The sequence below is a fragment of the Oncorhynchus tshawytscha genome, linkage group LG28 (genome assembly GCF_018296145.1).
Source record: "Oncorhynchus tshawytscha isolate Ot180627B linkage group LG28, Otsh_v2.0, whole genome shotgun sequence".
Lineage (NCBI taxonomy): Eukaryota > Metazoa > Chordata > Actinopteri > Salmoniformes > Salmonidae > Oncorhynchus > Oncorhynchus tshawytscha.
Window position 1 is genome coordinate 30,421,662 of NC_056456.1, and position 142,928 is coordinate 30,564,589.

Consider the following 142,928-nt stretch of genomic DNA (forward strand, 5'->3'; position numbering starts at 1 on the left):
GACAGTAGATCTAGCTGGTCTGTCATAATATAATAGAGACAGTAGATCTAGCTGGTCTGTCATAATATAATAGAGACAGTAGATCTAGCTGGTCTGTCATAATATAATAGACAGTAGATCTAGTAGTCATCTAGCTGGTCTGTCATAATATAATAGAGACAGTAGATCTAGCTGGTCTGGTCTGTCATAATATAATAGAGACAGTAGATCTAGCTGGTCTGTCATAATATAATAGAGACAGTAGATCTAGCTGGTCTGTCATAATATAATAGAGACAGTAGATCTAGCTGGTCTGTCATAATTAATAGAGACAGTAGATCTAGCTGGTCTGTCATAATATAATAGAGACAGTAGATCTAGCTGGTCTGTCATAATATAATAGAGACAGTAGATCTAGCTGGTCTGTCATAATATAATAGAGACAGTAGATCTAGCTGGTCTGTCATAATATAATAGAGACAGTAGATCTAGCTGGTCTGTCATAATATAATAGAGACAGTAGATCTAGCTGGTCTGTCATATTATAATAGAGACAGTAGATCTAGCTGGTCTGTCATAATATAATAGAGACAGTAGATCTAGCTGGTCTGTCATAATATAATAGAGACAGTAGATCTAGCTGGTCTGTCATATATAATAGAGACAGTAGATCTAGCTGGTCTGTCATAATATAATAGAGACAGTAGATCTAGCTGGTCTGTCATAATATAATAGAGACAGTAGATCTAGCTGGTCTGTCATATTATAGAGACAGTAGAGATAGCTGGTCTGTCATAATATAATAGAGACAGTAGATCTAGCTGTCTGTCATATTATATAGAGACAGTAGATCTAGCTAGCTGGTCTGTCATAATATAATAGAGACAGTAGATCTAGCTGGTCTGTCATAATATAATAGAGACAGTAGATCTAGCTGGTCTGTCATAATATAATAGAGACAGTAGATCTAGCTGGTCTGTCATAATATAATAGAGACAGTAGATCTAGCTGGTCTGTCATAATATAATAGAGACAGTAGATCTAGCTGGTCTGTCATAATATAATAGAGACAGTAGAGCTGGTCTGTCATATATAATAGAGACAGTAGATCTAGCTGGTCTGTCAGCTGGTCTGTCATAATAATAGAGACAGTAGATCTAGCTGGTCTGTCATATTATAATAGAGACAGTAGATCTAGCTGGTCTGTCATAATATAATAGAGACAGTAGATCTAGCTGGTCTGTCATAATATAATAGAGACAGTAGATCTAGCTGGTCTGTCATATTATAATAGAGACAGTAGATCTAGCTGGTCTGTCATAATATAATAGAGACAGTAGATCTAGCTGGTCTGTCATAATATAATAGAGACAGTAGATCTAGCTGGTCTGTCATATTATAATAGAGACAGTAGATCTAGCTGGTCTGTCATAATATAATAGAGACAGTAGATCTAGCTGGTCTGTCATAATATAATAGAGACAGTAGATCTAGCTGGTCTGTCATAATATAATAGAGACAGTAGATCTAGCTGGTCTGTCATATTATAATAGAGACAGTAGATCTAGCTGGTCTGTCATGTTATAATAGAGACAGTAGATCTGGCTGGTCTGTCATAATATAATAGAGACAGTCGATCTAGCTGGTCTGTCATATTATAATAGAGACAGTAGATCTGGCTGGTCTGTCATAATATAATAGAGACAGTAGATCTAGCTGGTCTGTCATATTATAAAAGAGACAGTAGATCTAGCTGGTCTGTAATAATATAATAGAGACAGTAGATCTAGCTGGTCTATCATATTATAATAGAGACAGTAGATCTAGCTGGGTCTGTCATAATATAATAGAGACAGTAGATCTAGCTGGTCTGTCATTTTATAAAATAGACAGCAGATCTAGCTGGTCTGTAATAACATAGAGACAGTAGATCTAGCTGGTCTGTCATATTGTAAAAGAAACGGTAGATCTAGCTGGTCTGTAATAATATATTATAATAGAGACAGTAGATCTAGCTGGTCTCTCATATTATAATAGAGACAGTAGATCTAGCTGGTCTGTCATGTTATAATAGAGACAGTAGATCTGGCTGGTCTGTCATGTTATAATAGAGACAGTAGATCTAGCTGGGTCTGTCATATTATAATAGAGACAGTAGATCTAGCTGGTCTGTCATAATATAATAGAGACAGTAGATCTAGCTGGTCTGTCATAATATAATAGAGACAGTAGATCTAGCTGGTCTGTCATAATATAATAGAGACAGTAGATCTAGCTGGTCTGTCATAATATAATAGAGACAGTAGATCTAGCTGGTCTGTCATAATATAATAGAGCAGTAGATCTAGCTGGTCTGTCATAATATAATAGAGACAGTAGATCTAGCTGGTCTGTCATATATAATAGACAGTAGATCTAGCTGGTCTGTCATAATATAATAGAGACAGTAGATCTAGCTGGTCTGTCATAATATAATAGAGACAGTAGATCTAGCTGGTCTGTCATATAATATAATAGAGACAGTAGATCTAGCTGGTCTGTCATATATAATAGAGACAGTAGATCTAGCTGGTCTGTCATAATATAATAGAGACAGTAGATCTAGCTGGTCTGTCATAATATAATAGAGACAGTAGATCTAGCTGGTCTGTCATATTATAATAGAGACAGTAGATCTAGCTGGTCTGTCATAATATAATAGAGACAGTAGATCTAGCTGGTCTGTCATATTATAATAGAGACAGTAGATCTAGCTGGTCTGTCATAATATAATAGAGACAGTAGATCTAGCTGGTCTGTCATAATATAATAGAGACAGTAGATCTAGCTGGTCTGTCATATTATAATAGAGACAGTAGATCTAGCTGGTCTGTCATAATATAATAGAGACAGTAGATCTAGCTGGTCTGTCATAATATAATAGAGACAGTAGATCTAGCTGGTCTGTCATATTATAATAGAGACAGTAGATCTAGCTGGTCTGTCATAATATAATAGAGACAGTAGATCATAATAGAGACTGATCTAGCTGGTCTGTCATAATATAATAGAGACAGTAGATCTAGCTGGTCTGTCATATTATAATAGAGACAGTAGATCTAGCTGGTCTGTCATAATATAATAGAGACAGTAGATCTAGCTGGTCTGTCATATTATAATAGAGACAGTAGATCTAGCTGGTCTGTCATAATATAATAGAGACAGTAGATCTAGCTGGTCTGTCATAATATAATAGAGACAGTAGATCTAGCTGGTCTGTCATATGTATAATAGAGACAGTAGATCTAGCTGGTCTGTCATAATATAATAGAGACAGTAGATCTAGCTGGTCTGTCATATTATAATAGACAGTAGATCTAGCTGGTCTGTCATAATATAATAGAGACAGTAGATCTAGCTGGTCTGTCATAATATAATAGAGACAGTAGATCTAGCTGGTCTGTCATATTATAATAGAGACAGTAGATCTAGCTGGTCTGTCATAATATAATAGAGACAGTAGATCTAGCTGGTCTGTCATAATATAATAGAGACAGTAGATCTAGCTGGTCTGTCATATATATAATAGAGACAGTAGATCTAGCTGGTCTGTCATAATATAATAGAGACAGTAGATCTAGCTGGTCTGTCATAATAATAGAGACAGTAGATCTAGCTGGTCTGTCATAATATAATAGAGACAGTAGATCTAGCTGGTCTGTCATAATATAATAGAGACAGTAGATCTAGCTGGTCTGTCATAATATAATAGAGACAGTAGATCTAGCTGGTCTGTCATAATATAATAGAGACAGTAGATCTAGCTGGTCTGTCATAATATAATAGAGACAGTAGATCTAGCTGGTCTGTCATAATATAATAGAGACAGTAGATCTAGCTGGTCTGTCATATTATAATAGAGAGAGTAGATCTAGCTGGTCTGTCATAATATAATAGAGACAGTAGATCTAGCTGGTCTGTCATAATATAATAGAGACAGTAGATCTAGCTGGTCTGTCATATATAACAGAGACAGTAGATCTAGCTGGTCTGTCATATTATAATAGAGACAGTAGTAGATCTAGCTGGTCTGTCATAATATAATAGAGACAGTAGATCTAGCTGGTCTGTCATAATATAATAGAGACAGTAGATCTAGCTGGTCTGTCATATTATAATAGAGACAGTAGATCTAGCTGGTCTGTCATAATATAATAGAGACAGTAGATCTAGCTGGTCTGTCATATTATAATAGAGTAGACAGTAGATCTAGCAGTAGATCTAGCTGGTCTGTCATAATATAATAGAGACAGTAGATCTAGCTGGTCTGTCATAATATAATAGAGACAGTAGATCTAGCTGGTCTGTCATAATATAATAGAGACAGTAGATCTAGCTGGTCTGTCATAATATAATAGAGACAGTAGATCTAGCTGGTCTGTCATATTATAATAGAGACAGTAGATCTAGCTGGTCTGTCATAATATAATAGAGACAGTAGATCTAGCTGGTCTGTCATATTGGTAATAGAGACAGTAGATCTAGCTGGTCTGTCATAATATAATAGAGACAGTAGATCTAGCTGGTCTGTCATAGATCTATCTGTCATATATAATAGAGACAGTAGATCTAGCTGGTCTGTCATATTATAATAGAGACAGTAGATCTAGCTGGTCTGTCATAATATAATAGAGACAGTAGATCTAGCTGGTCTGTCATAATATAATAGAGACAGTAGATCTAGCTGGTCTGTCATATTATAATAGAGACAGTAGATCTAGCTGGTCTGTCATAATATAATAGAGACAGTAGATCTAGCTGGTCTGTCATAATATAATAGAGACAGTAGATCTAGCTGGTCTGTCATAATATAATAGAGACAGTAGATCTAGCTGGTCTGTCATAATATAATAGAGACAGTAGATCTAGCTGGTCTGTCATAATATAATAGAGACAGTAGATCTAGCTGGTCTGTCATAATATAATAGAGACAGTAGATCTAGCTGGTCTGTCATATTATAATAGAGACAGTAGATCTAGCTGGTCTGTCATAATATAATAGAGACAGTAGATCTAGCTGGTCTGTCATAATATAATAGAGACAGTAGATCTAGCTGGTCTGTCATAATATAATAGAGACAGTAGATCTAGCTGGTCTGTCATATTATAATAGAGACAGTAGATCTAGCTGGTCTGTCATAATATAATAGAGACAGTAGATCTAGCTGGTCTGTCATAGATCTATATATATAATAGAGAGTAGATCTAGCTGGTCTGTCATAATATAATAGAGACAGTAGATCTAGCTGGTCTGTCATATTAATAGAGACAGTAGATCTAGCTGGTCTGTCATAATATAATAGAGACAGTAGATCTAGCTGGTCTGTCATAATATAATAGAGACAGTAGATCTAGCTGGTCTGTCATAATATAATAGAGACAGTAGATCTAGCTGGTCTGTCATATATAATAGAGACAGTAGATCTAGCTGGTCTGTCATATTATAATAGAGACAGTAGATCTAGCTGGTCTGTCATAATATAATAGAGACAGTAGATCTAGCTGGTCTGTCATAATATAATAATAGAGACAGTAGATCTAGCTGGTCTGTCATAATATAATAGAGACAGTAGATCTAGCTGGTCTGTCATAATATAATAGAGACAGTAGATCTAGCTGGTCTGTCATAATATAATATAGTAGATCTAGCTGGTCTGTCATATATATAATAGAGACAGTAGATCTAGCTGGTCTGTCATAATATAATAGAGACAGTAGATCTAGCTGGTCTGTCATAATATAATAGAGACAGTAGATCTAGCTGGTCTGTCATAATATAATAGAGACAGTAGATCTAGCTGGTCTGTCATAATAATAATAGACAGTAGATCTAGCTGGTCTGTCATAATATAATAGAGACAGTAGATCTAGCTGGTCTGTCATAATATAATAGAGACAGTAGATCTAGCTGGTCTGTCATATTATAATAGAGACAGTAGATCTAGCTGGTCTGTCATAATATAATAGAGACAGTAGATCTAGCTGGTCTGTCATAATATAATAGAGACAGTAGATCTAGCTGGTCTGTCATATTATAATAGAGACAGTAGATCTAGCTGGTCTGTCATAATATAATAGAGACAGTAGATCTAGCTGGTCTGTCATATTAATAGAGACAGTAGATCTAGCTGGTCTGTCATAATATAATAGAGACAGTAGATCTAGCTGGTCTGTCATAATATAATAGTAGACAGTAGATCTAGCTGGTCTGTCATATTATAATAGAGACAGTAGATCTAGCTGGTCTGTCATAATATAATAGAGACAGTAGATCTAGCTGGTCTGTCATATAATAGAGACAGTATAATAGAGACAGTAGATCTAGCTGGTCTGTCATAATATAATAGAGACAGTAGATCTAGCTGGTCTGTCATAATATAATAGAGACAGTAGATCTAGCTGGTCTGTCATATTATAATAGAGACAGTAGATCTAGCTGGTCTGTCATAATATAATAGAGACAGTAGATCTAGCTGGTCTGTCATAATATAATAGAGACAGTAGATCTAGCTGGTCTGTCATAATATAATAGAGACAGTAGATCTAGCTGGTCTGTCATAATATAATAGAGACAGTAGATCTAGCTGGTCTGTCATAATATAATAGAGACAGTAGATCTAGCTGGTCTGTCATAATATAATAGAGACAGTAGATCTAGCTGGTCTGTCATAATATAATAGAGACAGTAGATCTAGCTGGTCTGTCATATTATAATAGAGACAGTAGATCTAGCTGGTCTGTCATAATATAATAGAGACAGTAGATCTAGCTGGTCTGTCATAATATAATAGAGACAGTAGATCTAGCTGGTCTGTCATAATATAATAGAGACAGTAGATCTAGCTGGTCTGTCATATATAATAGAGACAGTAGATCTAGCTGGTCTGTCAATAGAGACAGTAGATCTAGCTGGTCTGTCATAATATAATAGAGACAGTAGATCTAGCTGGTCTGTCATAATATAATAGAGACAGTAGATCTAGCTGGTCTGTCATAATATAATAGAGACAGTAGATCTAGCTGGTCTGTCATATTATAATAGAGACAGTAGATCTAGCTGGTCTGTCATAATATAATAGAGACAGTAGATCTAGCTGGTCTGTCATATCATATAATAGAGACAGTAGATCTAGCTGGTCTGTCATATTATAATAGAGACAGTAGATCTAGCTGGTCTGTCCTAATATAATAGAGACAGTAGATCTAGCTGGTCTGTCGTATTATAATAGAGACAGTAGATCTAGCTGGTCTGTCATATTATAATAGAGACAGTAGATCTTGCTGGTCTGTCATAATACAATAGAGACAGTAGATCTAGCTGGTCTGTCATATTATAACAGAGAGAGCAGATCTAGCTGGTTTCTCATAATATAATAGGGGCAGTAGATCTAGCTGGTCTGTCAAAATATAGAGACAGTAGATCTAGCTGTTCTGTCATAATATAATAGAGACAGTAGATCTAGCTGGTCTGGTCTGTCATATATAATAGAGACAGTAGATCTAGCTGGTCTGTCATAATATAATAGAGACAGTAGATCTAGCTGGTCTGTCATAATATAATAGAGACAGTAGATCTAGCTGGTCTGTCATATATAATAGAGACAGTAGATCTAGCTGGTCTGTCATATTATAATAGAGACAGTAGATCTAGCTGGTCTGTCATAATATAATAGAGACAGTAGATCTAGCTGGTCTGTCATAATATAATAGAGACAGTAGATCTAGCTGGTCTGTCATATTATAATAGAGACAGTAGATCTAGCTGGTCTGTCATAATATAATAGAGACAGTAGATCTAGCTGGTCTGTCATAATATAATAGAGACAGTAGATCTAGCTGGTCTGTCATAGATCTAGCTGGTCTGTATATATAATAGAGACAGTAGATCTAGCTGGTCTGTCATAATATAATAGAGACAGTAGATCTAGCTGGTCTGTCATATTGTAATGCAGACAGTAGATCTAGCTGGTCTGTCATAATATAATAGAGACAGTAGATCTAATTGGTCTGTCATAATATAATAGAGACAGTAGATCTAGCTGGTCTGTCATATTATAATAGAGACAGTAGATCTAGCTGGTCTGTCATAATATAATAGAGACTGTAGATCGAGCTGCTCTGTCATATTATAATAGAGACTGTAGATCTAGCTGGTCTGTCATAATATAGTAGAGACAGTAGATCTAGCTGGTCTGTCATAATATAATGGAGACAGTAGATCTACCTGGTCTGTCATAATACAATCGAGACTGTAGATCTAGCTGGTCTGTCATAATATAATAGAGACAGTAGATCTAGCTGGTCTGTCATATTATAATAGAGACAGTAGATCTAGCTGGTCTGTCATAATATAATAGAGACAGTAGATCTAGCTGGTCTGTCATAATATAATAGAGACAGTAGATCTAGCTGGTCTGTCATAATATAATAGAGACAGTAGATCTAGCTGGTCTGTCATAATATAATGGAGACAGTAGATCGAGCTGGTCTGTCATAATATAATAGAGACAGTAGATCTAGCTGGTCTGTCATATATAATAGAGACAGTAGATCTAGCTGGTCTGTCATAATATAATAGAGACAGTAGATCTAGCTGGTCTGTCATAATATAATAGAGACAGTAGATCTAGCTGGTCTGTCATAATATAATAGAGACAGTAGATCTAGCTGGTCTGTCATATAATATAATAGAGACAGTAGATCTAGCTGGTCTGTCATAATATAATAGAGACAGTAGATCTAGCTGGTCTGTCATAATATAATAGAGACAGTAGATCTAGCTGGTCTGTCATATTATAATAGAGACAGTAGATCTAGCTGGTCTGTCATATTATAATAGAGACAGTAGATCTAGCTGGTCTGTCATAATATAATAGAGACAGTAGATCTAGCTGGTCTGTCATATTATAATAGAGACAGTAGATCTAGCTGGTCTGTCATAATATAATAGAGACAGTAGATCTAGCTGGTCTGTCATAATATAATAGAGACAGTAGATCTAGCTGGTCTGTCATATTATAATAGAGACAGTAGATCTAGCTGGTCTGTCATAATATAATAGAGACAGTAGATCTAGCTGGTCTGTCATATTATAATAGAGACAGTAGATCTAGCTGGTCTGTCATAATATAATAGAGACAGTAGATCTAGCTGGTCTGTCATAATATAATAGAGACAGTAGATCTAGCTGGTCTGTCATAATATAATAGAGACAGTAGATCTAGCTGGTCTGTCATAATATAATAGAGACAGTAGATCTAGCTGGTCTGTCATACTATAATAGAGACAGTAGATCTAGCTGGTCTGTCATAGTATAATATGGACAGTAGATCTAGCTGGTCTGTCATAATATAATAGAGACAGTAGATCTAGCTGGTCTGTCATAATATAATAGAGACAGTAGATCTAGCTGGTCTGTCATATTATAATAGAGACAGTAGATCTAGCTGGTCTGAAATTATATAATAGAGACAGTAGATCTAGCTGGTCTGTCATAATATAATAGACAGTAGATCTAGCTGGTCTGTCATAATATAATAGAGACAGTAGATCTAGCTGGTCTGTCATAATATAATAGAGACAGTAGATCTAGCTGGTCTGTCATATTATAATAGAGACAGTAGATCTAGCTGGTCTGTCATAATATAATAGAGACAGTAGATCTAGCTGGTCTGTCATATTGTAATAGAGACAGTAGATCTAGCTGGTCTGTCATATTATAATAGAGACAGTAGATCTAGCTGGTCTGTCATAATATAATAGAGACAGTAGATCTAGCTGGTCTGTCATATTGTAATAGAGACAGTAGATCTAGCTGGTCTGTCATATTATAATAGAGAGAGTAGATCTAGCTGGTCTGTCATAATATAATAGAGACAGTAGATCTAGCTGGTCTGTGATATTATAATAGAGAGAGTAGATCTAACTGGTCTGTCATAATATAATAGAGACAGTAGATCTAGCTGGTCTGTCATAATATAATAGAGACAGTAGATCTAGCTGGTCTGTCATATTATAATAGAGACAGTAGATCTAGCTGGTCTGTCATAATATAATAGAGACAGTAGATCTAGCTGGTCTGTCATACTATAATTGTGACAGTAGGTCTAGCTGGTCTGTCATAATATAATAGAGACAGTAGATCTAGCTGGTCTGTCATAATATAATAGAGACAGTAGATCTAGCTGGTCTCTGTCATAATATAATAGAGACAGTAGATCTAGCTGGTCTGTCATAATATAATAGAGACAGTAGATCTAGCTGGTCTGTCATATTATAATAGAGACAGTAGATCTAGCTGGTCTGTCATATTATAATAGAGACAGTAGATCTAGCTGGTCTGTCATATTGTAATAGAGACTCTGAATGTCTACTAGCCATATACTACAGGGTGGGGTAGGCCCAAACATATTAAACAAAATAATGTCATTTTGACTTTCTGGAACTATGTTCTTCAAGCAACAGAGAGGAAGAGAATAAGAGAGTCCAAAGGAAGGAATTTAACATTGAGGGACCTTTATCAAAAAATGTAGGCCCACATTTGATATGTAGTGCCTCTTGCCTAAAGATGTTATTCTTGCAAGTAAGAATGTCTGATGAATATGCATGTGTGACCACTGTGCGGTGTAAAATTGCCCTCTAGGAATTGAGTTTGACACCCCAATATGTCAATGACAGTTTCCTAATAATGTGGTCCCATATAACATTACGTGATGGTGCTAAAAAGTGTGTTTTCACATTAGTCTCTCTAGACAGACGGGGTTGCCTCCCAAAACAATGTACAAATGTACCTGTTGCTCCTAGGTCTATGTTTCAGAGACTACTTCACATGGTACATAGGCCAGTATTACAATGTGCATGTTCACAGTCACATTGTTGCATAATACGTTAGCCTGTGAAAATTTGTTTGCAGTTTGTGGAAGTACAGAATCATTTGTTTATGTTTATTAGAATAGTTCAATTAGCTGTGGTAAGACCTCCCTTTACTGGAGAATGATTGGTTAGGTTACAGTTATGTCCACTGTGAGCTTATTTGCACATCTTTGAAATTGTGCAAACCACAAACTGGTATATATGTTATAGGAATTATGTAACAATATGCAATGTATATGTCTATGTAATTGCGATGTAAATACATAGGTTTTAAAGTGGGACCAGTTCTATTTCATCCCAATTGTGGGACGGCAGGTAGCCTAGTGGTTAGACTGTTGGGCGAGGTTGCTATTTATTTATTTATCCGTTATTTTACCAGGTAAGTTGACTGAGAACACATTCTCAAATGCAGCAACAATCTGGGGAATAGTTACAGAGGAGAGGAGGGGGATGAATGAGCCAATTGTAAACGGGGGATTATTAGGTGACCGTGATGGTTTGATGGCAAGATTGGGAATTTAGCCAGGACACCGGTGTTAACACCCCTACGATAAGTGCCATGGGATCTTTAATGACTGAGAGTCAGGACACCCATTTAACATCCCATCCGAAAGACGGCACTCTACACAGGGCATTGTCGCTGCCCTGGGGCATTGGGATATGTTTTAGACCAGAGGAAAGAGTGCCTCCTACTGGCCCTCCAACACCACTTCCAGCAGCATCTGGTCTCCCATCCAGGGACTGACCAGGACCAACACTGCTTAGCTTCAGAAGCAAGTCAGCAGTGGTATGCAGGGTGGTATGCTGCTGGCAGTAAGATGCTAGATCGAATCCCCGAGCTGACAAGGTATAAATCTGTCATTCTGTCCCTGAACAAGGCAGTTAATCCACTGTTCCTAGGCCGTCATTGTAAATAAGAATGTGTTCTTAACTGACTTGCCTAGTTAAATAAATAAAAAATAGGACTGGAGTCAGCCGCCAGAGAGCTACAACATTCCTCGTGTTGTGCTTTGGGTGCAGTTTATAGGCTAGTGGCTATTCAATGGTCACCAACCGTTTCCCGGGCAGCCTTTGGTGGGCGTGCAGGCTTTTGTTCCCTCCTAATACTAACAACTGATACCAGTGTAATATGCTTATTAGGCCTAATCATTTTAAAATACATTTGATAATAAAATGTGCAAAGAGGAACGCTATAGACAGACCTGCATTACAAATCCTGAATATTAAGACTATTATAAACACCCTCGCATGCTGCAGCTGTTGTGATCATGATCCATCATAGGACATTGTGCAGCAGCTGCGCACACTGTCATCACTGACTATAGAGTTGAAGACTGGGGGGTGCGCAAGGGGGTTGTTGTTGACGCGGGTGAGTAGAGGCTGAATGGGAGCGTTTCCCACACAAGAAACGGAGTCACCGCAAAAACAGGCCACCGAAACTGAAACCCCTACTCCGCCCCTGGTGACAACTCCTCCTCACATTCCGGTGGGTCGTCTCCCGTTATTCGCGAAGCCTACAATGGGCTACAGACTACAGCGACTTCATTACGAGTTTTTTCGGCGAATCCTCGTGCTTCAGCTGTTATTTCGCGAGCCAGGACAGTCTCACTTGTCTTTCAAGCCAATGACTCTGCCCGCTTTCGTCATTCGCTCTTGCTCTTCAGTGTTACATTCCGTTGAGCGTTAAGGCTGGAAATAGCCTGCATTGACAATTTAAAGCCAGTTTGATATATTTATAGCAGTTCTGACATCAAACATTCATGGTGGACGTTTAAATTTTTTCCCTTGAACGGATATAATGGAGTGAATTGACCTGCACGAGAGAGGCAACCGTCAACAGTTTTCTTGCGTGTGATGATAGGAGACACAATGACGCTGTTGTCTCTTTTGGGTCGGATCATGCGTTATTTCCTCCTCAGGCCAGAGACATTGTTTCTGCTATGCATTAGCTTGGCCTTATGGAGTTACTTCTTCCACACGGACGAGGTGAAGACCATCGTCAAGTCCAGCCGGGATGCCGTGAACATGGTGAAGGGGAAAGTGGCGGAGATGATGCAAAACGACAGGTTGGGGGGCCTGAATGTCCTAGATGCGGAGTTCTCCAAAACTTGGGACTTCAAAAACAACAATGTAGCAGTGTACTCCATTCAGGGGCGGCGCGACCACATGGAGGACCGATTCGAGGTGCTCACCGACATCACCAACAAGAGTCACCCGTCTATATTCGGGATATTTGACGGTCACGGTGGTGAGGTAGGTGCAGTGGCTATTTTAGCATGTAAATCCTCATGGGGCAAACTCCCCAAATGTTTTTAGATGCAGCCACTTCACTTCACAACACAACACTAAACAATACATTCATTGCACTACAACCGTTAGGGCCTACATAAAGCTGTCCCAACAGCAGAGCTTTCTTTTCAGCACCATGGAGTGAATGAATCCTCTCCACCGCTACACCTGGCTATCAGCGGAGCCTTGTCTGGCAGCGAAACAGTTCATTCAGCCTCCTTTACTGCCTTTAAAAAAACATAACTGATAAGACTTGCTTAAACAAATGTGGTTTCTACTGACAATTGAGATGTACAAACTATGGCATAAGGGAACAACGAGTGAATAAGAGGCAATCCGAGCTAGGACTGTCATTGTCAAGAACTATTTGTTCAGTACTTTTGAAATGTACAGCAAAATAATTCAGAACATGGGCCGTTCTTACAGTATTCTCCCAGAACACCAAGTCAGAACCGTAGGATAAATAAAGGGGGCATATAAGCAGACAATGAAAGCTCTTACAATGTTTGATGACATTTCTCTAAAACAGGCTATAGGCTACATGTGCACCACCAAGTCAGAACAGTAGCCTAAGTTATGAGGGGGAAAGGGACCAAATTATTAGGGTGAGGCACATGGTCTACTAACAGCTTACTACACAACATGCACTTAGTATTACTTTCTTAGCTACAGAATATTACACCATTTATGCAGCAGCATAAAATACATTTTTGGACTCACCTGCTGTGCTAGCTTGAACAGGAAGTTGGCACGGCGGTCCTTCTTGTGGCCAAATTTTGTAATCAATGACTGCCGTTCTCTGGATTTATGGTGCTTTCAAGACAACTGGGAACTGAAAAAAAACAATCATGATGTTGGTGAACTTCAGGTCGGAGCTGTAGAAAGAGGCCCGAGTTCCTGATTTGGAATTCCGAGTTGGATGACCTTTCAAAACTTATTTTCCCAGTCAGAGCTCACTTTTTTCCAGAGTTCCACAGTTGTCTTGAACTCACTGAAGAATGAGATTTCCCAGTTTCCAGTTGTTATGAGCGCGGCAGAAGTAATGCTGGATTGACAGCATGGCCAATCTATTCAACCTTTTCTGTCCCATGGCATATTAATGTTTATCCTTTTAAGGTTGGAAAAGAGACCCTTAATAACTTGTTATGGCTGCAATCCCTCAAACTGGATCGATATGACAACTACCAGTGAAAATAGAGGGCGCCAAATTCAAACCACAGAATTCTCATAATTACAATTCCAAAAACATACAGTGCCTTGCGAAAGTATTCGGCCCCCTTTGCGACCTTTTGCCACATTTCAGGCTTCAAACATAAAGATATAAAACTGTATTTTTTTGTGAAGAATCAACAACAAGTGGGACACAATCATGAAGTGGAACGACATTTATTGGATATTTCAAACTTTTTTAACAAATCAAAAACTGAAAAATTGGGCGTGCAAAATTATTCAGCCCCTTTACTTTCAGTGCAGCAAACTCTCTCCAGAAGTTCAGTGAGGATCTCTGAATGATCCAATGTTGACCTAAATGACTAATGATGATAAATACAATCCACCTCTGTGTAATCAAGTCTCCGTATCAATGCACCTGCACTGTGATAGTCTCAGAGGTCCGTTAAAAGCGCAGAGAGCATCATGAAGAACAAGGAACACACCAGGCAGGTCCGAGATACTGTTGTGAAGCAGTTTAAAGCCGGATTTGGATACAAAAAGATTTCCCAAGCTTTAAACATCCCAAGGAGCACTGTGCAAGCGATAATATTAAAATGGAAGGAGTATCAGACCACTGCAAATCTACCAAGACCTGGCCGTCCCTTCAAATATGCTTTTCAGCAAAAGCACTACAAACGATTATGTTAGGTCTCCACCAAACCACAATAAGCACACTCATTTTCCAGCGAAATATAGCATTCACAAAAAAGCAGAAATAGAGATAAAAATGTATCACTAACCTTGAATTATCTTCATCAGATGACATTCATGGGACTTCATGTTACACAATACATGTTTTGTTTGATAAAGTTCATATTTATATCAAAAAATCTGAGTTTACGTATTAGATTCACTAGTTCCAAAAACATCAAGTGATTTTGCATAGCCACATCGTTTCAACAGAAATACTCATCATAAATGTAGATGATAATACAAGTTATACACATGGAATTATAGATATAGCTCTCCTTAATGCAACCACTTTGTCAGATTTCAAAAGAAGTTTACGGAAAAAGCAACCCATGCAATAATCTGAGACGGAGCTCAGAATATTAGCCAAATTAGCCGCCATGTTGGAGTCAACAGAAACCAGAAAATACATGATAAATGTTCCCTTACCTTTGATGAACTTCATCAGAATGCAGTCCTAGGAATCCCAGGTACACAATAAATGCTTGATTTGTTTGAAAATGTCCGTCATTTATGTCCAATTAGCTACTTTGGTTAGCGCGTTTGGTAAACAATTCCAAAGTCACAAAGCGCGTCCACTATAATGTGACGAAATGTCTAAAAGTTCCGTAACAGTCAGTAGAAACATGTCAAACGATGTACTGAATCAATCTTTAGAATGTTGTTTACATATATCTTGAATAACATTCCAACCGGAGAATTAGAATGACTTCAGATGACCGGTGGAACGCAGGTCCTTCCCATGTGAACGCGCATAGTGAAAGCATGGTCAACTCGTGGCAGTGGTGACTATTTCCTGTCTCATTCAACCCCCCTTCACATTAGAGTCATCAGACAAAGTTCTATTGACTGTTGACATCTAGTGGAAGGCATAGGAAGTGAAAACTCATCGATATCTCGCTGTAATTTCAATGAGAGCTTGGTTGAAAATCTGCCACCCCCAGAAAAAAATCCAAACAGGAAGTGGAATTTCTCAGGTTTTTGCCTGCAATATGAGTTCTGTTATACTCACAGACATAATTCAAACAGTTTTAGAAACTGCAGAGTGTTTTCTATCCAATATTAATATGCATATATTAGCAACTGATACTGAGGAGCTGGCTGTTTACAATGGGCACCTTTTCATCCAAGCTACTCAATACTGCCCCTGCAGCCATATTAAACTCAGACTTGGAACACACACCCACTCCACTGAATAGCAGGCTAGTGATTGCAACACTCACAGTTAGCTGATTCCTTCCAAACCACTCATTGTTGAATTTGCGATTTACAACTTGTTGTGTAATGTTTATGTCCAATGGCCGATGAGCACCAATACGTTTGATCTATAATTTCTCTTCCTATGACAAGGATTAAAAAGGATTTTCCAATAGATTGTCAACTTGATTCATGAAGATGACTGCTTGTCTAGCTTGCTAGCTAAGATTTTGAAAGTATGATGTTGACATGATCAGTCCAACCAAAGCTACGGTAGATATAATGGGATTTGACGTAATTTATCTGTGGCCAATGACCTTGAGCCTTCTTGGATGGGCAATTCTAATGTAAATCTGCGGCAGCACCCAAGGGGCTTGAATTTATGAGCTCTCCCCGTAGATTTTGCGGTGAAGTAGTGTCCCCATGAGTGACAGACACTGAGCCAATCACATCGCAACTAGAGAACGTTACCAACCCCTACACTCCGTATTTTCCGCTGGCTGACCCACCACCACAGAAATCACTGAGCTAGGCTAAAACACCTGCATTTTGGAGCTGCCTTACTCAAGAAAGCAAAAAAAAGAGACCATGTTTGTATGCAGCTTAATTAACTAAATTATTTTGTTTTTACATCGTTTGTGACACATATTAATGCCAAAATAACATGCAAAACAGGCAATCCATTCTTTTTTTAGCTAAACAGGTGGGTCTCAAAACAGGCGGGGCCCTGCCCCACTTGCCCTGAATGATGGGTCCCACTGGGTAGGTGTTTCTCAAATCCATAGCCTAGTAAAAGAGGCCTATATGTTTATCACCATTAACTAGAAATATTAGCTTAAAACACAAAGGATGCTGTTGAACATCATTAGCGCCTGTGGTCAGCACAGCATCCTCATTGGATTTGGAATGAGAGAGTTAAGTCCAAACAAAACATCTTCCCACTCCAGCTTTCAGGGTACATTAAACTATCAAACAGAGCATTTTAAAAGTCACACGGTCTTGAGCCATCCTAACCATGACCAGAATCTAAGTTGAGTAGGCAGCATCTAAATCCTCTGCAGTACGATTTACAGGGTCTCTCCGCTGGCCTATTCACTATTTAGTAGAAGGCCCTGTTTATGTCGCCTACCACTACTACCCTATGATGAAACTAGAATCACCCTCTGTGTTTTTGTGTGTTGTCCTCAGCTCAAAGACATAGGAATTGAATCGCAAACCCACACAAAGAACCAGTCTTGAAGCTTTGTGTGTCACACATGGTGTGAACCATTTTTTCTTCCTTTGACTGTCAAGGGTCAGGGAATGTCCAAGGTAGCCTTCAGACCACATGTCTAGGGAGCCATCTGCCAATTCAGTGTCCACAGTGAGCTTGTAGCCAGGTTTCTCTCTCTCACAGACACTATTACACCCTATTACACACTATTACAAAGCTATTACACACTATAACAAAGCTATTACACAAACTCGATTACAAAGCTATTACACACTATAACAAAGCTATTACACAAACACTATTACACATTATTACAATACTATTACTCTATTACACACTGTTACACATCTGTGTTTAAGAAGTCACAAATGCCACTTTAGTATTGTGACTGTGTCTATCTCCACCGAATCAAAATACTAAAAGATTTACACTGAGTGGACAAAACCTAAAGAACACCTGCTCTTTCCATGGCATAGACCGACCAGGTGAAAGCTATGATCCCTTATTAATGTCACTTATTAAATCCATTTCAATCAGAGTAGATGAAGGGGGAGACAGGTTAAAGGTTTTTTAAGCCTTAAATGGATTGTCTATGTGTGCCAATCAGAGGGTGAATGGGTAAGACAAAAGATTTAAGTGCCTTTGAACGGGGTATGGTAGTAGGTGCCAGGCGTGCAGGTTTGTGTCAAGAACTGCAACGTTGCTGGGTTTTTCACGCTCAACAGTTTCCTGTGTGTATCAAAAATGGACTTGACACAACTGTGGGAATCATTGGAGTCAAGATCACATTCTGAGTCAAAATGCAAGCCAAGATCTACCACTCAGATTTTTTTTTTGCATGACTTTAAAAAAGTAAGCCTATTCAACATTATCCAATTAAAAACAGTTACTGTATATAGCCATGAGGTTTGTGCAGTAGGCTATAGGCCCAATACATGATCATTGGCTATGTATGCTTGAATTGCCCTGGCAATGTGGTTCCTCTGACCATTTTGAAATTATATTACCACAATTTAGGTGTATGAAGACATTGGTAATAGATCATTTGTTGTATTTCTTGTGAGGCACAGCTGAGTAAGCATAATAATTCACTTTTTTTCTACATTTGATGGTCAGTCTGAGGTGAGGGAGGGAGCAGCGATGAGGCTGCCTCTCACCAGACTCACCGTCCCTCCTCTCTCCCTTCCTCCACTGAGAAAAGGAGATGGTCAGTCTGAGGTGAGGGAGGGAGCAGCTGTGAGGCTGCCTCTCACCAGACTCACCGTCCCTCCTCTCTCCCTTCCTCCACTGATAAAAGGAGACAGTCTTCCAGCTGATGGTGAAACTTAAGTCGCATTGCATTATTTCTGCCTCATGCACCAATTCATGTTGTTACTTCTATGACCAGAGAAAATGAAATATTCCTTTATAAACTTGTTATGGCTGCAATTCCGATATCGGGATAAGTGTCATCAACAACCGCTGAATAGCATAGCATAACATACAATAAATATTACTATAAATATTTATATTCATGAAATCACAAGTGCAATATAGGAAAACACAGCTTAGCCTTTTGTTAATCCACCTGTTGTGTCAGATTTTGAAATGATGCTTCACAGCGAAAGCAATCCAAGCGTTTGTGAAAGTTTATTGATCGCACGATAAAACATTTAAGTACACTTAGCATCAGGTAGCTCGGTCACGAAAATCAGGAAAGCAGTCAAATTAATCATTTACCTTTGATGATCTTTGGATGTTTTCACTCACGAGACTCCCAGTTACACAACAAATGTTCCTTTTGTTCCATAAAGATTATTTTTAGACCCAAAATATCTCCGTTTGTTTGTCGCGTTATGTTCAGAAATCCACAGGAAAGATCGGTCACGACAACGCAGACGAAAATTCCAAATAGTTTCCATAATGTCCACAGAAACATGTCAAACGTTTTTTATAATCAATCCTCTCAATTGACTGTGGCGCTATGCTATTCAGCGGTTTCTGATGACAATTATCCTGCTTAAGGGATGGGTAGCGTCAAGAAGTTAAAACAAGTCAAAATACGTTTCTATGTAATCCTCAGGTACCCTAAAATGTAATTAAACTATAATATTTCATACGGAAAGAAGTATGTTCAATAAAAAAGTGATATTAGCAGGTGCGCATCCTCTTCATCGTGCGCACACAGACTGTTTTCCAGCTCTGTGTTCCTGTATCAAAACACAGAATTCTCCCTAGTTTTGGATTAAACAAGCCTGAAACCTTGAACAAAGACTGTTGACATCTAGTGGAAGCCATAAGAATTGCAATCTGGGAGCTGGATTTAACTTAATTTAACTTCAAAAATAAAAATTCTGGTTGTTTTTTCTTTGCAGCTTCTCCTACCATATCTATTGTGTTAAAGTCTCCTACATTATTTTTACATTTCTACAAACTTCAGAGTGTCTTCTCGCCAATGGTACCAATTATATGCATATCCTGTCTTTAGGGCCTGAGTAACAAGGCAGTTTACTTTGGGCACATCAGTCAGGCGGAAATTCCGAAAAAATGCCCTAACAAGTTTTAACAACACAAGCTTATCGAAACACTTTACTACACTCATTCATTGCAGCTGCAGTGCTGGTTGTAGCGTGAGTGGAATTACGGAGAACATGCATTTTATGTCTTATAAAACTGTTGACAAATTGTTGACAGTGCTGAATAACAACTTAAACATGAACTTACTAATGAAAACAGCAGCTTTTTGTTGTATTCGTTTAGTCTCTCTCTAGTCATGGTTTTTAATGAGAACTCTTTGCCTTCCCCGCGGCAGGGCTTCTGAATCAAGTGCACCTACCGCCAACAGAGAGAAAAAAAGAAAATAGGAAGGCAAGGCTTTATCGTTGTTTTTTTTACAGAAATGTTTGGTGATCGACTAGGAGTGGCTTGGAGATCGACCAGTTGGTGACCACTGTAACAGGTATTCAACTCTTCCATTTTTAAAATTGATCAAATTTGAGATTCATGTAGATTCATCCTCTCTACCTTTTTATCTTTTGTGGGAGAAGTTTAATTTAGTTGTAATTGTTGGCTATTCAACAAGATGTGCATCATGTTTTGGCTGAATTAGCAGTTAGCAGTTCTCTCTAGGCTGTCACATGCGCCGAATGCAACAGGTCTAGACCTTACAGTGAAATGCTTACTTACAAGCCCTTAAGCAATAATGGTTTAAGAAGTTTTAAGGAAAAAAAAGATTAAAGAAAAGTGTTAAGTAAAAAAATGTAAAATAAAGGTAACAAATAATTAAACAACAGCAGTAAAATAGCAATAGCGAAGCTATATACAGGGGTTATCGGTACAGAGTCAATGTGCGGGGGCACTGGTTAGTCGAGGTAATTGAGATAATATGTACATGTAGGTAGAGTTAAAGTGACTATGCATAGATAATAAATAGAGAGTAGCAACAGTGTAAAAGAGGGGTCTGGGTAGCACATGATTAGCTGTTCAGGAGTCTTATGGCTTGGGGGTAGAAGCTGTTAAGAAGGTTTTTGAACGTAGACTTTGCACTCCGGTACTGCTTGTCGTGTGATAGCAGAGAGAACAGTCCATGACTAGGGTGGCTGGAGTCTTTGACAATTTTTAGGGCCTTCCTCTCACACCATCTGGTATAGATGGCAGGAAGCTTAGCCCCAGTGATGTATTGGACCGTACGCACTACCCTCTGTAGTGCCTTGCGGTCGGAGGCCAAGCAGTTGCCATACCAGGCAGTGATTCAACAAGTCTCTCGATGGTGCAGCTGTAGAACCTTTTGAGGATCTGAGGACCCATGCCAAATATGTTCAGTCTCCTGAGGGGGAATAGGCTTTGTCGTGTCCTCTTAACGACTGTCTTAGTTTGTTTGGACCATGATAGTTTGTTGGTGATGTGGACACCAAGAAACTTGAAGCTCTCAACCTGCTCCACTGCAGCCCCTTCGATTAGAATGGGGGCGTGCTCGGCCCTCCTTTTCCTGTAGTCCACAACCATCTCCTTTGTCCTGATCAAGTTGAGGGAGAGGTTGTTGTCCTAGCACCACATGGCCAGGTCTCTGACCTCCTCCCTAAAGGCTGTCTCATCGTCGTTGGTGATCAGGCCTACCACTGTTGTGTCATCGACAAACTTGATGATGGTGTTGGAGTCATGCCTGGCCATGCAGTCATGAGTGAACAGGGAGTAGAGGAGGGGACTGAGCACGCACCCCTGAGGGGCTCCCATGTTGAGGATCAGCGTGGCGGATGTGTTTTTACCTACCCTTACTACTTGGGGGCAGCCCGTCAGGAAGTCCATGATCCAGTTGCAGAGGGAGGTGTTTAGTCCCAGGGTCCTTAGCTTGGTGATGAGTTTTGAGGGCACTATGGTGTTGAACGCTGAGCTGTAGTCACTGAATAACATTCTCACATAGGTGTTCCTTTTGTCCAGGTGGGAAAGGGCAGTGTTGAGTGCAATAGAGATTGCATCATCTGTGGATCTGTTTGGGCGGCATGCAAATGGGAGTGGGTCTAGGGTTTCTGGGATAATGGTGTTGATGTGAGCTATGACCAGCTTTTCAAAGCACTTCATGGCTGTAGACGTTGTTAGTCATTTAGGCAGCTTACCTTAATGTTCTTGGACACAGGGACTATGGTGGTCTGTTTGAAACATGTTGGTATTACAGACTCAGTCAGGGACAGGTTGAAAATGTCAGTGAAGACTCTTGCAAGTTGGTCCGCGAATGCTCGGAATACACGTCCTAGTAATCCGTCTGGCCCAGCGGCCTTGTGAATGTTGACCTGTTTAAAGGTCTTACTCACATCGGCTACGGAGAGGGTGATCACACAGTTGTCCTGAACAGCTGATGCTCTCATGCATGCTTCATGCATTCTTGTTGTTACATTGCATTTTCTAACAATTTAAAAAGCACTCTGAAAACCAAAGCCAGTTAAACAAACCAACTTTGACTTTCAACCAGGGGTTGGAACCAAAATTATTTTCCAATCTTTTTGTTGTTAACAGAACCACCGTTTTTTTCCCGTTCCATTCCACTGTTTTGACCAGCAATATAATGTTCTGAACCGGTTTGAGACAACAACAAAAATAAACTGGTTTATAGTGTTCCTTTCTGGTCCTTTTTTAACCTGTGAAATCAACAGTAGTTAGCTAATTAAATTACTTCAGCAGTCAGTGTGAAAGTTGGAATAGTAGAATGCACAAGCTGCAATTTCGACATCAGTTCCTCTTGTCATGTTAGTCATTGCATACCTTAGAGAGCTATTTATAACTTGTCATAAATGTCCAGATCAACTAGACCATGTCAGCTAACGTTTTTTTATTTAGGTTTCCCATAAATATTGTTGTCATTTTTTTGTTGCCTTAAATATCACATCAATACACATTAGACATGTATAGAATTGCAATACATTTTTCTTCAAAACTGCAACATTTTCTTTGCACTCCATGACAAAATGTGTAGAATTGCAGGAAATAAGCTTTAAACCTGCACAATTCTCTCCACCAACAAGAGGGGTGTGAACAGTTTGTCATGAACAGTGCTTGTGCACATAAAAATTGACGGGGCTCATGCACGCACGGGGAGGCGCTACATGTTCCCCAATGCTGGAAGGGGGACCCAGAGTGAAAAAGTTTGGGAACCCCTAAAGTAGCCTATTGTAACGTCAGTACAGTAGCCTATGGTAACATCAGTACAGTAGACTATGGTAACGTCAGTACAGTAGACTATGGTAACATCAGTACAGTAGACTATGGTGACGTCAGTACAGTAGACAATGGTAACATCAGTACAGTAGACTATACTTCTTTGGGGGGGGGAACAGGTAGCCCAAACATGCGCACACACACAGGCAGATAACACAGATAACTTTCTGAGTGACAGATTGAGGGCTTTGGATAGGCGTTTTTTGTGGGAATAGAAGAAAATGCCTTGATAGAATGTTATTAACCATTTCTGTTCCTTGAAAAAATGTATTTTCCGGTTTTCGGTTGTGTACCCTGAACCGGTTCCAGGCCCTGCTTTCAACCATTGAAAGTTCCACTCTATGACATTCTAATACGGGGTGGCGGGTAGCCTAGTGGTTAGAGGCGGGTAGCCTAGTGGTTAGAGTGCTGGGTCAGTAACCCAATCGAATCCCCAAGCTGACAAGGTAAAAATCTGCCCTTCTGCCCCTGAACAAGGCAATTAACCCACTGTTCCTAAGCTGTCATTGTAAATAAGAATTTGATCCTAACTGATTTGCCTTGTTAAATAAAGATTTTAAAAAAATACAAATAGATCCTGTTAAAGGGAAAGAAGCATGAATTTCTAGCAACAACACAGTGTGGTCAAAGACTCAGTAACTGAGTTGTAGTCACAATCTGGTTACCTATAACTACAAACAGTTATGTTTTAGTGTTTTTACATATTTCTGACCAAGTGTTAGCGCTGGTGAGCTACTATGTACATCTACAAAGAAAAAACAACATGCAATAATGTGGAAAAACTGCAACTCTTTTTCTCCTGTGCGTTTGGTATCGGTAGTCGAGTGAGTATTGTAGTCGTTTTCCGTTGTTTGTAGCTAATGCAGTAATACCCACATAGTGCAGTAATACCCACAATAACGGGGTTATGACTAATTTGTGGCTCAAAACTGAGAAGCAAGCTTTGAAGTCTGAACGATTTGTCAGGTTGAAGCGAGTAGTTTCGAGCATGGGAACCCTGCACACGTCTACTGTATGCAGTAATCATTTCACCCAGGAGGACTTTGATGGCTTAGTATAACCAGTTGAAGGCAGGATTTGGAATGGGAGTTCCTGTCTGTGCTAGACTAGTTGTTCTCTGGTTTACTACTTACATAGACCGTGGTGGTTGGCTAGTTAGCTGGTTAGCTAGCAGGCTAAAATTACTTAACTTTAGCTGGATGGCTTGCTGGCTAAGATAACTGCATATACCAGTAACATTATTTGATAACTGGTTAGATGCCGTTATATATTTAGAAAACTTTGGTTTACTTTAATGTAGCTGTACGCTAGGTGTTGATAGCAATGTAACGTTAGCAGGCTAGTTGGCTAGCAACCTTGCAAGAAACAATACACACAAAGTATTTGCTTGTAAGTTTGCTTAGTGTAATCGATTTGGTTTAATTTGAAGTTATTTCTGTTACAGTTTACTTTATAGGGAGTAGGCTGGCATGCCTGTTTTTTTCCAGCATTCAGAATTCTGATTTTTTTTTATGTATAATAACTAAAACAAATAGAAAAGTGAGGTGTAAGTTTGCATTGGGACTTTTAATGCATATTCTAATGCAAACCCATATGTTACATGTGGTTACGTTTATGCTACCTACCCTTTAAGATAAGGGACGTCCTTGGCATTGTGTAGTGGAGTCTGAAAGGGCAGGCTTTTTACATATCTATCTGGAACTTTCAGACTATTCCTATCCTTAAATATTTAACCTTCCTGTCGGGTCCCCTTACCACCCCTGCTGTGTGTGCGTGTGTGTGTGTGTGCACACATGCGTGATCCTGTTACCCTTCCTGTGGTCATGGTGACTGAGTGACATGCATGAGCTATGAAGGTGGACCTTGTTCTCAGTGGGAGTTTTGCCAGGAACACACAAATCAAAGCCCCCCCCCAAACACACACACGTTCAAGTCAGAACTTCTTATCTGAAATCCAGGGGTTTCTGGGTAACTTGATCATCTTTATTAATACTTTTCCATCTGTACACCAGTGAATCGACTCCAACCCTGTTGCCTGGGTTGGGTTTGGTTTGCTAGAGACAGTTGTGTGGGAACATGGAAGATGCCACGCTGAGCTATAAGGTTGGTCAGGTTCACCTGGATGGCTGTGAAATAACCCTTCATACCTGTGATCTGGTCATAGTTTGAGAATGTGTGATTGATGTAGGCCTCTTTGATCTGTTTGCAATAGCATCTTGGTAGATACCATGAATCTTTGTTTAGGAGTGGAACGCTTCGTGTCTCGCCAGTCTCTTTGTCACAAACTGAACATGATGGCCAACAATCCCTGGAACACATCTGCCTCCTCCTTCGCTCCCGCTTGTGACAAGAACCATACCAATCTTTCACCATTTCCAGGCCGGAGCTTCTGTACCTCCTGTACTCGGCCAGCAGGGGGTGTAGTTCCTGCAGGTAGGAGCCCAGAGCTGCATGGGCAGCTGTTTTTATTTTTTTTATTCTTTTTATTTCACCTTTATTTAACCAGGTAGGCTAGTTGAGAACAAGTTCTCATTTACAACTGCGACCTGGCCAAGGTAAAGCATAGCAGTGTGAGCAGACAACACAGAGTTACACATGGAATAAACAATTAACAAGTCAATAACACAGTAGAAAACAAAGGGGGAGTCTATATACAATGTGTGCAAAAGGCATGAGGAGGTAGACGAATAGTTACAATTTTGCAGATTAACACTGGAGTGATAAATGATCAGACGGTCATGTACAGGTAGAGATATTGGTGTGCAAAAGAGCAGAAAAGTAAGTAAATAAAAACAGTATGGGGATGAGGTAGGTGAAAATGGGTGGGCTATTTACCAATAGACTATGTACAGCTGCAGCGATCGGTTAGCTGCTCAGATAGCTGATGTTTGAAGTTGGTGAGGGAGATAAAAGTCTCCAACTTCAGCGATTTTTGCAATTCGTTCCAGTCACAGGCAGCAGAGTACTGGAACGAAAGGTGGCCAAATGAGGTGTTGGCTTTAGGGATGATCAGTGAGATACACCTGCTGGAGCGCGTGCTACGGATGGGTGTTGCCATCGTGACCAGTGAACTGAGATAAGGCGGAGCTTTACCTAGCATGGACTTGTAGATGACCTGGAGCCAGTGGGTCTGGCGACGAATATGTAGCGAGGGCCAGCCGACTAAAGCATACAAGTCGCAGTGGTGGGTGGTATAAGGTGCTTTAGTGACAAAACGGATGGCACTGTGATATACTGCATCCAGTTTGCTGAGTAGAGTGTTGGAAGCCATTTTGTAGATGACATCGCCGAAGTCGAGGATTGGTAGGATAGTCAGTTTTACTAGGGTAAGCTTGGCGGCGTGAGTGAAGGAGGCTTTGTTGCGGAATAGAAAGCCGACTCTTGATTTGATTTTTGATTGGAGATGTTTGATATGAGTCTGGAAGGAGAGTTTGCAGTCTAGCCAGACACCTAGGTACTTATAGATGTCCACATATTCAAGGTCGGAACCATCCAGGGTGGTGATGCTAGTCGGGCATGCGGGTGCAGGCAGCGATCGGTTGAAAAGCATGCATTTGGTTTTACTAGCGTTTAAGAGCAGTTGGAGGCCACGGAAGGAGTGTTGTATGGCATTGAAGCTTGTTTGGAGGTTAGATAGCACAGTGTCCAATGACGGGCCGAAAGTATATAGAATGGTGTCGTCTGCGTAGAGGTGGATCAGGGAATCGCCCGCAGCAAGAGCAACATCATTGATATACACAGAGAAAAGAGTCGGCCCGAGAATTGAACCCTGTGGCACCCCCATAGAGACTGCCAGAGGACCGGACAGCATGCCCTCCGATTTGACACACTGAACTCTGTCTGCAAAGTAATTGGTGAACCAGGCATGGCAGTCATCCGAAAAACCGAGGCTACTGAGTCTGCCGATGAGAATATGGTGATTGACAGAGTCGAAAGCCTTGGCAAGGTCGATGAAGACGGCTGCACAGTACTGTCTTTTATCGATGGCGGTTATGATATCGTTTAGTACCTTGAGTGTGGCTGAGGTGCACCCGTGACCGGCTCGGAAGCCAGATTGCACAGCGGAGAAGGTACGGTGGGATTCGAGATGGTCAGTGACCTGTTTGTTGACTTGGCTTTCGAAGACCTTAGATAGGCAGGGCAGGATGGATATAGGTCTGTAACAGTTTGGGTCCAGGGTGTCTCCCCCTTTGAAGAGGGGATGACTGCGGCAGCTTTCAATCCTTGGGGATCTCAGACGATATGAAAGAGAGGTTGAACAGGCTGGTAATAGGGGTTGCGACAATGGCGGCGGATAGTTTCAGAAATAGGGGTCCAGATTGTCAAGCCCAGCTGATTTGTACGGGTCCAGGTTTTGCAGCTCTTTCAGAACATCTGCTATCTGGATTTGGGTAAAGGAGAACTTGGAGAGGCTTGGGCGAGGAGCTGCCGGGGGGGAGGAGCTGTTGGCCGAGGTTGGAGTAGCCAGGCGGAAGGCATGGCCAGCCATTGAGAAATGCTTATTGAAGTTTTCGATAATCATGGATTTATCGGTGGTGACCGTGTTACCTAGCCTCAGTGCAGTGGGCAGCTGGGAGGAGGTGCTCTTGTTCTCCATGGACTTCACAGTGTCCCAGAACTTTTTGGAGTTGGAGCTACAGGATGCAAACTTCTGCCTGAAGAAGCTGGCCTTAGCTTTCCTGACTGACTGAGTGTATTGGTTCCGGACTTCCCTGAACAGTTGCATATCACGGGGACTATTCGATGCTATTGCAGTCCGCCACAGGATGTTTTTGTGCTGGTCGAGGGCAGTCAGGTCTGGGGTGAACCAAGGACTGTACCTGTTCTTAGTTCTGCATTTTTTGAACGGAGCATGCTTATCTAAAATGGTGAGGAAGTTACTTTTAAAGAATGACCAGGCATCCTCAACTGACGGGATGAGGTCAATGTCCTTCCAGGATACCCGGGCCAGGTCGATTAGAAAGGCCTGCTCACAGAAGTGTTTTAGGGAGCGTTTGACCGTGATGAGGGGTGGTCGTTTGACTGTGGCTCCGTAGCGGATACAGGCAATGAGGCAGTGATCGCTGAGATCCTGGTTGAAGACAGCGGAGGTGTATTTGGAGGGCCAGTTGGTCAGGATGACGTCTATGAGGGTGCCCTTGTTTACAGAGTTAGGGTTGTACCTGGTGGGTTCCTTGATGATTTGTGTGAGATTGAGGGCATCTAGCTTAGATTGTAGGACTGGCGGGGTGTTAAGCATATCCCAGTTTAGGTCACCTAACAGAACAAACTCTGAGGCTAGATGGGGGGGCGATCAATTCACAAATGGTGTCCAGGGCACAGCTGGGAGCTGAGGGGGGTCGGTAGCAGGCGGCAACAGTGAGAGACTTATTTCTGGAGAGAGTAATTTTCAAAATTAGTAGTTCGAACTGTTTGGGTATGGACCTGGAAAGTATGACATTACTTTGCAGGCTATCTCTGCAGTAGACTGCAACTCCTCCCCCTTTGGCAGATCTATCTTGACGAAAGATGTTATAGTTGGGTATGGAAATCTCTGAATTTTTGGTGGCCTTCCTGAGCCAGGATTCAGACACAGCAAGGACATCAGGGTTAGCAGAGTGTGCTAGAGCAGTGAGTAAAACAAACTTAAACTACAACCCATTGTCCTGCTCCAGACGGGCTTGGTGCACCAGCATCTGGGAGTGGAAGGCGGCTCCGTTGACCCAGTGCTTGAGTGCCCGCGTGCTAATGTGGCCGTCGTGCAGCATGGAGTTCTTCAGACGAGTCAGCTGCACGCTGAGCTCAGCCTCCAGACGGCGCGTGTCCTTCAGCAGGTGCTCACTAGCCCCCACATGCATCCGGTAGCGCTTCAGGTACTCCTCCATCAGGTCACGCACTTCTGAAGCTTTCTCTTCAGCAAAGACACGGCGGAGCAGGTGGGACACGTCTCGCTGGGGCTCCCCGTGACCTGCTGCGCTGATCTCTAAGATCATGGAGACCACCAGAGCACCAATGCCCACTGCGTTGGGCACACTGCTCAGACCGGCAAGAACCGCACCCAGGCTGGCCACGTAGGATGGGGCCTGGCTGCCCACAAAGGCCAGCAGCTGGGCAGAGTGGTCCTGCAGCACGACCGACGAGTTGAGCCCAGAATACCGCAGGAGGGAGTCGTCGATGCCTACATCGGGCAGGCCCCCTTGATTGAAGAGTTGGTACACAAGGAAGGCCTGGTCCTCCTGAGAAATCACGAGGGGAAGGTTCCACAACATTGTCAGTACTGCCAGAGGCACGTCAAGAGAAACATGCACAGTAGACTAGGTTCCTGAGTGAATGAGTTATAAGCTCATGCATATGGGTTTGTGTTGTGGAACTTTTTATCAGAAGGGGCTGGGGGGAGTGTTGAATTAACCTATCCTGAGCTGAGCTCTTTTGGCATACATGTGGTGGGAGTAACAGAGATGTGTTAGTTGGAGAGAGCACCAAACCCAACACACTCAGAGGACTAAATGTTCACCTTTTCAGTATGAACCTTTCAGTTACCCAAGTCTGTAGAAGTCCGCCTTCAAGTCGCAGGAGGGGTTTGTGGTCAATGTGAGGACACATGCTCAATTGCTTTTTTACAAATTATTTTCTGCGAGTTAAAATAAATGTTTGCTTTCCCCTGGTATCAAAAGGAGCAAAATGTCTCCTTAACAAATATCGTGTACAGAACAGCTTGTCTCTGTCTGAGCAGTGTGTCCTTAAACTACAAATATGTAGCAAATTCTCAACTCTATCCTTTTTCAATCTTTTCGCAGTTTAATGGTCTTCATCACCAAAGTCAGATAATTTCAAGATGCAAAATATACATTGAATTGAATGAAAAAAGGTTGAATGGTAAATTTACTTATACATGGCTTAGTCATTTGGGCTTTTGGATGGGTAACTTTACATTCACTATTCAAGGCTCCCTGTGTTCCTCCCAAACAAATTGAACTAATTAATGATTGCACTCAGAGAGAGTGAGAGATTACTCACACTGGTGACTAATGAAGACTGTTTTAATCATTTATTTTATTCAATTTCACTTCCTAATTACATGCTCCTCTCCTCTCTCTCAAATCAATCTGCTCCTACAATTATCATCATGAGTGAAATGAGTTTGTTCGTTAATATCTCATCTGCCTCGGTTAATTGGATGGCTTGATTACAGAACTGATTAAAACACAAGAACTATTGATCGCAAAGTATAAGAATATGCAAACGATGACATGAGTGTGTCGAGTCTCAAGTCTTAAGAGTTTTGAACGCTTCTATAATGAAATATATAAACTTCCAGCAGCTGAATTAATATTCAATATGATGAACATGATCTGAGGAGAAAGGAGGCAGTGAACATAAAGAAAAGGGCTAAAAAAGAGAGCAGGAAGGAGGGAGGAATGGAGAGGAAGAGAGGATGTTGAATAATTCAGCACAGAACACCTGGCAAACCTTCCTTCTCCGTTTTCTTTTCCACGTTTCAGAATAGAAATAATCAGTCAAATACTGAAAATACACCTCTTTAAATCCAACTGAAATCACATTTCTATGTGTAGTAAAACCAAGGATATTTACTGTTCTAATTTGAATATATAAAGAGAAACAGACCGTCTCTTTAACAGCACTGGAAACCAGTGTTAACCTTCATGCCCCCCGGGTTTGGCCCATGGTAATTGATTAGTCATTATTCATTAATGAATTCATATTGGAAATGAGCAAAGCCACCAAGTGTGCATTTGAGCATGCATTTTAAAATATTTTACATATTGCCTCCATTCACCCAGTGCTGTATGTAGACACATGAATTATCTGTAGACAGCCTGCCACATTGAAACCCTTTCTACATACGGTATAAAATGTGCTCGTCAAATATAATTTCTCTGGTCTTGCACTATGTATAGCTTTTGTTTGGATATCTCTGGTAGGTCCTAGAAAACATTGGTGCCTTTTGGTGTGTATTTCAATAATACGTTTTTGTGTTTTAAACTTGTAGTTTGGCCTCAATGTATTATAAGATGAGGAACTTGTTTGGACTTTGAATTCAGATTGCTCAATTTCCATGATATAAACAGACGGCTATCTCCTGGCTGTATTCTTGCAAAATATGGGCACTAAGACAACCTGTGTCCTTGAGAAATAGGCTATCAGTCATTTACAGCATCGGAGGCTCACCACACTGCTGAACACAGAAAAAATAAATGTGTCTCGTTCAAACATTTAATCTGGATTCATTTACAGGCAAAAAAAACAAGCATTCTGTACCGCTGTACAAGTTTAAAAAAGCACAGAATTGTATCAACCAATCATCAGAAAGTTGACCGGTCAAATAACTGAAATTCAACCACAACCGTGATGAAAAACTTTCTAAATACTTATATTGCCCTCTCTCTCCACCCTTTTCCCCTCTCTCTCTCCATCTCTCACAGGCTGCAGCGGACTATGTAAAGGCCCACCTTCCGGAGGCTCTGAGGCAGCAGTTGCTGTCCTATGAGAGGGAGAAGAGGGAGAGCGTTCCCTCCTACCCCAGCATCCTGGAGCAGCGTATCCTGGCTGTAGACCGAGACATGGTGGACAAGCTCTCCACCAATCACGACGAAGCAGGTGAGGGACTGTAGGAGTGCTGATCTAAGATCAGTTTAGCCTTTTAGGTCCTGGATCAGCACTCCTTCTCTGAGATGTTTATGAGTACGAGGTCGGACGGGTTAAAAATGTGGCAATACTGCAGATTGGTTAAGACATTAAGTCCGATACACTCGGACAGAGATGGGTCAGAGGGGGAGAGGCGAATTTTAAACCCCAAATCTATTTTGCATGAAGAAACAACCTGTCATTCATCACAAACTTTGAATATCTGTGTTTTTCCTCTTTACAATGCAGAAAGAAGGAATTTAATCAGTGGACACCACACCTGTCATCATTTTTTTCTGTCATCATTTTTTTCTTTACTAAAGTAGAGGTTTATTATTTCTAAGGGTACTACATAGGTGTAAACATACATTTCTTAGCAAGAGATAGCACTTGTATAGCCTAAGAAAGTAGCAGAAATATGCAGAAAGTAGTTTTGAATGCATTTTATAGAAGGGAAACAATAAGTCTTGAACTTTTTTGGCAACATAGTGATATATTCTTATATACTGTACAATGAGGAATTCAACTAAATGATACTAGTCTTCTCCCATTTGTTTAAATATTGCCCCCACCCACAAGGTGTATAAAGAACAACAATAAATACGAATAAAATAAGATAATAGATACAAAAATATGAAGAACATAAATCAATCAACTCTAATTAGCACATGTAGGACAGTATGCAAGTGTGTGTGCATAGACTTTGCAGATGTATTTCTCACATGTGCAGCACATAGTATTTGTTTTACAGTCCTTCTTTGGGGTGCAGAATTGGCATCTCCCCCTCTTGACTGCCCCAGCTGCAGCCTCCGGTGGATCAGGACTAGTTTCAGCCCACTGAACAGCTTTCACAAACACTGCAGAGGCTGCTGTGAGGGGGAGGCGCTCCCTTCTTTGAATGTGTGGGGTTATAAGTGCCTTTCCCAGCTGCTCCAGGAACAACACCCTCTTGTTCCGCTTATCAGGCCTCCAGGTAGGGTTGATCTGGTCCCATATCACAAAGGCATTGTATGAGGACACATCAATGATGTTATGGAAGATGACCAGGGGCCAGCAGGCAGTCATCCTCCTGCAGCTGTAAATTCCAATCAACTTGTTCAGATTGTCAACGCCTCCTTTGTTGTGGTTGTAGTCCAGGATGATGGCTGGCTTCCTATCCTCACGATCACTGATCTCAGCCGTTTTGTGCAGTGTGCTCAGGAGGACCACACTCTTGTTCCTCTATGGGAGGTAAGAAACTAGAGTGGTAGTGGGGGTGAAGGCAAACTTTGATGAGAAGGCCTGTCTTCCCCTTGTTGCGAGGAGTGCAGGGGGAGCTCAGGCTTGTTCTTTCTAACTGTGCCAACCATGGTGATCTTCCTCTTTAGGAGCTGCTGGCTGAGTTCATAAGAGGTGAAGAAATTGTCACACATGACATTGTGCCCCCTCAGTCCATCTGTCACATCAAGCACAACCCGCATCCTCTGGTTCTTCTCCGGTCCTCCACTGGTAGGCTTCCCTGTGTAGACTTGCATCTTCCAAGCGTATCTGGATTGTGCGTCACAGGCCACCCATATCTTGATGCCATGAATTTGTCATCTCCAGGATGATTTTTTTTATGGCTGGTGTAATGTAGATGTCCTGGGCATGGGCAACTGCATGTCTTGTGGGCCCTGGGGTCATCCTTATAAACATTTGTGCTTCCATCCTGCCCTGGCTGTCATATTGTGACAAGGACCATGTTATTTTGCTGTTCTTTGACAAAAATGTCTCTCTTTCAGCTTGGGGGATTTCTTTTTCATCTGAAGATGATGCATCGTGCTCTGGGTTGTATTCTTCCCCCATCTTCTTCTTCAGATACCTCCTCCTCTTCTAAATCATTGTTCTTTTGTTCCTCCTGGACATCTGAAAAAATCTGGTATATGACCTGTTGGGCACTGAAACATGAAACACTTTTTCTAATGTTGGGGTCACTCTAGGAAAAGTCATCAAATTCAAGTTTTCTCTGCTGTTACACATAGTGGCGGGTCATTTTTTACCCTTAAGACAACACGAGGGTTAAAACAGGTCAGAGTTGACCCTCTTTAAAATATCCCAATCACTTCATGCCTAAAGGGAGAAAAAAAAAAAATTGGAAATGTAAAGTACTTTTGATTTTTTTACAGATTTGGTCTGTAAAAGTAAAGCTGTATACATCAAATGTAATATTATTTATTATGGCGGGGGTGAAATGTCTCCATGGAGACAAGCTTTGGAAGGTCAAGACACAAAGTCAGTGTCACGGAGTACACGAAGCTGCTTTGTTGCCCTGAGAGATTTATTGTCAGCCCTGAGAAATGGATTAGATGAATGTACTGGAAACACTACCTTATAAATCACTGGATTTTTCAATGGAGGAGGAGGACATGAAAAGGTAGACCTTTGTCAGATACGTTATTTGGGCCTTCTCCTGTTACCTGGACTTTCATAGCTGTGATGGAAATACAGTATGGCTCTCAGTATTGTGGTTGGTTAGCGGACTTTGATACACTTGTGGTATTCTGAGAATGAGAATCACAGGTGAAAAACATGTACTTAAAGGTTAATTACGCTCAGATGTTTTCAGATAATAACAGTAGTCTAATGTCAAGATGAGTCCCCGTCCCAGGCCATCGCTTGTTTAGATCATCTATGGTTTTGGAATGTAATGTCCCTTTAAATTGAAATATCACCTCTGTCTCCCTCTCTCAGGTACTACATGTCTGGTGGCCCTGCTATCGGACAGGGAGCTGACGGTGGCCAACGTTGGGGACTCACGAGGCGTGTTGTGTGACAAGGACGGAAACGCTGTGGCATTGTCACATGACCACAAGCCATACCAGCTGAAGGAGCGCAAGAGGATCAAGAGGGCAGGTGAGCGGACCACCAGCATGGGTGAACAGCACCACAACGCTATGGGGGCGTTAAAAAGATGTGTTTGTGTCAAACCTAGCTAAACTCAACACAGTGAAATCACATATTGGGGTGGGTTTCCTGAATCAGATTAGCCCTACTCATGAAGTAAAGACCACTTTAATTGGAGAACTGTTTCTTAGTCCAGAACCAGGTTTAATCTGTGTCCAGCAAACCGGCCCTTAGTGTTCAGCACAGAAACAAAAAACACATACCATTTTCTTGGCTGTGGAAGGTAGTGCATAACGTCATGACGACATAAAATGTTTCCCATACTTGAGCAGATCACAATGGCACACTAGGATGAATCACGAGAACGAATTAGTGTCAAAAGGAGAGACTGCAGAATTGCAGCCTTGACTCACCACCTATTGGCCCTCTTTTGAAGTGCAAGAGAAGTTGAATACATTACTTGCTCTGACAAATGATAGGAAGCACTGATATGCTAAGGTGGATTTGGTAAATAGAATATCTATAAAAATATAGATATGTAATTTGACTGTGATACAGAAATTCCCTTGCTCCATCTGCACTTTTTTTCTGTGTACACAATCAATGACCAATGTCCCAGTGTGAGATAATAAAGTTACTGAGAGTTTAATCATAGGGCATTGCACTTCCATTCCTTCACCACCAGGGGGCTTCATCAGCTTCAACGGCTCATGGCGCGTCCAGGGCATCCTGGCCATGTCTCGCTCGCTGGGCGACTACCCCCTAAAGAACCTCAATGTGGTCATCCCCGACCCCGACGTGTTGACCTTTGACTTGGACAAGCTGCAGCCCGAGTTCATGATCCTGGCGTCGGACGGGCTGTGGGACGCCTTCAGCAACGAGGAGGCAGTGCGTTTCGTGCGCGAGCGCCTGGACGAGCCGCACTACGGTGCCAAGAGCATCGTGCTGCAGTCTTTCTACCGCGGCTGCCCCGACAACATCACCGTCATGGTGGTCAAGTTCAAGAGCGGCCCCGTGGGGAGCAAGGCTGAGGAGTAGAGGCGGTGATGTCACAAGTTTGTGATGGGGTTATTATGTTATAGATAGACTCTCCTCCCGTATGGATAGTGCAGCAAGCAATCAATGGGGAGGATTGGGAACTGTTGCAACATGCATACCTGGCATTCTCTTTGAAACGCATGTATAACCACACCAACACCAACATCCTAAACTATGTAGTTTGTTTTTCATTTCTGACTATGACTTTTGGATAGAGAAGTATTTTTGCTTGAATTATGGCCTTAACTCGTAAGCTGGAGTGCTTGATCATCTTGACACACTCACACATACACACGTCCATCTGCCGTCTCACACATTGGCATTCAGCACGAACACACAACTGGAGATCACCTCTTCTTCATCACTGAGAAGATGACTCTCTGACTCCAACAGTAAAGCAAAATGATCTAGTGTTCTCTGCATGCCCTGCTGCAGTGTGTTGTACTGTCACAGGACTGATACTGTCCTAAAGAAAATTGTAAAAGAATAAGCACCTGTTGAGACTTTACATTTTGGTGGAATGATAAGCCCTTACGTATCGGCCCATAAAAATGTTCTTGGTCATATACAGGATCAGTTATACCCTGATTTAGTTCCAGCCATTGCCTTTTTCGTCAACATAGTCTTAACAGGGCTGATGTTAAGTTACTGTATTATGGTACTGAACCTGTATAGGACATTTGTTTAGCCTATCCGTGTTTAGGAAAGATCTGTGGATTTTAGCACTCAGGTGTTGATGCCTTCGATCATGGGAATCGTACAGACTGGGAGGTGCATCTCAGACTGCTTATTAAAGCACCGTTACCCATGGCGACTGAGTTAAAGGCTACACAGCTGAAACAGGAAGGCTAATTGACAGTAATATGGCCACCCGTGTGTTAATTTTACAAGTGTACTACTGTATTGAATACTACTATTACGACTGTATTTCCAACAATTTCTCACAGGCTCACCTCAGAATTTGACGTTCATTCATGTTTCTCAAACGTCAAATTTCGAAGTTGCTCATAACATAAAATTTCAAAGTGTTTAAGGTTTTGTTAACTCCACATTTTTTAGGTTAGGGTAATGTTTAGGCATTAACTCAGAATTATTACGGTTATACATTAACCTTTCAGAATGAAGGTTTGGGATAGGCTTAAAACCAAAATATAAAAACAGCTTTCTATCGCTGGATTCGAATTATGCAACTTTTGGAACCAAATGCAGATGTTTACACCCAACCGCCATCCCCATTCACAACATCCTAGCAAAACCCAAACCTACTGGAAGGGAACAGCACTGACTGTTGTCCTTAGTGGCTGGTTTCCTCTTTTATCTCCCGGAGTCCTCAGACATGGATGGACATTGAATACTGACTTGTATAAGGGGTGACCTGCCTGGTATTTATTTCATAGGTACATCATTTGAATTTTAAAAAACATATATGTTATATTATCATAAACACCGAATAGGTGTTGTTTCTAGGGTTAACCATAGTACGGTGCCCTTGTAGAAAATTAAGGTTAAGTGCCTTGCGCAAGGGTATATCGACAGATGTTTTATTTTGTCTGGTCGGGTATTCAAACCAGCAACCTTTCACTTACTAGCACAACGCTCTAACAGGTAGGTTACCTGCTGCCCAATGATGTGGCAAACCGTTTATCATTTAACAATGTACCTTAATTGCATCACTTGTAGACAGTTCACCAACAAGTCACTCATATAATCTGCCAAACACAAAATGTATGAATTTGCTGAATGCAGTCTGTCAGTATTAAAATCCAATGCTACCATGTCAAATGTTGCTGTTTTTGTTTGTTATTCCTGCCAATTTGACAGACTGTGCAGACAGTCTATTTAGCTGCCACTGCACTCTGTGATTTAACACAGTAAATTACTTTTTAACATTATAGGTCCAATAATTTATTGAAAATATAATACAGCAAAGGGATTGATAAACGGGTTTGTCTGACCTCTGTTGCTTATTCATGTATGGCAATGTGTATGTGACCTTTCTGTAGCCTACAAACCAAGTATGGCCGCCAAGAAACAGTATTGTGCACTATTCTCTGGGGCCCGTGAGAAACCACAATGACGCACGAACAATCATATCTCTGTATTCATGTTTCTTGCTTCACCAGTGTGCTGGATTGTCACACATTGAATACGTTTACCATCAGTCACGTCATGACACTAAACATTTGATTGGGTTTTATTTGAAAATCCTCAATGATGACAACAAGCATAAGAATGTTCGGGCTGGTGAGATCACAGCCAGAAAGAAAACATATGACGTTGTTGATACACTTCTGGGACTGCTAGACACAGGCACAAATAGTTCTGTCTGCGCTATAACTCTAGTAACCAAACACCCTACCACTAGCTACAGAGGCTTGGCAGTTGCTGGCGTGCCTCGCCTAGACAGCGCGCAAGCTAGGGGCCAAGTCAAAACTGACGGCCGGTGCCAGGTGGAACCGGCCTTAGAATAGCATGTAGGTCTACATTTGTAAAATAGTCTTATCGAATGTGCAAAATGCCAGAGACGTGTGGTAACATTCAACAGGTTTTCCGTAAACCAAAGTCACTGTACTTAACGCCGCCTTACAGGAAAGCTAAGCTCATTATTTGGGATACTGAGCCTCTATAAGAAGTATTCGGTCATTGGGCCAAGCGAGACAAGTGTGTAGCAAACAACAGCACAAGTGAGGAAAGACAGGACCTTTGAGGGTGTTTGCAATTAGGGTCTCTATCTGAGCTTTGGTTCTTTCGGAGCTGACTCGTATCTGCTTTTGAGGTGAATTTGGTCTTAGTTTTGAAGAATGGGTCAGCGCGGTTCCAAGCCCACTGTAGTAGAGGTGTGGGAGCTGTTCCAATGCTTTGGTGCTCAGGCGCCCGTGAAACGCAATTCAGTGTATCAAAAAATGAACGAAAGCTCCACGCGTGCCCTTACTATCCGGTTCCAAGAGACGGTGAAGAGGCCGGACCTCTTGTATGACGCCGGGATTCACGAGAGGAGTACGCGACCCCACTCATGGCACTACAGCCGCCGGGACACGGGACTCGTATATGTAATGGATGACCCGACGGGTGGAGTTTGGATGAAGCCGAGAGAGAAATGGACAAGATCCTGAAACATAGTGACATCTATGGTTTTAAATTGGTCTCTATTCATGAGAAAGTTTAGCATTCTCTAGTAGGGTGCTTCTCAGGCTTCTGCGCAATCGTGGGTAATCGCCGCGGCGTACTTGTGCGGTGTTTTTCTCAAGGGGACAGAAGATCAGTGATTGAGAGAAGTTTCAGGGGGATGTGCTTGACCCCACCACATTGCACTGACCAGTGAGAAAAAGGATTACATTGGATTGATTACTCTCTGGGTGCATGTTATCCAGCAGATTGTTATCATCCACTGTCCTAAGGTTAATACAACAAACGTTGTATTATCATTAATTAATCTAATATTTGTGGATGAAAATGCATGCTTGGAAGCACAGCCTAATCAGGTGCCTCCACTCTGGAGTCGCCTTAGTCCATTCATTGTGCCATTGTTCTTTGCGCACATTTATCCTACATTTTCTTTGACGTGTTATCCAGCATGAGCAAGTTTCATTTTAACCAGTATGTTCATAGGCCTGCCTATTCAGTGAAAACATATTTAAGCACAATTCAGGTGTCAACTATTTAAAACCCTGTGGAACGGAATTCATAATAGGCTCGATAAAGTGGATTATCTTGGTACATGTGCAGTCCTAGGCCACCTGCTGGCAGAAAAAGGAACAATGCCGCCGTCATGTGGATGAGAACATTTATGTCCACAATGACTACAGCAAAGATACTTATTATTTATTTATTTATTTATTTATTTATGTTACTAGTCTTCTCATCGCAACCCTTACACAAAAAGATTGCAGTTTTGAAACTGTAAAAGTGCAGTAACTGCGGTCGACTGTGGTATTATTTGGATGCAGTATTTTCAGCATACTGCAGTTAAACTGCACTCTGACTGCAATCTTTTTTTGTAAGGGAAACAATGGTATCAGTAAAACTGAGGAGATATGCCAAGGGCAGGAGCCACACCCATGAACTTCGACTTTACCTTTTTAGGCTACCAGCCTACTACTGCATCGAAATCAATCAACACAACCAGGGTTTGATTGTGATATGTATTTTTCTCTTTCCAGCCTGAGTTTGGAAATACACTCATCTATTTCTGTTTTGTGGTGGGCTGTATTTGTAGTCAGCAACTTGATGGGACCGTTTTGCATTTACAGTAATATGAAGATAGAAATTCCACCGTGCAAAAACTGGTTGAATTAACGTTGTTTCCATGACATTTCAACCAAATAATGAAATGTGATGACATTGAATCAGCGTGGGAAACGGATTGGATTTAAGGGAATTTCGTATTTTTTCACACAGCTTTTAATCTAAATCCAATGACATGGGAACATTTTTTGTTGATTTCACGTTGACATTTCACATTAGTTGACAACTGCGCCCAGTGAGTATGGAAAGATCACGTGTATATTTAAACCAAGCATAAGTAATCTGGCAACACAATCTCACACTCAATTCTTGCAAATATGTACAAAAACTATTTCAGCAGATTCTGTGGGTTTTTGTGTATTAATTCGTGTGAAAATACACTTTTTTGTGCAAATTAATTATTAGGAAAATACAACATTTTGTGCGACTTCATTCATAGGAAAATACATTTTGGAGGGCAAACTTCGGAAATATATTTTGAAAGTTGTTAGAGAGATGATGGTCAATGGTGTTCTACACTGCCTTTTTTTGTGTCCCACATGTATTTATATTTTAAAAGTAACGCGTTAACAACACAATATAACGCAATAGTAACGCGTTAACAACACAATCAACCAGGTTGTCACCAAAATAATTGTAATATAACAGTAGCCTTATGTTCTTATTTTTTCTTTTATATACCAATACTGTTTTCTATGTTACAAGGCTCCACCTTTTAATTGTTTTTTTTGTGTGTGTATCGATGAAGATACTTGATTGGGGATACATTTTTATGATGGGAAATGATAAAACACACGAACATTTACACACATACACACACACTCACATTGTTTGTACTCATGTTATAGCCAACTCCTAGAATTTTGTATGAATAATTTATCAAATATCTGTATCCAGTTGTCATGTATTCATTATCTATAACTGGTTACATGTTTGTAGTTTGCATTTTTCAGTAATGATTAACATGGTTAAATAGTCGTAAATCTCTGCTTGATTTAGCTTTTGGTATATTTGGCATTTGTATACACATTCTGTATTTCCACTGAAGAAAGCAATAATTAACCAACACACTACTGTAAATAAATGGACACAGCCTGTTATAAAACGTAAATTGCTCTCCATAAAAAAAAGCTCAGTCTGAAGCAATTCAGCTATGGGGTTCACAGCCCTACAGTATAATAATGATACAAGTTATATCACTTTAAAAAGGGGGTTATTTACAACCTATGGGGTATAACATGTTGGGAAGAGGGGCATAGGAGAATATGAAATGAATGAAATACCCTAACCCTAGGCTATGTTCAATGTCAGCAGCAATTTCCAGTGAGAAATTCTCAGTCTGAAAGCCGTTATTGGGATATGGGTTTCACAGGCCTATAATACTGATACAAGTTATATCACCTTAAAAAAAATGTTTATTTATAACCTCAGGGGTATAAGATGTTGGGCAAAGTGGTATAGGGGAGTTTGACATATAACCCCTAACTTGAGTTCAGTCTTCACCAATTAGAAACCAAGAGGGACCTAGCTTCGTCCTTCCTGACTGGGAAAGGCCTACATTCTAGGCCGTAGAAAATCCTACATCCATCTCATTAGATCAGAACAAGATGGATCAACAGTGATTCATATTTTTCTTCTTTTCTTCTGAATAACTGTTCAGGGCATAGCACTTTCCATTCAGCTTCGGGCAACTTTGATGTAAGGCTGGATCACACCTGTAATTACTACTTTTAAATCAAATCAAATCAAATTTTATTTGTCACATACACATGGTTAGCAGATGTTAATGCGAGTGTAGCGAAATGCTTGTGCTTCTAGTTCCGACAATGCAGTAATAACCAACAAGTAATCTAACTAACAATTCCAAAACTACGGTCTTATACACAGTGTAAGGGGATAAAGAATATGTACATAAGGATATATGAATGAGTGATGGTACAGAGCAGCATAGGCAAGATACAGTAGATGGTATCGAGTACAGTATATACATATGAGATGAGTATGTAAACAAAGTGGCATAGTTAGTGGCTAGTGATACATGTATTACATAAGGATACAGTCGATGATATAGAGTACATTATATACGTATATCCATCACACCCATTGTTGCTTATCCATTATTCACTAAGTATATCAATGTAATTACACCCAACACAATGTTGAAAAACAGAATGCTTCCCAACACTAGATCACATAAATAGGCATGAGCTGGACGTGATCCCACCGCTGCCACCAATGTAGCAGAAGAAAGTGAAAGCTTCAACAGGGACTCTAGACAGGGCTCATACGTGGCAAAGTGAACTCTAATGGCCATTACCATGAAAGCCTAGTATTCCTCTGGGCAGAGGCAGTAGGCCTATAATGCCTTGTTACAATAGCCTAAGTACATAACATGATTGACACGGTGGTAATAATCATCATGAAACGGCCTTGGAAGTGCCATAAGTGTAAACCAACATAATTCATTATTTTACATGAACCTGTTCAACTGCAATGATATGGCTTAATTGATCATAGTCCAGACTTGTTATAGTTGCAAATACCATGCAGCTGCACCAGGGGAATATAAACCAAACATATTTTTCTTTGCAGGTATTCTGTTTCCCCACATTTATTGATGAATTAATTTCCCATCATGAAAATGTATCCCCATCTTCAATCAAATACCTTTATCGATACCACAAAAAAACAGGCAAATACAGCTTTTTACTCCAATCTGGCAACCCTCATAAAATCTGACATAGCACCAGTATCCCAAAGCATAGAAAACATCATTGGCATAAATACAAAAAACAAAAAAACATAATGCTACTATTTTATTATAAGTATTTCAGTGATAACCTGGTCGATTAACAATATTAGGTTGTTAACGTGTTTTATATATATATATAAATACATGTGGGACAAAAATAAGCAGTGTGGAACACCACTGCCCCAAATGCACTGCTCCAATAACTTTCAAAAGATTTTTCCTAAGTTTGCCCCCAAAAAATGAATTTTCCTATGAATGAAGTCGAAAAATGTGTCTTTTGCTACGAATTAAGTCACACCATTTTTTTTGTATTTTCACACTAATTATTAAGCCACACAAAAACACACAAAATCTGCTGAAATACTTTTTGTACATATTTACACTAATTGAGTGTAAGATTGTGTTGCAACTGAATATGACCAGTTAGTTTAAATGTAATACTAGGCCTGAAGGCTACAGGCAGCAACTGAGAACCAAGCAAAAATGTGTTATTTCTTTATTTCTCTCTCTTTCATCTAAACACCTGTGGAATTGTTCTCCATTGTTTGATATGTAACTATAATGTAAGTTATATTGCCTGCCTGATGGTTTTAATGTGATTTAAGGTATCTGTATCTGTCAGATTGAAGTGGAAAATGCAATATATTCTATATGGTGTCCTAATGGCCCATATATTATTTTAGCTATAGGCTAGGCTACACATGACATAACCAATGGTTGCCTTGGCCTTAAGTACATCTGAATGACATAATGATATACTGTTATCTGATGATATAGAGGGTGCGTGCGTTCGTCTCCATGCGTACACTTTGTTCAACTTTACGTAAAGGTCAGACCATTCGAGGTGACGCTTCAATGTGTCTTTAGAGCAGGTTAAATACCATGCACATGGGGGATTTTACCATGTGAAGTGTGATAAAAACATTAGGCTATCAAATCTGCGCATGTGTCACATTGTTGTATTGTTTGTGTCAACAGCGCACTGATTTGAGTCACGCTAGACTGGCTCATTTGGTGGATAAGTTCCTAACCAAACAACAGTCATATCTTGCTTCTTATAGGACCTACTTTGACCCTTGCTTATCGGTGAACAAAAGGTTTATAGGTAGCATGTAATCGCTTACCTGGTAACAGAAAGGCAACGCACTGGGTAAACACCGCAGCTCAAGGCAGAGAACAGTGATATCACTGCCTCTCCCTGACTTGCGTCTTTGCCAAGTAGTCGGGTTACGCTTTACCACACATGGGACAGCGGGGATCGAGACCCCAACCAGAGGCCCGAGTTCTCCTATTGGGTCTCGACTCAGCGGGGAAATCAACCCTTCTTTACAAACTGAAATATAACGAATCGGTCAATACCGTTCCCACCATCGGTTTCAATGTGGAGATGATAGAAGCCAAGAAGAAGAGGGAGACAGTTGCTCTGACCGTGTGGGACGTGGGCGGCCAGAATACAATGAGGCACTACTGGAAGAGCTTCTATCAGGACACTGCTGGACTGGTGTTCGTGGTGGACAGCTCAGACAGGCGCCGGTTGGACGAGGCCCGGCGGGAACTAGATCACGCCCTGAGGAGTGACTTCTTACGGGGTCTGCCTGTGGTCATCCTCGCCAACAAGCAGGACCTTCCCGAGGCCGTATCCGTCACGGAGATAACGGAGCGCTTTCACCTGAGGACGATGAGCGTTGAGCGGGACTGGTTCGTTCAGCCCTGCTCTGCCGTGACCGGTGCTGGGCTTATAGAGGGCTTCCAAAAGGTGGCACACCTGCTCAAACTACCATCAGAGGACATTCAAGACAATATTAAAGAGACAGTGCAGTATCTACGATCAAAATCAGTCACGTCAAGGGGTTTGTAATGTTTGCAATGATAGGATATGTCAAAAGTTATTGACAAATGATGATAATTTGTTTTTATTGTTTACGGATGAAGATCACATTTCACTATGATCAATGTGTTTCTTGAAAAGGTTGTCACAGTGCAATAGACTACATGGAAACGAAATAAATCCACGAAGCTATTCAATTGACTTTAAATCAGCCTATGACATTTTTTCCAACTAAGTTGAATACGTTTGTATCAGATTATTTCCTCTGAGAAATATGGTCATAAATAATGTTAAGTCGCCTATAGACCTAATAATTAACATGTCATTGTGGACTTTGGGGAGCAATGCGTAAAAACGCACCCCAAATGATTCCAATTCACTTTTCATCTTTTATGTAGACCTATAACCTAATATATGTCTTGTATCTAATAAAATGTCTTCCCTACATGCTATATCCTTTCCCCACCTAAACATGTAAGGCCTCTTTCACACGTATTACATTTTTGCGTAAGGCTATATGGCACTTCTTGCGTACTAAAACTCATGAGTGACCGATTTGATTAATCTGTGTTAGTTTAACATAATAGGCTCTAAACAACACTTGTGAGAGTTATCAAACGTCATTATGGTGACAGTGAAGGTCAGTTAGCCTGGTTCTCTCAGCGATGACATACTGTTGGAGAGGCGCAGGTGGACGTGTCCGGTTCCTGTTCTTGTCCCGTTTGCTCCGTGGTCTCCAACCGACCTCTGTCCCCTTCCCGCACGGTCTCCTCATATGTTGGCAAGTACTTCACCTCATCGTAGGCGGGTAGAGAGACAGGGGGAGCTAGGTCAGTAGCAAGGCTATGCGATGTGTAGCTCTCCAGGAGCGGGTCCTGAGATACGGTTATCCGTCCGTTCAGGAGCGGGTGCGGATCATGGCTGTCAAGCTGTCGCCTGGGTCTCGAGCAGGCAATCCGCTGGATGAAGTAGCCCAGGGCAAACAGAAGGAGCAAAAGGAGGACCCCGGAGAGTTTCCGCGTAACCATTGCGATGTTGTAGAAGGTGCTGTGAACCGTGTGTCTGCAACAGCCGACGACGACACTGTCGTTACCGTGTGCGCAGCATATTTGGTCGTCTCTGCAAAGGATCTCTCCACAGTTTCGGAGCGCATGTCCAATGTTTATAACAAATAAGGAGAAAAATGTAAAGCTCGGCGTGTGACCTTTGAGATAAAGACACATTATTCTTAAAGAAAATGCTAGAAGTCTTCTGTTTTGATTGTAAACATGTCAAGTTGGTTGGAACGACGTACGCTATAGTTTACTAGAGGCAATGTGCAATGAGCCAAAACCATAGATCGATGGCACTGGGTGAGCCGTAGCATCTGAACATGCGGTGTTGAAAAATTAATCTGGAATTGTCATCCATATTGTCTCTCAGAACGTGTTTACATAGCAAGCTCACTGAGCCAAATGCTTGTAATCTCATTTCTGTGTCTGATTATAAACGGATGACCTCCATCACTAGGGTACAAAATTGGTTGTGGTTTATCAAATTAGGCCTTTTATGCATATAAGAGCGTTTATTTTGGTCAATTTTCTCTTTTGGTTCAAAACAACCATCGCCAGACCATTGTAGATAGTATTGACTGGAATACATATCTAGGCTACGGGCCTTTTAAACATGTGCTTTGTTGAAATAGTCAACTCATTGCATCATCCGAAGACTAAGTGCCTTTAGAGTGCACTTCAGTGTCCACTTTCAGGACATTAAATCCAAATGAGCAATTATCTGCCTGCTATTAAATCATTAGCGAGCACCCAATGGCCAATTGTTGGAGGGTTGTCATTAGATACAGTAACTGTTACAGGCAAACAGTTGGCGCCGGCGGACGGAGAGATCAATTTGTTGTCTGAGTTGTACTCAAGATCAGTAATGATAAACCCAGAAATCGATAGGCTACAGTTTATGTTCGGTCTTGTTGTAGATGAGTGATAACTCTGGTGCAACTACAACAAGCCTATCCGCTATAGGCCTACGACGGCGATCGTGAGTGACTGGCTCTCCACGGTCCTGACACCCGTTTTGGGCGTACACTGACCTATCTATGGTCCTTAACAGTAACGCAGTAGTCTAATCTTGGTTACCCAGAAGTATATTTTCACAGAAATGTGTGTTGTTTTTACGTTCTCATTCTTGACAATTGTCTACCTGTTTAGAACAAGCACTCTAGCATCCAATATTAATTGGGGAGTGGAAACAGCGCAGGCCAATGTTCCATGGGGATTAGAAACAGTGCAGGCCAATATTAAATGGGGAGTGGAAACAGTGTAGGCCAATGTTCCATAGGGATTAGAAACAGCTCAGGCCAATGTTCTATAGGGATTAGAAACAGTGTAGGCCAATGTTCCATAGGGATTAGAAACAGCTCAGGCCAATGTTCTATAGGGATTAGAAACAGTGTAGGCCGATGTTTCATAGGGATTAGAAACAGCTCAGGCCAATGTTCTATAGGGATTAGAAACAGTGCAGGCCAATGTTCTATAGGGATTAGAAACAGCGCAGGCCAATGTTCTATAGGGATTAGAAACAGCGCAGGCCAATGTTCTATAGAGATTAGAAACAGCGCAGGCCAATGTTCTATAGAGATTAGAAACAGCGCAGGCCAATGTTCCATAGGGAGTAGAAACAGCGCAGGCCAATGTTCTATAGGGATTAGAAACAGCGCAGGCCAATGTTCTATAGAGATTAGAAACAGCGTAGGCCAGTCTTCCATCCAATGTAGAAACGATGGGAAGAAGTAATGCTGCATCTCCATTCGTAGGCTATCAACAACCTGCATGACAAGGACTTAAAGGTGCATTCTGCAGATCAAACAAAACAGATTCTGCGCCACCTTTTGAGTAAATAGTTTAGGGATGAAGCTGGAGAAATCCAATGTAACCCCCCAAATTCATAGATAAAGCTATGGATGCAAGGACTGACCATCCATGAGATCAAAATGATAGTTTAAACAATGTTTGAAGCTATACAGGAATGGTTCAAGACAAAACGCTGGACTGTTCTGAAGTGGTCATCAATGAGTCCAGATCTAAATCCCATTGAAAATGTATGGAGGGATCTGAAAACAGCAGTTGGGAGAAGGCACCCTTCAAATCTGGGAGAACTAGAGCAGTTTGCTCAATTTGGAGTGGACCAAACTGCCAGTACAGAGGTGCAGGAAGCTCATCGATGGCTATAGGAAGCGCTTGATTGCAGTTATTTTGATTGCAGTTACTTGAAAAAAATGCAAGGGTTCCCATATTTTGGCTACGACCGTAGCAATCGCAGATTAATAACCTTTAATAACATCTATCCAGGCGTTGTAAGATCTGGCAGGCGTCAGCAACGCCTGGCAGAGAAACACGCCCCGTAACTTCCAAGTATGGGTAGAGGCGGCCCAATATGGCGACCAGAATATGGGCGAGTGGGTGTGTCAAACTGTGTTCGTGTGTGTGTGTGCGCGCATGTATGGAAAATCAATCAGCTAATTGGGCAGAATTGTTGCCACTCAAGACCGTTTTGCGTGACTGATTGGGCTGCACGACAAGTCAATAAGACTGCAACCAGTGCACCAGTGATGTATCAACGTGCCTGCCGACGGGAAGTGTTTCCTACTGGGATTAGGCTGCGGTCGTGTCGCCGGCGGGAGCTAATGTAGCCATTTTTTTCCCCTCCCATGATTTATTTTCAAGTAGAATAGCAGCCTACACAAGAAATAACAAATATTGATAACCATCTAGATGTCACATTGATACATACATAGCCTACAAACTACTACTCAATGGGAAGGGCATGAACGCAACAAAACCGGGACACAGTGCCCGTTGCTCTTGCTTGACAAGCACTAGCCTACTGATGGGTTTAGTGTTGCTTCACGCATACCACGCATGAAGCAACACTACACCTGTCATCGGTACCTTTTATAAAAATTAACAATGTCTTCAAAACAGAAGTCCAAACTCTTGCGGTAAGGTAGCTCAATGTACAGCAGTTCATACAAAACAGCTCAATCAAAACCATCTCATCAATGGAGTTAAGGTCAGGGCTCTGTGCAGGCCAGTCAAGTTCTTCCACACCGATCTCGACAAACCATTTCTGTACAGATCTCGCTTTGTGTACCGAGGCATTGTACTGCTGAAACAGGAAAGGGCCTTCTCCAAACTATTGCCACAAAGTTGGAAGCACAGAATCGCCTGGAATGTCATTGTATGCTGTAGCGTTAAGATTTCCCTTCACTGGAATTAAGGGGCCTAGCTCAAACCATGAAAAACAGCCCCATACCATTATTCCTCCCCCACCAAACTTTACAGTTGGCACTTTGTATTGGGGCATGTAGCGTTCTCCTGGAATCTGCCAATCCCAGATTTGCCTGTCAGACTTCCAGATTGTGAAGCATGATTCATCACTCCAGAGAACGCATTTCCATTGGTCCAGAGTAGCGCTCGGCCATGGAAACCCATTTCATGAAGCTCCCAACAAACAATTATTGTGCTTACATTGCTTCCAGAGGCAGTTTGGAACTCAGTAGTGAGTGTTGCATCTGAGGACAGACGATTTTTACACACTACGCTCTTCAGCACTCTGTGGTCCCGTTCTGTGAGCTTGTGTGGCCTACCACTTTGTGGCTGAGCCAATGTTGCTTCTAGACATTACCACTTCACAATAACAGCACTTACAGTTGACCGGGGCAGCAATTTGACTAATTGAGTTGTTGGAAAGGTGGCATCCTATGAAGGTGCACCATTGAAAGTCACAGAGCTATTCAGTAAGGCCATTCTACTGACAATATTTGTCTATGGAGATTGCATGGCGGTGTGCTCGATTTTATACACCTCTCAAACTGGTGTGGCTGAAATAGCAGAATCCACTAATTTTAAGAGGTGTCCACATACTTTCGTATACATATAGCGTGTAAAAACATGTTAAATATGTCAATTGTAATGTCAATCTGTAATGTCTTTTCCTGTGTCAACCCACAGTAAGACTAGCTGTCGCCATTGGCGTCAGCTAATGGGGATCCTAATAAATCAAATTAGTTCTGGGTCCACTCCAAAGACCAAGTGCTAAGGCTGCATTCGTAACCAAGTGGGAAGGTGGAAATTACCAGTTGGAAGTTCTAAATATAGTTGGATACATTCACTATTGTCAATCCGTCTGCGTTGGCAGTGATACGGCCTCTGCAGAAGTCAGGGCATTCATACGTCGTGCACTGCACCGAACTGTTAGTGATTGTTTATACAGGACCTCCCACCCACCATCAAGTCAAAGCCCTCAGTGTAACAGTATTGCTTCCGTCTCTCTCCTCGCCCCTACCTGGGGTCGCACCAGGGACCCTCTGCACACCAGTCACCCACGAAGCAACGTTATCCATCGCTCCACAAAAGCCACGGCCCTTGCAGAGCAAGGGGAACTACAAGGTCTCAGAATGACATCACCAATTGAAACGGTATTAGGGCACACCCCACTAGCTAGCCATTTGACACTGGTTACATTCACATTGCAACATTGGAAGCACACAATGTGGCACTTGATGTCCTCCGGAGGTTCTGCTATTTCATCACACCCTCCCTACAGAGCCTTGAGCACATTTAAAGCATAAAATGGCTTTAATGGGCAACCATAAACTTAAAGTACAGCCATCACGCTGCTAAATAAATTGTCAATCAATAACCTTAAAGCTTTGTTTATTTAATCTGCTGAAAAGCAGGGAATTTTCTTATGAGACTTAAGCGCTCAGGGATGATTAGTTTCCCACTGGCATTTAAATAGATTTTGCCCAGTTGTATGTGGTAAATGCCACCGTCACGCTTGGTCATGAATGCAGGGCGTCATGCATTTCATAATCTTGCAGCTCCTTATGCTACAGACGAGTCATACTTTATACCTGCTACATGACAGGAGTGCTGAGAGCAGAGGGTCAGACTAACACATGCTGGCAGCAGAACAGTGTACGTGCTCCCGAGGCAGTGGCTTAGACCGCTAAACCACCCCAGAACCATAATTTGACACCTATTGCTTGACTTAATGATCCAGGGGCAAGCATTGAGGCAAACTCATAAATTGAAGAGCTAAAAACAAAATCAAATAAGCAAACTACGGATGTAATGTTTTTATTTGCATTGGCCATGGTAATGTGAAATGGAACAACATTCAAAACTTGAATTCACATAATTCTTTAAAAAGGACCTAGAAATTGTTTAGTGGTTTAAGCCAAGGGTTGGTCAATTGCCATCATAGAGTGAATTGCATTCAAGTTCCACAGTCGACTTCCTGCACAGCACCCTTCAATCCAGTGCGATGCCATCTTGTGTGACTGTTCACAGCAGTGCCTCATTCAGAAAGCGTGCATTTCCTGCCTTCACTTTTGCAAGTACCACCGGTGCCCATAGAGATGTCTGTTGTAGCCTCCTGCATTTCTTTGGGATGGACTGCCGCCGAGTCTAAGGTCTCACCCGGGGTCAATTTTGAGCGGAGTGTCGTGGAGTCCGTTGCCAAGCTGATAACTTCCTGAGTAGGGACAACAATCAGGGGCCCCAAGATGGTAGTCTTGCTCCACTCTGAAATAAAATTCTGATTTAGCTAAACCTTGAGGTAATTTTAGAAAACATTTATTGGTTGTCACAATGACATTCAAACAGTTCAAGAAGTGTTCAAAATCTTTCCTGAATTCTAGCTAGAGCACATTGCTGGACTGTTAATCTTAACATGCAACCAAAAATCACATGGGAGAAAAGCATAGGCTGGAGCAAAAGCCAGTACATAGTAAACATGCAATGACTCTAGGTTGCCTCTGATTGGCTTTGCATCATCCGTAACCCACCTTCTGTTTTGTCCGTTCCCCTCTTCCAGGCACCAGAGTAAGGCTTTTTGGATATGGGCTCAACCTTTTGGAGCTGCTCTGTGCGCTGGCCTGGGTGAATGCGGAAGCTGGATGAATTTGGTTTGGGAGTAGTAGTCTTGGTGTTGGTTCTGGTCATGGGGGCAGTAGGCTCCGCAAAGCGTTTGGAGACTACACAACTTAGACAGACCTGGTCGTTCCCATCTGCTGACCTCCAGCTGGAATGAGAATAAGATCTGGTTCGATTGCAGCTCAAAGTTAAATAACTTGCCCTCATTAAGGCCATACACAGTAAACACTTTAGTATCCATCCGTTAACCTGACAATTTAAGGTCTAATTCTAGTCAATATTGTACAGAATGAAATCCCATGGCAGTGCTAATGAAGAAACCATTAATGTTTGCAGCCTACATACAAACTTCAGTTTTAACAAGAGGCAGGATGCCCATTCTCCATCTCATACCTGTTCTCAATGAAGGAGCACGCTCGACTCCTTGATTTCCCAGAAAACATGGCGGGGACAGCTTTCAGATGGCAGGTGATGAAGATCTGTGGTGACGGAATGGATATCAGAATGGCCAAAAAGGTGCAGAACATGACAAGACTAAACACAAGAGTGGGCACTTGCCAAATTGGAATCCTCCAGGTAGAATCTGAAGGCGTCCAGCATGATATGCAGCTTGTCATCCTGGACCCTGGGCATGTACCGTGAATTAGAGCCGGTCAGCTGGGCGTCAGTGAGGCATCTAATTAGGCAAGACAGGGAGCTAGGTGTTTAGGGAAAGGAATTAGCCAACTAGATGGCTTTCTACAATTGTTTACCCAACCACAGTTTAGCCAACAGCCAAGCATTGGAAAAAATGAAATGTATCCTACGGCAAGCTGAAGCAACCATCACCAGTCAATACCTTCTAGATGACCTTACCCGTAGTACTCTATGAAGTTGTGTCTAGGGTTTGAGTCTGCGTCGGGAGTTGCCGTGGCCACACAATGGTCCACATACACGCGGAGGGGCATGTGGTTGCCCATGGTGACAGCTGCCTCCAGGTGTATGGTTTCACCCAGAAAGTAGGCATTTGATCCCCTTTCAGAGCGCCAGTCATCTGTAGAGAAGGTAGGGATGAGCATGTGCAACCAGACAGCCATTTGGGGATGCTTATAGTGTTTAATACCTAATGTTATTGGTTTGAATTTCATAATACACCAGTCACATTGAAAGGAGAATGATGCAAACATTATCAAATGGTTTATGCTGATAATATGGACACTGGTCTACACTGGCAACTTGCACACTAGAGTGCATGTTTGTGTGAAAAGGTTAAGGTCCATGAATAACTGAAAATGTACAAGTTAATGAAGTGAACCCAAATATCCTACCCGTGATGAGGCGGAGGCTGAATTGCAGATGGTCCTCAGCAGTCACTGTTGAGGCAAAGGGGATCCAGGTGGGAGCCAGGGCAGCACTGTCAACAGCATACCGCCTAAAACACATTCACATTATTTAAGTGTTTAAAAACCCATCAAAATACTAGGCATCAATGTTTACTACAGGTAACTCACCTTCCGTAATGGCATTCGATGGGAATCACAGCCGAATCAAATCTAACGACACCAGAAGAGGGTGCAGGTGAATAGCTGAGAATATTGGAATAAACCAGCTCCGTCTCCATAAACTGTGGAAGAGGTAGAGAGGTTAGGGGTGTTATGTGCAGCTTAATGGAAGTACTGCAAATTTGTTTCAAGTTGCAACTTAAGCACTGTGTATATGCAGATATTAAAACACAACACCTGAACCACACAAACCTTAGGCTAAATATATCAACTCTGCAAAAAAGCATATTGTGACCTGCATTTATTTAAATCAAACTTAGTGTAAATCTTTGTATGAACATAAAATGCAACCACTGAGACAAACTGAAAAGGTTCCAGACATGACTAACAGAAATTGAATAATGTGTCACTGAACAAAGGAGGGGGTTGGGGTCAAAAATCAAGTCAGTATCTGGTGTGGCCACCAGCTGCATTAAGTACTGCAGTGAAGCTCATGGACTGCACTAGATTTGCCAATTATTGCTGTGACATGTTACCCCACTCTTCCACCAAGGCACCTGCAAGTTCCCAGACATTTGTGTGTGTGGAGGGGGGAGAGGGCCTAGCCCCTCCGATCCAACAGGTCCCAGACCTGCTCAATGGGGATCTGGGCTCGTTGCTGGCCATGGCCTATTGTGGACAGTGAGCACTGATGGAGGGATAGTGCGTTCCTGGTGTACTCGTGCAGTTGCTATCCTGTACCTGTCCCGCAGGTGTGATGTTCGGATGTACCGATCCTGTTCAGGTGTTGTTACACAGTCTGTCACTGCAAGGACAATCAGCTGTCCATCCTGTATCCCCATCTTAGGCATCTCACAGCATGGACATTGCAATTTATTTCCCTGGTCCCGTCCCCAGTCACGTTCACACAGATGAGTAGGGACTCCAGGAATCTTTCCTCTGGTGTTTGAGTCAGTAAAAAGGCATCTTTAGTGACCTAAGTCCTCATAATTATCCACCATCTGTAGAGAATCTGTAAGCTGTTAGTGTCTTAATGACCATTCCACAGGTGCATGTTCATTAATTGTTTATGGCTCATTGAACAAGCATGGGAAGCGCGTTTAAACTCTGTACAAATGAAGATCTGTGACGTTATTCGGATTTTTAAGAATTCTTTGAGACACAGGGTCCTGAAAAAGGGACGTTTCTTTTTTTGCTGGGTTTATCAAGGCCTTGGGCGGGTGCCCCTCTCTATCCATGTAGCCATGGATTCACGAAACCATTGGCAGCTGCGGAGTCCATGGCTACCTTCCTGTCCATGGAAGCGTTTCAGGACATTCTTTAGATAGCCCTTTGGCTCAGCCCCCCTGCAAGAGTCCCATAGCCTTGTGTAAATTGTTTAATACGTGAACCTAATTAGCCTACTTAGAACTGGCACGATTAACTTAAAATTAATTTTCGAAAAACTTACTGCGAGTTTGGTTCCACATGCGGTCAACTGGGCAAAGATGATAAACTCTGCCTCCCCCGTTGGAACCGCTCTGCAAGAATCTTCAACGCCCTTGCTACCCATTTGATTGAAACCTAGGTGCAAATCGCTGCCGTCCACCAGAATGCCTATGTCAAATAGGTCAGCATTCACCACGACTTCAAGAGAATCTTCGTGGCACTTCACGAGGACTGTTCTCGGCCTAGGAGGACTGGTTGGCTCTGCACTCGGTTTAAAGGATTGGGCCTGACTGACATCTTTATAAATATAACCACGAGGATTAAAAGACTGATAACAATCAGCGAGGAAAGAAATTGACAGCAGGGTCACGACCCACCACTGAGATTTTTGCATAAACTCCATTTGTGAGCTTGCAATCTGAATGTAGTTTGGCGGCTTCGCAGACCCACTGAATTGCTTAAACCGAATTACAAACATTTATATGACAAAAATCTCCAAGCATAGACCAATCATTGAGAACAGGTGGTGTTGCCGCACCTGTGTCAAATCAGCGCTAATTAAAGATGAAAAAGTCCTGTGTAACCTAATGAATTTATTTTGACAGTACGGTGCACCTTCCACTGGGTGTCAGTGGTACATTTCCATTTAATGAAAATGACTTATATTTGTCTGTGTAGGCTGTTATGGCCAGGCAGCATATCGTAATACAAATATACAAAATATAGACTGCTTTGTACTCGCCATCTTCTCAACTCCATTAAATTGCTGACCAACCGCACCCCTTCACCGACGGTGCAGTCTAATGTACCAACCTTGTCCTCGTGCCCATCACATAAACCTAGCATGGTTATTGTTCGAAAACATCCAACAATGCCAACAAATAGACATGTTATTCCTCGTCAACATAGTCTTTATAAATTCACACCTGTTTGAATTTATTGAGGTAAGACATTTATTACCCGAAGGAGAACTTATTATTGCACTTGTCCGCCCTGGCCTAGCTACTAATAATGGGAAGAACATAGGCCATTTGTGAGCTCAAACCGAATGCAAAAATCTGACTTTCGAACAATGTGTCAGTCAGCCTTTTCGACTGCATGCGGGCTCACGTTTCTCGAGAGTGAAAAAGGACCAATGCGAGGGAGTCACTTGGTTGTGTTCAGTTAAAACCATACCACCCCCGAAAATAATAGAGTATAGGAAGGCCTAGTAGTAATCTATACGCCTACACAAATGTATGGTCGTTTCTGAACTTTCTCTCTGGTCTTCACTTCGGCCTCAAAATAACCGCCCACATATTGCACACAGTTACAGTAGGCTATGATTCCAAGTGAAATTAGTATAATTGACCAGTGTAGGCCTACAAGAACGAGCATATTGGGTGGTTTGGGCACCACCCAAGTCAGTGATATGGGGTTACCACTGTGTATTTTCCTGGAAATAAATCTTACTGTTTCCCATCATTTAGCTCATTTTAATGTATTGACTATATATGGCAACACACACACACTATTCTTGTGGGGGCCAAACAATTTATTCCCATTCAAAATCCTATTTTCCTTAACCTCTAACCCTTAACCTAATTCTAACCTTAACCCCTAGCCCTAATCCTTATTGTAAACCCTAAACCTAACCCCTAAGACTAAAATAATGGGGACCGGTGATATGTCCCCACTTGTCCAAATTTTCGTTGTTTTGCTAACTTTGTGAGGACTTCTGTCACAAGGATAGTAAAAACCGCAAAACACACACACATACAAACAGACAGAGAGAGAGAGAGTTTGAGTAAAATACCATGAAAACAAAGAGAGAAATAAAACAGCTGGCATTAGGCTATTTTAATTCATTGCTTAAATGCATTTTATTTTGGAGATGTTCAAACAAAAACTGTGTAAACATTGAAATAAGTTATATTGATATGTAGAAAATAAATATTTTTAAATCATAAATTAGGCAAATAAATTATACAACCCATTAGGTTGACAATAAATATCACATTTAATATTATTTAGCTTTTCAAGTAAAAAAAAATCAACAAATAAATACTTAGATTAAATACTTATATATTAAGTCATAAATATTTGATTCCTGTAAATTCTAAATCCTCAATAGCTTAATCAGACTGTTATTTGATGATAATATTAAAGAACACTTGTCCACAGGACAAGGCAACTTTGTTATGGTCATGGAAACAATTATTTTTCCCTTGGGAGAATGGTGATGATGACAATGATGGCGATGAGGAATAGTCTCCAACAGCATAGGCGCTTGCCAGGTCCATGATGACATGCCAACTTACATATTGTGTTCTCCAGCATGAATATATCCAATGATTCTGTTGATGGTTACAGTGCGAACCTGGAGCCCCTTCAGCACTTTACACAAATGTACCCTTTCATCAAAGGAATTTTGGTTAGCAGTACCTTGAGTAGGCCTACAACCTTGTGTATCCTGAAAAGAAACATAGTGCACACTGTGTCAAGTTAACTTTATCTCTATTTGGTTACACACAGTTGACATACAAATGACCATATTTGGTTAGGAGATATTTTAGGGACCATTAATTCCACCACCCACATCCCAATGTAATCCCTGCTAATTTTAGTCGTGAAATGCCTCTTTATGTTAGTCACAGTTGCTTTTGAGAATCTCTCACCTGCTGAGAGGACCAGACTCCCAACAAAGACAAGGGGAAGCACTTCTGTTTAAAAAACGAAAGCAAATGAAAGGGTGAGAGAAGAGGCAATATATGTCAGCAGACTTGTGTATCCTAAACCTGCAGCTACAATGACTTTCGTATACAAAACTGGTTGTGTTAGAAATATCTCAAAAGGCTATTTTTTTTAGGTCATGTCCTCTCCATGCCAGTATTTTGGCATAGTTATTCCCATATTTTACCTCCTTAATCTCTCCGAGGCTCTGCAGCACATTGGGTCCAAGCAGTTTAGGGTCAATAGCTTGTAGCATGTCACTATAACAACGCAGATCCTCCTCAATGTTCCTCAGACACTTGTCCTATGTGATACACAGGAAAAATGACATGTCAAAAAGTTACCAATATAGGCAGACAGTGTGTTAGATTTGCCCCCTTTAGACTGTAAATAAACATGCCATTTCTTATGGGAAAAACTGTTGCTCTGGGCAACAACAGTAATATGTCATTTATAGACAATAGCAAATAGCCTACCTGATCAAACTTTACATTTGTCACTCTGGAACATGTTGAGTGCTGTTGAGTGCTTTTGGTCTGTCAAACAAAGTATAGATTATTCAGCAAAGGATTTCAACATTGATCCTATATAGCCTTATATAGGGAAATTCACATTATTGTCTGAAAAAAATGAATACAGATCACAGAATGGGGTTATTTTTCTTACCTTTGGCGCGCACACTTGCACCGTCTGTGTTCTCGTGTTCAACTCCATACCCTGGTCCGTGCAGTTTATTCCTTTGAACAGGTGTTCCTAGTATTGATACGAATTTAATGAATAGGCTGCAGATATGAATTAAATAATAGTCTACCATCAAGTACAGTATTGGAAAATGTGCCTGTGTCTCACCTGTGCAAGTGCGTCCGTGATGTTCCAAAGTAGTGTTTGCGCAGTGGTAAAACAGTTGTCAGTTATCGGGCGGTTGCGCGACACCACTGGGCTGGACATGTTCACGTGCCAGAGAGAACAAGTGAGCGCGACCAAGAGCAGCCAAGTGGCAAAATCTGACAGGTTCAAGAACGTAGAACAAATACTTCAAACTTAAACTTTCTATACAAATACATTTGTCAATAATATGCCAATAATTTTTAGATGATTTTGCAATTTTCACATGCAGGAAAAAAATATTCTCAGATAACCTGACCTATTCTAACTTTACGACTTAATAACAATACTTTTGTTAGAAGAGAAAGAGATATAGGCTATAGATTACTCACAAAGCTTGGCGTTTGGCATCATGGTAGTAACAATGTATATCCTTGGGTTATCCTAATTATTTTGTGTGTCTTGCTTCATCTCTCAGTGTTTTTATACTTTCCTGAGCAGGGAATTCCCTACCACAATAATAATGTTTGAAAATATAAATTGAAAGTAAATCAGGTAACAATGTCACAGTGTGTCATTTTCCTAGATGCCAGTGATGTCAATATAATGAAACGTTTTCCCAGAGTGGAACTGGAATTAACATTAACTGCAGTTGAGTTGATTGTATTATATGTTTTGTTTGTGGCCACTATAACCACAGCAGTTTCTCACAGTTTGGTAGAAAATATGTGATCGCCTCCTCTGCTCTCTAGTGGTTGGCTAGGCCTAGGTCTAGGTAATGATTCAGTATGGGCTTTCACTATGGCCAAAACTCAATAACATAAGTGTTTGGAGCATTGTAGTGCAACATGAGAAAGTAGGGAAGAAGCTGCCTGTTTTGCACACACATGCAACAGTCACTTGCCTATATTCAGATATGTCATAGCATTAATGCCAATTTAATTATGTAATTGTTAACACCTGTAGAAGAAAATAGCTAGTAGGCTCCCCTAACCTTATCCAATTTGTAGTTTGGTTTGTATTTATAGGTTTTATGTGTTTATATATATTTATAAGGCACATGTAGGCTAATGTAGCCTTCTTAGGTCCCTCAAGCATCCTTCTGTACAATTCATTCATTCATTTGGACTGTCATCTACTGTCAGTTAGATCTGGTTCAGATGGCTATCAATACTGACCATAAGAACACAACATTGAACTAATAAAGACACGCACTTCAAACGTTTATCTATCATTTTAATCTCTGTACACAAAACGTTTTCAGAATGCAGCATAATACAGTTGAAGGACCTTAGTATAATACGACAGAGAATAATAAATAAATAAAAAGAGCTGATGGAAAATGACACTCTCTAAATGCTGAAGATGGACTAATCATACTGAACAAAGATGCCATCTTGAACCAGGCCACAAGGCATCCAAGTCTCTTTCCTGCTCAGCAACGGGTTCTTTATTTAGTCCAGACCGACCAGCTATCACTTTACCAGTGTCAAGAACAGTCAGCTCAAACATCTTTAGTTCTTAACCATTGAGATTTGACTTTGTCAATAATATTTTGTCTTAAAATAATTTGTTTTTCTGTGGAGTAGCATTTGGGTCACAAAGCAGGGATCGAATTACATACTGACCTTTGGTTGCGCCCTAAAAATCTGTTAATATTTTGAACATATGGGGTATCAATATTAGTTAAGCACCCCCATTATTTGAACTCTGCCACAAAAAACACCAAAAGGACTCTTATCTTCCATTTCATTTAAAGTGCAGACAAAAGTAAGGTCATTGCAATCTGTCTGTAAACATTTGGCAAAATCAAGGATCAACCAGTAAAGCTTCAAAACATCAGAATGTTTAAACAGGTGGAATTATGCAACAACAGCTGTACTACATCCATTTCTGTGTATAAATTATTAATACAAGATCTGTGTAGTTGCCGCAATGTTTATACACTGGGAAACCTAGGAGCTAATTCCTTAGCAACAGCACAAACAGCTATGTGTGTTTAGTATTCTACAAAGCACCACGACTGGCTGAGCGGGAAAACAAACATAACCCTAGTCATCTTCTGTGATCAAACTGTCACTACCACACATGGTTTATGACTGGGGCCCGGAGTTTTGCCTGAACTCTTAAAACTCAGGACTTTGTATGACTCCCGGTTGGGTTTGGTCCCTTTGTAGCCGTGGACAACAACCCTCGTTCTGGAGAGTTAAAGCATATCCAGGCTTTTGTTCCAGCACTAAAACAACCATGAATCAACCATTTGCCTAGTCATCAAAGGTATTAATCAGTTAAATCAGGTGTGAAAGTGCTGACCTGGAACAAAACCCTGCATGCCTTATTGGTCTCCAGGACCAGGGTTGTTGACCACTGCTCTGAGTTGGTTCTGGCTGTCATGTGACATAGGTGATGATGGGGACAGGTGACTATGGGTTTTATTTGGAGAGGGTTTTCTCTGCCATGTGTCTCTGGAGGCTCTGAGCATGCCTGTGACAAGAGAGAACAACAAATAACAGGTACATTAAAGAATGCATGAACAATCATGTTTAGATCCTTTTTTAAAAAGACTAGTTTGTTTTCAGAAGATTGTATTTTAGCGTAGACTTTCCATGGCATTTGACGTCCAGAACTAAGGTTACTACAGAGGCCTAACGGTGGTGCTATTAGTGGTGTTGGTGCGCAAGTGTGTGTGTGTGTGTGTGTGTGCTTCTATGTTCACAGTACTGTACAATATGATCTTCACCTGGTCAGGTCCTCTATGTCCACCAGCATGGCGTCCTGCTCCACATGGAGCTCATCTCTCATTAGCAGCAGCTGCACCAGCTCCTCATTCAGGCCTGCAACGTCACCACAACGTTATCTCAACATCCTCATAGCCCCTGGAACAACAGAGTTATGATGGTGGTGATGAAAGGTAGATTGGGTGTGTACCACAGGTGGCTGGGGCCACCTTAATTGGGGAGGACGGGCTCATAGTAATGGCTGGAAAGGAATTAATGGAATAGTATCAAACACATGCATTCTGTGGGTTTTAATACCATTCCATTTATTCCATTCCAGACATTATTATGAGCCGTCCTCCCCTCACCAGCCTCCGGTGGTGCGTGTGCATACGTACGTGTGTGTACTCACTCTGTATCTGCGAGTGCAGATCGTTGGTGATGACCTGAAGCTGGCCCAGGCTCATGTCCCTCATGTCTCCCCTCCTCAGACTCCTCTTCATCAGACCCTCGCTGATATGGGGCAGGTGGGGCAGCTGCACACAAACAGACATGGGGACAACGTTAGAACATTAACTAGACAAGCAGGGGAACATTAGGTACAGTCATGTTTAGAGAGAAACAAGGCAACATACAGTGCAGCCTTGACTTTCTCCACATTTTGTTATGTTATAGCCTTATTCTAAAATGGATTAAATAAATAAAAATCCTCTATCTACTATACCCCATAGTGAAAAATCAAACAGTTTTTTAGGAGTTTTTGCAAAAAAATAAAATAAATAACAGATATACCTTATTTACATAAGTATTCAGACCCTTTGCAATGAGACTCGAAATTGAGCTCAGGTGTATCCTGTTTCCATTGATCATCCTTGAGATCATCTTTGAGTTATTTCTACAACTTGATTGGAGTCCACCTGTGGTAAATTCAATTGATTGGACATGATTTTGAAAGGCAAAAAGCAGTCAATATAAGGTCCCACAGTTGACAGTTAATTTCAGAGCAAAAATCAAGACATGAGGTCAGAGACAGTATTGTGTCGAGGCACAGATATGGGGAAGGGCACCAAAAACTTTCTACACCATTGAAAGTCCCCAAGAACCCACTGGCCTCCATCATTCTTAAATGCAAGAAGTTTGGAACCACCAAGATTCTTCCTAGAGCTGGCCACCCGGCCAAACTGAGCAATTGGGGGAGGGAGGTGACCAAGAACCCGATGGTCACTCTAACAGAGCACCAGAGTTCCTCTGTGGAGATGGGTGACCCTTCCAGAAGGACAACCATCTCTGCAGCACTCCACCAATCAGACTTTTATGGTAGAGTGGCCAGATTGAAGCCACTCCTCAGTAAAAGGCACATGAGAGCCCGCTTGGAGTTTGCAAAAAGGTACTTAAATGACTCTCAGACCATGAGAAACAAGATTCTCTGGTCTGATGAAACCAAGATTGAACTCTTTGGCCTGAATGCCAACCATCACGTCTGAAGGAAACCTGTCATCATTCCTACAGTGAAGCATGGTGGTGGCAGCATCCTGCTGTGGGGATGTTTTTCAGTGGCAGGGACTGGGAGACTAATCAGGATCAAAGGAAAGATGAACGGAGCAAAGTACAGAGAGATCCTTAATGAAAACCTACTCAGGACCTCATAATGGGGCAAAGGTTCACCTTCCAACAGGATAACGACCCTAAGCACACAGCTAAGACAACGCAGGAGTGGCTTCGGGACAAGTCTCTGAATGTCCTTGAGTGGCCCAGCCAAAGTCTGGACTTGATCCCGATCGAAGATCTCTGGAGAAACCTGAAAATAGATGTGAAGTGACCCTCCCCATCCAACCTGACAGAGCTTGAGAGGATCTGCAGGGAAGAACGGGAGAAACTCTCAAAATGCGGGTGTGCCAAGCTTGTAGCGTCATACCCAAGAAGACTCAAGGCTGTAATCGCTGCAAAAGGTGCTTCAACAAAGTACTGAGTAAAGGGTCTGAATACTTATGTAAATGTGATACTTCAGTGGAAAAAAATATATATATATTTTTAAATTGCACACATTTTTAAAACGTAACAAAATGTGGAAAAAGTGAAGGTGTCTGAATTACTTTCCGAATGCACTGTATTTGGGCCTTTGGGGTTAGGGTGATTACAGTGCTTTCAAAAAGTATTCACGCCCCCAACTTTTTCCACATTTTGTGTGTGTTAAAAAGTGGGATTGAAATGGATTTAATTGTCTTTTTTTGTTGTCAATTTTACACATAAAATTCTCTAATGTCAAAGAGCTTTGCACACCTGGATTGCACAATACTTGCACATCATTTTTCACATTATTTAAAATCTTCAAGCTCTGTCAAGTTGGTTGTTGATCATTACTAAACAGCCATTTTCAAGTCTTGCCATAGATTTTCAAACCGATTTAAGTCACAACTGTAACTAGACCACTCAGGAACATTCAATGTCGTCTTGGTAAGCAACTCCAGTGTATATTTGACCTTGTGTTTTAGGTTATTGTCCTGCTGAAAAGTGAATGTCTCCCAGTGTCTGTTGGAAAGCAGATTGAACCAGGTTTCCCTGTTTCCCTGTTTCCCAGGTTCCCTGTTTCCCGGTTTCCCTGTTTCCCTGAAAGCAGATTGAACCAGGTAGCCGCAATCCCTGTGCGGCTTCCTTCCTCTTTGGCAAGGGAGTTAGGAAGGACGTCTGTATCTTTGTAGTGACGGTGTGTATTCATACACCATCCAAAGTCATTTCATCATGATGAAAGATATTCAATGTCTGATTTTTATTTTATGTTTTACTCATCTACCAATAGGTGCCCTTTTTTGCGAGGCATTGGAAAACCTCCTTGGTCTTTATGGTTGAATCTGTGTTTGAAATACACTGCTTGACTGAGGGACCTTACAGATAATTGTATGTGTGGGGTGTGGCGATGAAGTAGTCGTAAAAAAATATGTTACACACTATTATTGCACACAGTGAGTCCATGCAACTTATTATGTGACTTCTTAAGCACATTTTTACTCCTGAACTTATTTAGGCTTGCCATAATAGAGGGGTTGTACACTTATTGACTCAAGACATTTTAGCTTTTGATTTTTAATGAATTGGTAAATAAATCAATAAAAACATAATTCCATTTGGACTTTATGGGTTATTGTGTGTAGGACAGTGACACAGTGACACAACATCTCAATTTAATCGATTCTAAATTCAGGCTGTAACACAACAAAATGTGGAAAAAGTCAAGGGGTGTGAATAATTTCTGAATGCACTCTATATGCAAATAATTCAATCCTTTCTGTTATCCTGATCTTAGAGCAGTTTCTTTAGACCGGGGCGAGTTAAATGCCATCATCTCACCATTGTTTGTTTAGGTACTGACACACACATCAACAGTTCAGTAGAACTCCAGTCAGGGGGGAATTCGCTCGGTCTGACACACAATGACTGTATGGTCGTATTCTCAACTCATTCACCACAATCTTTGGGGCGGGGAAAATATAAAAATTACATCTAGGTAGCTACCAATTTCTTAGAAGTGCTAAAGCTTGTTCCAAAAAAGCACTAAGTCGACTACAAAGTTTATTCCAGTAAATTACTAGGTCGACCAGCTGAGGCTAATAAACGCACTGTCCCGCCCCGGCTGACTGTCAGGCCTCTTGCACGCACACAGTCACACGCACACTGTCATAGTCACACACACATAGTCACACACACATAGTCACACACACATAGTCACACACACAAGTCACACACCCACACTGAGGACGGAGGACAATCCAATCCGGATGCCATATTCTAATTATCTTTGTTTGCAATCATAATAAGAGTAACCTGCTTAATTGCTTGCTCATAAGTTAATTGCTTGCTCATACGTTAATTGCTTGCACATACACTACCATTCAAACGTTTGGGGTCACTTAGAAATGTTCTTGTTTTTGAAAGAAAAGCATGTTTTTTGTCCATTAAAATAACATCAAATTGATCAGAAATACAGTGTAGACAATGTTAATGTTGTAAATGACTATTGTAGCTGGAAACGGCTGATTTTTAATGGAATATGTCACGTATACTCCCTCTCCAGCCTCTAGGTCATCAGGGTGCTGATTATCCCGCACAACTGTCCCCATCGTCAAGCACACCAGCACCTCATGACACTAACCTGGACTCCATCACCTCCTTGATTATCTTCGCTATATCTGTCACTCCCCTTGGTTCTTTCCTCAGGTGTTATTGACTCTGTTTCATGTTGGGGCGTTGTTTGCGTTTTGTGTTTATAGTTTATTTATTAAAACACTCACTCCCTGTACTTGCTTCCCGACTCCGAGCGTAGAAGGCCAGCAAGGCCAGCATCCCAGAATCTCCTCTTCACTGTTGATGTTGAGACTGGTGTTTTGCGGATACTATTTAAAGAAGCTGCCAGTTGAGGACTTGTGAGGCGTCTGTTTCTCAAACTAGACATTAATGTCCTTGTCCTCTTGCTCAGTTATGCACCAGGGCATCCCACTCTTTCTATTCTGGTTAGAGACAGTTTGCTCTGTTCTGTGAAGGGAGTAGTACACAGCGTTGTACGAGATCTTCAGTTCATTGGCAATTTCTTGCATGGAATAGTCTTCATTTCTCAGAACAAGAATAGACTGACGAGTTTCAGAAGAAACTAGTCTAAAGAAGGCCAGTTTCATTGCTTCTTTAATCAGTACAACAGTTTTCATCTGTGCTAATATAATTGCAAAAGGGTTTTCTAATTATCAATTAGCCTTTTAAAATTATAAACTTGGATTAGCTAACACAACGTGCCATTGGAACACAGGAGTGATGGTTGCTGATAATGGGCCTTTGTACAATAATGTAGATATCCCATTAAAAATCAGCCGTTTCCAGCTACAAGTCATTTACAACATTAACAATGTCTACACTGTATTTCTGATCAATTTGATGTTATTTTAAAGGACAAAAAATGTGCTTTTCTTTCAAAAACAAGGACATTTCTAAGTGACCCCAAACTTTTGAACGGTAGTGTAAGTTAAAATGGTTTGAAGTACAAGTGTTTTTCCATCACCCTGGGCCTCAGATCACACAGGAAAGAGTTCTCAAAGGCCTCAGGAACTCATGACAATCCAATCTGGAACTGGCTGAGATGGCAGAATTTCACTCTCTGTACCAGGAAACATGAAAAAGTCTCATTGTTCTCATTGTTTGACTGAAAGTGGTATCAGTTTCATTTCAACCAACATCTGATCTTGAGAATAATTGGCTTCTTAGCCATTACATTATAGGGCTTTTTAGCAAGTGCTTTTAACACCAACAACTGTAAACGGAAATAGCACGCTATTCATTTTGTACTATGCCCTTGCATCTAAGATGTAACTTGATCTCGCATCTTGCATATTTAATGTAAATGCATGTACCCAGAATAATTCTAAATACATATTTTTCTGACATGGGGAAAGATAGAGGTTGTGTCAAAGGGCAGTAGCCTGGATTCTAACCTATGTCAACACTAGACATGTGTGCCTTAAGCTGCGGCTTAGACCGCTACACCACCCTAGGTATTAAATGTGTTATTCTGACTGCACTATGGCCTCAAGTGTCCTCTCTCTCCAGCCAAGTCAACTTATCAGAAATGACAGGTCTACAACACACACACTGACCAGGTCGGCGACAGGCGAGCGGCGGTGGATCTGGATCTGTCTCTCCACCTCTACCTGCATGCGGGCCATAGGGCGAGCCAACGCCAGGGCCACCCGTGCCTCCTCTTGGAGCCGCCGCTGCACCCGCCAGAAGCCACAATCCTCCAGGGGGTCTGAGTCCTCCTCTCCCGTGTCCCGGTCCGACAGGGATGAACTCTGCTTGCTCTGGATGGACGCACACATACACCACAGTAAGTACACATACACATGCTAGTTATACAGAATCATAGATTGTAATGTAAATACATGCATACTTCATAGTCATCAAACCCAAACACATTGGTGTGTGTGCTCACACACACATTTCACAGTCAATTAGCTTATTTTTCTCCTGTTAAGTCCTGTTATGTCAGGTTCCAAAGTATCAGTTGTGTGAATGAGAACACATGCCACACACACATCTACATCTTTAGCGTGTACCACAGGTGACAGCGGCGTGTCCAGGCTGGTCTCTGTCCTGCTGTCCTCTGCATCGCTGTCCTTGTCACTGTTGCTGTCATTCACAAAACACACCTGCAGATTCACACCACTTTGAGGCCTGACAGTGAGAGAGAGAGAGAGAGAGAGAGAGAGAGAGAGAGAGAGAGAGAGAGAGAGAGAGAGGGACAGGAGATAGAAAAGGAGAGGGGGAGAGATAGATTGAACAATCAAATTACAGCCTGAAAAAAGGGGAGCAGGAGGGAGAGGCATACAGTTAGATGAAGCAAGGGGGCGAGATAATCGCTCAATTCCAAATGTATCCATATAACCCTACCCTGATCCATATAACCATACCCCTGATCCATATAACCCCACCCCTGATCCATATAACCCCACCCCTGATCCATATAACCCTACCCTGATCCATATAACCATACCTCTGATCCATATAACCCCAACCCTGATCCATATAACCCCACCCCTGATCCATATAACTCCACCCCTGATCCATATAACCCCACCCCTGATCCATATAACCCTACCCCTGATCCATATAACCCCACCCCTGATCCATATAACCCCACCCCTGATCCATATAACCATACCCCTGATCCATATAACCCCACCCCTGATTCATATAACCATACCCCTGATCCATATAACCCCAACCCTGATCCATATAACCCCACCCCTGATCCATATAACTCCACCCCTGATCCATATAACCCCACCCCTGATCCATATAACCCTACCCCTGATCCATATAACCCCACCCCTGATCCATATAACCTCTACAAATCCTGGCTGCATTTCATTCACTGTCCTTTGCTAATCTGAGGTCTGACTTTCAAAAAACATGAAAGGTGGAGCTATTGCTTTTACACCAGTAACCCAGTCATAGAGGCGGCAGGTAGCCTAGCTGTGAAGAGCATTGGGCCAGTAACCGAAAGGTCACTGGTTTGAATCCCTGAGCCGGAAAGGTGGAAAAATCTGCCGTTCTGTCCTTCAACAAGGCAGTTAGCCCCCGACAACATAGCCTTCGATTAAGAAAGTGACCCCGCACCTCTTTGATTCAGAGGGGTTGGGTTACATGCGAAAGACACATTTCAGTTGAAGGCATTCAGTTGTACAACTGACTAGGTATCCCCCTTTCCCCTTCCCTTCACTCAGATCCACACCGGGGAGTGAATGAGGGCAGAAGGGATTGTGTGCAACCTGGACTCAGGGGTAAACGTAACACAGTAAACGTGAATTGATCTCCCTCCATTCAGTATGATATGCTATGTTTCGTATGGTATGTATTAATTTGTGGATGTCCATCGTCCATTAACTATAATATGTTACGAATTGCAATTCATATAATATGTTATGAATTTGCAATACGTTTGATATTTTATATTTTAGGAATTCCCGAAATGTTGTTGCTAAATCAAATCAAATCAAATCAAATTTATTTATATAGCCCTTTGTACATCAGCTGATATCTCAAAGTGCTGTACAGAAACCCAGCCTAAATCCCCAAACAGCAAGCAATGCAGGTGTAGAAGCACGGTGGCTAGGAAAAACTCCCTAGAAAGGCCAAAACCTAGGAAGAAACCTAGAGAGGAACCAGGCTATGTGGGGTGGCCAGTCCTCTTCTGGCTGTGCCGGGTGGAGATTATAACAGAACATGGCCAAGATGTTCAAATGTTCATAAATGACCAGCATGGTCGAATAATAATAAGGCAGAACAGTTGAAACTGGAGCAGCAGCACGGCCAGGTGGACTGGGGACAGCAAGGAGTCATCATGTCAAGTAGTCCTGGGGCATGGTCCTAGGGCTCAGGTCCTCCGAGAGAGAGAGAGAGAGAGAGAGAAAGAGAGAATTAGAGAACGCACACTTAGATTCACACAGGACACCGAATAGGACAGGAGAGGTACTCCAGATATAACAAACTGACCCTAGCCCCCGACACATTAACTACTGCAGCATAAATACTGGAGGCTGAGACAGGAGGGGTCAGGAGACACTGTGGCCCCATCCGAGGACACCCCAGACAGGGCCAAACAGGAAGGATATAACCCCACCCACTTTGCCAAAGCACAGCCCCCACACACCACTAGAGGGATATCTTCAACCACCAACTTACCATCCTGAGACAAGGCTGAGTATAGCCCACAAAGATCTCCGCCATGGCACAAACCAAGGGGGGCGCCAACCCAGACAGGATGACCACATCAGTGAATCAACCCACTCAGGTGACGCACCCCTTCCAGGGACGGCATGAGAGAGCCCCAGTAAGCCAGTGACTCAGCCCCTGTAATAGGGTTAGAGGCAGAGAATCCCAGTGGGAAGAGGGGAACCGGCCAGGCAGAGACAGCAAGGGCGGTTCGTTGCTCCAGAGCCTTTCCATTCACCTTCCCACTCCTGGGCCAGACTACACTCAATCATATGACCCAGTGAAGAGATAAGTCTTCAGTAAGGACTTAAAGGTTGAGACCGAGTTTGCGTCTCTGACATGGGTAGGCAGACCGTTCCATAAAAATGGAGCTCTATAGAAGAAAGCCCTGCCTCCAGCTGTTTGCTTAGAAATTCTAGGGACAATTAGGAGGCCTGCGTCTTGTGACCGTAGCATACGTGTAGGTATGTACGGCAGGACCAAATCAGAGAGATAGGTAGGAGCAAGCCCATGTAATGCTTTGTAGGTTAGCAGTAAAACCTTGAAATCAGCCCTTGCTTTGACAGGAAGCCAGTGTAGTGAGGCTAGCACTGGAGTAATATGATCAAATTTGTTGGTTCTAGTCAGGATTCTAGCAGCTGTATTTAGCACCAACTGAAGTTTATTTAGTGCTTTATCCGGGTAGCCGGAAAGTAGAGCATTGCAGTAGTCTAACCTAGAAGTGACAAAAGCATGGATTAATTTTTCTGCATAATTTTTGGACAGAAAGTTTCTGATTTTTGCAATGTTACGTAGATGGAAAAAAGCTGTCCTTGAAATGGTCTTGATATGTTCTTCAAAAGAGAGATCAGGGTCCAGAGTAACGCCGAGGTCCTTCACAGTTTTATTTGAGACGACTGTACAACCATTAAGATTAATTGTCAGATTCAACAGAAGATCTCTTTGTTTCTTGGGACCTAGAACAAGCATCTCTGTTTTGTCCGAGTTTAAAAGTAGAAAGTTTGCAGCCATCCACTTCCTTATGTCTGAAACACATGCTTCTAACAAGGGAAATTTTGGGGCTTCACCATGTTTCATTGAAATGTACAGCTGTGTGTCACCCGCATAGCAGTGAAAGTTAACATTATGTTTTCGAATAACATCCCCAAGAGGTAAAATATATAGTGAAAACAATAGTGGTCCCAAAACGGAACCTTGAGGAACACCGAAATTTACAGTTGATTTGTCAGAGGACAAACCATTCACAGAGACAAACTGATATCTTTCCGACAGATAAGATCTAAACCAGGCCAGAACGTGTCCGTGTAGACCAATTTGGGTTTCCAATCTCTTCAAAAGAATGTGGTGATCGATGGTATCAAAAGCAGCACTAAGGTCTAGGAGCACGAGGACAGATGCAGAGCCTCGGTCCGATGCCATTAAAATGTCATTTACCACCTTCACAAGTGCCGTCTCAGTGCTATGATGGGGTCTAAAACCAGACTGAAGCATTTCGTACACATTGTTTGTCTTCAGGAAGGCAGTAAGTTGCTGCGCAACTGCCTTTTCTAAAATTTTTGAGAGGAATGGAAGATTCGATATAGGCCTATAGTTTTTTATATTTTCTGGGTCAAGGTTTGGCTTTTTCAAGAGAGGCTTTATTACTGCCACTTTTAGTGAGTTTGGTACACATCCGGTGGATAGAGAGCCGTTTATTATGTTCAACATAGGAGGGCCAAGCACAGGAAGCAGCTCTTTCAGTAGTTTAGTTGGAATAGGGTCCAGTATGCAGCTTGAAGGTTTAGAGGCCATGATTATTTTCATCATTGTGTCAAGAGATATAGTACTAAAACACTTGAGCGTCTCTCTTGATCCTAGGTCCTGGGAGAGTTGTGCAGACTCAGGACAACTGATCTTTGAAGGAATACGCAGATTTAAAGAGGAGTCTGTAATTTGCTTTCTAATAATCATAATCTTTTCCTCAAAGAAGTTCATGAATTTATCACTGCTAAAGTGAAAGTCATCCTCTCTTGGGGAATGCTGCTTTTTAGTTAGCTTTGCGACAGTATCAAAAAGGAATTTCGGATTGTTCTTATTTTCCTCAATTAAGTTAGAAAAATAGGATGATCGAGCAGCAGTAAGGGCTCTACGGTACTGCACGGTACTGTCTTTCCAAGCTAGTCGGAAGACTTCCAGTTTGGTGTGGCGCCATTTCCGTTCCAATTTTCTGGAAGCTTGCTTCAGAGCTCGGGTATTTTCTGTGTACCAGGGAGCTAGTTTCTTATGAGAAATGTTTTTAGTTTTTAGGGGTGCAACTGCATCTAGGGTATTGCGCAAGGTTAAATTGAGTTCCTCAGTTAGGTGGTTAACTGATTTTTGTCCTCTGGCGTCCTTGGGTAGACAGAGGGAATCTGGAAGGACATCAAGGAATCTTTGTGTTGTCTGTGAATTTATAGCACGACTTTTGATGTTCCTTGGTTGGGGTCTGAGCAGATTATTTGTTGCAATTGCAAACGTAATAAAATAGTGGTCCGATAGTCCAGGATTATGAGGAAAAACATTAAGATCCACAACATTTATTCCATGGGACAAAACTAGGTCCAGCGTATGACTGTGACATTGAGTGGGTCCAGAGACATGTTGGACAAAACCCACTGAGTCGATGATGGTTCCACTCCAGCCTTTTGGAGTGGGTCTGTGGACTTTTCCATGTGAATATTAAAGTCACCAAAGATTAGAATATTATCTGCTATGACTACAAGGTCCGATAGGAATTCAGGGAACTCAGTGAGGAACGCTGTATATGGCCCAGGAGGCCTGTAAACAGTAGCTATAAAAAGTGATTGAGTAGGCTGCATAGATTTCATGACTAGAAGCTCAAAAGACGAAAACGTCTTTTTTTTTTTGTAAATTGAAATTTGCTATCGTAAATGTTAGCAACACCTCCACCTTTGCGGGATGCACGGGGGATATGTTCACTAGTGTAGCCAGGACTTGAGGCCTCATTTAACACAGTAAATTCATCAGGCTTAAGCCATGTTTCAGTCAGGCCAATCACATCAAGATTATGGTCAGTGATTAGTTCATTGACTGTAATTGCCTAACATTAGCTAGGTGGATAAAATTAGCTAGACTAGGAGTTAGGGTTAGGAGTTAGGTTAAAGGGTTAAGGTTAGGGTTAGGGTTAGGGAAACGGTTAGCTAACATGCTAAATAGTTACAAAGTGGCTAAAAAGTAGTAAGTTGCTAATTAGCTAAACTGCTTAAGTTGTCCATGATGAGATTCGAACACACAACTTTTGGATTGCTAGAAGTTCGCTGTATTTAACTTCTGTCTTATGCAACCATACCAACAGTAACATATTACACTAACTTGAGTGTCCCGGATTTTTGTTTACTATGTTACCTTGGGCATTGTGCGGTTTCGTTTGGTAACATCATATATCGTCACAAGCAATAACAAAAAGGTAAATTAAACAACCAGACCCATAAAATTACATAATAATTGGAACCATTGAAATCTCTCAGCCACAGTGATGACGAGTCAAACAGACTCTCAGTCACCTTCAGTAAGCAAGACTTTCAGTCATCATACGTCATTCATTCAAGAAGCTCTCACTAAACAAGATGTGAGAATTTGGTTGAAACCTAGACTCCTTGCTTCAAAGTAGGAATAGGAACCGCACTCAACCCCTAAAAGCCTGTTAGCATTGGAATTTCCACCTTACAATGTACCGGTAGGTACACTTTGACCTCCACTAAGGGTCATGTGACTAGAGAACGTTCAATAGGAACAGTGGACAGAAAGAGGCAACACTTCTTTATTTCCAGTAGCTTGACCACAGACAGATGAGCACTTCCCTAAACTGGACTGAAAAGGGGCGGTCCCCTTTATTTAGGATAAACACCAACCCCTTTTCCAGGAAAATGTGTAGGTGTAGGTACTCAAGTTCACTCGTCAGAGAGACTTGCCGTTTCTGAAGGCATGGCGTAACCTTGTGTGTCTATACTCATAAACCTAGTGTGTGGGTGTAGTATGCTTTGGGTTTGTGGGTTCAGTGGTTATGTGTGAATGCACAGTATTTTAGTGTGTGACATTTGTGTCATTTGAAGTTTGAGTTTATTTTATTTTTTACAGGGACACTGCACATTAATCAGCGTTTCAGTAAAAGTGCCAGTTTTAGCCAGCCGGCTAATTTTCAACCACAGTCACTGGGCAGGTTATTAAGTGACATTGTGCATTTGTTTTTGTGTGTTTGCACTATGCTATGAGCTGATGAGTATTTATAAGTCCGTGTGAGAAGATTACATTGATCAGTGTGTGCATGTGCTGTATGCTTATTACATCTGTATGCTTCCCCGTTCAGCCATTTACAGTCAATGACTCTCGTCTTGCCCTTTAGAATGAAGTTCTGGTGTTACTGTTACTGGGTGAAAAACAGAGAAAACAATATAGCTTTCCGGGAAGCTCTTTCTCTATACCTTTTCTTGTCTCCCCCTGTGGGATTTTCTCCACTTAAATGACTCATTTCAGGGAGGATAAACTAACACTCTGACATGAATATACATTTAAAAAAAGGCATCTGCTGCTTCCAGACAAAGGACCAATCCCAAACTTCCCCCTAACCCTTAGGCCAGTGGTTCTGTTGTTGCCCGGAAGTAACTCGCTCAATGGCTTGGTAATTATAATGAACACAAATATAAAAGCAACATGCAACAATTTTAACGATTTTACTGAGTTACAGTTCATATAAGGAAATCAGTCAATTGAAATAAATTCACTCGGCCGTAATCTATGGATTTCACATAACTGGGCAGTGTCGCAGCCATGGGTGGGCCTGGGAGGGCATTTGGGAGCCAGGCCCAGCCAATCAGAATGAGGTTTTCCCCACAAAAGTGCTTTATTACAGACATAAATACTTTTCAGTTTCAACAGCTGTCCAGGTGGCTGGTCTCAGACAACCCCGCAGGTGAAGAAGCCCGATGTGGAGGTCCTAGGATGGCGTGGTTACACATGGTCTGCGGTTGTGAGGCCAGTTGGACGTACTGCCAAATTCTCTAAAACAACGTTGGAGGCGGCTTATGGTAGAGAAATGAACATCCAATTCTCTGGCAACAGCTCTGTTGGACATTCCTGCAGTCAGCATGCCAATTGCACGCTGCCTCAAAACTTGAGACACCTATGGCATTGTGTTGTGTGACAAAACTACACATTTTAGAGTGGCCTTTTATTGTCCCCAGCACAAGGTGCACCTGTGTATTGATCATGCTGTTTAATCAGCTTCTTGATATGCCACATCTGTCAGGTGGATGGGTTATCTTGGCCAAGGAGAAATGCTGACTAACAGGAATGTAAACAAATTTGTGTACACAATTTTAGAGAAATAAGCTTTTTATGCGTATGGTATATTTCTGGGAAATTTTATTTCAGTTCATGAAACATGGGAGCAAAACTGTTGTGTTTATATTTTGGTTCTCTGTACTGTGAGCATGCTTTTCCTGTGTGTTTATGGATCCTCCATAATATCTAGCATGCTCACGTGAGAGATGTAACACCTGGCTCTGGTCTACTTAGGGAGGGATCGGAATTTACAGCATGGTTACCTGGAGGAAAATGGGCGAGGGTCATCGCTTATTACATTTCAGTCAAGGGGAGGGTTTAGTATTTTGTAATTGTAATTGATGGAATGTCTATATTTCTCAGTGTTTTAGAATTAGTTGCTTATTAGGATATTTATATCGATGTGTGCCCGATGCCGCCCCTCATCTCTGATTCTCTGCTATCATGTGCGCCTATAGGCTATTTAGTGTGGTCTCAATCAAATGATCCACAGCCTATAGGCTACGAAGTGCATGCTTGGAGAAGCACAGAGCAAAGTTGTATTTCTAAGATAGCTGCTAGGATGGTGTAAATAAAACTAGGCTGCATTGGACATTACAACCCTGAGCCCTGGCCTGTTTGCTCTTCCTGATCAAAATACGTTTTTCTGTGCCTAACCAATGGCTGTGCTTTGTAGGCCTACGGTTGCAGTTCAGGAGTAGAGTCAAAGGCTTCTCCCGAAAATAATTGATGATTAGGCCTAGTCTAAAAAATGCACTCTCTTGCGTGCAGACTAGTCTATAGCCTATGTTCTGTTCAGTTTGAGAAGGAGAGGTGAAGATAACTACTTTGATAGCTTGCTACTAACTAAAACTGATTTGAATAAAAACTTGATGCATTTAAATTGATGCATTTATCAGAGTTATTGACCTCACAATTAAGCCAGATTTCAGTAACGTACATTGTGGTGCTGAAACTTGAAGCAGCAGCTGCAGCACAATGAATCCGAAATGGACCGCTCATGGTGCTGAAAGTAGTCAAATTCCAGTAGGCATAATTCATTTAAACTGTCTTAATTTTATTTAGACTTTACTAACGACAAGAGGGCTTTGTGTTGGAGCCTGTTTCTTCCTATTCACGAAATATGAGGTCGGTCTACCTGTTTTACAGATTAAATTAGGCTATAAACTGTTATATCCATAGATTTGTCGGTCAATACCTCCACCCGCCATACACTCTTTAAATGGCCTACCTCCTTGTCGGTGAAGGGCTGTAAAGTTAAAGAACATTTTAAAATGTACAGGCCTACCCCTTGTTAGTTTTGAAGAAAATAAAACAGATCTCATTAGTGCTTTAGCCCGCAATGCTTTATGCTAGAAACAAGCTATAAAAGACCCCGGTAAGACGTGACTCGGATGCATATGGGGATATTTTGTTTTGTTTCTTTCAGATGCTGAGCTACAACCTTCTATAGCCGAGGAGACAAAACCTGGACTTTGCTTGGGAAGTAGTATAATTATGTCACTATCAATTGATTAAGGTATTCACTTCCTGTATAACAGGCCTGGAGTATGTTTTAACCCAGACAGCTTTTAGGGAAACACTTGTGACCTTCTCTCGTTTTGTTAAGCAACAGAAGAAGAGTAACATTAGCCAGCAGTTAATGCTTACATTTGTTTCTGTCAGTAGGCCTACTCTGTGTGGGGTGGAAAGATAGGCCTAATTTTTGAAAGTACCATGCTCAGATTCCTAATGACATCTCAGATTAAATTATTTGCAAAAAGGGACAGTTTCGTTGCAAACACGACACACTGATTTGGCATTAAGAAATATGATCAAATGAACACACAGGCCTATCTCTCTGTCCATTCTTAGCCTGTAATTTTGGTAAATTGTGTGGTAATAAAAAAGATTCAGCTAATATGTACATGGCATAGAATTGCATGACATTTTTATAAAAGGCAATTTTTTTCTCTGACCTGCAAACACGATGATAGATTCAAGCAATGCTTTTACTATAAAGGAGATATTTCCACCCCTAATCTTGTCCATGGTTTGTCTGCAAACCCAAAACCTTCTGGCCCGCAGTACTTTGCTCTATCAAAATTCGTGCGCTGCCATCTAATGCTTACAGGATAAAGAACAGTTTCTAAAACTGCATATCTAAGGCTCTGGTCTGTCCAAGAAGTTAAACGGTAAACGGTAAGCATGTTCTCTGCTATCCACTTGATGTTTTATTATTATTTTTTGTATAGGGGACGGTCATTTGTTTTTAAGCTTCAGGGAGGGTTTAGGGAAAATATATTTTGCTGAAGGGAGGGCTATCCATTTCTATTTCAGAGAGGTCTGATTTTCTCCATGTAAACAACGTTCACTCTCTTATTGTCCCCTCTCGTTCGCCCGTGAGATGTTTTGCCTAGGGGAAATAAGTAGACCAGAATGGTCCCGCCCCAAAAAGAAAAAATAGGGAGTGGGGTGTATCGATTTCTCTACCCTCTCTGCTCTCTATTCAAGGAGTAGAATGAGACGATGATCAGTTTTTAACAGAAGGAATGCTGATACTAGACCTGTGCCTAGTTCTCTTCCGCTAGAAAGTACGTCAAACACTCACTGAGCTCCACAGCATCACACCATCTAGTGGTGGAAAGGGTGCAACACAACTGACTCAATATTTTTAGTATGGCGCTATTATCGCATACTGATACCGCAGCAGCTAAAACTGTCCTAAAACTATGGGCGATCCCATATTTCATAATAGTACAACACACACTAAATTAAACTCAAAATTCCAAATGAACCTACCTATTTCAGATAAAGAGCACAAGCAAGCAGACAGACACATGCACACACACTATCTGGTATACTCGTGCATTATCACCATCAGACAAACCCACCTGGAGGAAATGCCATTCTTGCTGCAGCTGGTGTAGATGGCTGGCTCCTCGTCGTCATAGAAACTGCCAAAGGCTAGCTTCTGCCTGATGGACTCTCTGTCATTCCTCTGGGCCTGGTGGAGGCATATTGAAGAAATTACAACAATACCACAATAAACATGAAGTAAAAACCCTGGTGATAAAAACAGGGATCAACCCAATGATAAAGATGAAGGATTTTAATTTATTGCCATTTTTAAGAGGCATAGAAAACTAAGATGACTGGACAACAAACTGGGCTGGACAACAACAAATAAATATAGCCTACAACATTAAAATATATAGTAGGTGGGCCAATTAAATCAAATGTGAAAACTATAGTCAGTATAACAACGAATAGCACATAGTATACTATTGCTTAAACCAAGGGAATAGAGAGATGTAGAGTTGGGGTATGGTCATACAAGCACACAAAGAGAAGAGATGGGTGGAGGAATGGAGGGAGGATGAAGAAGAAGGGATGGGATGGAGCATTTTAATGGAGTCTGACTTGCTGGGATGCTAAATCACTGCGGACTCAGTGAGTTGTCGAGAGAAGGGAAAGAGCAACGCAGCCAGGCGGAACACACACAGAGATAAATGTCCAGTCACCTCGCATTGATTTTATCTCATCTTTCTTTGTCCTCGTCTTTAATATCTTGTGTCATCTTAACTCTCATATACTCTCTCCCCTACTCTTCCTCTCTTTACCTGGTCTGTCCCATCTCCCATGCCTGACTACTTTTTGATCTACATGTATCTCTATTTTTCTGTTCTTTCTGTTTGTACTCTACACCCACTACATCCAAAGGACATTGTGTCCTGGGCAGGTTGTTTGTGTCATATAGCTTTTAGGTTGACATACAGATCCTTTCTTCATAGAGGCCTGCTTCTGCAACCACACAGATAGAGATCCAATGGAAATGCATCATGCAACAGTAAACATTACTTTCCTTTCCAGAATTTATGTTTACAGTCTGTGACTGCACCCACATCCCTCAGGGCCACTCACAGTTTGGGACATCACACACGTATGCACACATGTATGTTACACACACAAACACACACACACACACACACACACACACACACACACACACACACACACACACACACACACACAAACACATTTAGACTCTACCCAAACTTCCTCAAGCCCACTTGTAGACAGTGCCACATCAGCTGTGTACACACACACACACACACACACACGCATAGTGATTAGATGGTGCTGTGATGTAACGTCATAAATCACAGATGGACGCTCCCATTGTAGAAGAAGCAGCCAACGCTCCACCCCCTCTAGTCTCCTCACACTGGAGACCGAGCCAGTTACTGTCTTACTGGGTAGATAGACCATCTACACACAGCCAGGTACTGTCTTACTGGGTAGATAGACCATCTACACACAGCCAGGTACTGTCTTACTGGGTAGATAGACCATCTACACCACAGCCCATATGAAACATAAACAACACACACTGTATGATGTTTTCGGTATCTTAACTGTAAAAAGCATGGCATTAACATACTCTCAAACAAAGTCGCACGCATTGTACAAAATGTACACACCAAAATGTACACACCACCTAGGCGAAACACTAACATACCTCACACGTACACATACACCTAGCAGCACATACGCAGAAATGCACACCTCCAAACAACGTAAACAGCAGAAATGTACACAGACAGGATGGCAAACCAAAAACTACAGGCTAATATATGTAGTCGGAAATAGACGTGCAATCTTGTCAAATAAAACGCACGGACACACCCTGGTGTGATACAATCACACACACATAAATACATAACCCACAGATTCATCTAACATACCTATATTAACCTAACATAGCTATATGAACCTAACATACAGTATTTCCATACATGTAAACACATTATACTACAAGAACATACACACACCTGGTAAACACGTTTCTCCTGGTGCACCATTCTTCAGCACATTGTACAGGCAGCAGCCCTACCCTTCCATACACTGCAGTGAGCCAGACCCAGGAGACCCACTCATATGCCTCAGCTACATGCAGAAGGGAGGGGGGAAGAAGAGGGAGAGGGAGAGGGGGAGGGAGCGGGATGGATAGAGGGAGGGGAGAGATTCTGCTCAGCTGATGGAAAGACGTAGGCGCTCTCCACTACTCTCCTCTGATGGAAAGACGTAGGCGCTCTCCACTACTCTCCTCTGATGGAAAGACGTAGGCGCTCTCCACTACTCTCCTCTGATGGAAAGACGTAGGCGCTCTCCACTACTCTCCTCTGATGGAAAGACGTAGGCGTTCTCCACTACTCTCCTCTGATGGAAAGACGTAGGCACTCTCCACTACTCTCCTCTGATGGAAAGACGTAGGCGCTCTCCACCACTCTCCTCTGTGTGACTGTTTAGCATGGCTGCTGCTTTCTATACCTGCTATCTGCTCCTCCATCTCTCTCTTTCTCTGTATCCTCCATTCCCCTCTTTCTTTGTTACATTTTTTTAACATTACAAAACATACACAAGTAAAAGGGCTCACGAGTGGCGCAGTGGTCGAAGGCACTGCATCTCAGTGCAAGAGGTATCACTACAGTCCCTGGTTCGAATCCAGGCCCTATCACATCTGGCAGTGATTGGGAGTCCCATAGGGGGGCGCACAATTGCCCAGCGTTGTCCAGGTTTGACCGGGGTAGGCCGTCATTGTAAATTAGAATTTGTTCTTAATTGACTTGCCTAGTTAAAGAAAGATCTAAAAAAATACAACAGACATACATCAAACCTACCCAGACCCAGCTGTTTTCACACCTATCTCCTCAAATTGCACCATTTTGTTCCTCTCCGTCGCCCACACCCTTTCAATATTTAGATAATGAAGCATATTATTTGCTAGAGTTACAGTTAAGTATATATATTTTTAAAGAGAATTGACGAGAACAGAATTGTCCAACCCATCGGGTATCTCACTGCACCCTCATATGCCATGTCTTGAAATATACCGACAGACGGATTAAAAGTAGATTTACAATGGAATACTTCTGACAGACAACATTCGAACTCGGCTCATAACTTTTTGACTTTACAGCATTCCCAGAAGGCCATAGATTATTGAGTCATTGTTAGTTTTACAATTAAGACATGACTCTGCCGTCGTCTCTTCTATAATACATTTTAAACATGACTGCATACTGAACTAAGCTTACATTTTCTGTTAACTGTAATTTCGTTATTTATGTTCCAATATTCCCTCTAGATTGTGCCATTATTAGAGATTTTTAAGTCTTGATTCCAATAGTTTATATTTTTTTCTAAGAGATTGTCAGTTACATAGAGGTTTTTTATGTATCTTACCTATCATATGAATATCCTTTTCTGACTCAAATCTCTCTGTCTTTCTATACCTCCATCTTTCTATCTCTCCATTCCACCATGGGAACACCATGAGTGATAGAGCGTGACACGGAAAGATGGCATGATGAAGAAATGTGAAGGAAGAAATTCAAGGACATGTTGAGATAGATAAAGAAATAGGATGGGAGTGAATGGAAGACAAACAAAATCAATGGTGGCGAGACCAGGCTAATAGGTGTGTCCAAACTTTGGACTGCTCCTGTATGTTTTTGAGTGTACACTTTGCTTGTTTTCCTCCTGGAGAATTGTTCTTCTTTCTTGACCATCATTCCTCGTGTAGTGAATCATAAGACACATAGAAGGCAAACACGCATGCACTCACGCACACGCACACACCCACACACACACACACACACACACACACACACACACACACACACACACACTCACACACACACACACACACACACACACACACACACACACACACACACACACACGGAGGCTGCTGTGTCACTATGCAGCAGTGGCTCACTGTGGCTGATTAAACGAATGAACCTATGAGTCATACTCCATCACTTCCCCTCATCTATTAGTGATATACTGTGACTATAAAAGAGTTTTAGAGGAAATACTAGTCCACATGGTACAATTGAAACCCAGTGACGAGATAAATGTGTCACAACACTCTTTAATGGTACCCCACTTCCTCATGACCTCTGATTGGTCAAAGGATGGATCAGTTTCCAGCTAATTGCTTACTCTATTCTATCACTGGCTGGCTGAGGTATGCTGTGTTATATTCAGTCTGTGTTGGAGTGGAAGGGACTAAAAGACAAACAGTGCCATCAACTGGACAATCCGTACACACACATACACACACACACACACACACACACACACACACACTCTACCTTTCATCACCACCATCATAACACAGAGATAAAGAGAGAGAGAGAGAGCACTTACAGTAATGTTTAATGATCTGCTTGTTCTCCTTTGACAGTTAGCCTCAGCCACAGGAATGAGAATGTCCTGCAGCTCCTCAGCCCAGCTCAGACTGTTAACCATCCTGCCTCTGCCCTTTTCTCTTCTTCCTTCCTCCATCTCCTCACATGCATCTTTGTTGCACTCGCACCACTGCCCTGTGACCTTCTTCCTGTAGCCCTCTTCCTCTACATCCATGTCAAAGTCCTCCATTAAATGACCATGACTGTGGAAAGAGCCTGGTTCAAGCATGGGGGTGAGGCTGAATTCTTGGTTGGGGCCTGAGGCAGGCCTGGGATAGAGGTCAATTCTTATCTCCATCCTTTCCCCCATTTTCCTGAGAGGAAGAGGATGAAGATGGATAAAGGAGTGCTTTTGGTATGCAAATGTTCTCATTAGGCAACACAGCAAAGGTTTACACTAGGCTCTGATGTCATTTGTGTAACATCATACGTCGCTCACAAATAGGCCCCCATACGTGATTACATCTAATGTGATGTTTAGAGAGCAGCAAAAAGCTGACCGGATCTCCATCTGAACATACTGTATTTAAACATCCCTTCAGAGTGATGGCTCACAGAGTACCGATAGTGTTGCTACGAGAGTGTTACTCAAAGACAGAGAACGGTCAGCAAACAATCAAATTACCATGCAAGTATCATGGAGCCATATAATGTAATTCTGACATGCTATCACATATCTATTACCCATGCCAAAAATAACACAAAAAATGGTACTTACAGTCATTGCAGAGACACACTTGCTTCTGAAGAGACTAGTGATCGAAATGCCAACCCACCGAAGGACAGCGATGAGCCGAGAGTGAAACCATTGAGCCGGATGTAAAGACCGCTTCTGGACGATGCAGGGAGAGATGTAGTGTGATCGCCCAAGGATATCAGTCATCTCCAGAATCCGTCGTGGATCACTAGAGCCAGAGACTCAAAGCCCTACGGCAACTAACCAGCTGACATTCAAGACTTCCAAGTAAAGATACATGAAGACCAAAACCCCTGATATATGCTAGACTTTCAAAGACGCTGACACTTCATGTTCCGTAGTTCTTGTGACTCAATTCCAGGGATGACGACACAGCGATGTTCAAATGTCTGTGTGTGTGTTCTGTAGAGTAGATATGAAAATATATAGTGGTGGACAGAATGGGGTGAACGAGAGGGGCCTCCGTGTAGTCAAACAGTATCATCAGGAGCGAAATGATAAGACTGGAGGTGACAATGAAGACAAAGAAGAGACCGGTATTAAAAATAGGGAGAATCTCAATGGCATACTCCTTGTGTCCTTTCTTCTCACCTCCTCAAAAGGAGATGAAAAATCCAGAAGATGAGAAAATCCATAGGTCCCGCCCCTCTGACCTTCTCCTCCAATGGGTTTTGAGAAGGAAGCAAGGCGAGAGGATGCGAGGAGTATGCAATTGAGATTCTCCCATAGTGGACAAAATGTGGAATTGAAGGAAGGGAAGAGGGAAAAGTCCAACCGGGTATAAACCCAGGTTGTTAGTGTAAAACATAACTGTGTAAGTCCGCTGAGCTAAAGCCTAGGCATTATTTTGGCAAAATAACGCAACCATAATTCACTGAACAATTGACTAAACCACATCCGAGTGATAAAGTCAAGACCAGAATGGTATAAAAATGTGTTGGAAGTGTATCATATCATATACACTTGGAGATCATTTTTATTTATTTATTTTATTTATTTAACCTTTATTTAACGAGGCAAGTCAGTTATGAACAAATTCTTATTTACAATGACAGCCTACTAAAAGGCAAAAGGCCTTCTTGCTGGGACCGGGTCCTGGGATTAAAAATAAAAAACAAATACAATATAAATATAGGACAAAACACACATCACAACAAGAGAGACAACACAACACTACATAAAGAGAGACCTAAGACAACAACATAGCAAGGCAGCAACACATGACAACACAGCATGGTAGCAACACAACATAACAACATCATGGTAGCACTACAACCTGGTAGCAGAAAAATATGGTACAAACATTATTGGGCACAGACAACATCACAAAGGTCAAGAACGTAGAGACAATAATACATCACACAAAGCAGCCACAACTGTCAGTAAGAGTGTCCATGATTGAGTCTTTGAATGAAGAGTTTGAGATAAAACTGCCCAGTTTGAGTGTTTGTTGCAGCTCATTCCATTCGCTAGCTGCAGCGAACTGAAAAGACAAGCGACCCAGGGATGTGTGTGCTTTGGGGACCTTTAACTGAATGTGACTGGCAGAACGGCTGTTGTATGTGGAGGATGAGGGCTGCAGTAGATATCTCAGATAGGAGGGAGTGAGGCCTAAGAGGGTTTTATAAATAAGCATCAACTAGTGGGTATTTTTTAATTTTTAATTTCACCTTTAATTAACCTTTAATTAACCAGGTAGGTCAGTTAAGAACAAGTTCTCATTTACAACTGCGACCTGGCCAAGATAAAGCAAAGCAGTGCGACAAAAACAACAACACAGAGTTACACATAAACAAACGTAGAGTCAATAACACAATAGAAAAATCGAAGTACAGTGTGTGCAAATGTAGAAGGGTAGGGAGGTAAGGCAATAAATAGGCCATCGAGGCAAAATAATTACATTTAGCATTAACAAGTGACAGATGTGCAGATGATAAGTGTGGTGTCAGGAAAATAACCTCACACTCAACGTCAACAAAACTAAGGAGATGATTGTGGACTTCAGGAAACAGCAGAGGGAACACCCCCCCATCCACATCGATGGAACAGTAGTGGAGAGGGTAGCAAGTTTTAAGTTCCTCGGCATACACATCACAGACAAACTGAATTGGTCCACTCACACAGACAGCATCGTGAGGAAGGCGCAGCAGCGCCTCTTCAACCTCAGGAGGCTGAAGAAATTCGGCTTGTCACCAAAAGCACTCACAAACTTCTACAGATGCACAATCGAGAGCATCCTGGCGGGCTGTATCACCGCCTGGTATGGCAACTGCACCACCCTCAACCGTAAGGCTCTCCAGAGGGTAGTGAGGTCTGCACAACGCATCACCGGGGGCAAACTACCTGCCCTCCAGGACACCTACACCACCCGATGCTACAGGAAGGCCATAAAGATCATCAAGGACATCAACCACCCGAGCCACTGCCTGTTCACCCCGCTGTCATCCAGAAGGCGAGGTCAGTACAGGTGCATCAAAGCTGGGACCGAGAGACTGAAAAACAGCTTCTATCTCAAGGCCATCAGACTGTTAAACAGCCACCACTAACATTGAGTGGCTACTGCCAACACACTGTCAATGACACTGACTCTACTCCAGCCACTTTAATCATGGGAATTGATGGGAAATGATGTAAATATATCACTAGCCACTTTAAACAATGCTACCTTATATAATGTTACTTACCCTACATTGTTCATCTCATATGCATACGTTGATACTGTACTCTATATCATCGAATGCATCCTTATGTAATACATGTATCACTAGCCACTTTAACTATGCCACTTGGTTTACATACTCATCTCATATGTATATACTGTACTCGATATCATCTACTGTATCTTGCCTATGCTGCTCTGTACCATCACTCATTCATATATCCTTATGTACATATTCTTTATCCCCTTACACTGTGTATAAGACAGTAGTTTTTTGGAATTGTTAGTTAGATTACTTGTTCGTTATTACTGCATTGTCGGAACTAGAAGCACAAGCATTTCGCTACACTCGCATTAACATCTGCTAACCATGTGTATGTGACAAATAAAATGTGATTTGATTTGATTTGATTTGATGATGTGCAAGTAGAGATACTGGGGTGCAAAAGAGCAAGACGATAAATAACAATATGGGGATGAGGTAGTTGGGCGTATATGCTATTTACAGATTGGCTGTGTACAGGTACAGTGATCGGTAAGCTGCTCTGACAGCTGATACTTAAAGTTAGAGAGGGAGATATAAAATTCAAGCTTCAGTGATTTTTACAATTCGTTCCAGTCATTGGCAGCAGAGAACTGGAAGGAAAGGCGGCCAAAGTAAGTGTTGGCTTTGGGGATGACCAGTGAAATATACCTGCAGGAGAGCATGCTAAGGGGTGGCTGTTGCTATGGTGACCAGTGTGCTGAAATAAGGCAGGGCTTTACCTTGCAAAGAGTTATAGATGGCCTGGAGCCAGTGGGTTTGGCGATGAATATGTAGTGAGGGCCAGCCAACGAGAGCATACAGGTCACAGTGGTGGGTAGTATATGGGGCTTTGGTGACAAAACGGATGGCACTGTGATATACATCCAGTTTGCTGAGTAGAGTGTTGGAGGCTATTTTGTAGATGACATTGCCGAAGTCAAGGATTGGTAGGATGGTCAGTTTTACAAGGGTATGTTTGGCAGCATGAGTGAAGGAGGCTTTGTTGCAAAATTAGTTTAATTTTGGATCACCAGCAGCAAGAGAATTGAACCCGGTGGCACCCCCATAGAGACTGCCAGAGGTCCGGACAACAGGCCCCCCGATTTGACACACTGACCTCTATCTGAGAAGTAGTTGGTGAACCAGGCGAGGCAGTCATTTGAGAAGCCAAGGCTATTGAGTCCGCCGATAAGAATGCGGTGATTGACAGAGTCGAAAGCCTTGGCCAGGTTGATGAAGACAGCTGCACAGTACTGTCTTTTATCGATGGCAGTTAGGATATTGTTTAGGACCTTGAACATGGCTGAGGTGCACCCATGACCAGCTCTGAAACCCGATTGCATAGTGGAGAATATACGGTGGGATTCGAAATGGTCAGTGATCTGTTTGTTAACTTGGCTTTCGAAGATTTTATAAAGGCAGGGCAGGATGGATATAGGGGCTATTCGATGCTAATGCAGAACGCCACATTATGTTTTTGTGCTGGTCAAGGGCAGTCAAGTCTGGGGTGAACCAAGGGCTCGATCTGTTCTTAGTTCTACATGTTTTGAATGGGGCATGCTTATTTAAGATGGTGAGGAAAGCACTTTTAAAGAGCAACCAGGCATCCTTTACTGACGGGATGAGGTCAATATCCTTCCAGGATACCCGGGCCAGATCGATTAGAAAGGCATGCTCGCTGAAGTATTTTAAGGAGAGTTTGACAGTGATGAGGGGTGGTCGTTTGACCAAGGACCCATTACGCATGCAGGCAATGAGGCAGTGATCTGTGAGGGAAAAATTATGTATTCACCTTATTTGTTGGATATGTAACAATTATTTACTTTACGAACAGTAAGATATTTGTGTCCTGCTAATGCTGTGTTTTATGGTCTCCACTCTGCACCCTGCAGCTAGTCTGGGCGTTGAAGACATGGGTTCTACTAGAGATAGCTTGAAGCTGACAATTGACTTGTGTTGGTGATAAAGCGTAAAAGCTAGCATTCTGTAGACAAGATGTGGTGTGTGTGACTCTAGATAGAGAGAGCCTGGAAGAGTTAAGAACAATGCCTCATTGTCTCATCTTCTGGCATCTGGGAAACAAAGTAAAAGACCATCCTGTGTAGATAACCAAGGTGGTTTATGGGAAGTTTAGAAGTGACTGACTAAGCAATCTAGGTATCAGCTATATTAAACTGCATCATCTGTAAAGTCTAGACTCTCAGCCTGACAGCAGTCAGTCAAGACTGGTGGGCTGACGGTCTCATTATTGCAATAATTAATCTATATTAAATAAAGTTGATTGATTGAAGAAATGACTAAGACCAAGTCTCTCTCAGTACTGAATTTCCACTACATTTTGCTGAGATCCTGGTTTAAGACAGCAGAGGTATATTAAGAAGGCAAATTGGTCAGGATGATATCTAAGAGGGTGCCCATGGTTATGGATTTAGGGTTGTACCTGGTAGGTTCCTTGATAATTTGTGTGAGATTGAGGGCATATAGCTTAGATTGTAGGAAGGCCGGGGTGTTAAGCATGTCCCAGTTTAGGTCACCTAACAGTACAAACTCTGAAGATAGATGGGGGGCAATCATTTCACATATGGTGTCCATGGCACAGCTGGGGGCAGAAGGGGGTCTATAACAAGCGACAACGGTAAGAGACTTGTTTCTGGAAAGGTGGATTTTTAAAAGTAGAAGCTCGAATTGTTTGGGCACAAACCTTGATAGTATGACAGAACTCTGCAGGCTATCTCTGCAGTAGATTGCAACTCCACCCCCTTTGGCAGTTCTATATTGTCGGAAAATGTTATAGTTAGGGATGGAAAATTCTGGATTTTTTGGTGGCCTTCTTAAGCCAGGATTCAGACACGGCTAGGACATCAGGGTTGGCGGAGTGTGATAAAGCAGTGAATAAAACAAACTGCCCGTCCAAGTGTTGGACGGGCAAGGAGGCATGGCTGAGTCAAATAGGAATCCTGACTTAATGAAGGGGTGATTAAAAGGCCATCTGCTTCTTGTCAGTAATAACCAGATCATCAACATTAAGGAACATGGGCAGCTGTGAGGAGGAGGGTTTATTCTCCAGGTCTTTAACCGTTTTCCAGAACTTCTTGTGTTTAGACCCACAGAGAGAACTGGCCTTCCAGATAGCCTGAGTACACTTATTTCTCATTTGCCTGAACGATAGCCAGTCAGCCTGAGTATGCGTGTGCCAAGCCTTTCGCCAAATGCAATTCTTAAGGTGGAGTAACTCTGCAAGATCACGGTCGAACCAGGGGCAGAACCTGTTTTTAATTCTCATTTTCTTTATGGGGGAGTGTTTGTTGACAATACCACTCTATCTTCGACAGAGGGGATCAAGCTGATTCTATACCATTTTACCGAGGTCAGTTCATGAAGGAAGGCTTGCTCATTAGTTTTTTAACAAGAGTCTATTTCAAATCAGGACAGGTCGTTTCACTGAACAGCCATTATGAACATAGGCTGTAAAACAGTGATCACTAAGGTCATTACAGATAACACAGACTGATACCTATCAGGGTTATTTGTGAGGATAACATCGAGGAGAGTAGCCTTTCTGGGTGTTTGGAGTCATACCTTGTGGGATTGGTAATAATTAGTACTTGGTCAGGTGGTTTAAGCATATCCCCGTTTAGGTCACCTAGCAGGACAAATTCAGACTTAGTCTAAGGGGCCAGGAGAGAGCTTAGGGCATTTAGGGTACAGGCCGGTGCTGATGGAGGACAATAGCACCCAGCAACAGTCAACAAAGAACTATTTGAAAGTTTAATGCTTAAAACCAGCAGATCAAATTGTTTGGGGTCAGACTTGGTGGAGACAACCGAGGTTATAACCAGAAAGGTTAACAACACTCTTCCTTAACCAAGTCTCAGTAAGCCGGTAATTAAATTCACGGTGTAAGCCGGTAATTAGATGACTTATGACATTATAAAAAGGGGGAAATCATTTAATGAGAATTAACTTTAATGTATGAACAAATCTTTATTATACTGGATGGTGGTGGGTTAAATAAATGTATGTATTCATTGATGTGAAAAGGTCTTTTAACATATAGTTAGTTTTCCTTCTGGGAGGTCAGAGATAGTGTCAAAGATCAGGAGTTTAAAGCTATACAGCATTTATTTAAATAGGTCATAGCAGAAAATATATACATATTAGATGAATTTAGTTTTTATGTGTTCATTAACCAATTCAATTTAAAATACTTTGTCCGTTTCTAAGAATTTGTAAGATCCTTATTTGCATAAAATGGACAGAGACCAGTCAACCGAAATTAGCCAATAGCATTTATTCTCGAGAGCGCTGGTCATAATGCCATGTACATTGGTTAATATACCTCACATTTCATCATAGTTTTTAGATGTCCCTCCTCTTCTCCGACAAAGCAGCTTCAAAAGTCCATTCCAACCCACTAACGCACACACTATATCTGGATAATCTCCTGAAGTCTCACCAGTTTATTACCACTTAGCTGACAGTTCCAGTCCCCCCCAGATACGGAAAACCCAGAGGAGCTCTCGCTGTCTTATTTTATGTCCACAGAGTTATAGCTGGGTCGGTTCAAACATAGGTTAATGATTCTCTTTGCTTACTTTAGACACACACATACATTCCTTCATCCACAATGGTTACCATTTCCAATGACCCTTTGTCCATGCTACATAACCTCTAATCCTAATGGTTAAGTTTCTGGGTAGAATTATTTAATCATTTATCTTCAACCTTGATAAAATATCTTAACAATACAGTACATGAAAAAGTAGAAAATTGTAACTTCTATTTTTGATACTTGATCCCTGAGCTGTCCCCAAGTTGAAGAAGTTTGGGACAATTACAGCATGACTTTAAAAAAAATAAGAGCGTCTTACAGATGAAAGTGCATATATTTTCATACTTCATAATGCTCCCCCATGGGAATAGAACCCACAACCCTGGCATTGCAAGTGTCATGCTCTACCAACTGAGCCACACAGGACGTAACTAGCCTGCTTTACAGAAACATTACAAATACATAGTAAAATATCTATCACCATAACATATATATCACCATCTTAGTAATGAGCTGTGATAACAGCCAGACAACGATCAGGACACATGGAAATGTCTCTAACAAGCCCTTCATTTCCTCAGTATTCTTTACTGTATTGTGTGTCAGTCCATGTTAGCGTTGAGCGTCTCCTCTTGTAGTCAGGTACCTCTGGTAACTTGATCCCAGGCAGAGGTAATGCATAATTATAAACTCTGTGTTTTCTTCAGTTGGCACGTAAAACGCTTGGAAATTGACAATCGGATAAGAGTGTTTCAAAGTACCTACTTAAGACCCTGTACTAGTTGTCAGCTGGGTCTGTGTTGAATTCCAATTAGGTTATTTGAATCTGTGACAGGTCTGAATCTGAGAGAATGGAAGAAAGATTTGTTAGTGGGCTACTATAGCACTAATATAAGAACTAGGCCTGTCAATCAATAAAAAATGTTTGTTGATTATTCATTTATATTTGTAACTATTATGATTGGCAGCATGGGAAAAACATCTACATTAGAAAACACTTTTCATGCAAAGATGTGCTGTATTTAATTATGCCTCACTATGTTCCCATCCAACAATTTATATGCAAGTAAAGAACCTGTCAGATAAAAAGTTCAAGACGGCCCTGATGGAAAACAGCAATTGTCACTATATATTTGCAGTGACGCGATGCTTTGTTGTGGTCCTCCCACTATGACTTGGAAAAGCATGAAGGGTTAAATAGGCTACAGATTAAATTAATTAAGATGAACTTCACAGGATGGTGAAAGTGCACGGCGATGAGCTTAATGGTCATTTCCAATAGGTTAAATATCAATAATTATTATTTGTAGGCAATGCTGTTGGATGGGAACATAGTGAGGCATAATTAAATAGCACATCTTTGCATGAAAAGTGTTTTCTAATGTAGATGTTTGTCCCATGCTGACATGATAGTCGGTGCTTGGCTGCTAATTGATAAATAAAAATGATTTTTTTTTCCCCCAATTTCGTGGTATCCAATTGGTAGTAGTTACAATCTTGTCTCATCGCTGCAACTCCCATACGGACTCTGGAGAGGCGAAGTTCGAGAGCCATGCGTCCTCCGAAACATAACCCAACCTGCTTCTTGACACAATGCACATCCAACCCGGAAGCCAGCCGCACCAATGTGTCGGAGGAAACACCGTACACCTGGCGACCTGGTCAGCGTGCACTGCGCCCGGCCCACTACAGGAGTTCCTAGTGTGCGATGAGACAAGGATATAATGCAATGGAAACACATTGAACTTCGTTTTATTTGGGATATGGAAAGACATGATGCAAAATTCTTTATATGTGCAGTGCATCATTACCCACTGCTTTTTTATCTACAAGACAATTTGATGGAAACACACCTCCGCTGGTAAAATGTACATATCTTTTTTATTCAAGTAAAAGATAATTCACCTAAATCTTTCAACAAGTGGATGGAAACCTTGCTAGTGCTGTAAAACTCACCAGAGCTTCCACAACTTCCATAGGCTTCATCTAAAATGAAAAGCAAAGGCAGAAATCAATATTAGTAGTATAGAACAGTAGTATTATAGTAGTATAGTGTACTGAGTGTACTGTACTGAAGGAAAATCATGGGCTTAACATGCTGACTAGAACGCCATTGCGAGCATGTTGATTTTGTCCAACCACACCAGACGTGATCAGTAGGTAGAAATATCAAAACAAACTCTGAACCAACTATATTAATTTGGGGACAGGTCGAAAAAGCATGAAACATTTATGGCAATTTAGCTAGCTAGCTTTCTGTTGCTAGCTAATTTGTCCTGGGATACAAACATTGGGTTGTTATTTTACCTGAAATGCACAAGGTCCTCTACTCCGACAATTAAACCACAGATAAAAAGGTAAACCGAGTTTGTTTCTAGTAACCTCTCCTCCTTCAGGCTTTTTCTTCTTCTTGATATGGCAGTTGGCAACCAACTTTAAGGTGCATTACCACCACCAACTGGACTGGAGTGTGGACCTCAGTTCAACTTTCAATCACCCACGTGGGTATATGCTCCTAAAAACCAATGAGGAGATGGGAGAGGCGGGACTTGCAGCGTGTTAAGCGTCACAAATAGAACCAAGTTCTATTTTAGCGCCTGGCTCCGCACGCAGACATAACGTAGACGTTACGCAGACACGCGTGAGCAGTGTGGATGCAATGATTGAATAACATGCGTGCACATTTATTTTGCGGTGTGGTCAGTATGTTAGCGCTTAATAAAGCAATTTTTTGTTTAGACGCAAACGTTGCGTAATGCGTCCAAGAGCCCCATAGCAGAATACTGTACGCTGACGTCAGGACCTTGACAAAATTAACAGTGAGTGAAACACACATGACTTATGGCTATAGCTATTTTCAACATGTATATTATTATTCTGGCTTTATTTAGCTCTATTTTTGAGAATTAGATAACTTTCATTACTGGCCAGGAAGTTATGATCTCACCGTTTTCACCTTCATCATCGGGTGCATTTGAAAGAACTTCTCTCTCAGTGGACAGATCGACTACAGTAGCCAAGAAAATAAAACATTTTATGCCATTATTCTTTTTCGGATAGTCAAGACATGATGCATCAGGGGAATAGACACATCCATTTAATTTTCATCACTTGTTAAAGAGTTGTTGATCACTTTCAAATTGAATACTGCGCATGAACAGAATACTTACCAGAAGTGGCATCACCTCCTTGATCTAAAATAATCAATACATGAAGACATTAAAACACAATGATTATCGTGCACCAGCATCAAATATAAAAACAGAGGTCCTGGAAAAGACCAATCCTGAGAATGAAACTCACCAATCAAACTCCCTCCATCTTGAACTCCCAGGGCAGCATTCTCTCCAGGATTAGCTGGGGAAAATCCTTTCACATTAGTCTAGAACCTAAGTTCTATGTACAGTATCATACAATGTTTGGTTCCACTTGGAGAAGAGTCTGTATGGCTCTGATCAAGCCAGTGTTTTAACACTTCTAACAAAATGTGAGTCTAAATAAAGAGAATAAGTCATTAACCAGCATGGTTAGTACCTTGGTTAATATAATGCACTGTATTCATTGGTTGAGCACCCTTGTCTCTGTTTAAGTTGGGCTGACATTAATTTGGTTTAATAGACTTTACTCACCAGCCAAATGTTTATTAGGCTCAGATCTACATCTGTTTTTGAAAAACAGTAGGAAAAGCAACACTATGCATAGTCCAATGTAAATTTGAATATTTGATCCCTCTTGTTTTTTCACCTCTGTAAACACACAAGAGCACACAGTAGTCATTCCATTTCTTTCTGCATAGTTGTTATACAAGTGTACGAAGTGCAATAATCTTTTAATGGTGTCCACATTAATTTTTCCAACATATAAACATTCTACATATACAAATTCTGACCTTAAAGAGACCATTTTTTTTTACATCAATGTGTCCATGCTTTGAAGTCATTGAATTGAAGAAAGAATTTTACCCCAAGTGTAATTCCGGGGTTTAGGGAAGCTTTTATGATTGACATCACATCGATAAACGACAGACTCGGAGGTGTCGATCCTCACCGTCTTCCTCAGCTGGTAGGTGTGGTCTTCGTTAGGTCTGACTCCTGATGAATGGACACCCTCCATCTCTGTTAGGAGGATGTTGTCCCTAAACAGGTTCATCTCAATGGGTGACGACTTTGGATAGGATCCGGTAATTAAACAAGTCAGGTTGATCAACCCAGGTTTCAAAGAGCCACCAGGGACAGTGTAGACCTTTGGAGCAGCTAAAACATTGTAGAGACATAGGAATACATAGTTACTTCCACAACATAAATATGAGACCTGGAAAAATAGGTGATAAGAGACACTGATTGAAATTGGGAGAAGTAATAAGAATGTGTTCCATACGGGTGGGGATTACATGCCAGTAAAACTGTTGTGAAAGATCTGGAACAGCTAATAAAATTTGACATTTGTAAAACCACTGTGCAACCAATAGTAACACTCACATGAGTTTGTGCGCTCTAATAATCGGAAACGATCAAGTGCCACTGGACAGTCCACATTCACAAAGTTGGTTAAGTGGTCTTTCATGCTTTGCGTGTTCCATTTGTGTACGATATCATGAATATCATGAGCATATTCATCTTTTGGGATCCATATACTTGAGTTATCACTGAGGAACAGCACTGTGTTTCCATCATAGGCAAACTCAGCAAAGCCAACGACTTTCTCTGTTTTTTTGCTTTCAATGATGGTTATATCCACAGTACAACCAAGTTTCATCTGCACAATATCCCCACCTAATACGACAAAGATAAAAAGGATTAACACGCATATAGTGTACTGAACTAAAACTACGCTGACAAAGCAGAGATGGTCAACTATGACATAATAAATGCAACTCACTTAAGGGATGTTTTACAAAGTGCCTCCTCAGGTCTACAGCACTGGATAAAAAGTACGTATTAACTTCCTGTCGAGCTGAAAGAATTTCTTGCCAGTCATTATATCCAAAGCTTGTATTTTCTTCATTCCAGCTTTTTTTGGGTACAGGGGACTTGAGGGCACTGCTGTAGAAGTCCACCAGTTCTCCATCCAACAACCCAGCGACTTCAAAGTGGGAGGAATTGAAGCGTGTGTACATGTACTCAAGTACATGTTTGACTGTGAGCAGGTGATGTTAAGAGAAAAACTGTTAGAACTTCTGATGAACTTAAACTGCATATTTTATTTAAACAACAAAATGATAGAATATGCTACATGTAGGCCTAAATCATATTTACATTAACAGGATATGGCCATATCAGAAATACATTTATGAATGCAAGACTATAAGAGCAATGCTTTTCAAAATCTGTCTTAAGACATACAGTAAATGCACTCTTCTAATTCTAAACATTTCGAGAATCCGTGGATATAAACGTGAGAGTATATACGTGAAATAAAATCGTTTTTACATGGATGTTTTGCTTAAAGCGACAATATGTAACTTTTTGGGCAATCCGACCAAATTCATATAGAAATATGTGTTATTGATCTGTCATTCAAACTGAAATGAGTTAAGTTGCCATTGTTTTATAGCCTGAATGACATGCATAACTAGTATTTTTCTAATTTTTTAGTAGAGTACATATATATAGAATCTATTCCATATGTAATTTTATGTTTAAGATATTATGTACCCTATTCCTTATTTGAACTATAATACAACGAACATAAGTTTAAAATGTTTTGTTAAAATGTTAAGACTAGCAGAACAGCCCCATTACTTGCTTTCACTTTCAAAAACGCTTTTTCAAATGATAACTTACCCGTAGGTCCTACATCATTTTGCGAAATAAACGAACAAAGAAGCAGTCCAATAAATACATATTGGATAGGGTTCATCATTTTGAGGGATACTGATGGTAGATTCTGGCATTAAACTCATTCATCGTCCTAGCGATTAGGAGCTTCACTGCAATTGTAATTGCCCCTCCCAAAATATATTTTTTCCTGTGAGTTTGAGCCAATTACTTGTCAAATAATATTACAGTCACTTGTTGGTAGGTGAATATCCTTATGATAGTTTATTTATCACAAAGGAATAGCCAGTCGAGACGAAGGTTCCCCAACTGGCGGGTTGCGGGCCGAATTTAACTGAGAGATGCATGATCGTATACAAATGTAAGCAAGGTTTTAAATTATTATGTTTTATAAACGGAAAGACAGCCATAAACCATAAAAAAACATGAGGCTGTCTCGGAATAATGCTTCTACATTAGAAGGTTGTGGAGGATATTGCGAAACAGTATCTTCCTGTGGCTACATAACGAGACAATGTCAATCCCCCCCAAAAAAATATTTCACAACGTATTTGTTGTATTTGTTGTCTGTTCTTAACATATGGGTATGATGGACATTTTCATATCAGTAAATGTAGAGAGGTAATGTAGACTATTTTCAGAATGTAAATTTGCTATAGAAATATCAACCCAACAACTAATCCAACTCTTAATCTTAGGGCTGCAATCCCGTTAACAGGATCGATTTGACAACAGCCAGTGAAAGTGCAGGGCGCCAAATTCAAAACAACAGAAATCTCATAATTAAAATTCCTCAAACATACATGTATCTTATACCGTTTTAAAGGTAATATTGTTGTTAATCCCACCACAGTATCCAAAAATTCTGCCATTTTTCCAGCCAAAGAGAGGAGTCACAAAAAGCACCATCAGAGATAAAAATTAATCACTAACCTTTGATGATCTTCATCAGATGACCTCATGTAACACAATACATGTATGTTTTGTTTGATAAAGTTCATATTTATATTTTTTTTAAATCTCAGTATACATTGGCGCGTTACGTTCACTAGTTCCAAAAACATCCGGTGATATTGCAGAGAGCCACATTATTTTACAGAAATACTCATTATAAATGTTGATAAATACAATTGTTAGACATGGAAATATAGATATACCTCTTTGCTTAATGCAACCGCTGTGTCAGATTTCAAAAAAACTTTACGGAAAAGGCAAACCATACAATAATCTGAGACGGCAATTACAAATACAATTATGCGCCATGTTGGAGTCAACAGAAATCAGAAATCACATTATAAATATTACCTTACCTTTGACGATATTCATTAATGCAATGCACTCCCAGGAATCCTAGTTCCACAATAAATGCTTGATTTGTTCGATAATGTCCATTATTTATGTCCAAGTAGCTACTTTTGTTAGCGTGTTTAGTACACAAATCCAAACGCTCGTACAGGTCCATCCGAACGTCGGACGAAAACTTCAAAAAGTTATATTACAGGTCGAAGAAACTTGTCAAACTAAGTATAGAATCAATCTATAGGATGTTGTTATCATAAATCTTCAATAAAGTTCCAACCAGAGAATTCCTATGTCTGTAGAGAAGCCATGGAACGCAGGTTGCTATCATGTGAAATGCGCCTGACCAGGACCTGGCTCTCTGCCAGACCACTGGCCCTCTGCCATATGAGTTTTGTTATACTCACAGACATCATTCAAACATTTTTAGAAACTTTAGAGTGTTTTCTATCCAATACTAATAATAATAAGCATATATTAGCAACTGGGACTGAGGAGCAGGGCGTTTACTCTGGGCACCTTTCATCCAAGCTACTCAATACTGCCCCTGCAGCCATAAGAAGTATTAAGACCGCAATATTTGGAGAGACGATTCTCAGCCTCCAAAAAGCGCACGTAAAAGCTCAGGCACTCGGAATGATATTCTGACACTGTTGAATAGTTCACTGCCTGTAAATACACTGTATCAGCCAGAACAACTTTAACATCTTCACCCAGCTCTCCTACAAAATATGAAGAACAAATTGGTATTGTGTGCCAGTGGATTTGTCCGTTATTATGATGTTTTCAGCTGTTGTTTTTTACCAGACTGAGCCTAAGTTCTTTACACATGTTGAATGAATGTGCGCATTTTGGGATTGTCAAATTTTTTGAGAGAGATGTTGGTGCTTGCATAAACCATATCCTCAGCATTTAGGCTACGTTTTTACATGTATTTACAGTATATCACAAAAGTGAGTACACCCCTCACATTTTTGTAAATATTTGAGTATATCTTTTCATGTGACAACACTGAAATGACACTTTGCTACAATGTAAAGTAGTGAGTGTACAGCTTGTATAACAGTGTAAATTTGCTGTCCCCTCAAAATAACTCAACACACAGCCATTAATGTCTAAAACGCTGGCAACAAAAGTGAGTCCACCCCTAAGTGAAAATGTCCAAATTGGGCTCAAAGTGTCAATATTTTCTGTGGCCACCATCATTTTCCAGCACTGCCTTAAAACTCTTGGGCATGGAGTTCACCAGAGCTTCACAGGTTGCCACTGGAGTCCTCTTCCACTCCTCCATGACGACATCATGGAGCTGATGGATGTTAGAGACCTTGCACTCCTCCACCTTCCGTTTGAGGATGCCCCACAGATGCTCAATAGGGTTTAGGTCTGGAGACATGCTTGGCCAGTCCATCACCTTTACCCTCAGCTTCTTTAGCAAGGCAGTGGTCGTCTTGGAGGTGTGTTTGCGGTCGTTATCGTGTTGGAATACTGCCCTGCGACCCAGTCTCCGAAGGGAGGGGATCATGCTCTGCTTCAGTATGTCACAGTACATGTTGGCATTCATGGTTACGTCAATTAACTGTAGCTCCCCAGCTCCCATTTAAAAAAAAAAAACTATTATTCCCATATAAATGTTGATAAACGACCAAAAATAAGTGAAATATTTGTTGATAATTCACCCAATCATCAGCCTAAAGCATAGACTGCTGATGAGAATAATGATTCTTTCGGTTTTTATGTCGAACTACACGCAAAAATAAGTACTGTAGCCACCAACTGTGTGGGATGAAAATAAAAGATCGCAAAATACTAAAATGTCGATATTGGAATACTCATATTGACTACCCGAAAATCACTCATCAACATGCTCCTTGATTCATCTGTTAAAATCAATAATCAATGTCTGATCCCATTTGCTAATTAAGCTCAGGAGCCCGGGAGGACAGCACATCTTCCAATAACCCTTGCACATCTTCCGCTGTGAATTCCCAGATACGTTCCTGCGGCAGCCACAATGATGTCCAATTTCTTTGATTTTCTTTTTACCTGAGCCATACAGTTTATTGCAGTTGCAATGAACGCCACAAAATCCACTTTCTTTGCATAGAGCATGTCTGGATCTCTTGGTTGACAAGTAGGCCTATTAACTCTGGACATTTGTGCATCCACTACCATTCATTCAACTTCACTTCCTCTCTCAATTATTTTTATTGCCTACGCGTAGGAGAGCCGATGGACTGCCCTAACTTTTGCCACCTCAACCTCCTTTACCCTTATAGGTCACTACACAAAGTCTGGGTCATGATCCCCACCACAATTGCAACACGGCCGTTCTTCACTCTGATCTTCTGTATACTCCACCCGTCTGCACACACTTGAAACATTGTCAAATCCTTTACAATTTTGACACTGTAATGGTTTGGGGACAAAAGCCATTAATGCGTAGTACTCACCTCATATAACCCAACTTCACATGCGTAGGAAAGTGCTTATCATTTTTTTTAAAACATAGAACCGACAAACTTTCTTCCTTTCACAATGCGGGTCAAAGAACTGGCACTAAATACATCTGGGACTCCAGTTAACATCCCCATCAAAAGATAAATGATAATAATCACATCCCAACAAGAAACAAATCCTTGTCTGACATGCTCTCCTCCTCTTCAATTATAAACACTTATTTTTAATTCCATTGTTCCACACTACTATTGTCAGAATTCCTATTTAATTTTAAAAAAAACATTTTTTAAACGCCTGGCCCTATATGAGTTTCTGAGAATAAAAAAAGTCCTTGTCATGTCCATGACTTTCAGCCCACGTGGTCTTGACCAATTACTCAAAACAAACAGGAGCCCCAAAAAATATTGACCTCGTGTTGCATTCAGCCTCAGCTTTTCTTGACATTGGAGGCATTGTATGAACATGGACCATTAAATTGATCTGCCAGTGCACCATAGAAATACTAGAAAACTGAATTATGGTATATCTTAGAATGGACCTCTGAGGCAGGGGGAAGATGGGGATAATGGTAGTGAGGATAATTGTGGCAAACTGGACTAGGGTATTAATATGGAGGCTGTGGATAGTACCCTGTGGGATAGACAGGATCTTGTGGCTTCATGGTTGTTGGTTTGGGCATCGTTAGAGACTCTGTAGTTGGCATCGTGGTCTTAGAGAGAGTGTTGGTCAGGGCTGGAGGAGGATATGGAAAAGGATAATGATGGTGAAGATGTTGATGCATGAAGTAGGGATGCATGATCTCATGTAGGTAGACTGGATCCTTGCCCGCGTCCAGTATGAAAAAACGTAGTTGAACATTCAGTTAAGCAGAAGCGGTGATGTACTGAACAATTAGTTGAAATAAAACGGGGTTGGGTTGTGGGCTCTTTTTTTAATGATATAGGCGATTGCATAATTTAATGTGCATCCCGCCACCTACTGTGCGGGAAGGAAACAGGATTCCACAAAATGTAACAAAATACAACCCCCGCCGCAAAACATAAGAAATAAACTAAATCAAAACAACTTTTCTGTTAAAAAAAATAAAACAGATCTGATCACTACACAGGCTCAAGGTGAACCTGGGAGGGTGGGTCTTCTGGAGCCAGTACGCCTTGCAAGTCTTCAGCTGTAAAATCCTTAAGTCCTCAAAAAATTTCTGCCACAGCCACAATGAAGTCCAGTTTCTTAGACTTGTGCCCTACAGTTCATAACTGTAGCAATGAATGTTACAAAATCACAATTTTTAACACACAGTGTATATTTTGACTGGCAGCAAACATTTACTGTACTCTGGTGCGTCTACAACCATATCTTCACTAGAATCACTATTGCTTCTGCATAGAAGATTTGATTGACCACTAACTTTTGCCACCTCAATCCCCTTCAACCTTAAAGGGCACTCCAGGAACTCCGGAACATGATCCCCACCACAATTGCAACACCATCGTCCTTCTAGACATCATTCTTCAATATACTCTGTCCATCTGCACACACTTGAAACATGGCCAAATCCTTTACAATTTTTACACTGCAATGGTTTGGGGACGAAAGCTCTTACGGCATATCTTACACAACCAAGCTTCATTCATCCATTCACCCAACAGGTCAGACGCCAGGCACCAACCCCACCAGGAATTCTCTTCAGCTATTCAACCTGAACATCCATTGTCACCCCTGAGATGACTCCTTTGATGGGTGCTCTACTCCCAAATTCAAAACATAAAACTCCTGTTGTCCGGATTCTTTTAAGACTCACTGCAATCTTCCTGTTCTTCAGAAATACAATTAATCAAAATAAGACCACTCTGTCACTGACAGATTCCACGTTTCCCAGCGCGTACTTCACCATTTAACACCTCAAATGGGATTCCAACATATGCATCCTTACTCAACAAACGCATCCCAACATGAAGCGATTCATTATCATTTATACACGTATCCGTCACTCCAAATTTAGACTATTTCCTTTTTGTTCCCGTTTTCAATACTACTGCTGTTCATTCAGAACATTCGTCTTCACCAACTTTGCTCGACATAATGCTTTGTTCAATCTCAGCATCCACTTTCGACATTTTTATCCTGAACCAGAATCTTAATCTGGGTTGTGGTTTGTGCACCCCTGCCCTTTAAATATGTCACTCATTGCTTCAAGCCACACCCCGGCACACCTACAGAATGGAGCAAACCTACGTACTTCAGTCTGTTCAAGAACATACAAGAAAGTTTGGGGGAAACGTGTCGTTCAGTATAAACCGTTTCGCAACGTAGCAAACGTTCAAGCAAACTGAACGCACCCCTGGGGTTTCATGGTCGTTGCGTTAGCAGTGGGAGGGATAGTCTCGGTGGCTTAGTCTCGGTGGCTGTGGTGGACTCTGTAGTTGACATAGTGTAGTCGTTCTCTGGGACAATCATTCTCACCTGTTTTTCCTAATGAATTGCCATGGCACAGATGGCATGCATGGATAACGCGTTATCTAAATCGCGTACAATTACACTGAAATGAATTAGGGTGTGACAGGGTGCGGGTTGTGGCTAGATGGTATACAGCTATGGTTTAAAAAAAGTTGCACGTTCAAGCCACGTCAGGGAGAATTTTTGCATTTTAGCTAACCCCAACCCTTTTCCTAACCTTAACCTAATTATCCTAACCTGCTATGTTAATTATCCTAACCTGCTATGAAAAGTAAATTCTGCCCGTAGTTTTATACCAGGGGTAGGCAATCTTGGTCCTGGAGTGCCACAGGCCCTTCATGTTTTTAATTGAGGCGATCTGAAAGATCAGGTGTGTTGAATTTAGGCAATCGCTGAACTGATCAATTAGCTCAGTTGGTCAGGCGTGGTGCCAAGTTGGAACAAACTCCTGTACCTGCAGCACTCCAGGAACAGGGTAACCTACCACTGCTGTATACCATCTAATCAAAACTGTGCGACAGTCAACTGGTTAATTGGACACAAAGTAGGACACTAAAATTGGTAAGCCTACTATGAAAACAATATAAGATGTTTTACACATAACACAACTCTTAGCTCCCTCTGTAGATGCCTACTGTACAACATTGGTTTATTGCTTTTAATCTTTTTAATTAATTTATCTTAACACTTTGTTCTAGCTAGCTATTTGTGTAGGTAGCTATCAAGTAAACACAATGTTTTGATGAAACGTTTCTACACCTGAAGCTAAATGCAGGAAGGCTACTTTTCCCACAAATCAATTAATCAGATGTATTTATAAAGTTATTTTTACATCAGCAGATATCACAAAGTGCTATACAGAAACCCAGCCTAAAACCCCAAACAGCAAGCAATGCAGATGTAGAAGCATGGTGGCTAGGAAAAACTCCCTAGACAGGCAGGCACCTAGGAAGAAACCTAGAGAGGAACCAGGCTCTGAGGGGTGGCCAGTCCTCTTCTGGTTGTGCCGGGTGGAGATTATAGGAGTACCTGGCCATTAAGGCCAGATTGTTCTTCAAAATGTTAAAATGTTCATAGATGACCAGCAGGGTCAAATAATAATCAGTGGTTGCAACAGGTCAGTACCTCAGAAGTAAATGTCAGTTGGTTTTTCATAGCCGAGTATTCAGAGTTCGACACAGCAGGTCCGGGACAAGGTAGCATGTCTGGTGAAGAGGTCAGGATTCCATAGCCTCAGGCAGAACAGTTGAAACTGCAGCAGCACGACCAGGTGGACTGGGGACAGCCAGTCATCAGGTCAGGTAGTCGAGAGACATGATCCTAGGGCTCAGGTACTCAGAGAGGGAGAGAGCATACTTAAATTCACACAGGACCCCAGATAAGAGAGGAGAATTACAACAGATATAAGACTGACCCTAGCCCCCAGGCACATAGACAATTGCAGCATAGACACTGGAGGCTGAGACGGGTGGGTCAGGGGACACTGTGGCACTGCCCTGTCCGACGGTGTCCCCCGGACAGGGCCAACCCAGCAAAATAATGTTAGATTATAAAGGTACTATACAGAACAAATAAATCACAATTCAATCGAGTACAGGTTTAACGGAATGAATAAGAGACAGAATGCGATTATGGAATTGTATTGAAGAGTTTGGGGTATGGCCTCGTCAGATGCTAATGACAGCATTTTGCTGGGCAGCTGGCATAAAACCCCCGCTAGAGGGAAAGAAGTTTCGATGACGGGCCTTAGGGTAATATAGCTGATGGTGGATGGTTGTCACAGCAAGTGAGAGAACATGGGTAAGTTGACATATAAACACATCCCAAGGTTTATACCCATTGGTTGAGAGACAGAAGAAAGTGATAATTGCAAAAATGAGCACATAGGTTAAACAGCAAGCGTGCGCACATGGCTAACAGGAAGAGGAGCAGAACGGGAAGCTATACTGCTGATAGGTTTCTATTCATTCCCACTATGTCCTGTATAATAGGAAAGAGTGAATTAGGCTATGCTGCTTGATGAAGTCAAATGAGCATTCAAACCAGCCTTCCTGATTTAACTTTCACAAATTACATTACAACAATAATACACCTAACTTTTACCCACCCAACTGCTAGGACTAAGCATGCTATTGCACTCTTATTTTGGAATGTATAATGCCAGGCAATATGGTTAGATATTAAGTCCAGAAAGCCCCAAGCAACCATTTAATCTCCACGGTTACTGACAACATCAGCAAGTTGAGCTACATGCTGTCTGAACAAGCACAACACTGCGGTGAGTGTATGAATTTGTTTAGGATTGTGTGTGTGTGTGTGTAAATGTCTACCTCCGTGACCTGTCTTTTTCTGAAAAGGAAATAACGGAGGCTGAAGTTGCAGGTGCCCCAAATCAAGGCTGGCATATGGATGGTGATGTCACTACTCTACCCAGTGAGGGAGAGAAGCAAGTGCGAAACACAGAGACAGGTGGAACAGTTTTTGATATCCTTCGATGTATAGTTCTGGACTTAGTTTTAACTTTGATCAATTGAGTGGGTGAGATTATAGCAGGATGCATGAGATCAATGTCACTAATTGAGACCAAAGTCGCAAGAAGACCACACAATTTTGTACAAAATATAAAATAAATAAATGGCAACATATTTACACAGTGTTTGAATGCTGTCTCATGTCATACTGAATTAGTAATGTTGACTATTTGTCTTTTTTTCAGATGAGTCTTCTAGGTTAGAGCAGGAACCCAATGAAGTATTTTTGCTCATGGATGACCATGTAAGAGAAATGTACAATTTAAGACAGGTCTTGTTATTTTTCTCCTTCTCTCCCTGACTACTTATTTTCTCTCCCTATGTGTTCTCTCTTTAGGGGTTGCAAGATGAGTATGTACAGTCTTTTGATTGTCCACCAACTCCCACTTCTGGTTTTCTGGGAGTTCTTAGATATAAGAGGGAGTCCCAGGACCAAGCACCAAACCCAAGGAACATCCTCCCAGAGGTACAACACCTTACCCACCTGTCTGCTACCACACCCTAGTCTCCGTAATCTCTTCATAGTCCACTTTATTAGTTCCATGTGTCAGCCAGGTACTAATGATCAGAATATGAGAGGTCAAAGTATCGCCCCTCAAACCCAGCACTTCTATCTCGGAAGATGTTTTCCACTCAGGGATACAACTGGCATTGTGATGTTATGAATATGATGTGCAACCCATATGCAGTATGTCATAGAAATTGTGAATAGCACAACTGAAAATAAGAGGGCCGCACACTCTAGCAGCTCAGATGCAAAAATGTAATTACCAACGTTTCGACTTCATCAGGGTATAATCACAAACACTACGGGATGACTCGTTTTATGTAGTGTCAAAAGACACGGGTGTCTGTAATCATGGCCAAGAATGGCCTAATATCATTGGTTAATTATCAAATATTAAAATGTCATACAAAGAACAGCATACAAACAACAAATGGATAGCATACGATCATAAATTCATTTGACTACACAAGCTTACAAACAATTACAATGGCAAAGTCACAATCACAAGAATGGCTTCAGATCAAAGTCTACGTTGAGACTGAAGGGAGCAAGGGTCTTTAAGTTAGATCCAGGCAGCCTCTCGTTTTGACAATAAATTATCAAGGTCACCCCCTCTCCTAGGGAGGGTGACATGTTCGATGCCAATATAACGCAGAGACGAAATCGAGTGGCTTGCCTCCAAGAAGTGGGCTGCAACTGGGTAAGTAAAGTTTTTACACCAGCCTGTTGCGACTCTAGGGGGAGTATTTTCATTTTTGGAAAAAAAACGTTACTGTTTCAAAACCGGATATTTTGTCAGGACAAGATGCTAGAATATGCATATAATTGACAGCTTGGGATAGAAAACACTCTAACGTTTCCAAAACTGTGAAGATATTGTCTGTGAGTATAACAGAACTGATGTTGCAGGCGAAAGCCTGAGAAAAATCCAATCCGGAAGTGCCCCATATTTTGAAAGCGCTGCGTTCCAATGAGTCCCTATTGAGCTGTGAATGTGCTATCAACCAGATTACGCTTTCTACGTATTCCCCAAGATGTCTACAGCATTGTGACATAGTTTTACGCATTTATGTTGAAGAATAGCCGTAGGCGGCTACATTGTGCAAGTGGTCACCTGATGCCCCCAGAGAGATTCTCGTGTAAAATACAGAGGTAGCCATTACTCCAATCGGTCCTACTGAAAAACTAATTGTCCGGATGGATATATTATCGAATAGATATTTGAAAAACACCTTGAGGATTGATTATAAACAACGTTTGCCATGTTTCTGTCGATATTATGGAGCTAATTTGGAATATTTGTGACTGCAAATTCCAGGCAATTTCTCAGCCAAACCTGAAGAACAAACGGAGCTATTTTGCCTACAAAAATATTATTTTTGGAAAAAAGGAACATTTGCTATCTAACTGGGAGTCTCGTGAGTGAAAACATCCGAAGCTCATCAAAGGTAAACGATTTAATTTGATTGCTTTTCTGATTTCCGTGACCAAGTTACCTACTGATAGCTGGATGAAATGCTATGCTAGTCTATCGATAAACTTACACAAATGCTTGTCTAGCTTTGGCTGTAAAGCAGATTTTCAAAATATGAGATGACAGGGTGATGAACAAAAGGCTAAGCTGTGTCTCAATATATTTCATTTGTGATTTTCATGAATAGGAATATTTTCTAGGGATATTTATGTCTGTTGCGTTATGCTAATTAGTGTCAGGCGATGATTACGCTCCCGCATGCGGGATGGGGAGTCAGTAGACTAATGGTGCTACGATTCTCTGAGATACGTACTTTTAATTCGCGCTTTGTTTTACCCACAATTTTTACCCCAAGGACAAGTTATAAGATAAATACCTACCTTAGTGGAGCACGTAATAACACCTTTGATTGGGATCGATTTCTCTGTTTGTGGGTGTTTGAAGGATCTACATTTATAAGTGCATTGAGCACAGCCATTACACTTGTAATTTCCATCCAGTAGGGGCGCAAATAGACGTTCAGGAATATCTTGGTGGTAAATCAGAGTTCCCTTCGGTCTCAACGAAGACTTTGATCTGAAGCCATTCTTGTGATTATTGTGACTTTGCCATTGTAATTGTTTGTAAGCTTGTGTAGTCAAATTAATTTATGATCGCATGCTATCCATTTATTGTTTGTATGCTGTTTGTATGCATCTTAATATTTGATAATTAACCAATGATATTAGGCCACTCTTGGCCATGATTACAGACACCTGTGTCTTTTGAAACTATATAAATGAGTCATCCCGCAGTGTTTGTAATTATTCCCTGATGAAGACAGCTTGGCTGTCAATGTTGGTAATTAAATGTTTGCATCTGAGCTCCTAGAGTGTGCGGCTCTTTTATTTTCAAGTTTTCTACTCCGCTAGCCAGCACCTCGCCTAAATAGGTGTTTCTTTTTCTTCTAGAATAGCACAACTGAGACATTTTTGGAGACCGTGTATAACTCTGTATTATTGTAAGTGATCCATTGTGTGATCATCTTTGATCACACCCCCCTGTTGTCCTGCCCCAGCCTCTCGTGGACTCTCCAGTGATGTGTGAGTACTGTGGAGAGAAAGCAAGGCCTCCACTTGGACCAATATTTGCAGAGGACCCTGAGGTAAGGCTGAATGTCATGGACGGTAAAATGAAACGCCCTGCAACAAGCATCACCTAAATAGGGGATGGGGGAATATTAGTGTGAACAAAGCATGACACATGATTTTTATGATATGCCCCTCCCTACACTCCATATGCCCCTCCCCACACTCTGTATGCATGCACACACACACCCTACCCTACTCTATTTCTCTCTTTCATGATCTATCTCACGCACATGCCCTCACACACACACAGATCTTCTGCTGTGCCCAGTACCAGCAGCTGTGTGACATGCTGGCCCATGAAAGGTGGCTTGCCCTGCAGAGACCTGATCAGGAGGATGACGCAACACTCCCACCTAACAATCAGCCAACCAGAGAGGAGGAGGAGCTGCAGGCCCAGGCCCGGGACAGAGAGGAGCACAGGTATGCGGGGTCATGGATGAAAGGTCAAAATAAGGGACAAATTTGCATCTTATTCTCTGTCTAGGAAACGGGTGACACTGAGGCAGCTTGCTGCCTGAACATGATTGGATCATTGTTTTTCCTTACTAATGGGTCATCTGCTATTAGTTTCTTAGTGTCTGACTCTATTGTTCTCCACACGTTGGGGATTGAGAAGAATAGTCTGCAATCCAATAAGCATAATCAGGTGTGCTTGATTGAGCTTGCCTTGTGTGCCGGATGGGTGGAGTTTGAATTTAGGACGGAAATCCAGCACATCACTAGCAAACTCCACCTCTTCCTCCTCAGAAAGCAGGAGCAAGAGCGAGAGCGACTCTACCAGGACACACAGTCAACCCTCCGATCTGCAGATACCTGTGAGTACGCAACAGTTTATAAACACACATTTTAAATATGAGTCTGTTTTCTGTGGAAATTGTCAATTAATCGCTTTAAGTTCATTCAGGATGTTCATTTATATATAATATATATATTTATTTTAAAAGCCATATATTTCCATTAACTTTGAACTGATGGAGTTTGAATGTCATTGACCTGCTGTCCTGTTTCATAGACACACCCTTCTCGAGGACCATCAGCTACCAGCTGTCCACCTGTACAGCCAAAGAGGGACAGTGGACTGTTACACAACATCCTGGGATTGAGGAGGTCCTGGAAAAAGAAAATGGAGACACCCTTTATGACCATGAGTCATTTGAGTTTGGCATTTCTCAGCATCAGGTACAAATTATTTTGAACCTTTATTGCATTTACTTTGAACCTAACAACATGATGGATGAGGCAGCAAGACAAGTGAGAGATTCTGGTGTACAGGTTTGCATGAGAACAGTGCCATCATGTGGTCACCAGTAAAGGTGCGTGTGTAAAATCCCTGAGGAAGCCAAGCCAGTAAAAAAAGCCATATTACAACCTCTGTGATAATTGTTTGCTCTATAACCCTTTCGTTCTTACGCCACCGCGATATACAATAAGGCCGTGACAACAAAAAGACAAGTCACACAGCGGCGTAATAAATTAAACTACACGTATGTTTGTTTAATCACAAAACCAGAGAGCAACATCTGTCTGGTGAAGTCCACAAAACAAATGATGCATATGTTAGAAGTTCACCTAGGGGTCATGATTGGGGCTGTACAAATGTTTGATGTATTAGAATAATTGATTATGCTTATGTTGTATTAAGGGGAGGGGTTATAAGACCCCTTCCTCCTTATATTTATATGGTCCTAGACTACAGATTAACGATATATATATTCATTATAAAGGTTTAGAATTGTTCCACAGTTGTTTTCTAGTTCTCCCTCTCTCTCTTATAAAGAGACCCCTCTGAGAAATGTGTGACTGAGACAGAAGTCTGCAGGGAAGTGAAGGAGATAAGACTAGTCAGACATTCCACTAAAAATGAACTTTGGGGAGTGGACATTTACTGCTAAGCTTTTAGATAACACTAAAAGCCTTGTTTATATAGCTTTGTAGGCATGGTTTTGGTCTTAGGAGTAAAAGGTACTGACGTAGTAGTAGTGACATCACTAAAGGCTGGACTTCCGTTTTGATAAAATAACATGGGACCTTTTCTTTGATACAGAACTTACCTGGAAACATGCGTGCTATGTTCCTGATTGTCAACTTCTGTCTGCAATTGCATTAAAGGTTTTTGAATGATTTAATTAAAGATATTGTCAAAATGCTAATTTCACCAATGAACCAATGATTGACAAGGAAATGGGAACGAACCCTAACACAAACACACAGTTATCACTTGAAGCATGGTCAAGCAAGTTTAATGTTTGACAGTTTACTAAACAACTACTGATTGAGAACTACAGGGTTACTGCAATCAGCACAAAGACAACAGACATTGCCTCCGCTATTCCAGCACCAAACATTTTAAAGACCATCAAATCAATATGGCTATATATGGTTTGTTTAATACATACAATTTTTTTAAAATTAAGATACCAAAAACAATTTAGTCCAATGTTTCTAAATATCATCTGACTGTCCATTGTACTGATGTGTGTGTGTGTGTGTGTGTGTGTGTGTGTGTGTCCACGCTCGCGCAAGTGAAACAAAACATGTTGACTCGCCCTACTCGTAGACTAGTTGAATGCCAATACCCTGATCCTCCTCTTTCATGTTGTCAAAACGGCCTATGGCTCTGTCATACAGCGCACTTTTAGGTTTTGTTGTTATAGGCTACCTAGCTAAAATGTTTGCTAGCCTGGTGTCCTTGCATGGGCAACAATGAACCACTAAGGTAGCTAGTTAATTTAGCTAGGTAGCTAGTTAATTTAGCTAGGTAGCTAGTTAATTTAGCTAGGTAGCATATTGAGCTTCAATCGTCTCAGTCCAGTGGCACAACATATTAATTTATGGTTAGATCAGAATCACCGTCAAAATCATTGGGCTGTACAGAGAATTAAGTCAAAACCACAAGTCCAAATCCCCATCTCCATCCATGGCTCAGGAAAGGGCTGATTTTAGCAAGCTAGCTACTGCAGGACATCAACACTCTAGCAGACCAGAAATTGACACTTTTTCTGAAAATTACATTTGGCAAAGGAAGTGATTTGATTGGTCTGAAGCCAAATTCAAACTGCCCTCCCTTGCGGGCATTTTGTTACACCAGGACAGCCCACAGTTGAGCCTGTGGGCTACACAGCCCACAGTTGAGCTCAGCTCAATGCTTATTGGCTAATTATTTGTTTTTTTTATTGGGAGGGAGGCCAAATGCTAGTTGGCATCAATCAATCAAATGGCAACATGTTACACTCATTAGGTCCAGACAGCATTAGATACATGGTTACCCATACTAAGACAGGGGGGGTGCTGTTTCCTTCGCACTGATTTCTCTGTGATTCAGCCACTTGCGAATTGACTGAAAATGATGGTCAAATATTTTGGGGAAGCCTTGCTTCCCTTGGCATCAATGACTATACGCCACTGGTGGTCACATCTGAAAATACTTATGAATACAGGGTATCTTAACTGATCAATGCGTTTTGTATATGGATTGTGTTGGCAGGATGGGGCACAATTTCTGGAGAAGTATTATGCCTGTGGGAGCAAGTTTCTCACAGTCTTCCCAGATGGTTCTGCCCAGGTTTTGTATCCTTTCACAACATAAGTAAACTCATTGTTGGAGATTTTAACTATATGATCATGTCATTTTGTATTGTCCATCCTTATCATTATGCCAAACAGCTATCCCTCTGGCTTCTTGGCCCTGGTCATAATCTCTGATGGAAGAGAAAGGGTATGTATTGTACATGATGACCACTCCCTTGGGCAGCCAATCAGGGCCCTATTCCAATCTGATGGCAGGGCCACATGTTACCATGGCAATGGTAATGTATGGTAAGACGGGGACACTCTTAGTGATTAGTAATTTGTAATAAAAAATGTGTACTTATTCAGGAAAATGTCTTGTCCGTAACTTCAGTGTCTGTCCCAGGCTGAGCTTGGACATGTCAGGAGGTCAGTGTCTGAATGATGCGGGGGCCAGGATCAGAAGGTGGAGTTGGAGAGGCCACAGCCAGACGCCCACCCCCCTGCGGCCGGTCTTCCTGTCTTTAAACCGCAGCCTGGGGGTGAGGGTCCTGGGACAGGAACACATGTTTGTGTCCTTCCTTTCTGCTGGCCAACAGGCCAAGTTCAGTGTGGGGGCCTGTTTGCAGGTAAGCATACGCCAACTCACACTGACAAATATACTCATTCCTATACACCTGTCCACACCAACACATATCCTCTTAGATGTATTTGGGGGACTTTGAGCGGTTCTGACTGACGTTTTTGTGTACAAAGTGAATGTTGTAGGGTCCCGTGTCTTATAGTGCAAGAAAGCCCCACCTCTCTGCCCTCCTCTCCACCGGGGCTGACATGAAATGTCAGGTTTCAGGCCCGACATTTGCATAGGCAGAGATGTCACATTTTCTGGCCTATCGAGACAAAGGAACGATTTCCTGTGTCTGTGAAACTCACAGCTGGGCTTGCAGTAGAGCGTATGAAACTGGAATATAGTGGATGTAACAATACTAGTTTCATCTCGCTGGGAAATTTTCAGCCAGATTTAGCTCTCAGCACTAAAAAATACTAAATAATTTATTAGAATTGAACTAGGATCACTTTCTCTTAGTCACGGATGGAGGAAATCACTGAGTCCTTAAAGCTGAAGTTGTAATGAGTCAACAAACATTTGAATGGTGTATCTGCATCGCTCAGTGAACATTTAGGAGAAACTGATCTGTTGGCAGTTATGTCAAAGATAAAACAAACAGCCAGATTTTTTTACTGAATGTAAAAGTCTGAAGCATCTGGTTGGAATTTCCACTCACCACCAAATATGGTGATGAGAGGAAGCCCAGTGGCCGGCAATGGGAGAAGATGGAGCGAGATGGATTTTGTCCAACATTATGCAATTGTTATCATTGATGAAAATGTTGATCTCAATTCAGTTTTCTGTTCCAAAAACTAGAATCTGTTAGTAACAGTTTTGCAGACTTTACCCTTTGCCAAAGTTTTTAAAAATGGGGTTAAGGAGTGCAAGGGCGAATTGCGTAATTCCACAAGCGCACTTCAGAGTAGGCGTTCTCTAATGGAAATATGCAAATACATGCTAGAATGCGCCAATGGGATCTCTCTTGATCATGCTTGGCTCTGCCCACCTCCTTTCTTGTTCTGCCCACTATTATTCATTTGCTCCCACTGTGGTTTATATTGGGTTAGTTATAAAATGTATTTGGTGTTATGAAATGGTGCCAATATTGTACTGACCATATTTAATTTACAGTTATGTGAAATCTTAAGTCATTTATAATTAGATTATTACTATATTTAAAAGCATGCCAGTCATTTCAAGTGCTATTGCCCTAGTTTTGTGGAATCGGGAGAAAAATATGATTTTTCATAATATTTTGCACCAGAAAGGTGAGTCTCTAAGTGGAAATCAACATTTTGCCCAATGATTCAACTAGAAATCTTATAAAATCATTTTTACAAATTATTATTCTTAACAGCCAGTGGCTCTGGGGATGATTCAGGCTCCAGGTCCATCCATATCCAAGGAGGAGTGTATTCTATTGGCTGGACGGATAAGGGTCCATCAGGTCATTAGGCATCTCCACCACTGCCTGCGCTGCCCCTCCAACCCAAGGCCTCTGAGGGCTGGACTAGCTCCTAGCCTCCTCTCTCTGGCCAAAAGGTTACTGGACTTGAGTTGCTCTCTTCAGCTTGAGGAGCGTGAGAGGGCCTTTGTCCACAGGTGTCTCCAGGATTGCCTGTGATCTCTATACACAAGCATCATTATGTGGAAACATTGAACATTTCAGCTCATTATGACACCACACAGATTTGACAATAGTGATCCTATTAAATTAATTCCTAATTATATGGATTTGACTTACATCACAGCCTACAGTGCCTTCCGAAAGCTTTCACAACCCTTGACTTATTCCACATACACGGTGGGATAAAAAAAAAGGTAAACTATTTCACAAAATACTCTGTAAAGTGGAAGAGAAATTCTAACATTTGTATAAAAAAAATAATTTGTCTCCCAGTGTTTGTTTGGGGTGCAGACTGAACCAGGTTTTCCGCTACGATTTCCCATGTGCTTAGCTCTATTTTGTTTCTTTTTACCCTAAACAACTCCCAAGTCCTTGCCGATGACAAGCATACTCATAACATGATGCAGCCACCAACATGCTTGAAAATATGAAGAGTGGTACTTAGTGATGTGTTGTTTTGGCTTTGCCCCAAACATAATGCTTTGTATTCAGGATATTAAGTTAATTTCTTTGCCAACTTTTTAGAAGTTTTACTTTAGTGCCTTATTGCAAACAGGATGCATGTTTTGTAATATTTGTAATCTGTACAGTCTTCCTCTTTCATTCTGTCGTTTTGGTTAGTGTTGTGGAATATCTTCAATGTTGTTGCTCCATCCTCAGTTTTCTCCTATCACAGCCTTTCAACTCTGTTTTAAAGTCACCATTGGCCTCATCCTGAAATCCCTGAGCAGTTTCCTTCCTCTCCGTCAACTGAGTTAGGAAGGACACCTGCATTTTTGTGGTGACTGTGTATTGATACACCATCCAAAGTGTAATTAATAATTTCACCATGCTCAAAGTGATATTCAATGTCTGCTTTTTAAAAAAAAAGATTTATCAGCCAATAGGTGGAACCTCCCTGTTTTTTGTGGTTAAATTTGTGTTTGAAATTCACTGCTTGACTGAGGAACCTTACAGATAATTCTGTGTGGGGTCTAGAGAAGAGGTAGTCATTCAAAAATCATGTTAAACACTATTATTGCATAGTGAATCCATGCAACTTATTATGTGACTTGTTAAGCAAATTTTCACACCCTAACTTATTTAGACTTGCCATAACAAAGGGGTTGAATACTTATTGACTCAAGACATTTCAGCTTTTCATTTTTAATTAATGATAAATGTATATCAAATACATAACTCCACTTTGATATTATGGGGTATTGTGTATAGGCCAGTGACAAATCTCAATTGAATCTATTTTAAATCCTGCCTGTAACACAACAAAAACTTGGAAAAAGTCCAGGGTGTGAATACTTTCTGAAGGCACTGTACTTGTACAAACTTCCATCACATTATGACATCACACAACACCCCCATGGTCCTTATTAAACGATCAGCTCATTATGACCTCACACAGCACCAATTGCATCATGTCACATGCAGTGAACACTCAGCTCATTGTGACATCATAGTGCCATGAGACTGTGCCTACTGTGTAATATTAACTTTTTTTTTATTACAGTTGTCTGATACTTTTTAGACCTCTGCAATGCGTAATTGTGAGAAGCTTGATTTAATTTTAAACATGAAATTAGTTATGTGAAACTACTCAATAGTGTCACAATAACTGAACTTAATTTCAATATTAATTTCTGACTTTCAATAGATATTTTATATTTTTTCCTCTAGATTCATGAGTGTAATTCAAATAATGTTATTTGTAGCAACATACAAGAAACAACACAGGTTGGTGGAACCTTAATTGGGGAGGACTGGCTCGTGGTAATGGAAGCCATCGTTATGAGCCATCCTCCCCTCAGCAGCTTCCTGTGATAAACACCTATGAGCAGGGTCAATAGTAAAGTAGTCTTGAATTGTGCTATGTGTTAGTCATTGTAAGGATGGCTCATAATAATGTCTGGAACGGCGTAAATGGAATGCCATCAAACATATGCAAACCATGTGTTTCATGTATTTGGTACCATTCTGCTCCAGCCATTACCGCAAGCCCGTTCTCCCCAATTAAGGTGTCACCAACCTCCTGTGGTTGTAACACTAGCGGGGATAGTAGGTTGTACTATGTCTTTCACTGTGGATTAAAGAGTCTGGTGTAATCCAAGATGGGACGGTCTCTGCGTTAAGAGTCTCAACCAGAACTGTTCCCGTCCAGATGAGACTCGGCTTAAGCTCTTGCTAAACCCCTTAATCATTTAACCTAATTAGAAGATATGCTCTTGTAGACATGCTTCTCTTTACGAGCCTAGGTAGCATTTTAGACGGTTATGATAGTAATATTCTTTAGGCAGCAATATACTCCTATTAAGGGGCATGTCAAGAAATGGTGGTACACTGAACACAAATATAAACCCAACATGTAAAGTGTTGGTCACATGTTCCATGAGCTGATATACACTACTGTGCAACAGTTTTAGGCAGGTGTGAAAGAATGCTGTAAGGTAACAATGCTTTCAAAAATAAACATGTTAATAGATTGCATTTAGTTCATTGATAAATATAAAGTGAGTGAACAGAAGAAGAAAATCTCATCCATATTTGGCGTGACCACCCTTTGCCTTCAAAACAGCATCAATTCTTCTAGGTACACTTGCACAAAGTCAGGGATTGGCTTATTGTCAGGTGTATGATTAAACAATTATACCAAACAGGTGCTAATGATCATCAATTCAATATGTAGGTTGAAACACAATCATTAACTGAAATAGAAACAGCTGTGTAGGAGGAATAAAACTGGGTGAGGAACAGCCAAACTCCGCTAACAAGGTGAGGTTGCTGAAGACAGTTTACTGTCAAAAGTCATACACCATGGCAAGACTTAGCACAGCAACAAGACACAGATGTGCTGTCCAAGCTCTTTTGAAGAAGCACAAAGAAACGGGCAACGTTGAGGACCGTAGACACATTGGTCGGCCAAGGAAACTTACAGCAGCAGATGAGACATCAAGCTTACTTCTCTTCACAATCTGAAGATGTCCAGCAGTGCCATCAGCTCAGAATTGGCAGAAAACAGTAGGACCCTGGTACACCCATCTACTGTCCGGAGAAGTCTGGTCAGAAGTAGCCTTCATGGAAGACTTACGGCCAAAAAGCCATACCTCCCACGTGGAAACAAGGCCAAGCGAGTCAACTATGCACGAAAAACACAGGAACTGGGGTGCAGAAAAATGGCAGCAGGTGCTCTGGACTGATGAGTCAAAATGTGAAATATTTTGCTGGAGCAGAAGGCAGTTTGTTCGCTGGAGAGCGGTACACAAATGAGTGTCTGCAGGCAACAGCGAAGCATAGTGGAGGTTCCTTGCAAGTTCGAGGCTTCATTTCTGCAAATGGAGTTGGGGATTTGGTCAGAATGAATGGTCTCCTCAATGCTGAGAAGTACAGGCAGATAATTATCCATTGTGCAATACCATCAGGGAGGCATCTGATTGGCACAAAATGTATTCTGCAGCATAACAACGACCCCAAACAGTTCTTAATGACTTTCGCTGTATCTTCAGCGTAAAGAAGAACAAGGAGTCCTGGAAGTGATGGTATGGCCCCCACAGAGCCCTGATCTCAACATCATCGAGTCTGTCTGGGATTACATGAAGAGAGAGAAGCACCTGAGGCCGCCTAAATCCACATAATAACTGTGGTTAATTCTCCAAGATGTTAAGGCCAACCTACCTGCCGACTTCCTTAAACTGTGTACCTCGAAGAATTGACGCTGTTTTGAAGGCAAAGGGTTGATTTGATGTAGATTTTTATTCTGTTCACTCACTTTGCATTTTGTTAATTGATAAATATAAACTATTAACATCTTTATTTTTGAAAGAATTCTTACTTTACAGCATTTTCTCACACCTGCCTAAAACGTTTGCATAGTACTGTAAAAGCGTATTTCTCTCAAATGATGTGCACAAATTTGCTTACAACCTGGTTAGTAAACATTTCTCACTTGCCAAGATAATCCATCCACCTGACAGGTGTGGCGTATACAGTGCATTCGGAAAGTATTCAGACCTCTTGACTTTTAACACATTTTGTTCCGTTACAGCCTTATACTAACATGGATAAAATAACAATTTTCCCTCATCAATCTATAACACAATACCCCATAATGACAAAAATCTGAAATACTTTATTTACATAAGTATTCAGACCATTTGCTGAGACTCAATTAAGTTTAGGTGCATCCTGTTCCCATTGATCATCCTTGAGATGTTTCTACAACTTGATTGGAGTCCACCTGTGGTAAATTCAATTGATTGGACATGATTTGGACAGGCACACACCTGTCTATATAAGGAGCAAAAACCAAGCCATGAGGTCAAAGGAATTGTATGTAGAGTTCCGAGACAGGATTGTGTCGAGCCACAGATCTGGGGAAGGACACCGAAACATTTCTGCGGCATTGAAGGTCCCCAAGAACACAGTAAGCACCAAGACTCTTCTTAGAACTGGGCAATCGGGGGAGAAGCGCCTTGGTCAGGGAGGTGACCATGAACCCAATGGTCATTCTGACAGAGCTCCAGAGTTTCTCTGTGGGCAACCATCTCTGCAGCACTCCACCAATCAGGCCTTTATGGTAGAGTGGCTGGGCGGAAGCCACTCCACAGTAAAAGGCACATGACAGCCCGCTAGGATTTTGCCAAAAGGCACCTAAATGACTCTCAGTCCATGAGAAACAAGATTCTCTAGTCTGATGAAACCAATATTGAACTCTTAGGCCTGAATGCAGAGCATCACGTCTGTAGGAAACCTGGCACCATCCCTACGGTGAAACATGGTGGTGGCATCATCGAGCTGTGGAAATGTTTTCAGTGGCAGGGACTGGAAGACTAGTCAGGATTGAGGGAAAGATGAATGGAGAAAAGTACAGAGAGATCCTTGATGAAAACCTGCTACAGAGTGCTCAGGTCCTCAGACTAGAGCAAAGGTTCACCTTCCAACAGGACAACGACCCTAAGCACACAGCCAAGACAACACAGGAGTGGCTTCGGGACAAGTCTCTAAATGTCCTTGTGTGGCCCAGACGTGAACCCTGAAAATAGATGTGCAGAGATGGTCCCCATCCAACCTGACAGAGCTTGAGAGGATCTGCAGAGAAGAAAGGGAGAAACTCCCCAAAAGCAGGTGTGGCAAGCTTGTAGCGTCATACCCAAGAAGACTCAAGGCTGTAATCGCTGCCAAAGGTGCTTCAACAAAGTACTGAGTAAAGGGTCTGAATACTTATGTAAATGTGGTATTTCAGTTTTATTCTATATTTTTTTGTTGCAAAAATTTCTAAAAACCTGTTTTTGCTTTGTCATTATGGGGTATTATATGTAGATTGATGACAAGAAAAGAAAATCCATTTTAGAATAAGGCTGTAACGTAACAAAATGTGGAAAAATTGAAGGGGTCTGAATACTTTTCAAATGCACTGTAAAGAAGACGATTAAACAGAATAATCATTACACAGGTGCACCTTGTGCTGGGGAGAATAAAAAGACTCAAATGTGAATTTTTATACACAACACAATGCCGCAGTTTCGAGGGAGCGTGCAATTGGCATGCTGACTGCAGGAATGTCCACCTGAGCTGTTGCCAGATAATTTAATGTTAATTTCTTTACCATAAGCTGCCTTCGACGTCATTTTAGATAATTTGGCAGTATGTCCAACCGGTCGTGTGGTCGTGTGGGCCAACGATTTGCTGATGTCAACATTGTGAACAGAGTGCCCCATGGTGGGGTTATGGTTAGGCAGGCATAAGCTATGGACAAAAAAAAGTGCTTTTTATCAATGGCAATTTCAATGCACAGAGATACCATGGCGAGATCCTGAGGACCATTTTCATGCCATTCATCTGCCGTCATCACCTCATGTTTCAGCATGATAATGCACGGCCCCATGTCGCAAGGATCTGTACACAATTCCTGGAAGCTGAAAATGTCCCAATTCCTCCATTGCCTTCATTCTCACCAGAAGTGTCACCCAATGAGTATGTTTGGGATGCTCTGGATTGACGTGTATAGCCGTGTGTTCCAGTTCCCGCCAATATCCAGCAATTCGCACAACATTCCACAGGCCACAATCAACAGCCTGATCAACTCTATACGAAGATGTCGCACTGCATGAGGCTAATGGTGGTCACACCAGATACTGACTGGTTTTCTGATCCTGATTTTTCTTTAAGGTATCTGACCAACAGATATGTATTCCCAGTCGTGTGAAATCTATAGATTAGGTCCTAATGAATTTATTTCAGTTGACTGATTTCCTTATATGAAGTGTAACTCAGTAAAATCTTTGAAATTGTTGCATTTTGTATTTATATATTTTTTCACTATAGATAGCTTTTGGTGTGAAGAATAATGATGGGAAGGGCCATTTTACCATGCAACACACTTAGTTATTTCGTTTTGACTATTTACATTGTTAATAGCTGAACAGTACAGAAGCTTCAGTTGTGGAACACTAACGGAATTATCTCATTAAAGGGATTTGTTAAGTGTGGCTTTCCACGCATTTCTAGGAATTGACTCCTGACATCTCCGCCTAAAGCCGGGTGTACACTACATGACATGGGCCAGGACTTAGCTGCTCAGATACATTTTTGAGATTCGAGACAAAATCCCCATGTGGTTCACCGACGCTCGTTTAATTTGAGCGGGTCAAAGACGCATCCTGAAGAACTCTAGGTCCTTGCGATAGAGTACAATTACTGCTGCCTAGAACCCAGAGTTTTTCCTGGTCAAGTCACATGGTCAGAAAGAATCCAGGGGCTCTAACTGAAAGTGTTACTGCAAAGATTATTCCAGCCATTTCAACTGTCAGTGATTAGCTAGGAAATCATGTTATTAGATGGTATTGGAACATTGCCAATGGTGTGTTAAGAGTAGGCTGTTCCACAAACAGGCCTGGCAAAGTACTGCATTAGATTAGAAATCATTCATTTCATGCTTTATTGTAAGATTAGAATAATTTTATTTGACATAGGAAATGCTCAGAACTTTTGAGCTAGAGCAGAAGAAGGAGGAGTCGTTAGAGATGGCTGAGGGACTAAAACCAGAGAGCCCCGAGTCTGTCTGGATGTTGATGTGGATACATTACCCTCACGTATGGGGACACCTGCTCATCAAATATCTCATTCCAAAATCATGGGCATTAATATGGAGTTGGTCCCCCCTTTTCTGCTATAACAGCCTCCACTCTTCTGGGAAGGCTTTCTATTAGATGTTAAAACAATGCTTTGGAGACTTGCTTCCATTCAGAGCATTAGTGAGGTCGGGCACCGATGTTGGGCGATTAGGCCTGGCTCGCAGTCTGCGTTCCAATTCATTGCAAAGGTGTTCAATGTGGTTGAGGTGAGGGCTCTGTGCAGGCCAGTCAATTTCTTCCACACCGATCTCAACAAACCACTTCTGTATGGACCTCGCTTCATGCACGGAGGCATTGTCAAGCTGAAACAGGAAAAATACTTCCCCAAACCGTTGCCACAAAGTTGGAAGCACGGAATCATCTACAATGTCATTCTAAACTGACTTGTTGGAAAGTTGGCATCCTATGACGGTGCCACGTTGAAAGTCACTGAGCTCTTCAGTAAGGCCATTCTACTGCCAATGTTTGTCTGTGGAGATTGCATGGCGGTGTGCTCTATTTTATACACCTGTCAGTAACGGATTTGGCTGAAATAGCTGATCCACTAATTTGAAGGGGTATCCACATACTTTTGTATATATAGTGTATGTACATATAACTAGGAATAAAGTGACTAGACAACAGGAAAGATACACAGTAGTTACAGTGTATGAGATGAGTCAAAAAAGTTTGTATATACTTTTATACACTACCGTTCGAAAGTTTGGGGTCACTTAGAAATGTCCTTGTTATTGAAAGAAAAGCACATTTTTTGTCCATTAAAATAACATAAAATTGATCAGAAATAGTGTATACATTGTTAATGTTGTAAATTACTGTTGTAGCTGGAAACAGCTGATTTTTAATGGAACATATGGAATATAATATAATGGAATATATAATAATCATTTACAACATTAAAAATGTCAACATTGTGTTTCTGATCAATTTTATGTTATTTTAATGGACAAAAAATGTGCTTTTCTCTCAAAAACAAGGACATTTCTAAGTGACCCCAAACTTTTGAACGGTAGTTTATATAGTGTACCTTGAATATAATTTCTATCCATTGTAGTCCTCCATAAGTACTGAAGGGTGCAAATTCTAAATCAATACATTTCCAATACACTTTACATCTGCTAAGTTATCGGTCTGCTAAGTTATCGGTTACAAACAACTTTAGGATGAAACTGTGATCCTGTTTCTTACACAAATGTATCCCCTCCTGGATTTATCTGTGCACGTAACCTTTGAAAAACAGCTGGTGTGGTTTTTCTCTTGACCTCATCCGCCTAGTCACTTTAGAAAATAATTTACTTATCGTCATACCAACAACCGAAACCAGTTGACATTGTCCGAGCTCACCCAACTCTTTCACCATTAGACAGACAAATTATTAATCTTCTTAGCTCCACTTCCAGCTATGCAAAGAAATATACAAATTACAATCATTCTGAAATGCTATTTTAAATGTTATTCAAATGCTCATGATCAGATGATGTAAAATGTTTTCCGTGTAGTTCACTAACAATGGTTATAATATAAATAATGGCTCAAAAGCAAAACGTCATGACTATATGAGGCGTGTGAGTTAAGTTTGGGGAAGCAAAATGTCCCTTAAAAATGCACCTTCATAATAAAGCATTCCATGCATCATCGCATTTGCACTTATGCAAGCCTACTATTCGTAATGTGATGAGTAGATTGTATTGTCATAATTTAGGCTAATAATATAACTCAATACCTGTTGGATGTAATGCGGAGCATGTATAGCGTACAGTAGGCTTCGGACAGGGCAACTGGCGGCCCTCGGAATAGTAGAATGCACAAGGAGCAATTTCGAAATTTGGTTTTACATCAGCATTTTTTGGGGGGGGGGATTGCTAAATGAGTTTAGCGGTCAGCTATCTAGACTTGTCATGGTCAAATTACCAGCCACTGTTGATTTTGTTAGTCTCAAACTACAAGCATTTCTCTCCTCCCTAGTCTCATTCATATATTAAGCAGCAAAATGTGTAGAATTGGAGGAAATTAACTCTAAAACGTTTTATTTTACTCACACCGCTGTCAAGATGGGGTCCACTAGCTCAATTAAGTTGATAATTGTTATAGTAAAAGTCAGATTAGTCTCTTCATTGTTTTCTCCTGACAGCAATAAAGGTTTACTTCTCAAACTAAGTTTTCTTCGATTGTATTTTGAAACATTGTGAAATGCCTGGCTGAGCCTTTGCTTTTCAATGACAGTCACAACTAAACAATCATGCATTTGGTGTATGCCGTTGTGCTGCCTTTCCTTCTGACTGCAGGCAATGCTTATGACCCGCTGTGGGCAAATCATACTTTAGTAGCCCATTTTAAATTATTTTATTTCTTTCTGTATACAGGAAAAGGCTAATTAGGCTATATCATTTTGGCCTTATGGACACGCCGCCTATGGTCATGCCTAACTCACATGGATCGATGTGTGGCTAATTAAAGACCTGTGATCTGGAAGGGGGGATCTATATTAATCTCTAATATCTGACCATTCACATCAATATTGTTGCACTTAAATTGATCCATGTGAGCATAAGAGACAAAACTGAATGTTTATTGCAACAAGATGAATGATCTGCAGTAGTAATAGTACAAGAAAATGGCTGTTGCGGTTGCCATAGATCCCAAGCCAACATCAGGGGCAGGGCGTCTAAGGGGCGTGGTGAGGAGCAATGGGGACATCCAGTCTGAGCTAGCAGTCTTCCTGCCTTCAGCGCAGACCTTCATTAACATCACCTCACAGTCCATTGAGAAACCCACCTCAAACCTGCAGAGGAAATAGAGACAAAAGTGAGTACATCAAGCGCATCCAAAAGTCCTTGAAGTTCTGTCAAAAAATGACACCCTAACTTTTGATGGAAGGTTGAGTAGGTTCAGTATTCCTAAACTGACAACTATGGTCATGTGCATAGAACATTTAAGCACACAAACACCATACCACATTGTAAATAAGTCTGAGATAGTGTGTGTGTGTGAGATGGTGGTTCTTTCCACTGTGCAGACTGAGGTGGATAGAAGACGTGGAGGAGAGTTCCGTACGTGGAGGGGTCTATAGCTCCATCCGGGGGGATGAGACAGGGTTAGGAGCGGTGGTGGGGGAGTGTGTCCATGGGTACATTCATCTTCATCTCGTTCTCCAGGATCTGGACCAGCTGCTGCATGGAGGGCAGGTGACCTGACTCCAGCTTGGACCACACTGGCACATCTGCCCAGGTAGGTACAAACAAATCAACTCTCTGCACTCTTTTCTGTGTGATGTTTTACAATGATGAAAGGTCAGTGGAGGATTTGTGCATACTCATGCAAACAAGTAATGTGGCAAAGTGAGCCTTACCGTTTAACGTGATTTCAAACGCTCCTGTTGACATACACTGGTTTTCAATCATGTTGCTGAAGAAGAACACCATCATGCAGGCATAAATCTGAAAGAGACACAAACAGAAACTCAATATCAACACCTATCGATGAGTGTTTTGCCATGGATTCCATCTTCTCTGGTGTCTAACATGACACATAGATAAATGATGTCTACACATCAGGATTTGAGATTACTGGGGCAAAGTTCACTGGTTGTCAATTTGAGTTAGAAAGTTTGTATATAACATGTATATAAGTATAGATAATCTCAAATTGTTCCATAGCCTGTGTACCCCAGCTCAAGGATAAAACAGCAACATGTTGTAGCGGTAGGCAGAGGAACACACAAGAGTAATATAGTGCTCCCGTGTTACTGCTTACATAACCCAAGTACATTCTTATTTGCCCACAGTGTGTTTTGCATATATTGTAAGCACCAAAACTATTGGGACTGTACTCCAGCACTCTGTACTCCAGCACTTTGGATTTGAAATGATATAATGACAATGAGGTTAAAGCTTTCATTTGAGGGTATTTTCATCCATATCAGGTGAACCCCCCATTTTAGGGTACCAAAAGTATTGGGTAAAATTCACTTGTGTATTAAAGTAGTAAAAAGGTTATTATTTTCATCCCATATTCCTAGAACGCAAAGATTACATCAAGATTGTTATTCTATAAACGTGTTAGATGCATTTGCTGTTTGTTTTGGTTGCGTTTCAGATTATTTTGTGCCCAATAGAAATGAATGGAAAATAATGTGTCATTTTGGAGTAAATTTGATTGTAAATAAGAATAGAATGTTTTCAAAACACTTCTACATTAATGTGGATGCTACCATGATTACAGATAATCCTGAATGAATCATGAATAATTAGTGAGAAAGTTAATCATAAATATCACAACCCCCCCAAAAAATAATTCTACCCACCCCTGGTGAGAGGTTAGCATGTCTTGGGGGGAGGATATTTGTGCGTCTAACTTTCTCGCTCTACTGTTGGAGCTCACTGTATATATGGATGGGATTTCAATACTGCGTGCACTCTACTTCAGCGCCACTGGCTCATGTTACCGTGGAGATCCAGGTTCATAGCCAGGTAAAACAACAAACAGTTGTTATGAACTCCCATGGGTAAGCTATGAGAGTGTGTGTGTCTCTCAGTAGTCACTACTCAGTAGTGACTTGCCTATGACTACTCTTACATTTTCAATGTATCTCTTAAGGACTGAGTTAAATAAACACATATCAACATGGCTATACTTAAACTGCAGAGTATTGTTATACAATAACATAACATGCCTGTGATGCTAACACCAAGTGTCATGTAGCATTTTTTACCTAAGAGTCTCACCTTATTCTCCTGTCCCCAGACCCAGATGCCTGGGGCTTGCATACCGCAGAAGGCAAAAGGGTCCTTGCCGATGATGATCAGTCCAATCAGTGCCAGCTTGAACATGGACAGGAAGGAAGCAACATGTCTGAGGACAGCAAACAAGATGTCAACTTCCAGAGAGAGGGTAGAACATAGTGGCAGATATCAAGGTGTAAATCGTCAACAAAGAAAAGGATTTTGCACCCGGCAGTATGTAGTGTGTTAGCCCTTAGGCCCAGAACAGATGAAGACCTGAGGGTCAATTTGTTGTTAACAACCACACATGGAAGAATACATTGCAATACGCTTCAAATTTAAGTGGCAAGTGTTTCCATGGTATGGTGGCACACAGTGTAACCAGTTCTTTTGATATACACTAGATGTCTGATAGGGAGCGCTGTGTTGAAGCCACTGTGCCTCCATCTTAGCACTCCTATAGAAATTAATTTATTAATGTCTATATTATTATAGACACCTCAATGCATATTGCAATGCCATTATGCATTATTACATTGTAAGCTAAACATAAAAATAAAAGGTAAAAACATGTCAATTAAAGTATAATTTTTTGAGATGACTAATGTAACTGTCCCCACAACAACACAAATATGTAAATACATGTAATTTTGTTCTTGAAACATTGAACTGAAATACTGTAGAATTCCATTCATTCCTATGGAGGACTGCTCCTACTGGGGAGTGCCAATATGGCCGACCGGTGGCTTCAAAGCCTCTCAATGGCCAATACATAACATCAGCAATCCAGGGTTTATATACATCATTGAGTGTAATTTACCGGTAGAGGGGTTGAGGAAGGTAGTTCTCTCCCTCAATGCGGATGTCTGGGTACCGCTGGTACAAGACCTGCATGTACTCCTCAAACACCCTCTTGTACCCTCAGGAGATGCTGAGAGAGAGTCAAACAGGGCCAGAGTCAGAGGAACAGACAGTGGGGCACTCAGAATAACACACGGTCCTCAGAGGCAAGGCTAGATACACTTGGTCACAGCCAAACATATACACAAACTAAAGTCATCTTTGATTGGTTGTTGCGACTTCCATGCTAATACTGGTGTGTTGCCAGTAAAGCATGTGGTGACATTTCATTGTATGGCACACGGTTACTCTATTGCACAAATACATCATTAAACTACTGAACATAACCATTTCACATTCCAAACACAAATCTCCCTTGGTTTGAGTTAATATCATGCTCTTGATATGGTATAAATTAATCCAACAGTTATTGCCTACAAGGGTATGCAAATCACAGGATTAACGATTTGACAGTGGGAGTAGCTAACTAGATGTTTTTTCAAACTCTCACCTACAGATGATTAATTAACAACAGACAAAACACGGTTGTCATTTAGCTACATAAACATGTGGATGTTGTTAGCTAACCAAAAATACTGCGCTGATTAAGGTTATTTGACTGCACCCACCCAACTTCCTGAGCAGAATTAGTTAGTTAAATCCTATTAGGTAACTAGCTAACTACAGTAGCTTTGCACTGCCGTAGCTAATTCGTTAGCTCGTTACTCCTAGCTAAATAATTCATTCAAGAAAAATAGGTTAGATAATGTTTTGAACAAAAATATGGGACGCTACACCAGTTTGACAGTCAATTCGATTACATGGAAATTATAACGATTCTTGTTCCGAGACAGGAAATGCAAATTCGGTTTAGACACACACAGGCAAGTAGCTAATGCTAACTGAACAACATAGGTCTACTCAAAATGTATTGTACTCCCTTACCAGATTTGGAATTTAAGAAGTGGCCCTGTTGCAAATTGCATCTTCATCTTCTTAATGCCGCTGTTATCAGCCGACGCAGCACAATACAAGGAGAGAACTCCTAGAAATATGATCGAAAAAGGTAGCCACCTCTCCGCCATTCTGCTACGATTTCTTCACTACAACTACTGCATCAGTCCGGTGCTCCCGTCCCCCACTTCTGCTCTGTGAAACTATTGCCAGGTTCATGTTCTAGACGGAATTCGGAAATACTTACATTTCCGACTTGCTAACTGATTGAACGCGGCACGTAATATAAACTTCAACCAGTTAGCAAGTCAGACATGTCAGAGTTCCGACTAGTATGAACGCAGCATATTGCCCGAGAAATTGAGTTAAGTGAAACGTCACAGTTCAGTGAAAAATTAAGCACATGTACAATAAATTCTGTGATTTTTCTGAGTATGAATATACATGACAGTACACCTTCAAAGCCACTTACAAAAAACACGTTAACTAGCCAATTTTAAGGCTCCTGAGTGTCGCAGCGGTCTAAGGCACTGCATCTCGGTGTTAGAGGCGTCACTATAGACCCTGGTTCGATCACGGGCTGTATCACAAACGGTCGTGATCGGGAGTCCCATAGGGCGGCGCACAATTGGTCCAGCGTTAGGGGGTAGACCTTATTTTTAAATAATATTTTTTTGTCATGCCTAGTTAAATAAAGGTTAAATAAAAAAGAACGTTGCTCAACCAGAGAACGCCTGTTTGGACTTTTGTAGACTTTACCCTTTGCAAAAGTTTTTTAAATGCCGTTGTTTACTCAGAGTAGGCGTTCCTTAATGGAAATATATTAGCACACGCCAATGGGTTCTCGCTAGCTTTTGCGTGTTCTGCCACTATGACTCATTTGTAGCCAATTTAAATGACAAGCTGTGGTCTATCTTGGTTTAGTTATAAAACTCTTTGGCATAGGTAAATAAATACACGTCATCATTAAAGACCGCATCACAAGAACAAACGCTTTAAAATTGATGCGCAACGAGCGTTCAATGAGTAGGTGACCGTTTACCTTTACAATTGAATTATCAAATATGTCAATTGTAATATTGAATTATCTTACTGCACACAACCAAGTGCAGTGATTTGCCTGTCATCTAACTGTGGATTGGATATATTAGTACTGTAACGACCCTGGGTTTATAAACGCGAATATCGACACTGCCGCTTGAGTACATTCTGACCATTGTTTGTTTGGGTAACCATTGTCCTACCTTACATGTTCCCATATACAAAAATGAAGACACTACTGAAATTAATTTTAAAAACTACTGGAATGAATTTGAAATGAACATGTCTCTGTCAATGCAGCCATCGAAGTCAAGTGCATTAGGTTTGCATTTACTACATATATCAAAGTCGAAAGAGCTGAAGTACTAGAATTACACTAGCAAATGCAATAATATGGTAAGCGATAGTTTGTAATGATCAAAGTGGGAAGAACTATATCGCCACACAGTGAGCGGCGGAAAGATATAGCAAATATACATTGCACGTTCGAAATGCGGTCTTCCTGTGTGGGCGGGCTTAAGACTTTGCATACGTAGACATTTGCCCTGCTTTTATTCTCCCTTTTGAAACATTTTGTACTGTAGAGTAGACGAGTGCCAACTGCATACCAGTGAGCCAGATTAACCATATAACTAACATTCCACATTTTTGTAAAATAATTCATAACCTACTTATTTGGAAGATGGTCGCCAAACAGAGGATTCGTATGGCCAACGAAAAACACAGCAAGAATATCACGCAAAGAGGCAACGTAGCCAAATCTACGGTAACATTTGAACCATTTTATTTCGGTTTGCAAACGGGTTAAGGAATATGTTACTTAAAATGAGTAACTAGCAAATGCTTAATTTTCTGATTGTTTGCTAGTTGTTTTTGTTTCGTTTTTGTCAACATTCACTTATGCTTTGCCCATAGTATATGCAAATTGCCAAGTTTCCCAGCACAAGCTTTCAATCTTTGGTCATCTGTTGCGATAGTATCCATGAAATGTAATATCATACAAAGTTGTTTACTTTCTATTTAAACAGCTGTATGTTTCTGATTACCGGTTTGAGAATGATACATGTTTGACCGTTGCCATGTTAGTACAGTAGCATGACGTGTACTGTATTTGGTTTCACAGAGAAACCCTCAAGATGATAAGGTGGCTGTGGGACCATGGCTGTTGGCCCTCTTCATCTTTGTTGTGTGTGGATCAGGTGAGTTCTGTTGACTATTTGACTCATTTCCCAGTGATGATGAGCAGAACTCTGAAATTGATCCATACTTTATCCCAGACACATTTGTTGATTGGAAAGGTGTATCCAACATTCTGCCGAGCTTGTCATAAGGCCAGATGAAACCAAATTGCTTACCTATCTATACCTTTGAGGTCTACAAGTGTAGATTTGGAACGTGAAATCGTACTGCTGGGGCAAATTGTGTCCTTCCATTGCTTCTTTCTTCATATCTGAAATGAGCATGTTTTCTCTCTCAAGTGTGAGCAGGTGTTCACATTCCCACAGGTGTGATGTCTTGTACGACTTGTTATGGTGCTGAATATAACGTTGAAATAAAAAACATATCTCATAACCTTATCTCACAAACAGTCTTTGAAGTAGACCAGGGGTGTAATCATTAGTCCAAACTGTAGCAAACGGAAAATCTTTTGCAACAAAAATTAGTTTCTATTGGACAAATTCAGGTAGGTCCCTCCTTGTTTGGTTCCTAGTATACACCCACGTCTACAGTATGAATGTCCCGCCTACTTCCTGGATCATGTACCACTCAGTTTTTGAATGGCCTTCAAGACTATATCATCAAATTCCTATGTAAGATTTTATTCATATTTGTGGAATCATTTACATTTACCTGATGCCTTTCCTTAAGGTTTTTCAATTACATTTTATTTTTGTGTAATTGGGTAGAATTAAATTAATCCACAAATACTAATAGAATTGTACATATACAGTATCTTAAATGGTCACGGTTTCATGATGCTATAATAAGGCCATTGAAAAACAGTGTGGGACATGATCCAGGAAGTAGGCAGGACCTTCGTACCGTATTCAAACCAAGCAATGGTCTCATTTAGGGGTTTGTTAGGCTCTTTAATATATGCCATATAGCAGACGCTTTTATCCAAAGTGACTTACAGTCATGCATGCATATATTTTACGTATGGGTGGTCTCTGGAATCGAATCCACTACCCTGGCGTTACAAGCACCATGCTCTTCCAATTGAGCTACAAAGGACCACTATATCTCCTCACAGCCATAGGGTTGTCAGCCTCTGCACATCTATCTTTTTGTCAATATTTGCTTTTTGACAGGAAATATCAATGCGCTTGTTGCCTCTCTCAGCTAATATTAGGGAAAGACCAGTTTTGATAAGTGTTCGAAGAACTCCGCCTGCTAACTGTTGGGAGTCTGTTTTCGTCATTTATCCTGGGTCAGACAGAATGTTTGTACTGTTTCTGTGTGGTCTGATTTGACATTTTGGCTTACTCCCTTGTCCTCCCCTCCCGCTGTTTGTCCCAGTCCAGGCTTTTAGTAGTCAGTGGGTTTGGCAACACTTTCAGAGATTCCAGCAGAACATAATAGAGCAATTACATTAGTCACCTTGGAAACATAAATTAATACTTTGCAGGAAAGGAGGGATATAGTCACACTGGCAAGTTAAAAGAAAGGAGAAAAGGTAAACTATTCCAGCAGTATATTCTGGTAAGTTCCCAACAGTGTTCCGAGCTTCAATGACAACTGCTGTTGTCAGTGAATAAAAACCTTCACTTTGGGTCAGGGTTTTCTAGCGTCATCTGAGGGGTTCTTTGACTCAGCTAAATTCCTTGTCAATGAACTCCAGTGTAGATTTGTTTTCTTGACATTTGAATTATCTCTCTCCACAGCTATCTTCCAGATCATTCAGAGCATTCGGATGGGCATGTAGGATGAAATGTCCACCCCGTTCATTCCACTCAGTATCCGCCCAACCAAGTACCACCTCTCTCAGCTCGATGACGTCCCATTATCCTTCACTCAACATTCTCAGTCGTCTTAAGTTGCACACAGCTAGGCCAAGGACGATGAGCCACTGTCTTGCACTTTGTGACTTTCTGTTCTTAATTTGTATTATTTTGTTCAACCTTTGTTATTTGTCTCTGGTTACTTTTGGCAAGCTCTGTCAAGTCATTCCTACCTTGTGCCTTAAATGATAGAGGTTAACCATTTTCAGCACACAACAAAAACCCATCAAGCTGCATTCCAATAGTGGGGTTTCTGAAATAATAAGGTGATGTGCTCTGTCAATCTCAGGCAAGTTGGCCATCTTGTGGAATTGTGAGCTCTGTTTTTGGTGGTCCTTTCTAGAAGTCTTATTTGCCACCACTTTGTTGTAATTTCAGTGTGTAATATGAACTACAATTTCTACTTTAATTTAGTGTATTGAAAGAAATGTTTTGCTTTGAACATGTTTTCTGTTTGGTAGAATGGCCAAATGCCTTGGTCAGACTGGAAAGAAATTCAGCAACACAAATCTTAGCACAAGATTTGAAGCTGGATATAATACTCATGCCAAAAGAACAACTAAATGGTAGAAACCAGAGCCATGTATTTAGAAAGTTAGGACATTGAAGTTATGGCATTATGATGCATTTACATGACACCTTATCAAACAGTTCCAAATGGAATGCTCAAAGCCGCTAACATGGCGTTGGTTTAAGAAGTTGGGCAAACTCTATATGGTTTTGGTAGAAATTAGTGGTACGTAATGATAAGCAGTCCTATTGTTTTTTTGCGGTCTAGTCCTCATCTACTTTTTAAATATTTTGTATCTATTGATTGGCCCTGCCTATTCTTGCGGCTTTGGGATTGTCAACTGATCCACAGTCGGTTGAATATGGATCAGTAAAAGTAAGATAAGGACATCTTCAAGCTTTGGTAGTTGATCTGACGTCCTGTCCTCATGTTTACGGAAACAGTTCAAGGCTCAAGATTACTGGATAAAATGTCATTATCTTCACTAAACCAGTGTTTAGAAGTAAATATTAAGGGCTGGATGAAAATGTCAACCTGGTTATTTTACTGTGCATAAAGTATGCTGGCAATGCAAGAGCAAAATTAATAAAATATGATAATTGGTACATTATTTTGTGCTTTTCTTATGTAAGATGCCAATCATCACCCAGAATAAATACTAACATATTTGCATGTACAGTTGAAGTTGAAAGTTTACATACAATTTAGCCAAATACATTTAAACTCAGTTTTTCACAATTCCTGACATTTAATCCCAGTAAAAATTCTGTTTTAGGTCAGTTAGGATCACCACTTTATTTTAAGAATGTGAAATGTCAGAGTAATAGTAGAGAGACTGATTTATTTCAGCTTTAATTTCTTTCATCACATTCACAGTGTCAGAAATTTACATACACTCAATTAGTATTTGGTAGCATTGCCTTTCAATTGTTTAACTTGGGTCAAACGTTTCAGGTAGCCTTCCACATGCTTCCCACAATAAGTTGGGTGAATTTTGGCCCATTCCTCTTGACAGAGCTGGTATAACTGAGTCAGGTTTGTAGGTCTCCTTGCTCTCACACGCTTTTTCAGTTCTGCCCACAAATGTTCTATGGGATTGAGGTGAGGGCTTTGTGATGGCCACTCCAATACCTTGACATTGATGTCCTTAAGTCATTTTGCCACAACTTTGGAAGTATGCTTGGTGTCATTGTCCATTTGGAAGACCCATTTGCGACCGAGCTTTAACTTCCTGACTGATGTCTTGAGATGTTGCTTCAATATATCCACACAATTTTCCTATGATGATTTCCTATGATTACCTCATGATGCCATCTATTTTGTGAAGTGGACCAGTCCCTCCTGCAGCAAAGCACCCCCACAACGTGATGCTGCCACCCCCGTGCTTCACGGTTGGGATGGTGTTCTTCGGCATGCAAGCATCCCCATTTTTCCTCCAAACATAACTTTAGATAACTTTAGACTTTAGATTTGGTCATTATGGCCAAACAGTTCTATTTTGTTTCATCAGACCAGAGGACATTTCTTCAAAATGTACGATCTTTGTCCCCATGTGCAGTTGCAAACTGTAGTCTGGCTTTTTTATGGCTGTTTTGGAGCAGTGGCTTCTTCTTTGCTGAGCAGCCTTTCAGGTTATGTCGATATAGGACTCATTTTACTGTGGATATAGATACTTTTGTACCTGTTTCCTCCAGCATCGTCACAAGGTCCTTTGCTGTTGTTCTGGGATTGATTTGCACTTTGAGCACCAAAGTACGTTCATCTCTAGGAGACAGAACGCGTCTCCTTCCTGAGCGGTATGACGGCTGCGTGGTCCCATGGTGTTTATACTTGCGTACAATTGTTTGTACAGATGAACGTGGTACCTTCAGGCGTTTGGAAATTGCCCCCAAGGATGAATCAGACTTGTGGAGGTCTACAAAAAAATTCTGAGGTCTTGGCTGATTTCTTTTGATTTGCCCATGATGTCAAGCAAAGAGGCACTGAGTTTGAAGGTAGGCCTTCATTTTCTGTAATTTTCCAAGCTGTTTAAAGTCACAGTCAACTTAGTGAATGTAATCTTCTGACCCAATGGAATTGGGATACGGTGAATTATAAGTGAAAAATTCTGTCTGTAAATAATTGTTGGAAAAATTACTTGTGTCATGCACAAAGTAGATGTAACCGACTTGCCAAACTATAGTTTATTAACAAGAAATGCGTGGAGTGGTTGAAAGACAAGTTTTAATGGCTCCAATCTAAGTGTATGTAAACTTCTGACTTCAACTGTATGTACACACACACACACATCAGTGGAGGCTGCTGAGGGGAGGATGGCTCAAAAATAATAGCTGGACTAGTATCAAACGCATGGTTTGGATGTTTGATTCCATTCACTGCATTCCAGTCATAGCATTTCGTTCCAGACATTATTATGAGACATCCTCCCCTCAGGAGCCTCCACTGGCATGCATACATACATAAAATTGTAGTTTCCTAAAAAGGAATTTGCCTGAATAGTTAGTTGCCTCAAGGTGGCAGAATAATACCGTTCTCTGACTTCAGAGATTTCCGCGGAAAATTCACCGGAAACGTCAGGCTATCCATTTAAAAATAACGTCATTTCCTGGAAAGATGTTCTGGTTGTTGTAGTTCCTATGTGGAGTAAACCACATACTGTAATGTCTTTGAGTAAACCTGTCAATCCGAGGACTGCAGAAGTACTGTGTTGATAATCCGTCTGCTCTTCCCCTCTACATATCGAGCTGCTGGCACAGTTCGTGACATTGGACTAACGTTACCTGCTTGTTGGGAGTCGGTAAATTGTTATACTAGCTAGTTATTACATTTAGCGTTAGCCAACAGCTAGCTAGTTAGCAGCAGAAAGCGCACCAACTTCACAGTCAGTAGGTAGCAACGATTTTCCTAGAACACTGCCTATGAGCTAGTTTTCAACAGTAACGTTAGCTACTTCTACACTGCAAAAAACCCAGGCCAGGCACAACGGTAAGTTCGTGAATCATATTACAGTAAATATTTTTAGCTAGCTAGCTATAGTGTGATCAGATTGTTTTCCCATAGAGTTATACCTGGTACAACTGGCTACCTAGCTAGCTATGTACTTTGTTGGATTGTCAGAGATAGTCAAGCTAATATATGTAAGACAGCTTGTTATTTAAGACTGGACATCTGCACTTCGAGGTCACTCTCTCTTTGTCAGTTAAACGAAGCTAGCTACGTGTGATAACCCCTAGCTAGTTTTTTTTGGGCTGGTCGTGCACACACTTTTGAGTCTATGCTCCTTTATTGGTGATTGTTGTCAGTCAACAAGAGATGACTAATTTTCATGCAAATGTTTTCACCTATGAAATACTGCACCAAACATCCCCGTTTGATGTAAAATTGCGAGACTGAGATCTCCTTGGCAAAAACGTCAAACTTAATGATTTCTTGAGTTATCTTAGATTCATTCTGACTTCATTCTGACTATTTTGAGAGTGGCTACACAGTGACTCAAGATGGGTAAATAGTAATATTGCTGCTTTTTTTTCCTCGTTATTCAAGTATAGGTATTTTCAAGTGAAGGTCGAAGGTTCGTCTCGAGAAAATATTTTGTGTGCATGAACAACCGGGAAAAAAAACCTTGCCGAAGACCATAACGTCACAAAGTGTCATCATAATATATGCACAAACTGAACTGTTTTGGATAGAAAGCATGCGGACGCCTTTACTCGACACAGGAACCCCGTGAGTGAGTGACAACGTTGGTGATACATACACCCACCATACGTTTTACTATCCGTGTGTGGACCTAAAATTGATTTAAATTAAAAATCATATTTTCAATAACCCCGAACTCGTATCACTATCCCCTAACCGTAATTGTAACCCTAAACCTAACCCTAAACATAAAATAGCCTTTGTCCTCGTGGGGAAGTGGGAACTGTCCCAATGGGGAGACTTTTCCTTGTTTTTCTATCCTTTTGGGGATTTTCGGTACCCATGAAGATAGTAATACAAGCCCACACAGTCACGTTGCTAGATGATGTAGACTGGAATAGAATATTTTTTTGTAGTCTAAAGTCGCTAACAGGTCCCATATGGAACATACACACGGGTAAATAGTTATGGGAACGTTGTGTTTTAACCGTTTCAGTTTGGCAAGCCTATCACTTGAATCGCATGTATCGTCCTTGGTCTTCTCCTTATCGCAACCAATTTCAGACATGACAAGAGAATCTCTGAAACAGTCCAAGGCCGAGTTTGTTGCGCAACAAGCACCCCCCCTTTACATAATCCAGTACTAATCCAGTAGTATTTTTTGACTAAAGAATATTACAGCCGTCAAAAGAATTTTAACACTCGACTACCCTAAAGTGGAGTGAGTTTTAAAATTTTTTTTACCTGTCACTGATTTTGTTAGTGCAAAGGCATGTCCGGAATTAGACGAGGCAAGAAATACATATTTTAAATTAAATTATTTCCTGAAAAATGTGCATATTTATTATTTCAAATCTGTACGGTATTAGTGTCGACTTCAAAGTGTGGGTGATTGAAAGGCCAGTGAACGTGTTCACCGAGAACATGCCTGGGTTATTATGTAACCGCACCATTCGACCCTGCCGGCAGACGCAGAAACACACCACTCGACCTTTCTACCTCCTTGTAGTGCCCAGTGGATGGACGCCGCCTTGTGGTGGATAATGGAATTGGTGTGAATTGCATTCAATGTAGTAGACTCATTGGGGAGAGACTGATCTATGACAGACAGGTAACTGCCAAAATAAAGGAAACACTTGAGTTAATGAGGGATACAAAGTATATTGAAAGCAGGTGCTACCACACAGGTGTGGTTCTTGAGTTAATTAAACAAGAAACATCCCATCATGCTTAGGGTCATGTATATAAATGCCCAGTTGCCCATTATTTTGACTACCATGGCTAGAAGAAAAGAGATCTGTGACTTTGAAACAGGGGGGTTAAAGGGTGTGTGTCTCAGTCGCCAGATCTCAAACCAATTGAACACTTATGGGAGATTCTGGAGCGGCACCTGAGACAGCGTTTTCCACCACCATCAACAAAACAGCTGATGGAATGTCTCATGGAAGAATGGTGTCACATCCCTCCAATAGAGTTCCTGACACTTGTAGAATCTATGCCAAGGTGCATTGAAGCTGATCTGGTGGCTCAAAGCCCTATTATGACATTTTTATGTTGGGGTTTCCTTTATTTTGACAGGCTTATTTCTTACAAAGGTATAACTTTCAGTAGCTGCAATAAGACTCCTTGTTTGCACATCCCGCTACAGGTGAATGTTGTTTTTGTCCATGCAGACAGCAAATTCTCTTTTTTGGAATAGTGCATCTTATTGCTTTTTCTCTTTAAGCAAGATGATAGCTGTTACTGTGTGTGTGTGTGACATTTCAGCCCCGGGATGGAGGCCCACAGCTCAAGCCGGTCCAGCCTGTCCAGGAAGAGGAGGAGAGATGGGTCTAACGGAGAGACCGAGGAGGTAGAACGGCCAGGGAAAGTCCCAAGATCCACCGTGGTGAGTGAGGAAGAGGCTTTATGTGTGTGAGCAGACTTCATTTACAGGGAGTTGATGTGTGTTGGTTAAGATAAGATAATGAGTCATGATTCTTATGAAGGAAACCCTTCTCATGGTTGTCATGGTAATAATGTGTATTCGTACATAGGGTTTAAAAGATCCCGCCCCCTATGCTGATGAGCTGGAGTCGGCAGAGGACACTCCATACCTGCGAGTCAGTATGGACGAGGCCAAGAGGGGAACTCCATGTGAGTCGCACGCACATCAACACACACTACACTCAGAAACACATCTCAATCACTCTCAAACTGTAGCAAGCAGTACCATTCAAAAGACATGAACAGTTCTGAAAATATAAGGAATGTTTTTCTATTGACGTGACCTGTTAATGACGTGACCTGTGATTGGCTGTCATCACCATCATGTCCCTCTCTCCCACAGTTGATAGGCCAGTTCGGGTGTATGCAGATGGCATCTTTGATGTGTTCCACTCAGGCCATGCCCGGGCCCTCATGCAGGCCAAGGGCCTCTTTCCGAACACACACCTCATTGTGGGCGGTGAGTGTCTCACTCTGGTTGTCAACCTTTCCTCGCTCAACATGCCTTGAGTGCCCTCTTGCTGGTTTACTGTCTGTCCATTTATTTGGTTCTTCAGAGGAAATCATTTTTCGGAGGCATAACGCCAAGCACCCTCTATGTAAAGTGCTCGAACTAATTCAAGTTTACTCACTTCCCATGAACCGCCATGCTTCTTTTCCTCTCGTCTCAGTGTGTAGTGACGACCTGACACACAAGTTCAAGGGGTTCACGGTGATGAACGAGGACGAGCGCTACGACGCAGTCAGCCACTGTCGCTACGTGGACGAGGTCGTCAGGAACGCGCCCTGGACGCTTACGCCCGAGTTCCTCTCCAAGCACAGAGTGAGAGAGAGGAAGGATGGGGGGGTGGAACGCAATGTCGTGCGTTCAGAGTGTATTTTGTCTGTGCGGTGTATAATGTATTCCTTCTCTCGTTCACCCCCCTCACCCCACCAGATCGACTTTGTTGCTCATGACGACATCCCATATACATCAGCAGGCCAGGACGACGTTTACAAGCACATCAAGGAGGCGGGTGGGTACCATAACAACCAGCAGGAATGTCCATTATGAATGTCCTGGGACCGTGTGTCACGATGACATCTCTCACCTTTTGGCCCTTTGTGCCTACAGGCATGTTTGCGCCTACCCAGCGGACGGAGGGAATCTCCACCTCGGACATCATCACGCGCATCGTCCGCGACTATGACGTGTACGTGAGACGCAACCTGCAACGCGGCTACACGGCCAAGGAGCTCAACGTCAGCTTCATCAATGTAACACTTCATGTTACTATCATTATTATTAGTAGTAATGATGGTATTTGGTTGATTACTTTTGATGAGTCATAAGGAGCAGTAGTTGTGAGAGGTAGCTATTGGTCTATTTGTCATTGCATCGCAGTGCTTAAGGCATAACTACAGACCCGGTTCAATGCCAGGCTGTGTTACAGCCAGCCCATGACCGGGAGACCCATGAGGCAGCGCACAATTGGCCCAGCATCGTCAGGGTTAGGGGAGGGTTTTACCGGCCGGGATTTCCTTGTCCAATCGCACTATAGCGACTCCTTGTGGCGGGCTTACTTCAATCGTCAGCTGGACCGGTGTTTCCTTCAACACATTGGTGCGGCTGGCTTCCGGGTTAGGCGAGCAGTGTGTCAAGAAGCAGTGCGACTTGTCAGGGTCGTGTTTCGGAGGACACATGGCTCACGACCTTCGCCTCTCCCGAGTCCGTAGGGGAGTTGCATCGATGGGACAATTGGATACCATAAAATTGGGGAGAAAAAGGGGTGAAAGGTATATTTGTCATGGAAGACAGTGGGATCAGAATTAGTTGTAGTACTAGTTGTATTTGAATAAAAGCTGCTAGGAAACATGATTTGTTTACTAGTTTAGTTCAGCCTACTTGCCAAGGTCTGGCGTTATGACACTGTACTGGTATGACACTGTGTCCCTGTCTTTCAGGAGAAGAAGTACCACCTGCAGGAACGTGTGGACAAGGTGAAGAGGAAGGTGAAAGATGTGGAGGAGAAGAGTAAAGAGTTTGTGCAGAAGGTGGAGAACAAGAGCATTGACCTCATCCAGAAGTGGGAGGAGAAGTCCCGGGAGTTCATTGGCAACTTTCTGCAGATGTTCGGCCCTGAGGGAGCACTGGTGAGACCTTTTTTTGTTGTGTGTGTGTATTTTAATGTAGACTAGAATGGTGTCTCTTTTGTGGCAATCCTAATTTACTGCTCTGGGGAATAATATAGTGGAGCGTTCAATGGAAGATGTCGTGCTGTAGATCAACGTGGATTTGTTTTATAGCCTAAGAACAACAAATTAACTTGGAATCTAGACTGAGATGCTGCCTCTCTCTCTCTCTCTAGAAGCACATGTTGAAGGAGGGCAGAGGGCGCATGCTGCAGGCCATCAGCCCCAGACAGAGCCCCAGCAGCAGCCCCACCCGCGAGCGTTCCCCCTCACCCTTCTTAAACAAGGCCTCACCTTCCCCTCCATCCCACCACAGCGCAGCACGGGGATACCACATCAGTGAGGATGATGATGAGTCTGATGAAGATTAAGGCTCACTTTTTAAAAAAAAATCTTGGTCTGTTAATCCCGCCCCTCAGTCCGTCAACAATATCAGCATTCAACCCCTCCAAACAAATCATCAGTATGTCCACTTATATATGTATAGCATTGTCTCTCACTTCATTTGCTCTACCCATTTGATTTTTTCACTCCCTTTTTCAATTGGTATCCATATCTTATGGACTATACTACTTTGTCAGTCCAAGGAGGGTTGATGCAGTGTAGTTAATTTTATTCAGTCAGTAACCACTACTCACTGGAGGCATTTGGAGCTGTGTTCATATTACCCTTCATGTCACTTAAATTTTAATTTCTCACTGATGAACATTTCTGATGCACGCTTCCTACTCAAGATGTTAATCTTGGCGAGGTGATTTTTATCTTGTTAACCTTGAGTTTAGTGGGGAATTCAAGTGTCCCCCCCTTATTGTGTTGAGGGGTGTTGAATTCCTTCTCAGCAGAGCTGAGTCTTTTTCTTTGCAATGTAGGAACCATCAGTCCCTTGCTCTCCCCTCAGTGTTATTGTGCATGTATGTAAACTGCTAGTTGTGTAGGCATGTCAATGTCCTCCATCCATGGACTGACCTGGATTCAGCTTGACTTTTTTGCACATTGTAATAATGCTTAGTTGGTTTTGATGGTCAGTCTTTGGACAGTGGATTTTAAAGTATAGTGCCCAGCGTTAACTCCAGAACTAGATCTTGTTCAGTAGGGCTCAAAGGAGGTTCTTGTCAAACCCCAAAAAACAATGTGCCCAATAACAAGACTTCATTTTAAAAACGACTGGGGAATACCATTTTGTCCCATCTCTCCCTCCTGTAGTTGGGCATTGCTTGTTTTTGGCTGATCCCTTACTGGGCTTCGTCTCCATGGTGGCAAAGCAGGATTTAAAAAAAATGTATTTCCTATATACAGTAGGCTAGCTGAAAGATGGGATTTTAAGCATCAGTCTATTAAAATTGCTTCTCATTAGGGGCATGGGCTATAGATCACTTGGTGGCAAGACTTGTCTAACTATATACATGGAAACAAGAACATTGTTTTAACTATTATTGTTTGCGTTGAATTTGTAGGGCCAAGAGAAACCAGTAGAACATGAAAATGGAATTTTTAAAAAGTTAAACCACAACCATGTAAAATTTCTTTAAAAAAAAAATCTGAGTTGAATCCTCCTGCTTGATTGTGAAACTCAATGCTTATTGTAATAGCCGAGTGATCACACGACCAATACGCAGTTACTACACACCAGACCAGCCACACATTAAATCAGAACCCTGCTCAGTGCACTAGCTGGACCTATCCTTCAGGTTTTGGGCGATTGATTTGACAAGGGTCACAGCCCAATCAACGCTAGGTGCATTGTTCAGAAACATCTTTTCCATAATGCATTCAAAACTAGTTTTACTTGGCAAGGCAGACAGCACGTATGCGTTATCAAAAGAAACCATGCAGCTATCCCTAAGTCATTACTCTACGTGCTTGACATAGGTCACTTTGTTGAGTGTCGGCTTTGCATTAGTTTTGAAATTTGTTCAATCACTTCTCACCCGGTACAAACTTGGGCCAGCTTAATCAAATCCCCCATTGGCTGCGTTCCAGTATGACTACATTGCAGATTTTACAACACCTAGAGGTGTCGGTCATATCAGGTAACCACATATAGCAATTTGATGACATGGCACACTACATTCTAGTCTTTGCATCAACCAATGGTTGTCTGCCCGGAACACAACCTATCCTTTACTAGCACGTGTTCATGTAAATTGCAATAAGGCACAAGGGTTTGTGGTATATTGGCCATATACCACAACCCCCGAGGTGCCTTATTGCTTTTATAAACTGTTTACCAATGTAATTAGAGCAGTAAATAGTTTAACATCCGTGGTATACGGTCTGATATACCTCAGCTGTCAGACAATTAGCATTCAGGGCTCGAACCACCCAGTTTAGAAAAAGACAATGACAGGCAGAGCTGGTTACATGATGCGATTTTACTGGACAGTCACCAGGTTTTACAAACAAGGCAATGTGACCACCGGGGGGTGGGGCGACCTCATCACGGGCTCTGAAAAGGCAGGTCAGCGCCAAGCCACTGTAGTGCTCAGGTTGTATTCCACCCAAAGAAACATACTACCATTTACAAACAGCCAATTATCAATAAGCTCACTAGATGCATTTCACAGGTAAGAGAGGATGTTGGACTCAAAAGGCCATTTAGAAAAACGGTGGATAACAAGTGGACGCTTCGAAGACCTTGACCCTATAATAAAAACTGCAGACTGGACAGTAACACTTAACCCGGACTTTCCTCCACATTATGGACCCTTCAACCCCACCAGTTTTCACGTTATTTGTATTCTTTCTATACAGGGGCAGCTTGTTTGCAAGTTGAAGGTAGACTCATCAAAATGATGTTGCCATGAGCAGCACTGGCTATTGAAATAAGCAAGATGCAACACTTAGTGCAGGGCACCAAAATAGCAGAGAAGTTGAGCTTCAACGCTCTTAGTTGCTGCAGAAAATGACCCACTATGCTGTTTACTTTCTACATCATATCGCTGAGTCTACCTTTAACCATAGTAAGAGATGCCATACTATGGTTCACATTTTGCATATACAGTATCTGTACGTTATGCCAGTTTTTTTTTTTATTCATCCCTAACATTGCGGAATAAAGGGAAGAGAGGGACATAAGAAAATATGTAAAGTGTGGAGGGAGAATGCTAGGTATGCCTCAGCTCGCGCTCTAACATCGAGTCTCGTAGATGCCGCTTCGGCCAATGTAGCGCACCCATTTGACAACATCATGATCACTGTAGTTCAGCTTGGACTCAAACACCTTCAAGTAACGCACCTTCAGCCCGGAGGGGGCAAATGGAACCTGAGGGGTACAAAGACATCCAGGTTACAAGTTCTACACAACTGCATATTAAAATGCTAAATTTGTCATTACTGCTGTGAGGGTGAGTGTGACTGCAACCTTACCTCAAAGTTCATGGAGATGGGAGGACGGGCCCACTTCTTCTTATCGTTGGTGGGCAGCAGCTCGATTTCAGCACTGATCTGAGATTCCTTCATCCCAGCCATGCGCTTGATCCTACATGCAGGGAAACCCACAACAATACAGCATCAGAAAGAGACATTCACAATCAAGGAAGGAGATACAAAACAAGAGTGTGATCTTTGGTACTGTGATGGGGAGAAGCAGAGGGTTGAAATAATACTAACTTCCATACGATGGCGTTCTCGCTGGCCTTGTACTTGGCCTTGCCTTTCATGCAGATCACCTGGACACCGCTTGTGTTGAGCGGCGTGGGAATGCGCACCTGGAGCAACAGAAAACAAGTCATAACATGATCAACAAATTCTCATACAGCAGTCTAAACCTGAACTTTTTAGAACAATAGGTGGAATTCACAGACCAAGAAAATACAAGGTTTATGAGACAAAACACAATATAAATTTCAAAAGAACAGGTTTACCCCAAGGTTACTAACCACAATCTAAAAAGACAAAAGGCTGAATAGCTACCTCAATTTTCTGGGCCAGTAGCGAGGGTTTGAAGTTGGACTTGATGACCACTTTGACCTCCAGTTTGGTGCGGCCCACCTCTCTGACCAGCGGAATGACTCGGAAAGGTAGGATGATGTCTTTAGTGGTACGGTACCTGGTAAAACCACACCACACTCATGTCAAAGCAGACACATGCAGGGGGCAACAGTACAAAGACATCCAAAGATAGAGGGGCACAATCATTGGGCACATATAAATGCACACAGAAAGCGGGATGACTTACAAAACATGCGCGTTCACAGGGTA

The 142,928-nt window shown here is 41.4% G+C and overlaps 11 protein-coding genes across 19 annotated transcripts in view; 5 read left to right on the top strand and 6 right to left on the bottom strand.

Annotated features, from left to right (window-relative positions):
• The first annotated feature begins 12,228 nt into the window (after positions 1-12,228).
• LOC112244627 (protein phosphatase 1L) lies at positions 12,229-37,486 on the top strand. Of its 2 annotated transcripts, none has more exons than XM_024412356.2 (4): positions 12,229-13,143; positions 31,603-31,777; positions 34,514-34,675; positions 35,352-37,486. In XM_024412356.2, the coding sequence occupies exons 1-4, from the start codon at positions 12,745-12,747 to the stop codon at positions 35,702-35,704; spliced, it is 1,089 nt and encodes a 362-aa protein (XP_024268124.1). In that variant the 5' UTR covers positions 12,229-12,744; the 3' UTR covers positions 35,705-37,486. The 2 variants fall into 2 exon arrangements, with proteins under 2 accessions (XP_024268124.1, XP_042164107.1); XM_042308173.1 differs by lacking the exon at positions 12,229-13,143 and adding an exon at positions 20,383-20,429.
• A 4,487-nt stretch (positions 37,487-41,973) lies between these two features.
• arl14 (ADP-ribosylation factor-like 14) lies at positions 41,974-44,981 on the top strand. The gene has a single exon (XM_024412373.2). The coding sequence runs from the start codon at positions 43,945-43,947 to the stop codon at positions 44,557-44,559; it is 615 nt and encodes a 204-aa protein (XP_024268141.1). The 5' UTR covers positions 41,974-43,944; the 3' UTR covers positions 44,560-44,981.
• Positions 44,982-50,647: 5,666 nt separating this feature from the next.
• On the bottom strand, positions 50,648-54,832 carry LOC112244640 (zona pellucida sperm-binding protein 3-like). The gene is made up of 8 exons (XM_024412366.2): positions 54,393-54,832; positions 52,952-53,064; positions 52,769-52,872; positions 52,317-52,494; positions 52,020-52,137; positions 51,855-51,940; positions 51,374-51,609; positions 50,648-51,110 (listed from the first exon to the last, which is right to left on the bottom strand). Exons 1-8 carry the CDS (start codon positions 54,771-54,773, stop codon positions 50,884-50,886), a joined length of 1,443 nt encoding a protein of 480 aa, XP_024268134.1. The 5' UTR covers positions 54,774-54,832; the 3' UTR covers positions 50,648-50,883.
• Positions 54,833-56,329: 1,497 nt separating this feature from the next.
• Positions 56,330-59,419, bottom strand: LOC112244633 (interleukin-12 subunit alpha). Its single transcript, XM_042307866.1, has 7 exons — positions 59,392-59,419; positions 57,932-58,086; positions 57,749-57,835; positions 57,559-57,618; positions 57,270-57,386; positions 57,028-57,072; positions 56,330-56,822 (listed from the first exon to the last, which is right to left on the bottom strand). Exons 1-7 carry the CDS (start codon positions 59,417-59,419, stop codon positions 56,667-56,669), a joined length of 648 nt encoding a protein of 215 aa, XP_042163800.1. The 3' UTR covers positions 56,330-56,666.
• On the bottom strand, positions 59,127-79,244 carry LOC112244647 (schwannomin-interacting protein 1-like). Of its 2 annotated transcripts, none has more exons than XM_042308255.1 (7): positions 79,011-79,244; positions 77,070-77,182; positions 66,699-66,837; positions 66,261-66,464; positions 61,037-61,160; positions 60,648-60,741; positions 59,127-60,391 (listed from the first exon to the last, which is right to left on the bottom strand). In XM_042308255.1, the coding sequence occupies exons 1-7, from the start codon at positions 79,038-79,040 to the stop codon at positions 60,340-60,342; spliced, it is 756 nt and encodes a 251-aa protein (XP_042164189.1). In that variant the 5' UTR covers positions 79,041-79,244; the 3' UTR covers positions 59,127-60,339. The 2 variants fall into 2 exon arrangements, with proteins under 2 accessions (XP_042164189.1, XP_042164190.1); XM_042308256.1 differs by having other exon boundaries at positions 66,720-66,837; positions 79,011-79,224.
• A 9,837-nt stretch (positions 79,245-89,081) lies between these two features.
• Positions 89,082-95,331, bottom strand: LOC112244620 (class I histocompatibility antigen, F10 alpha chain). Of its 2 annotated transcripts, XM_024412350.2 has the most exons (10): positions 95,151-95,330; positions 94,246-94,503; positions 93,846-94,139; positions 93,330-93,620; positions 92,997-93,113; positions 92,671-92,724; positions 92,538-92,561; positions 92,315-92,374; positions 91,324-91,353; positions 89,082-90,210 (listed from the first exon to the last, which is right to left on the bottom strand). In XM_024412350.2, the coding sequence occupies exons 1-10, from the start codon at positions 95,227-95,229 to the stop codon at positions 90,179-90,181; spliced, it is 1,239 nt and encodes a 412-aa protein (XP_024268118.1). In that variant the 5' UTR covers positions 95,230-95,330; the 3' UTR covers positions 89,082-90,178. The 2 variants fall into 2 exon arrangements, with proteins under 2 accessions (XP_024268118.1, XP_024268119.1); XM_024412351.2 differs by lacking the exon at positions 92,315-92,374 and having other exon boundaries at positions 95,151-95,331.
• Positions 95,332-101,264: 5,933 nt separating this feature from the next.
• On the top strand, positions 101,265-113,180 carry LOC112244658 (glutamate-rich protein 6). 2 transcript variants are annotated; one of them, XM_024412390.2, is made up of 12 exons: positions 101,265-101,915; positions 103,712-103,823; positions 104,071-104,129; positions 104,223-104,351; positions 106,925-107,011; positions 107,266-107,417; positions 107,745-107,812; positions 108,010-108,176; positions 110,482-110,564; positions 110,661-110,813; positions 110,911-111,133; positions 112,472-113,180. In XM_024412390.2, the coding sequence occupies exons 2-12, from the start codon at positions 103,760-103,762 to the stop codon at positions 112,736-112,738; spliced, it is 1,452 nt and encodes a 483-aa protein (XP_024268158.1). In that variant the 5' UTR covers positions 101,265-101,915; positions 103,712-103,759; the 3' UTR covers positions 112,739-113,180. The 2 variants fall into 2 exon arrangements, with proteins under 2 accessions (XP_024268158.1, XP_024268157.1); XM_024412389.2 differs by having other exon boundaries at positions 101,270-101,915; positions 107,248-107,417.
• Positions 113,181-122,410: 9,230 nt separating this feature from the next.
• Positions 122,411-126,583, bottom strand: selenot1a (selenoprotein T, 1a). The gene is made up of 6 exons (XM_024412383.2): positions 126,369-126,583; positions 125,404-125,514; positions 124,587-124,713; positions 123,212-123,299; positions 122,917-123,082; positions 122,411-122,644 (listed from the first exon to the last, which is right to left on the bottom strand). Exons 1-5 carry the CDS (start codon positions 126,506-126,508, stop codon positions 122,958-122,960), a joined length of 591 nt encoding a protein of 196 aa, XP_024268151.1. The 5' UTR covers positions 126,509-126,583; the 3' UTR covers positions 122,411-122,644; positions 122,917-122,957.
• A 1,333-nt stretch (positions 126,584-127,916) lies between these two features.
• On the top strand, positions 127,917-131,536 carry LOC112244654 (stress-associated endoplasmic reticulum protein 1). The gene is made up of 3 exons (XM_024412384.2): positions 127,917-128,184; positions 128,542-128,617; positions 130,304-131,536. Exons 1-3 carry the CDS (start codon positions 128,101-128,103, stop codon positions 130,342-130,344), a joined length of 201 nt encoding a protein of 66 aa, XP_024268152.1. The 5' UTR covers positions 127,917-128,100; the 3' UTR covers positions 130,345-131,536.
• A 2,021-nt stretch (positions 131,537-133,557) lies between these two features.
• Positions 133,558-140,276, top strand: pcyt1aa (phosphate cytidylyltransferase 1A, choline a). Of its 4 annotated transcripts, none has more exons than XM_024412320.2 (10): positions 133,558-133,916; positions 135,540-135,681; positions 136,338-136,458; positions 136,607-136,706; positions 136,900-137,016; positions 137,228-137,379; positions 137,494-137,572; positions 137,671-137,813; positions 138,501-138,689; positions 138,905-140,276. In XM_024412320.2, exons 2-10 carry the CDS (start codon positions 135,671-135,673, stop codon positions 139,097-139,099), a joined length of 1,107 nt encoding a protein of 368 aa, XP_024268088.1. In that variant the 5' UTR covers positions 133,558-133,916; positions 135,540-135,670; the 3' UTR covers positions 139,100-140,276. The 4 variants fall into 4 exon arrangements, with proteins under 4 accessions (XP_024268088.1, XP_024268089.1, XP_024268090.1 ...); XM_024412321.2 differs by having other exon boundaries at positions 135,580-135,681; XM_024412322.2 differs by lacking the exon at positions 135,540-135,681.
• Positions 140,277-141,082: 806 nt separating this feature from the next.
• The window catches only part of ap2m1a (adaptor related protein complex 2 subunit mu 1a), an 11,437-nt gene continuing 9,591 nt past the window's right edge, over positions 141,083-142,928 (bottom strand). For both annotated transcript variants that reach the window (XM_024412319.2, XM_024412318.2), the window contains 4 exons: positions 142,641-142,776; positions 142,338-142,435; positions 142,095-142,206; positions 141,083-141,990 (listed from right to left, as the gene is read on the bottom strand). In XM_024412319.2, coding sequence (XP_024268087.1) covers positions 141,856-141,990; positions 142,095-142,206; positions 142,338-142,435; positions 142,641-142,776 — 481 coding nt within the window. In that variant the 3' untranslated portion in view covers positions 141,083-141,855. The remainder of the gene's footprint in view (positions 141,991-142,094; positions 142,207-142,337; positions 142,436-142,640; positions 142,777-142,928) is intronic.

What these genes read in the sequence shown, in the direction of transcription:
- pcyt1aa (XM_024412320.2), top strand. An exon ending in TCAACGTCAGCTTCATCAAT is followed by an intron (nt 137,814 to 138,500) that starts GTAACACTTCAT and finishes CCTGTCTTTCAG; the next exon opens with GAGAAGAAGTACCACCTGCA. An exon ending in TCGGCCCTGAGGGAGCACTG is followed by an intron (nt 138,690 to 138,904) that starts GTGAGACCTTTT and finishes CTCTCTCTCTAG; the next exon opens with AAGCACATGTTGAAGGAGGG.
- LOC112244647 (XM_042308255.1), bottom strand. Translation starts at nt 79,040, where the DNA reads ATGGTGCACCAGGAGAAACGTGTTTACCAG. An exon ending in AAGAATGGCATTTCCTCCAG is followed by an intron (nt 66,838 to 77,069) that starts GTGGGTTTGTCT and finishes TCTCACTGTCAG; the next exon opens with GCCTCAAAGTGGTGTGAATC. An exon ending in GCTCGCCTGTCGCCGACCTG is followed by an intron (nt 61,161 to 66,260) that starts GTCAGTGTGTGT and finishes GTTTGTGTGCAG; the next exon opens with CTGCCCCACCTGCCCCATAT.
- LOC112244654 (XM_024412384.2), top strand. Translation starts at nt 128,101, where the DNA reads ATGGTCGCCAAACAGAGGATTCGTATGGCCAACGAAAAACACAGCAAG. An exon ending in GCAACGTAGCCAAATCTACG is followed by an intron (nt 128,185 to 128,541) that starts GTAACATTTGAA and finishes TTGGTTTCACAG; the next exon opens with AGAAACCCTCAAGATGATAA. An exon ending in CTTTGTTGTGTGTGGATCAG is followed by an intron (nt 128,618 to 130,303) that starts GTGAGTTCTGTT and finishes CTCTCTCCACAG; the next exon opens with CTATCTTCCAGATCATTCAG.
- LOC112244620 (XM_024412350.2), bottom strand. Translation starts at nt 95,229, where the DNA reads ATGATGAACCCTATCCAATATGTATTTATTGGACTGCTTCTTTGTTCG. An exon ending in AGATGGAGGGAGTTTGATTG is followed by an intron (nt 92,562 to 92,670) that starts GTGAGTTTCATT and finishes TGATTATTTTAG; the next exon opens with ATCAAGGAGGTGATGCCACT. An exon ending in TGGAAGTTGTGGAAGCTCTG is followed by an intron (nt 90,211 to 91,323) that starts GTGAGTTTTACA and finishes CCATTCTCTCAG; the next exon opens with ATTCAGACCTGTCACAGATT.
- LOC112244658 (XM_024412389.2), top strand. Translation starts at nt 103,760, where the DNA reads ATGGATGGTGATGTCACTACTCTACCCAGTGAGGGAGAGAAGCAAGTG. An exon ending in AGTGCGAAACACAGAGACAG is followed by an intron (nt 103,824 to 104,070) that starts GTGGAACAGTTT and finishes TCTTTTTTTCAG; the next exon opens with ATGAGTCTTCTAGGTTAGAG. An exon ending in CGGGACAGAGAGGAGCACAG is followed by an intron (nt 107,418 to 107,744) that starts GTATGCGGGGTC and finishes CTTCCTCCTCAG; the next exon opens with AAAGCAGGAGCAAGAGCGAG.
- LOC112244640 (XM_024412366.2), bottom strand. Translation starts at nt 54,773, where the DNA reads ATGGAGTTTATGCAAAAATCTCAGTGGTGGGTCGTGACCCTGCTGTCA. An exon ending in CATGTGGAACCAAACTCGCA is followed by an intron (nt 53,065 to 54,392) that starts GTAAGTTTTTCG and finishes CCTCTTCCACAG; the next exon opens with TTTATGGAGACGGAGCTGGT. An exon ending in ACCTGGAGGATTCCAATTTG is followed by an intron (nt 51,941 to 52,019) that starts GCAAGTGCCCAC and finishes CCGTCACCACAG; the next exon opens with ATCTTCATCACCTGCCATCT.
- LOC112244633 (XM_042307866.1), bottom strand. Translation starts at nt 59,419, where the DNA reads ATGTTTGAGCTGACTGTTCTTGACACTG. An exon ending in GCTGACTGTTCTTGACACTG is followed by an intron (nt 58,087 to 59,391) that starts GTAAAGTGATAG and finishes TGAACCTGTCAG; the next exon opens with ATTTTGCCACTTGGCTGCTC. An exon ending in TCACGGACGCACTTGCACAG is followed by an intron (nt 57,836 to 57,931) that starts GTGAGACACAGG and finishes TATCAATACTAG; the next exon opens with GAACACCTGTTCAAAGGAAT.
- LOC112244627 (XM_024412356.2), top strand. Translation starts at nt 12,745, where the DNA reads ATGATAGGAGACACAATGACGCTGTTGTCTCTTTTGGGTCGGATCATG. An exon ending in CACCAATCACGACGAAGCAG is followed by an intron (nt 31,778 to 34,513) that starts GTGAGGGACTGT and finishes TCCCTCTCTCAG; the next exon opens with GTACTACATGTCTGGTGGCC. An exon ending in CAAGAGGATCAAGAGGGCAG is followed by an intron (nt 34,676 to 35,351) that starts GTGAGCGGACCA and finishes CTTCACCACCAG; the next exon opens with GGGGCTTCATCAGCTTCAAC.
- arl14 (XM_024412373.2), top strand. Translation starts at nt 43,945, where the DNA reads ATGGGACAGCGGGGATCGAGACCCCAACCAGAGGCCCGAGTTCTCCTA.